Here is a 107,765-nt window from a genome sequence, read left to right on the forward strand (position 1 = left end):
TTCTAAGTAGATTTAAAAGTAGAGTGAGAAGTTCATATGTATATTGTGGTCCCTACAGTGACCACTAAAGATTGTATACAAAGAGATACAGTAAAAAACCAATAGGTAAATCAAAATAAAATACTAAAAAGGTTTTAATAATCCAAAAGAAGGCAAGAAAGGAGAAGAGGGAAAAAGCAGAGAAGACAAACACAGACTATATAATAAAATTGTATATCTAAACTCCAGTGCTTCAATAATTAAAATAAATGTGAATGGTTTCAGCATACCAATTAAAACAGAAATTGTCAGACTGTATAAAAGCGATAAGACCTATCTACATGCATCTACAAAAGCCCTACTGTAAATATAAAAATATAAGTAGATTAAAAATAAAATGATAGAAAAAGATATCACACAACACCAATTTTAAAAAACTAAAGTTACAGAGTAGACATTAGAGTAAGGAAAATTACTACAAATAAAGAGGAATATTACATAGTGATAAAATGATCACTTCACAGAGAAGACATACTAATCCTAAATTTGCATGTACCTAACAACAGAGCTTCAAAATCTATAAAGCCCTTATAACTTCCCTTTACCTTAATTACCTCCTTAGGGGCCTCATTTCCTAGGACAGTTACATTGGAAGTCAGGTCTTCAATATATGAATGTGGGGGAACACAATTTAGTCCATAACAATTCCTCTCTCAGGAACTGATAGGAAAGTTGACAGAAAATTAACAAGGGTGAGAAGAACTGACCAGCACCATGGACCAACAGGATGTAACTGACATTTGTAGAATAACACACCAAACAATGTCAAAATACACATTCTTCTTGCACACAGGAAGACCAGGTGTGGTCTATCTCGTTGTGATAGACCACACCTGGTGTCATAAAACACATTAAAAATTTTTAAATAAAAAAACTGCAATGGAATTAAACTATACACACAACGAGATAGACCACACCTGGGGTCATAAAACACATTAAAAACTTTTAAATAAAAAAACTGCAGTGGAATTAAACTAGAAATCAGTAACAAAAATATCTGGAAAATTCCCCAATATGTGGAAACTGAACAGCACACTTCCAGGTAATCCAGGTATTCAGGAGATGTCTCAGAAAAATTGGAAATTATTTGAACTGAATGAAAATATTGAATAACAATATACCATGTGAAAAGTAAGCAATGTTTAGAGGGAAATTTACAGAATTAACCATTTGTATCAGAAGCATTTAATTAGAAAGAATAAAGAAATGCTTGTATTTAAAACAAAAAAATTAAAAATCAGCTATCAAAACTTTCACCTTCAGAAATTAGAAAAAGAGGAGGCAAATTAAACTGAAAGCAAGCAGAAGGAAAGAAATAATAAAGATAAGAAAAATCAATGAAATCCAAAACAGAAAGACAATAAAGAAAAAAAAATCAATGAAACTAAAAGCTGGTTCTTCGCAAAAGATCAATAAAATTGATAATCCTTTAACCAGACTAATCAAAGAAAGAGAAACAGAAAGAAGACACAAATCTCCAGTATCTGTAATGAAAGAGGACATGGCATCAGGTCCCCACAGACACTAAAAGGACCGTAAGGGGACATCACACACTCACAGTTCTGTGTTCAGATTCTGGGTGCTAAGTTCTGTGTGCAGAATCTTGAATCCCAAACCAGATTCCAAATTCTAGATCTGAATTCCTAGCTCACGCTCCCTGTCACTTGGGTTGTCAAGGCTAGTTTTCAAATGCAGAGGTCAAGCCTGACTCATGGCAAAGTTAAGCCCCTCCCAAGGAAGAATGGTCTTTCCGTTCTAAATGGCTACATTTGAAAAGGTTCTGTAATGCCCTACAAAGTTCCTTTAGTTGGTCTCTTGGCGTGCAGAGCCTAAATTCTTTCCCGTCTCACCGTTAGGGAAATGTGGCTGATCACTGCAGAGATGGGTCCGCAGCCATTCACGGTTTGGTGTGTATCTATCTGCACCTCTTCGATCAACTCTTTGAGGTCAGTTTGGCTGAGTGTGAGCCCCTGGCCTGTATTCTCTTTCCTTGATTATCCTAAATATCCTTGATTATCTTAAATCCGTTGCTCTTGCCAAGAAAAGAGGACCCTGCTTTTCTTTCCTTTATAAGTAAGCTGGCCTTATTTAGTTCTCTTTTTCTGCAAAGTCCACTCGTTTTGTTAACAAATGCCTAGTGCCGGTCACTGCGTTGGTTTCCCAGGACTCGATGCACTCACTCTTTCATGTATATCTTCATGTGGTGTTTCTTCTTCCAGAAAACTTGTCTTGCGTTACACTTATGCTGCTGGGTTGTGCTTTGCTCTCTTCCTCAGGGTCAAGTGTGTCCAGGGGTGGCTTTGCCCATCTCTGCACTATTTCCCTTTGAGTCCCTTCCTCCCCATCCTGCGTTACTTTGAAACACTACCCTTCATTTCTTGCATTTCTCTTAACACAATATTCATGGTTGTGTCCCTTGTATTTTAGTCTACTCTAAATTTTAAAAATATTTTAAACTCTTCCCTGAGTTCAGGCATTTGCCTTTTCAAATACTTTCTTCGATCACTTCACTTCTAAGTTGTTCTAATTCTAAATCACTATCGTTCTTTCATAGCTTTGATCATTTTGTTTCTTTTTAGCTCCTTTCAAAACACTAAGTTATGGTTTCCGTCGGTTTTCTAGTATAGTTTTCAGATGTGGTACAGATTTAGTGACACACAGCCATTAGTGTGGGTTAGACATTAGCCCATGAGCCAGTTTTAAGTTCCCTTCAAGAACTGGGAAATAAACCACTTAAATGAACTCTATTAATATCACCAAAATAATCAACTTACGAAAGTATTAACAACAAAACTGAGGACTACTAAAAATTGAAAGATACCTGTTTACATACATAAACTATTTGTTGATTCTGCTTCTTTGGCTTTCTATTCTAAATAAATAAATATTTATTTCTGCTCAATTTTCTGCTCAACAGTATTAAACAAACCACTTGACTCTCTCAATAACCGATATGACATTTAAACTAAATTAAATACATTTTTTCTGTAAGACCTGTCGTGGGTTTTTTTTTGTATCTGTCAGTCCATACAGAAATGGAGAAAACCAAATCCATCGTTAGATTACTGGGATGTGGATTTAGTGGAGCTCGGCAGAAAAATACTCCTAGGCAACAAGAAAATGGTAGAAGGGGTAAAAGTAAGGACTTATTTGGCATTTTGGCTTCAAGAGGTGCTGACGCCCGTCAGCGCAGGCCAGCACTGGGGCAGGCAGGACTGAGTGCACCGTTCACCCACCCGCATGGCCGGCCACAGTCGTCACCACCTGGCCGCAAGCACCTGCTCTTTCCCTAGATCCGTGGAGCAGACAGCAGTGCCTCAGCTCCGTCAGGTCTCTTCTCAAACAGCACCGCCCTGACCAGGCCCCTCCTGCCTGTATGGCACTAAGAACCTGCTCAGTGCTGCTGTCCTGGCCCTGCTGCCGTCTTCACTGTTTCCGTGGCGCTTCTCACCTTCAGATGTGTTGTATCATGTATTGCTGCCCACATCCCCGTCTCTTGTCACGGGAAACGAAGGTCCAGTCTATACCCAGCACCTAGAGCAGGACCTGGAATAAGTAGGTGCTCAATAAACACGTGTTGAATGAATGAATGAAGGCTTCTTCCACAGAACTGAACTAGTCTTGGCCTCGCTCATCTGTCTTCCGTTAGCACAGGCAGCCGTGAACCGGGGAAGAGATGGCAGGAAGCGAGGCCAGCTGGGCTCCATGAACAAGGCTGGGTAGAGACCCTGGCCTGACAGTGCTGGGAGGTGCTGGCAGGCTTTCCTGGCGCTCTTTGCCAGCTGTTTTCATCCCTGTGGCATTTTTCTCAGCAGGGCACGTCATGGGATTCCAAGAAAAGGGATATGTTACAAGATTAAAAGACAGTTTCTGAACACCCGTAAAGTTGGTAAGAATTCAGGTGCGTGTCTGTGGGATAGGCTGGGCCCCACTGTGTGCCCGGTGTGGCCGCCTCACAAGGACTTCAAAGGTCGGGGGAGGAAAGGGGCTGCAGACCTGCGAACAGGTGACTGAGCCCATTGTTCCACATATCTGAAAAATCAATTGGGTCCAAAGTAAAAATATTTATTTAATGAGCAAAGACGTGTGGCTAATTGGTTTTTAAAAGAATATTGCTTCCTGCTCCTTGAGATTGAAAAGGGACCTTTGAAAAAAATGTAGGGACTGAGTTCTGAAAACGGTCAAGGTTAAATAAGCACAGAAAATGGCATATAACCCAGTGGAGGCAAGACTTTTTCCTTGGGGTACCAAGAAAAGCGGACAGCTCTTGGAGCAATACCGTCCCAGTGGAGAGTACACCCCAAGACAGTGTACACTGGAGGGCCAGACTGCTGCAGGCCGGTGGCAATGTGACAACCCCCCCACCTCCCCATTTCAGGGGTCCCAGGGACACGCCACATACTACAGGTCTGCGTGTCTTTGGGAGGTGGTCTCCATTAGTGAAGAGCTGACTTCTGGAGACAGAACTGGGTGTGGGTCACTCAAGTTTCATGACTCCTTTGAGCCCAGATCACTCCCTGTAAAACAGACACCAGAGAGTGCTGTCCCCTCCCATGGGATCCTTGTGACACCAGCAACATGCCTGCCGTGGCTCAATAAGGCTGAATCTGCGCTTGACAGGGCCTGCTGTTCAGGGATGCAGATGAGGTTCTTCTCTTAGGTCACCTGTGCCCCGTCCCACTGTCAGTCCTGGTGTCCAGTGTCCTGGGACCCACCCCCAGTCCTGCCCAGGAGTCCCAACAAGTAGGAGGATGCAGGACCCTGTAGAGCTGTCTTCCTGGTATCTCACACACAGGTTCATGTCTACCATGCAGACGGGGCCCAGACAAGAGCCCACGGAGCAGCGGGCCTCGCAGATAAAACAACCGGTTGTCTTTAGAACTTGGGCGAGACATTTGACCTCTGCGAACATCAGTCTTCTGGATAAGCAGACTGATCAAGTTGGCGTCCAATGTCTTTTTGTGTTTTGCTATGCTGCCGAATTTGGACTGTGTGTATATGAGTTTCTTGGGGGTGCTACAACAAACTGCCATAGACGAAGTAGCTGAAAACCACACAGGTGTGCTCTCCCAGGTCTGACACCAGGTCTGACACCAAGGTCACTCCAGGCACTGCGGGGAGCCAGGGTCACAAGCGTTCCCAGCACAGCCTTTGCAAGCACACAATGTAAAGTCAATTGTAAACTTCTTGAAGGCAAAGGTCTTCTCTCACTCCTGTGTTATTTTTCTGACTGCCACCTGTAACAACAAATCCAGGCTCTGTCCTTGCCCCAGGGGCCTCATCATTGACTGCTTATTTCAACTCTTGATGGTTATGAATGGCAAAGGGCGGGAGGGCTGGTTATCAGAATTCTCTCTCTTTACAGTTAGGAAAGTAGTTATTCAGTTTCAAGTTTCTGTTTGTGCTTCACCCTCATCTGCTTCATTGTCCACACAAACTGCCAGGATTTTGGTCAGGCTGGAAGCTCACTCAGACCTCCCCAGGGCAGAGGAAGTGACACGCCCATCCTTTCAGGCTCTTCCCCTCTGACTGAGCCTTGAAGTGAATTGAGTCTACTTGTCACCCGCTCCCCTGCTGGCAGCACCCAGCTCCGTGCCCCCTCCCTACCCCTATTCTGGGGCCCTGTTCTGTCTCCCTCATGTGGAAAGAGAACCTCTCTTTCAGCACAGTCACACGTCTTACAAATATTCTCATCTGCACAATGGCATGTGGCACAGCCTATCCACACGTTTCATTCACCACCTGAGCAGACCTCAGGATGTGGTGGGAATGCATTAGCTGCAGCAACAGTCACTCCAAACTCGTATTTTCTCTCTCAGCCAGAAATCTAGAGGTAGCAAGTACTAGCTAACATTGGTTTGGAGTCTAAGTTGGGTACCTCTGTGATGCCAACCCCCACCCCCCAACTGCCACCTCATTGCTCCAAGATGACTGCTGCAGCTCCAGGCATCACAGCTGTGTTCAAGGCAAGGAGAGGGGGCATATCATGTGCCACCAACAGACACATTCTTTTTTCCAAAAAATCAAAACTTTACCCCAAAATGCCACTGTTGCTTCATGCTTACTTATCATCAGCCAGAACTGGCTAACCATAGTTATAACAGATGTAGGGAGGTTCTCGGTCCTCTATGCTGAAAACAGGCAAGGTTAAAGGGATCTAAGAACCCCTCAAGAGACCTGTTAATTTTATTTTAGAGAGGAGAAAACTGGCCCCCTGAGGCAGCGAGGCTGCCCATAGCACCCCTGCTTGTCCATGGGCCAGGCTGCCCCACTGACAGCCATCTCTGCTTCTAGCTGTGCTGCTGAGCCTGAGCGTTCCCACACTCCACACTGCCCACTTTAATTAGGGTGTGATCAACCAGCCACAAAATGTGTCAGTGTGTGGCCTCTCCTTGTGCTCAATGAGCTCTGCCATGTGACAGCCCTGAGACCAATGAGAATGATGAGCTGGCAGCCAGCAGGGTGATACCAGGTCTGCAGAGTCAGTGTAGGTGGGTAGCAAACTACTGGGGGGCAGTTAGGGACAGCTGACCTAGGGTGGGGCATGGGCTCTGCGTGGGTCCTTGTGTCACCCTAGGCCACACTCCACCTGGTCCGGAACCCCGTGCTCCCTAGAGCCTTATAGGAGAGAGCAGGCCACAGGTCCCTAGACCCCACAGAGGTGGGCCTTGTCCTTGGAAAGGCTGGGGACCCTGGGGCTGTGCCTGAGGGCTGCCCCTCGATCCTGTACCTCTTCCTGTCAGTGAGCAGAGGAGCAGGTGGGAGGATGATGGGCAGCGGGTAGGCACAGGGGCAGCTCCCACTGGAAGGTGCCCAGTACACAAGCAGAACAAAGACACAATGTTTGTGGGGCGCCGTGTGCCAGGACCTGTCCGAGAACTGCCCAGCACTTGGAGGTGGCTGCTCCAGAAAGTGTGGGGGGCCCTGGACACACCTGTCCTTGTACTCCAGAGTGAGATGCCCAAGGGGCTGGCAGGGCCTGTCCAGATGGACCCACAGAATGCAGAAACAGGGGCCTCATTGTCATGTCTCCGCACGTTCAAAAACATCTGGAAGTCACAGTTTTCCTTGAGAAGTCTCGGGTTTTTATGTGCTGGCAACTGTAGGAAACGTCTGGCCTCTATTCCTCTTCCCATGACTGAAGCCTCCCTGCCCCCGGCACAGGGTGGCTCAGGAACACGTGGACTGCGGGATGGCGGAGGGGATGGGAGACTTGTGGGGCTGTGGGGGGTCTCTGCTGGACACAGGTGGAGGGAATTGTGCCAGGCCTTGCAGGAACTGAGGAGTTCAGCTGTAATCAGCAAAGCTGAGCCCTTCCCGCCTTGGGGGTTCTAGTTGCGTATCCTTGCATAGCCCATTCTAGCTGGGTTTTACTTGTATCTTAAATGATACCTCAGCAAGACAAAAATGTTTACACTCTCAGGTGAAACCCCCATCCCACAGTCCACAGGGTGGCCCCTCTCTGCTTCCTGCTCTGATTGCCTTTCACGCAGACATTACTGTGTCCTGACATCCACTGTAGTGATGGTCCATGAGGGTCCATCTGTAGGTTGAGTGTGTGCCCCCTCTCTCAGGGGACTGCTGAGACCCCAGGGACCAGGGCCCCCAGCTCTGAGGGGAAGCTACTAGAGCTGGGGGTCCTGCAGGTGGAGGCCTTACACCACTAATTCTGACCATCCCAGGATGAGGCATGAATCATGCACAACAAGAGCTTCCACATAAAGCAAAGACATGGGAGCCTCCAGATCTGGACTCCCTCCTGGCCACAGCAGCTGCCCCATGAGCCGAGGGAGCTCACGCAACACCCTGTCTTGTCAAGTCAGAGAAGAAGCAGGACCGGAGCTCGGTGTTAAAATGACTAGTTACATGTTGAGATGTTATGGTGAACCCCTAGCCCACCCATTAAAGTGTTTGCCTAAAAGTTGCCTCAGAAAGGCCCTTTCTCCCCATCTCATTCCACGCTTCGGGGAGAAGTTAGTTGAAAGAAATGAAACTGACAATTCACAAATATTAATACTGATATTTACTGTTAGAAATACAGTGAGGGAACAGGCTCTTTCATTCAATATTTATGAATGAAATGAACACGAGAAGGAAGTATATCCACTGCAAAGCTGTCCTTGGTCAGATGCTCCCTATGAGAAAGTGCTGGTAGGGGGAAGGGAGGGTGGAGAGGGCCAGCTCCCTGGGTTGATGGCCACCCCTGCCTCCCATCTCGGCTCCTAGAGACTCAGGAGCAGCACTGGCTACAGGCCCATCAATGAGAAGTCTTTGGGGTGCATCTGCACGGTGTCCACCTGCAGTGTCCACTTCCAACGTGGGAGTGAGGCCCCAGAGCACTTCAGCTCAATGGTGCCCCACAGGTGACCAAGGGCAATTCCTGCCATTCAGCTGGGAAAGACCCACAGATTTGGAGCACTGGCTGTGTGCTGCCCCCCACGTTCCTGTACGTGTGTAAGAGTGCATTTGGGTGGATGGCTGAGAGCCTGCCTGAAAGTGTGCATTGGTGTTACTGCACGAATGCGTGCGTGTGTGAGTTGTCAGTGGACACGAAAGATGTAGGTGTGTGGTTCATACTCAGGATCACGGGAGCTCCCTGCCTTGTGTGGGCCTGGTGCAGAAGCACAGGTGAGGCTGTGCTCTAATATTACCCTGATTTTCAGTCAAATCGCACCCAGTTGGCCACTGTGTGGTTTCCTCATTGGTAAAATAACATTGCTGGCTTTCTCACAACACAGAGATGACAGACAATTCAGAGTAGCTAAAACATGTTTCAGGGGCATGTAGGTTCCCCTCAGCCGCTCTGGCTCTGAGGACCTGGGATAAGCTCCGGAGTCTTGGGGAAGGTGGGAAACCAACCTGTTTTACATCTCTAGGGTGCGCTCCAGGGCATCTCAAAAGGAACTTCAAAACAACATCCCACTAGATTTGTCTCCATAGAAAAGAAGAAACAGTTAAAAAAATCTGGGTTTAGTGGTCACAATCTAGTGTGACCATTAAAAATGATGTTTAATGATGATGTTGAAGAGTATTTAGCAACAGTGTTCATAAAAAGGAAAAAAATTGGGTTGGCCAAAAAGTCCGTTTAGTTTTTTCCATAAAATAAGAGATAGGGTTTTCATTTTCACTAATAACTTTATTGATTTGGACATTTTGAGTATGTCGACTACCTCTGGTGCAGTGTAATGTTGATTGTTGTTAATTAATGTCTCAATTTGATCGCTGTCAACTTCAACTGATCTCCCCGACCATGGGGCATTGTCCAGTGAGAAATCTCTAGCACATTAACTTTGCAAACCACTTTTGACATGTTTGATCAGTCACAGCACCGTCTCCATACACTGCACAAATATTTTTTTTGCTTTTCAGTTGTTTTTACCTTTCTTGAAAAAATAAAGCATAATATGCCAAAATGTGTATTTTCTTCCATCTTCAATATTAAAATGGCTACACAGAAATTCACTAATTCTGATGTTCTTTTTAAATGCATGCTGATATGACAGCTGTCATAATACAGTCTAACAAAATTGTTTGGAATGAAGTTAAAGACAACTAAGCACTACTAGAGCATCGTACGGAAAAAAACAAAAGGACTTTTAAGCGAACCTAATGTGTGTCTATGAGAATGCTCAGCATAGTCTCACCAGTGTTAAATACACACTGGCTTGGAAGACGTCCCTGAAGGACACACGTGAAGTGTTAACACTGGTTATCTCTGCGTGGGAAAATGTTTAACATTTGTTTTCTTCTGAAATTTTTTGCCTCTTCTACAATGAATATGCAATACTTCAGTAACAGAAAATGTGATTTTCAAAGTTTTTTTTGGCACTTCTGGGACATTAGAAACACTGTGTGGTGCTGTCCCACAGGACATGTTCAAGGTCTGCTCTCCACAGCTCAGCCTCAAAGACCGGGCCACCTGACCTGAGGTGACCGCAGGCAGGAGGAAGCAGCTGGTGTTTGTAGTGTGGGTTGTGTCTGACAAGCTACTTGTCTTGGGTTGTGACCGACAGAAGCCTTTTGTCTGCCTTTGTTTGCTTCTGAAAAGCAAGGATATTTGTTCACTATTTCTAAGTCTCTTGGCTGCACAAAGTTCCACTCAGCAGAAACCTGGTGTGGTGACCCACAAGCTGGCCTGGGATGTGCTGGACGCCCTCCAGTTTTGTAGGAAGGGGACCAAGGAACAGTCTCAGGATAGATTGTATTACAGGACAATCTTCACCCAGTGTTACTGAGTGTTCTACGGTCTGGATAAATGACTGCACGGGTGCCCAAGGAGGAGGCCTGTGTGGCAGGTTTGAAGCTCAGAGTTGGGGCACACTGCATAACACCACCTTTACCCCACACACCCCTATATTGCTCCACCACCCTGCCTGTGACATGCCAGGGGACGATACTAACAAGCTGGTTAAATATGGGGTTAAGGGGTAGCAGGGGCGCCCCCAGACACCAGGAGGGGGTTAGGGAGGGGTACCCAGGGTATCAGCTGGGTGGGGCAGATTCAGACCTGGAATGGGGTGTTCCCTAAGTCCTGTAGATCTTAAGGGCTCCTCACGACTCCCCATAAAGGACCCAGAGGAACAGACGCAACGAACCTTCTGGTCAGCGGGTGGCTAGCAAAATCGGACACTGGAGATCGCCGAGAAGTTGAGAACCAGGACAGATGAGGACTGGCCGCCGCCGAGTGACTAAGGTGGGAGAGAACTGCTCCTCCACGTGCGGGGATTTAGCCCAGGACATGGATAATGCTGGGGGGCAACGGGGTCCTCATCTTGGGGCGGGTCACTAGGTGGGACTGGTCTTCACGTGGAGCCGGTCACCAGGTAAACCGGGGTCCCTACCCGCAAGCGTCTTTCCCGGGGAAGGCACCAGGCTCAGGAAGCGACAGCGTCTCAGGGACATCGTAGGAAGAGCAGTCCCGGGTCACCCAGCGCCCTAGGTCCTGGGGCAACTCAATCCAACCCTGCGGCCAGAGGTCTGGACCACCCAGGTTACCTGCTTCAATTGCCCTGGCCATTTTCCTCACTGCTTTAGGTCCTCGGCCCCGCCTTTTCGATCGGGTCCCAGCTGCGGGCCCCGCCCACTTGCAGTCCCCGCCGAGTCCCCGGATCCTGCCGCGACCCCGCCCTAAGTCCCACCTAGTCCGGCCCCCGACTACCAATCTGCGCAGGCGCAGGCTCAGAGGTTTGCCGTTTGAAAGCATGGCGCCAGTGGGCTCGTTGCTGGTGCTGTGTGAGGACAAGATCCGGGAGAAGAGCGGCCTGGCGCCTCACCACGACCTGGGTGCGTGGTGGCCGGCAGGCGGGCGGGGAAGCTGGCTGAGGGTGCGAGCTTCCCGCCAGGGGGTCAGACCAGAAGCGCCGGCACAGGGACCAAGCGGGTCTCGAACGATCACAGGCCTGGGAGGTGATGGGGTGGGAGTGGGGGGGGCGGTGCAAAAGAGAGGGTGAGGGGTGGAAGGCTGGGTAGGGGGCCCTTGTGGGGAAGATATGGGACGTGGAGGTAGGAGGGGGGGAGGGGATGAGGTGGGGGACCTAACTATTGCAATATAATTGTGCATTTTATGTTTCTCCCTCCACTTCACATATTTTAAGGCTGTGCTATTTGTCACATACTATTCAGGATTTTTGGTCGTCTTGTTGGAGTGACTCGTATTGTATATGCAGTGTTCCTCTTGACCCTGATAATTTCTTTTGTTGAGACATCTGTGTTGTATATTAGTGTAGCCGCTCCAGCTTTACTTTGATTGGTTGGCAGGGCATATCTTTCCCCATCCTTTTACTTTTTATTTTAACCTGCCTATATCACTACATTTGAAATTAGTTTCTTGTAGACAGTGTATATTTCGTTCATTTAAATACATTGCCAATCTCTGTCTTTTGTAGTGTATTTAGACCATTTACACTTAATGTAATTATCAACACAGTAGGGCTTAAGTATGCCATTTTATTATTTGTTTTCTGTTTGTTCTCTTTGTTTTTGGTTTGGTTTCCCTTTTCCTGCCTTCTTGTGGTTTATTTGAATATTTTTTAGCTTTCCATTTTGATTTACCTTTTATATTTTTTAGCATATCTCTTTGTTTGTTTTTTTTTAGTGGTTGCATTACAAATTACAGTCTACTTGTGTGGACATTTTACCAGCTCGGGTGAAATGGAGAAACCTCGCCACCACTTAGGTTTCATTATCATCCCTGCTTTATATTTTAGTTGTTTTAAATATTTCCTGTACATATTTTGAAACTACATTAATGATAGTACAGTCATCTAACATTTTAACTAACTCAGAAGGAAACGTATTTACCCACATGTTTATCCTCTTATTTTTCTTCATTCTTTCTTGTATCTTTATATTTAAAGAACTTTTTTTTTTAAGATTTTATTTATTTATTTTTTAGAGAGGGAAGGGAGGGAGAAAGAGAGAGAGAAACATCAATGTGCAGTTGCTGGGGGGTCATGGCCTACAACCCAGGCATGTATTCTGACTGGGAATCGAACCTGCGACACTTTGGTTCGCAGCCCGTGCTCAATCCACTGAGCTACGCCAGCCAGGGCTAAAGAACTTTTTTTTAAGCAGTTAGCTTTGGGTACGTGTCCTGGTGATACACTCTCAGTGATTCTGTATTTGAGAATATTTTGTTGGAAGTCCTGAAGGCTGTTTTTGTTAGATGTAGATTGAAAGTTACATCTAACTGGGTTGAAAGTTCTTGTCTTTCATCATTTGAGAAATGTGTTATCACGTCTTCAGACCTTTGTGGTTTCTGAAGAGTAATTCCCTGCCGTGTGAATTATTTTTCCTCTGTGGGTAATGCCTATTAAGCCTATGGTCTCTCTGTTGCTTAGATAGAATAATTTTGGCCAGTCTGTCTCTGCATTTACATTTTTAATTTTTTCCTCTGTCATCTCTATTCTGTTATTGAGCCACTCCTGTAATTTCTTTCTGTTTCAGCTATTTTTCATTTCTGAAATTTCTTGTTTCTTTTTTATAGTGTTTTTTTGCCACGAGTTCCTATATTTTCATTTGTTCCAGGGGTGTTTGCAGTTGCTTACCAAATTATTGTTATAATAGTTGTCTTAATATTTTTGTTAGAGAATTCTGACTTCTGTCATCTCAGTGTTCATGTGTCTTGATGGTTTTCTCTCATTCAAATTGAGATGTTACTAGTTCTTGGTAATTTTTTGTTGTGTCATGGACATTTCAGATGTTAAGTGGTGAGACTCTGCCTTCTGTTTAAATCTCAGTCATTACAGGCACCAACTGAGTGCTGCCTTGCTGCTGAGGCGGTGGCCAGGCAGGCTCCTATCACACACATGACCTCTGCACATGCCTGCAGGCCACCTCGTCACGGCCAGGCCAGGACAGTAGTCAGGGCCCACTCTCACAGCCCCTGTGCGGGCCACTGTACAAGGCCAGGTGTACCAGGTGCATGTTTTCCTCCTTGGTGTTGGGCTGGAGTGGGGCTGACGTATTTTTTGGTCAGTTTCCACTGGCGCTTCTACGTTGACAGCTCCTTTGGCACTCAGATTGGGGTGGAGTGTACAGGAGACCAAACAAAAACACCCAAACCAACCCAGGGCATTCACTGCTTGACCTTTCCCTTCCCCCTTCCCTTCCCTTCCCTTCCCTTCCCTTCCCTTCCCTTCCCTTCCCTTCCCTTCCCTTCCCTTCCCTTCCCTTCCCTTCCCTTCCCTTCCCTTCCCTTCCCTTCCCTCCCTCCCCTCCCCTCCCTCCCCCTCCCCTCCCTCCCCTCCCTCCCTCCCCTCCCCCTCCCCCTCCCCCTCCCCTCCCTCCCCTCCCTCCCTCCCTCCCCTCCCCCTCCCTCCCCTCCCTCCCCCTCCCTCCCCTCCCCCTCCCCTCCCTCCCCTCCCTCCCCTCCCCTTCCCTCCCCTTCCCTTCCCTTCCCTTCCCTTCCCTTCCCTTCCCTTCCCTTCCCTTCCCTTCCCTTCCCTTCCCTTCCCTTCCCTTCCCTTCCCTTCATTACAGTTGACATTCAATTTTATTTTGTATCAGCTTTATGTGTACAGCACAGTGGTCAGATGCTCATATACTCTACAAAGTGCTCCCCTGGATATGTCCAGGACCCAACTGGCACCATACCCGGTTATTACATCATTACTGACTATATTCCCTGTGCTGTACTGTATATCCTGTGGCTGTTTTTGGAACTCCCAATTTGTACTTACTGCCTTCGCCTTTTACACCCAGTCCCTCCGATCCCTCCTCCAGCAGACATTAATCTGTTCTCTGTATCTATGAGTCTGTTTCCATTTTGTTTATTTTGTTCCTTAGTTTCCACATGTAAGTGAAATCATGTGGTATTTGTCTTTCTTTGACTGGCTTGTTTCACTTAGCATAATAATCTTTGGGTCCATCCATGCTGTCACAGGTGTTAAGATTTCATTCTTTTTTATGGCTGGGTAATATTCCACTAGGTATATGGGGTGGGCAGAGGTAGGTTTACAGTTCACATGGAAAGACGTGTGCAGGTTAGGATTATTACAGTAGCTTTATTAACTCAAAAGAATGTTACTCACAACTGGAAACCTGCTTTTGCCAACCCCTGCATGTGCCACAGCTTTTTTGAACACTCATCTGTTGATGGGCACCTGCGTTGCTTCCATGTCTTGGCGATTGTAAGTAACCCAGCAGTGACCATAGGGGTGCGTATATTCTTTCGAATCAGGGTTTTGGGTTTCTCTGGATATATACCCAGAAATGGAATCACTGGGTCCATTTTTCATTTTTTGAGGATCATCTCTGCTGTTTTCTACAGTGGGTGCACCAGTCTGTTCCCACAACAGCACTTGTTTATTGATTTATTGATGAAAACTATTCTGACAGGTTTGAGATGGTATCTCACTGTGGTTTTAATTTGCATTTCTCTGGTGATTAGTGATGTTGAACATCTTTTCATATGTCTGTTGACTATTTGTATGTCCTCTTTAGAGAAGTGTCTACTCAAGTTGTAGGAGACCATTCTGCGTGGTGTGGGCCCAGCTTCCACTCAGAGACGCACAGGACCCACGCCCACGGATAGGTTCTCCCATGGGGAATCAGGCCAACAATGTGTCTAGGCTGCTTTGAGTCTTGCTTTTGCTAAAAAAACTCCCTCACCCTGAATTGAGGACATTTACTGCAAAGTAACTTCCTAAAATCCGTGCTAACCCTTCCAAGGATGAGTATAACCAGTTCAACTACTTTTGCCTTTTCATTTGCAAATATCCCTCTTCTGTGATGTGATTAGCAGCATCCTCTCCTTTGTTGTCTGTAAAAGGTAACCACTTAAAGCAAACCTGTGCATAGTAAATGAGGACCATCGTGTAATGTGAGGAGAAACCCAGTAAAGGCCAGTCATGGCAAGGGCCAAGGCTTTTGCTCCCCTTGAGAGAAAAGCCATGCTGTCCCTTTTCCTCCACTGGACTCGGTAGTACATGTGAATGTCTCATTTCATCCATAATGACGTGGTCACTGCAGGCCCGTGTCTGCATTGCAAGTCCTCTGCCCATTTTTTAAATTGGATTGTTTGTTTGTTTCTTGGCATTGAGTTGTATGAGATCTTTATAAATTTGGGGTATTAATCCCTTATTGGATATATCATTGGTGAGTATTTTCTCCCATTCAGTAGGTTGTCTTTTCGCTTCATCAATGGTTTCTTTTGCTTTGTAAAAATATTTTAGTTTGATGTAGTTCCGTTTGTCAATTTTTTCTCTTGATTTCATGCCCTTGAAGATATAGCAGAAAATGCACTGCTAAGAGAGATGTCAGATTTTACTGCCTATGTTTTGTTCTAAGAATTTTATGGTTTTGAGTCTTACATTGAGTCTTTAATCCATTTTGAGTTTGTTCTTGTAAATGGTATAAAAAGGTGGTCTAGTTTCATTTTTTTTGCCTGCATCTGTCCAATTTTCGCAAAACCATTTATTGAATAGACTGTCTTTGCTCCATTGTATGTTCTTGCCTGCCTTGTCAAGTAATAATTGACCGTATAGAAGTGAGTTTATTTCTGGGCTCTCTGTTCAGTTCCATTGACCTATGTGCTCGTTCTCGTGCCGGCACCGTGCTACTTTGATTACTATGTCCTTATTCTATAGTTTGATAGCAGGTAGCATAATACTTCGAACTTTTTTCTTCTTTCTTAAGATTGTTATGGCTGTTTGGGGTTTTTGTTGTGGTTTCAAATACATTTTTGGATTATTTGTTCTAGTTCTGTGAAAGACACCATTGGTCTTTTGATATAGGAATCACATTGAATCTATAGACTGCTTTGGGTAGTGTGGACATTTTAACTACGTTAATTCTTTCTATCCATGAGCAGAGTACATGCTTCCATGTATTTGTATCTTCACAGTTTCTTCAATGTCTTATAATTTTCCAAGGACACATCTTTTACTTCCTTGATTGAATATGTTTCTAGGTATTTTATTTATTTATTTATTTATTTTTGTGCACTTGTAAGTGTGATTGCTTTTTTAAGTTTCCATTTCTGATGGTTCATTATTGGTGTATAAAAATGCAACTGTCCTGGCCAGGTTGCTCGGTTGGTTGGAGCGTCATCCCACACTCCAGATGGTTGCAGATTCCATCCCCGGTCAGGTGCATACTTAGCTGTGGGGGAGGCAACCAATCGATGTTTCTCCCTCACATCAGTGTTTCTCTTTCTCTCTCTCTCTCTCCACCCCACTCCCCCTCCCTCTCCCTCTCAAATCAATAAACATATGCTCGAGTGAGGATAAAAAAATTAAACTGATTTCTGAATATTTTTTTTATCCTGCTATTTTACTGAATTCATTTATCAGTTCTAGTATTTTTTCATATGTGTGGAATCTTTAGAGTTCTTGGTATACAATATTATGTCATCTGCAAATAATGACAATTTTACTTCTTCCTTTCCAGTTTGGATGTCTTTTATTTCTCCTCTGGTTGCTGTGGCTGGGACTCCATCCAGCACTCTGCTGAATAAGAGTGGTGAAAGTGGACGTCCCTGTCTTGTTTCTGTCCTAAGGGAAACACTTAGTTTTTTCCCCATTCAATATTTTGTTAGCTGTAAGTTTGCCATATATGGGTTTTATTATTTTGAGGTGTGTTCTCTCTATTCTCACTTTGCTGAGATTTTTATCATACGTAGTGCTGGATTTTGTCAAATGCTTTTCCTGCATCTGTTGATAGGATCATATGATCTTTATCCTCATTTTGTTTACGTGGCATATCACATTAGTCAACTTGCGGATGGATTTATACCAATCTTGCATCCCAGCAGTAAACCCCACCTGATCATGGTGTATCATCTTTTGACCATTTTTTGAGGTCCCTAGGTAGCTGGCTTTCTGTTCCCCACCCTTCAGAGTTGTCTGGTGTTTGTTTTCTGTATTGTTGTCCCTGGTTTTTAGGATGACAGATTGGGAGAATTCGTTTGAAATGTGTCTACCCTGTCTTGTCCTGGACTGAAAACCTGCAAACCAGTTTCTTTAATGAAGACACGTTTTAAACCATAAGTATCACTGGGAAAGTACTGGTGCATTTAGACCCAGATTTTTTTTGACTACAGAAACTTATTTTTGTGGTGACATGTATTTAATGTGTGCTTATTGGGTATGCCATGCAGAGCACACAGTGCACGGGGCATGCAGTTTGCTCTCACGTGTAATGGGCATGGAGTGGCCGGGTCAGCTACGTAGTGACCCCTGCATGGAGGCTGCACAGGCAGTGGGGTGGACATGGGAGTGGAAGCAGGAGCCCAAACAGCAGGACGTTCCTGGTGACAGCGGGTGCTGGACAGAGAGGCAGTGGGGTGAGGAGCAGGCATGGGTTCACAGGCGTTTGGAGGTGAACATGAGCTAAAATTTTAAATGCAGTTCTTGAGATTATGATATCTCACTTTTATGACAATTTATTTTCACTTTAAAAATAAGGTTAATATCTCATAATTTTCTATTCCTAGCTGAACTTCGGTCATTATCTATTCCTGGAACCTATCAAGAAAAGATTACTCACCTGGGAAATTCTTTGATGAATTTAACAGGTCTAAAATCTTTGGATCTCTCACGTAACTCCTTGGTTAGTCTAGAGGTAAGTTTTAGGTTTGTTTCTTAAAAGAGAATTTAGTGCTATCACCTGCAGTAGTGGAAAGCACATTTACATTTAAAAATGAAATCTGTTTTGTAACCATGCCTGTGGTGCTTGTGTATTGCACATGGACGGGGATTTACGTGCAAGGCCATTTCCTTGCATTTCCTGTGTGTGCCAGGTTGCTTGTGTGTCACAGCACACCTTGAAACTACTTCGACAGCTGGAAGTCGTAGTGCTCTGATGAACAGTTGTATCTTGTAAGGAATAAACTAAGCCCAGAAGGTTACTGTGTGCATGCCCCTGACTCTTCCACCTTTCTGTCAGCTGTATTTTTCTTTATCCATTTTCCACACTGCAGCTCCGTTTACTGTGTGCCTCTGGGTCGCCGCAGGCCACAAGTGCCGGTTTGCTGCAGTGGGCCTAACCCAGCAGAGGCTCGGTCCTAGTGAGTGAGTAAGAAGTCAGCCAGGTGATGGTGGCGAGTGGCTTAAATGGAGAGGGGTTCTGGCCAGAAAGAAAGGCAGGACGTAGCTGCCCAGGAACATAATAGTTTCAGCACCCTTGACTTGGGGGTCAGGAGTCGGCTGGGAGTCAAAGGCGAGTTTCAATCCAGGTTGCAACCAGTGCTGGCTCACCTCTCAGCCCCTCCGAGCCTGAGTTGTCTCATCTGTGAAATGAGAACAGGGATAGGGCTTACTCTGTGGGGTTGTGTACAACAGAGTGGAGTTGTATAAATCGCTTAGCTTGGCCCATGCTGAGAACATGCTGTCCTCAGTGGTCATGACTGTTGTGAACTTCCCTGAACAGCCAGTCGCTGTGTGCAGGACAGAAGTTGGTAGATGAGAACACATTTCAGGTTTGTTCTCTACCCGTAAAATAGCATGTCGTTGTTACTAGTGCATTTGTTAAGCTGGTTGGTCAGTCAGCACTGCTGGCCCATTTTACTCTGTGTTTGTAAAGCATGCACTCATTAGCATTTTGTCCTGTTAACAGGGTATTCAGTACCTGGCTGCACTGGAAAGTCTCAATCTCTACTACAACTGCATTTCCTCACTAGCAGAAGTACTCCGGCTCCACTGCTTGACGGAGCTCACGGACGTGGACTTCCGACTGAACCCTGTGGTGAAGAACGAGTCTGACTACCGCCTCTTCGTCGTGCACATGCTGCCGAAGCTCAGGCAGCTCGGTAGGCGCGGCGTGCTCACACCCTGCTCCTGGGGCCCCGGCTGGTGTTTGGAGCATTGGACAGATTGCACCGCTGATTTTTCTGAAAAGGAAGGTTGTTTTCTACTCTTCTGGCATGAGTCCTGTGTCACAGAATGGGCCTTGTCGGAGAGCTGCCTGGGAAGGTGACAGGGAACCTGTGGCCACACATGATTGTTAGGGAGGACAAAAGCGCAGGCGTGGGCTGGACTGTTCAGTCTCACTCTGGCTTCACTTTCTAGCTATTTTGCAGCACATTTCTGAACTTCTGGTGCCCGGCTTCTGTGCATGGCCCTGGCCATCACCTCAGGTTCAGCTAAACAGCTGGATTCTGCTGGGTTCGTACTCACTTAGAAAGATGGAGACTAGAAGTTCATTGTTTCACACCCTCCCACAAGTGACAGGGGTAAGAGAGAGTGAGGTGGTTTTGTTGGCAGGTAAGCCACCACCTGGGCTTAGTAACCCATGTCTGTAAAAGAAATGGATCTCTGCGACAGGGTCACAGGCAGCGCTTGCAGGGTGCCAGCTGGACAGGTCCAGTTGGGAGGATCACACTCAGGGAAGCCACACTGGCACCTTCCCTCCTGTCCCCCCACCTACCAGGAGATGTCTTTGCTGTGAGCAGTGTGGCCAGTGGCACTTCCGATGCTCCTTCACGTTGCACTTCAAGGGGGAAGAGCTGGAGCATGAACCCAGGACCATGGGGTGCGCAGGTCTTGGGGGAGGGAGAGCTTGGGGGCCTCGTACCCTTCTGTGTGAAGGGGGTGGTCAGTGCTGGTAGCTGTGGTGCAGGAATGTCTGATCAAGGGGTGTCGTGTGCCCCAGTAACCACAGCGTGCCCTCAGTCTGCAGGCCCATTCACTTCTTGGCAAGGCTGGGGATGCATCTGGGGAATCTCCCTCTCCTGGGTTCTGACCCAACAAAACCAAAGGGAGGCCCACATCAGGGCAGCGTCTGTCAGGGAAGGCGTTGTTCTGCCACTGTCCACGTGGTCAATACTGAGGGGCAGGCAGGCCGCTGGGGGTGGATTTGCGCACATCTCAGTGGCAGGTGTGTGTCAGCTTATCCTCCAGTGCCCTCTCCACAGCCTGGGCCTGGGGCAGGGCCAGGCTGTGGGTATTAATGACTGACCCCCAAGGCATACTGTTGAGTCAAACCTACTTAAACGTCAGGGTTTTATTTTAATTTTTAGATATTTGAGAGGAATAAGTACTTCTCTTCTAACTTTTAACTCTAAGCAACTTATAGTTGAATTTGGCTCTTTTCAGAAGCATTACAACCCTTATCATGGAACATATTTTGCAATTTTCTGTCTTAAGTCATTACTTTTCTTTTGTCATAAAAGTTTTAGGTTCACAATCTTACAATGTTTATACAGAGAATGGGTGTGAGAGTCTTTCCATGTGGGAAAGATATTTCCAGACACAAAAAGGAATGTGATTGAAAGTCACAGCCGTTGCAGGACTCGTGGCCCGCTCGCTCTAGCAGACTGTGCAGTGAGATCGGGCGCTCGGTCGTTTGTTCCGAGAGAATGACTGAAGGCTCTGGAAGTGTGTGGAGAATGGCAGTGGGGCATCAAGGGCGACCTGTGGAGTAGAAGTGGGGTCCAGGAGCAGAGCAGGCAATGTGTATGGGTCTGGGGCTTGTGAGATCTGGGAGGATGCTGCAGAGTCAGGGTGTAACAGAGAGGTCTGGCCAGATCGCTGGGCAGAGGGGAGGGATGCCCAAGAGGGGTCCGGAAGTGCTGAAGGCAGGGCATTGAAATCGCAAGCGAAACTGCCTGACAGGCTTCCATACCCCAGGGAAGGGCAAATAACTAATGTGGCTCATGACACCGCTTACACAGGGCATGTATCGGCTGAAAAGGTCACAACACATGTGCATCGTGAAGGTGAGCGCGGCGATCCCTGCCCTGGGCAGAGACATTGTGCCCCTACACATGACTAGAACCCTCCTTCCCACTTCTGGGTCATGGCGGCAGGCGGAGGGGCAGACAACACTGCGGGCTGATGCACGTGGTAGACATTAGCTTGAGTTAGCTGGGAATTTGGACACTCCAACAGCATGTAGGATTTGGGGGGAAAGGTTTTAAATGGAGGGCGCAGAGATACTTGCCCACTTTTGCATTCCCCTCACACTGTTGGGAGCCAGCTCCCAGATGCTGGGTCCTGTGCAGGACACTGCGGCCCCGCACCACTTGTCACCGCTCCCAGTCTCTGGCTCTGAGAGCAGCACACGGATGCACCGGAACGTTCTTCAGCTCCGGGACTGCAAGCAGCCTTGGACCCCCAGGGGCCCCCAGGACGGAGCCCCTCACACAACCAGCTGCAGTGATCTGGCAGGCACTGGGCTGGGTGGAAGGAGGAGGCTGTGGTGGGGAGATGGAGACGCCAACTCCACAAGTGTGCACTCCAGAGAGAGGGAGCCTGGGGCTGGAGAGATGTAGATCTGTTGGCATGGCAGCCTTGAACTCCAAAAGGACAGATAAGAATGGGGGTGGGGAGAAATCTCTGGACATGGATTTGGATTTCAGTCTTTTAAGAGTGAATTCCAAGGGGATTTCTGTGTTTTGCTGAAGATAATGGCTTGGAGAAGGGGAGCCTCTTGCTCCCCCAAATTAGGCAACCTGTTAATAAAAACCTTTTTCCTTCCCCACCAATTATTGTGTTATACTTGTGTATGGCAGCAGGAGGCCGAATCCCATTTTGTTTGGTAATAGGGAGAGAGTATAGTTTTGGGGAGAATGAATTTTGCATTTGGTTTTAGCCAGACTGAGTTTGAATTTATAGTGGAATAGTCCAGAGAAATATTCTTAGAATAAGGGACTTGGAACTGACTCAAAAGTGAAGTTAAGGCTCAGCCCTGGCCTGTGTGTGGCTTGGTGGGAACTTTATCCCATAATTGAAGGTCACAGGTTCAATTCCTGGTCAGGGCACACAATCTAGTTTGTGGGTTCGATTCATGGTCTGGGTGTTTACGGGAAGCAGTCAGTCGATGTTTCTCTCTCACATCACAGTTTCTCCCTTCCTCTCTCTAAAAAGCAATGAAAAAATGTCCTTGAGCGAGGATTAAAACAAAAGTGAAGTTAAGGCTCAGTGAGTAGAGTTGTACGTTGTGAGCACAAGGGGTGTCCACACCGGGAGAGCAGGTGCCATGCTGGGGGAATGTGGGAGAGTGGAGGCCAGGAGGTCCCAGGCCGTGTCTCAAGGTTGGGAGGAGAGGGGGGAGGTCACGGGGTTAGGACCGCAGCTGTGTCTCAAGGAGCAGCCCTAGTTGCAAGTGTGCTTCCAGGTGGTTTCCCCAGTTCCTTCGTTTCTCTGCTTTGACAGCGGCTCATTTACTCATTTTTAAATGGGAATGGTATACTTTTGGGTTTTGCCACAGGTTAAATGCTCTTTGGAGGGCAGGTTAGGAACTTAACCACCATTTGTAATGTTAATTCTGTGCTCAAATATGTTGCAAATTCCACCACACTAACTTTTCAGCATTTGAATCACCTCATGTTCAGTATTTCCTGAGGGAAGTCCAGAAGTTGCCTTTGAGACCCAGGGCACCAGAGGACAGTTTAAACCTAACTCTTATTTCCCAGTCTTGAGGATCTGAGGACGCAAATGCTAGGCATAAACACATGCCTAGGCTGTCTTCTCTCCAGCATGTTCAGGGTTCTCACCCATGGAGACTCTCAGGTGTGTTCAGTGTGGTTCAAGAATGCACACCTAAAATGTGCATTAAAAGAAGGGAGCCTGGCCCCAGCCAGGTCGCTCAGTTGGTTGGAGCATCGTCTCATACACCAGAAGGTTGTGGGTTGGACCCCTAGTTGGGGTTGTGGTTTGATCCCCAGTCAGGGTGTGTATGGGAGGCATCTGATTGATGTTTTTCTCTCACATTGATGTTTCTCTCTCCCTTCCTCTCTCTCTAAAATCAAATATACCCTCGGGTTAGGATAAAGAAGGAAGGAGATGGAGAAGGGATCCCTGTGTGGGAACTTGTGTGTGTACTTCTTCTCCTGCGGCGGCAGCCTGCCTCCAATGCAGTGTCTGAGGTGTGAGCTTTCGGCAGGCAGGGTGGTTCTTTTGGAATCAGCACTCAGCATCGCTGAGAAACCGAGTGTAGCCACCAAAGCCCAGCCTCCCTTTATTGGGTCTGTTCAGTGCTAATGCAGGACACTGCATCAGCAGTGGCAGGGTCAGTCCAGAGGGGATGGAAGATCCAGAATGAGTGGTGGCAACCCTGGCCATGTGTGGTGTACTGCAGGGTATTGATGGAATGCCAGGAGGTGTGCCCGCTTCACGGCTTCACGGCATCACTTGCTAGTTTCTCGGCGGTGTTTTCTCCCTAGACGACCGCCCCGTGAGAGAGAGCGAGCGGAAGGCATCCCAGCTGCACTTCGCTTCTGAGGAATCACTCGACTCCACACACAGCTTCCCAGCTGTCTGCAGAGTTGGAAGGTATGAACACGCGCGGTGTTTGTGGAAGGAAGGTACTCAGGCTTGTCTGGTCATAGCGTGTTTAACTAAAAGATAGAAAGCTCTGTGTTGACTAAAAGATGTAAGAGATGTTTTTGTGCACCGATCACCACTTAAAGGGCGGACATGCAGGAAAAAAAGAGGGAAGGAGAAACACTGGATACCAGCTGGGGCTCAAGGCGACAGTGGGATAGAGTCTCTCTCCGTGGTCCACATTTTGTATGAATTATTTTTAATATTAAAGTGTTTGTTAAAGTAACACATGTAAAACGATAGTGCGGAATGTGGTCAAACACGAGTTCTCTCTCCCACCGCCTGGCCCACTCCCCAGCAGCCGCTTGCACTCATTCCTGTAACTGTCTCTGCTTCCAGGTCCTGTTTAACATACTTGCTCATCAGCAGGCAGCACAAACTAATTGCCGTTTTTGGGTGTGCACACTTGAAGCAGGACCTGACAGCTCCTGTCACCCCTTCCCCGCACCGTGGTTACAATATGTGGACTGTGCCCCTCCCCCTGTATTCTCCGCTCAGTGTCCTGTGGCCGTGCTCCAGGCTCTGCTGTGGTAGGCCTGTGGGAGTGCGTGCCCACTGGTGCCTCCCATTCCTACCATCTGCATCTTTATGTTTAACTTTAGGTCATCAGGGTTGATAGTATTTAACTGTTCTGAAGCCATCAAGAGTCTTTATACTTTGCGTATGGGTTGATTCTAAAGGCAAAAGTCAATCAACTGTTTACATTTCTCTCAATGTGCTAGGGTTATGTACTTCTTCTTGTACACCATTTTGTTTTGTCTGAAGCTTTTAATCGTTTTCTTTTTCTTGCATGATATGCCTTAGCGTATTCATAAATTCCTATAATGTAGAGGTTGGCCAGGTTTTTTTGTAAAGGGCTGGAGAGTGAATATTTTTAGCTCTGTGGACCATATGATCTCTGTCCCAGCTTCTAAATTCTGCCTGTGTTGAGTGAAAGCAGCCATAGGCAATACTTAAAGGATTAGCTGTGTTCCAATAAAACTTTATTTTATAAAACAGGCAGTGGGCCAGATGTGACCCCTGGCCTATACTTGACCAACTTCTGTTCTAATACCTTAAGATCAGATCCAAATCCTTGGGATCTCCTGATCCCTTAGATGTCCCCCCCGTAGCCTCCCTTGCCCTTACTTCCCTATTTCAGACCAGACTGAGTGCTATGTAGACAACCGTACTTGGTACCCTGTACAATGGTCTGAATGTGCCTCCCCCACCCCAAATCCATATGTTGAAATCCTAATCCCAAAGATGATCGATGGTATTGGGAGATAGGGCCTTCGGGCAGTGATTAGGTCATGAATGGTGGGCCCTTCGTGAGTGAGACCGGCGCTCTTCTAAAAGACGCCTCACAGAGCTCCCTAGCTCCTTCCTCCACCTGAGTTTATGAGTTAGCTGGTCCAACTTTGTTCTTCTTCAATATTGAGTTGCCAATTCAAGGGCAATTGCCTTGTTATATAAACTTCAGAATCGGTTTGTTAATATCCCCAAAATACCTTGCTGGGATTTTGATTGGGATTGCGTTACATTGCATCTTAAGATCAAGTTGGAAGAAGGGACATCTTGACAATATTGAGTCTTCCTATCTCTGAATGTGCACTGCCTCTCCATTCATTTAGTTCTTTGATTTTTATTAGAGGTAGTTTTTCTCATAGATTTTGAGAGTGCCACCATCACAGGCCCTTGCTTTCCACCGCCGGCTGTCCTGCTGAGTCCCTCCTCTGCCTCACTTCAGCAGAGGGAGGCACAAGAGCCATTTCCCGCACTTGCACCTACCGCTCCCCCCAAGAGCCCTGTGGCTGTGCTGGCAATGCAGTCGTCTCCCCTCACGGGGGCTGTGCGGGCTGGAGTGTGCCCCGGTTGGAGTGACAGCACTGAGCTGGCTTTTCCTTGCAGACCGAACCACTCCAGAGCTAAGTGCACTGACCCTTCTGCCAAGAAGTGCTTGGTCATGAATGCTGATGACGAGGCCGTCCTGAACCTCATTGCCGAGTGCGAGTGGGACTTGAGCAACCCTCCTAGGAGCACAAGCTGCAGCCAGAAGGAGCAGGAGGACGACTTCCACAGTTCCCAAGGTAGACTGCAGCTCCACCCGGAGGCCCAGCAGGCCCAGCTTGCTCCGGCACAGTAGTGCTTTTTAGAAAATGTACTTTTAAGTATAGAATCTTCATTAAGTCTCGTGTACTTGTAAATGTCAGTAATTTGGACTATAGAATTATAAAAGAAAAAGTTATATATTTAAGTTGAGTATAGTCATACTGCATGATAGTTTAAATTGTATTCTTCCTCAGATCAATTACAATTATAGGGAGGAAGTAAAATGTGCAAGTAGACAAGAGGGTAACATCCTGTCATTGGGAACCACTCTGTATGGTTTTCGAGACTGCAGTCCCACAAGAGCAGGCCCTGAAAGGGGGTAGTACGTCTCCCTGGAAAACGAGGTAAAAACGCAGGTGGCAAGCATGACTGGACTCTAACACCAAGGGTTCCCATGGGAACCAGGCCTATAATGTACATTGTATCCTTTGAAGCTTGCTGTGCTTTGTTTTGTATAGCCCTGGTGACATAAACTGAATGTTTAAGTTCAAGGCATAAGGAATAAACTTGTTATCTCATGAAACACCCTCTGGCTAACAGACCGTGACCTATGACAAATCTCTGTGTTCCTTCCGTTGTTAACTGTAAATACCTGTTTTTGTGTGATTAGAGCCTTTTGACACTGACTGATGAGCTATCCACGTATGCTGTGTACACCTACACATACCATTCCCAATAAAAACCATTGGAGAGAAGGACTTGGGGCATTCTCCACTAGAAGGAATTGCCACCCCCTTTCCTGCCAGAACAGCAAGATTGTGTCCGGGACGGTTTATTTTTTGTCCGTGGCGGACGGGAGGAGCATGCTGTTGGATGTCCTCCCACATCCCGTGGCCAGTGGGACGGACATTTGTGTCAGCCACGGGGGGTGTTCACTAGCCTCAGGGATCACTTAGAACTCAGGCCGCCACGTTAGAACTTTAAACGCAGCAAGGTCATCGCAAAGTCTTTCTGGTGCATGCACAAACTCCATCACTTTGCCAGGGACTCTGTTTCCCATTAGGACTTGTGTGTAAGCTTTAGCACCGTTTCTCCTTCCATTACAAGTTTCTGAGCACTTTTCACGAAGACGACAGCCGGCTGAGGTGTAAGTTTGGGCTGAAATCCCAGGATTCGCCTGCTGGCAGGAGGACATCTGCTCTTCGGGCGTCCTCGCCAGCTCTTGGTGCTGTCCGTCTCTTTTGTTCTGGCTGTTCTTCTGGGTACATTTTAGTACTTTATTGTGGTTTTAATTTGATTTTCCTGAAGACCCATGATGAAAATCTCTCTCATGTACTTCATGGGCCATTTGTATGTCCTCCTCTGTGAGGCTTCTGCTCAAGTCCATCCCTCTCCCTTTTTCTCATCTTGGCAGGAAGTCATAAGAGTTCTTTTTGGTTTTTAATACAACCCTTTCTCTGATGTAAGTACTGCACATTTTCTCCCATTCCATTGTTTGCCTTTTGTTTTCTTAACAGTGCTTTGAAAAGCAGAAGTTTTAATTTCACTGAAGTCCACTTTATCAAGTTTTTTCTTTATTTGATTTGTGCTTTTTTATCACCCTGTAAAAAGGTCTTTGCCCCCTGCTGGTGCGGATTTTCCCTGTGGGAGCGCAGACACCCTGTGGGCCAGTGTTGAGGTCTGCGGCCCACTCTCAGAGTGGTTCGTGAGCGGGTGGGAGATGGGTCAGGCTGTCCCCTTCCCCCGCCACCGTATACCCAGTTGTGCTAGTGCCATGGTTGAAAACACTGTCTTTTTTTCTCCCTTAGTAACCTTAGGGAGTTGGTTAATTCAGTTGACTCGAGCCTCTGTGGTTTCTGGACTCTGTCTTGTCTGTCACCAGGTCTGACTTTGCACTGACACCACACTGTCCCGAGTCCTCAGCTGTGTAGTGAGTGGTGAGTCGGCCGGTGTCAGGCCTGTGCCAGGAGCCTCACTGGCAGGACTGCTGGACTCACCACGCATTTGGTGATTGCATTATTGACCTACTTATTTAATCCATATACTTAACAGATGATAATACACTGTCAGACACACTTAAAATGTAACTGTTAGTGAACTAAAACATTTTACATGCTCTTTAATAAAACAGAATCCAGACACCTGTGGAGCCCTCACTCGGTGCAGCACCAGTGTGGGGACTCCATAAAGAAGGGCTATGAGAAGAGGAAAGGCGGCCCCAGAGGGTGCTGTCCAGAAAAGAGGCTTCAGAACCAGCACTGCGGGGAGCTCCCGCCGCCGCCCGGAGACCCCCCGGAGGCCTGCCGCCCCTTCAGGCCGCACCCGCACTTCCCGCTGCACCCAGGTACTCTCGCATGACTTCCCCGATCTCTCGCACGACTGCCCCGACTCCTTCATAAGCATGTAAATATTTTCATCCTGTTTGCCGTTCACTGTGAAATTTCTCCTCTTCTCTTTGTTTACGGAACTCTCTAAAATGCCGTAGGACAGAACCTTGTGCACTGGGATTTAGAATATGTCCATATTTTGATTCCTGGTCTATGAGTACTTTGCAGTTTTTCTCTACACACACATGTACATAGAATTTTTTCTCCCTCTCCCTCTCCCCCTCTCTCACTCACACACATACATTTTCTTGTAAATACATGGGCCCAGGTTATGGCAATAGCTGTATTTTAAAACTTAGAGATGAGGATATTTAGTAAGTTAACCAAAGTGCTGTGTGCGCATGTGGGACAGAAGTGTCGGAAGAGCTCCCACGTGAGTGAGCCTGGCCCCCTCATGGGGCTTATTCAGGTGAGTTTGTGGGGTCTCTGGGGTTCGGGTGGGCTGTGGCGTTGACCTGCCCAGGTTGCAGGCTGCAGGCTGCTGCAGGGTGCGGCGCTGAGACCAGGTCACACACTCCCTGCTACGTCCTCTGCTTTGACCGGCCTGGTTGCACCTACCCTGTGTCCTGAGACATCATAATGACGCTGTGGGCGTGGGTGCGCAGGACCCCTGTTCCCACCCGCCGACTGTCAGAAGTCATCACTTCACTTCTGTTCACAAAGGTGCCTGTGCCGGTGTTTAGACCTCCTTCTTGACCTGTAGTCCCCGTGAATTCCCAGACAGAGCGAACACGGAAAGGCAGCGCCAGCAGAACAAGGAGGTCTCATATCTGCTTCATCCAGCCCCCCCTGTTGGCACCAACCGCATTTGCTCCATTGTACCCTTGCCCCCGCCCCATGTGCATGCATGAGTCTTTATGTGGGGATATGTAGATGGGTATACACATGTATGTGTGTCTGCTTTTGTGTTTATATATGTGCATGTGTGTGTGTCCATATGTGTGTGTGCATATACTCTCTTTGGCACCTCGGAGTGGGGTGTTCTGGCACTCCTAAGCATTCCAGCATGGTTCTCTAAGCAAGGACATTCTCCTGAACAGCATTTTCCCCTCCAGAATAGGAAATGAACTCTGCCACAGATGGAGCCTAATCATGTCACCAGATGTTCCAGCAACATTGTTTCCTTTGCGGTCCAGGACCCTGTCTAGATGCCCACAGCATGTCTAACTGTCGTGGCTCATTAGACTCCTGTGACCTGGAATGATTTGTTGATCTTTCTGTCTTCTGTGTGCTTGAGGGTTTTAAAGCTTTCAGACTCTACTATTGTGGGGTGACTCCCAGTGTGGCTTGCTCTGCTGGTCCCTGATGGCCAGACTCAGCCAAGCGTTTTGGGGGGTGGGCTCATACTGGGCTTTGGGGCCAGAGTAGGGAGAAAGAAGAACACAGGTCACAGGTCGAGGTGAGGTGGTGCGGCAGTGCATGGTCTGTGTCTGTCCCCAGGGACAGGGGCAGGGGTGGGTGGCATGCAGTGACCTATGGGGTTGGGGAGAGCAGATGGAACGGTTCATCTGTGGACCCAGTGAGGGTTCCACTCGGAGGCAGAAGGACTTGGGGAAGTTTGATGATGAACACAGAGCTGAGGGAGGGAGGAGCACATCTAGGTGCTCTCTGATCCGAGCAGCCAGGTGCCTGGCATTGTTCACTCCGGTCATGAGCACAGGATGCCTGGGTCTGCTGGGGAGTCCCGGCTCTGCTGGGGAGTCCCGGGCTTGGCTCTGCTCATAGTGAGCCTGGGGGGCATGTAGATGTCGATGCAGTGTGGGAATGCAGAGGAGATCCAGAGAGGCCTGGGTGGGAGGGCAGCCCCAGGAGGCCCATCAGCCTGGGGCATGGGAAACCAGGCAGGGTGTTGAGAGTTCAGGTAGAGGAGGGTCCCAGGACTCAGGCCTGAGGAGCTTCAAGAAAACAGCAGGGAGATACAGGCCCTGGGGGCCCAGGAACAGCCTGCCTTCCAAGGGCCCTGGTCCACATGAGTAGGGCCCAAAGCGCCCAGGTGCTGCAACACCGCTGGGGAAGCTGCTCAGCAGATGTGTGCCCTGGGGGAGGGAGGGTGGTTCCAGGTACTGATGACATTAATGGACTCTCCTATGGGAACAAATGGTTGAGTCCTCTCTAATTCCTGAATTTTAAGTTTTTACTCACTTGACTCATCTTTGCTATGCATAATTTTGGCAAGAAAACATAATAATTAGTTGATTCATTTGAGGAAGTTATTTCCTCAGTCCTGTCACTCGGATGGATTTTCCACGTGTTACACACGCATACATAGGTGTGCACATACACACCCCTTTTAAGTAACAGCACTGGTCACTGTGCCCAGAGAACTCGGTCTAACAAGGGCTGTGTTCTCCCCTCTGTCACAGACTCCACAGACGCTGAGGACTCAGTGTCTTCTTCTCAGAAGTCAAGTTTGTCAACACAAAAGGTGTTAAATCCTCTGCCTGCTCCCGAAAAGTACAGAAAGCGAAGAATGCCTGGTGGGAGATTCCAGGGGCCTGCAGACCAGGAGTGTCTCAGCTGCCTGGAGGACAGTCTGAGCAGACAGAACAGCTCTGAGGGCAGGAGCGAGAGGACCTTTTCCCACGTGGAGGCGTCTGAGCCTGAAGAGCAGAGGCCCCACAGCACGGGTGGCGCCAGGGAGGTGAGTGGAGAGCGCAGGGTGGCTGATGCCACAGCTGAGTCGCTGCTGTTTGGTAACGCCATGTCTTCTGTTTTCAACATCAACCGTGACCACAAGACAGATACAGCCCTTACATGCACATTCCCTTGGTGTTTGTGCCCTCCCTGTTTTGTGAAGTGTGCTTCCACGCATTGGGACTCAGACATGGCAGGTGGGCTCCCAGCTGGTCGCTGCGGGTCCTGGGTCAGAGTCTGCTTTTACAGGGGCCCTGGCTGTCGTCCGTTCTTCATTCCATCTCCCACTCTCACTGTGCAGGTTGAGGGAGGAGGGAAAGTGGGAATGTGCTTGAGACGGGAATGTGCGCAGGCCTTTCCTGTCTGTGGAGCCGAGCCCAGTGGACGTGTGCACTTGTGGGCCTGGGACTCTGCGGGGTGGGGTGGAGCTGCCCATGGCTCCTCCTCCCCTCGGCTCAGGGCTGTGGCCTCATGGTGGCCGTCCTCTTGGAGAGGACACTACCCATGCTTCTCAGGTGGAAGATGGAAATTTGAGTGACTGCACTGGGTCCACCCTAAGGACCGTGGCTCTGTCACCCATGCCTGTCACCTGGCCAATTGTCCAGATTTAGCCTCTGATGGAGGTGTTTGTGCCAAACACTCACTGGGATGGTCTCAGCCTCAGTTTGGGGGGCCAGCAGCCAGGCCTCAGTGTTACTGTGAGCCTGGGTACAGGATATGGGCTGCCCACCCCTGATGTGAACCTGGGCAGAGCAGTGCTCCCTTGGTGGGCTTGCCCCTGGGGACCGAGGGTACACCCACCATCGTGCTCCCTGGTGCTCAGGGGCTCGCATGACATAGGCGGTGGTGGTGGGAGGTGAGGGGCATCCCAGCTGAAGCGGCGTTCCCTGCCCTGGCCCAGGGCCTCCTGTCACTCAGGGTCTCACTGGCTGTTCCAGAGTTCTTTAGTAGAAAGTCCCTCTGTCTGTTAAGTAACAGTGAAGAACGCTGACTGTGAAGGTGGGGCTCTCGCTGACCTGCCTGGAACTGCTTCCTGCAGACCTGGACCAGTCCTGTGTCCCCAGCTCTGGTCATGGCCTGTGCAACAGATGTAAGCCTTTACTCCCTGCCTCCCTCCACAGACCCTCACTCACAGTAAGTTTACCCCAAACGCTGGGAAAGCGAGTGGGAAACCACAAGCCATTCCCCCGTTCTTCAGTAATTCTTTTAAATTGGTAAAATAGTTTTTCTAAAGGGAGGAAAGGAGAGAGCATCGCAGTGAGTGCCAGTGACAGCTGACTGTGTCGGGGCCATGTGAGCACTGGGTGCAGCCCAGGCGGCCTGTGTGCAGCCATGGTGGCCTCTTCTGCACATGTGACGTAATTGCATTCAGGGCCTTCCGGTCACCAGTGACTGTGCAGGCCGGGACTGGCTCTGAGGGGTGTCCCCTCCAGGGTTACTGTGGACCTGTCATGAAGACCCGAAACAGCCACCCCTGTGGGCGTTCCCACAACCGTGGCCCTAAAACTGTGATTGTGGGTTTGATGGCGGTGTGGCAGTGCCAACACGTGGTGTGACACCGTGTAGTGTAGGCTGCTTGCACCCCCCTCAGCCTTTCCTCCTGCTGTGAGGTGGCAGCCCCAACCCACTGTTGTGGGTACTCGGGGCACCGAGGTCTTCCGATCCACCGTGGTCACTCATCTGGGGGTGGGGAGGTGAACCCCATGAGTCATCCCCTGTGGGTTTGCGAATAGCCCCATCAGGCAGAGTCCATGGGACACGGATGTCAGCACGGTGCCTGGTGGCCACATGAGTGTGCCTGGTAGCCACATGAGTGCCTTGTGTTTCAGGGACTGGAAGCCAGTGTCATGGTTTTGTCGCCACTGCAGGTGTCTCCCAAATTGCACTCAGCTGTGCCACCTGGGAAGAAGGCCACCCTGGAGGTGACGTTCCTGGATGCCCTCCTCGACCTGGTAGACAGGTACTGGCATGGCTGCAAGTCCCTGCATAGCAACGAGATGTTCCTGGGTGAGTCAGGAAAGGACAGGTAGCTCGTGACTCGGCCACGTGCGGGCCCAGCCTTCAGGCAGCATTGTGCTAGTCGGTATTTGTTCTCCCCTTGGGTTCCAGGCCCCGCGCCTTGCTGGACCTTCCCTGTCAGCTGCCATTGGCTGCTGCGCTGCAGGGAGTGTCCTGACAGTGTTCCTCACAGCAGCCGGGGGCTCCCCTGAGGTGTGGCTTCTGGTTTTTCCAGCTGCTGGCTTGGGTTCGGGGAGACGCCTTGCTGCCTGGTTTTGTTGGCAGTGCCATACACAGTTATTTGGTTCTCATCGCTTTGTTTTCACATGAGGATTTGGAGAGATTAAAAATTGTTGCTGTCTTCTCTGAATCTTTTGAGAGAGTGATTGCATGCAGGACCCAGGATTTGTCAAGGTTTTGATGGAAATGGCTGAGGTCTGGGGGCATGGCCTCTCCTGAGAGGACTTTGGTTTGCTTCCACCTGGCGATGGTGCAGGAGCACACTGGGGACCCCTTCACCCAGAGTCACGGTGTGAAACAGGATGCTGCATGATCGGGGGGCCACCTCTTTCCCCTTGGGTGCAGGGAAAGTCTGGGCTGCAGCGTTTAGTGTCCCGACAGGAGCAGGGACTTGCTAGCCCTCTCCTTCCTGACAGAGCCTGGGTCCTACCTGGACCTGCCAGCTTGGCTGCTGCCAGAGGCTCTTGCACACTTCAGCTGCTCAGTCTTATGGCCCCTCAGCTTTTCTTCCTGCAATCAGGGCGTTCCAAGATGCTGGAGCCCCTAGATCAGCATCCCCATTAGTCTACCCTGTCCTGATAGGGTAGCAACAGGCTACTCGGCTGCTATTCCCAGTTGGGAAGGTGCCAGGTGGTGCCAGCGTGGCGGTCCCAGGCCAGCACAGGAGCAGTCGGGGCTATTGTAGAGTATGCTGTGCAGCTAGGGCGCGCAGCCAAACCACCTAGGGGCCTCCCTTAGCCTCCTCCTAAGGGATACCTTTTCTCTAGGATAAAACTTTTCTGCTCTTCTCTGCCTCCCATCCTTGACGGAATGTAAAAGACCTGGGGCAAAGGTCATTTCAATGATGGTCACGTCCCTTTGCCAGTCTCCATGCCTGTGCATGTGGTGTGTGTTATTCAAGATGTGTGGAATATTATTTTGTTTACACTTTATCCTTTTAGTACAAATGTAGTAATAATCCTTGATTTGTACTCCTAGCTCAAGCAAGACATGTTTTGTCATCTGTTCAAGACTTTACAGCAACTCAGGACAGTTCAACAATTTTGAGTGAAGAAATTAACTACCTGACTCTAGAAAATAAATCTTTGCAAAAGCACCTTCTCGAACAACAGCAGCAGTACAGCGAGAAGATTAGTGAAGTGGTGTCAGAGCTCAACAACACTCGGAAGGAGATGGTGAGCCACGCCCCTTCTGTTTCCTTTTGTTCAGTCGGGTGAAAACACTGCTTTCACCTCACAGAATGAGGGGAGACTCTCGACTCTGCACTTCCCTTTAGCTGCTGTCGGTCTGCAGCACTGGGGCTCCTCTCCGGCCTTTCCAGGATCACAGACCTCCCCACCGGGCTTCCCCCACCTGTGGGGATGCTAGCCTGACTCTGTGTCACTCCCAGACCCCACAGCAAAAGCTGGAGGCATCGCCACTTCTCCCAGCTCTGCCTCTCCTGAGCAGCTGCCTTCTCTGAAAGAGGGTGAGTGGGAGAGACAGAGAAGATGAAGCCAGGCTTGAGGTGGAGCTGTTATGGCCCCATGTTCCCTGGCTTAGGCTCCCCAGACCACTAGTAAGAAAGGTTCCAGTTGGCTGGGTGAACCTGGGGTTCCTGCCCCTGTCCTGCCTGCACCAGCCAGCTACAGGACTTGAGGTCCCAATTGCACCTAAGGGAATTTCCACCACCAGGTGGCACCCAAGGGCAGTCAGAGCCAGCACAGCTGGGCCCAGCTTCTGAGCCGAAGACTCCTGGGTGGCAGGGCCACCCTGGTCCTTTGTAACCTCAACATAAGACCATGTATCACACGTAAATGTCTGCATTAAAAAAAAGAAAGATCTCAAATTAACAACTTAAATTTACACCTCAAGGAACTAGAAAAAGAACAATAAACTAAAGCCAAAGTTGACAGAAGGAAGAAAATACTAAAGGTCAGAGCAGAAGTAAAGGGAGATAGAAAAACAATAGAAAAAAATCCACAAAACTGAGTTGGGTTTTTTTAAAAAAAACTATACAGAATCAACAAACCATTAGCTAGACTAAGAAAAAAAGACTCAAAATCAGAAATGAAAGGGGAGACATTACAATGGATGCCTCAGAAATTTAAAAAAAAATCATAAAGGACTAATAAGAATGATTGTATGTGAACTTATTGGGCAACCTAGAAGAAAAGGATAAATTCCTAGAAACATGCAACCTACCAAGATTGTATCAAGAAGAAATAAAACCTGAACAGACCAATAACTGTAAATAAGGAGATTGAGCAGTAATCAAAAAGCTCCCAGAAAAATTTAACATTACATCAAGAAGATTATACACCATGATCAAGTGGGATTTTTCTCCTGGAATTCAAGGCTGGTTCAACATATGCATATTAATATACCACATTAATAAATTGAAAGATAAAAACCACACAGTTTGTCTCAATAGTTATAGAGAAACCATTTGACAAAGTTCAATGTTCATTCATTAAAAAAAACTCTCAATAAAATAGATATGAAAGGAAATTTCCTCACCATATGAAGGCCATTTATGTAGCCACAGCCAACATGGTCACTAAAGGCTTTTCCTCGGAGGTTAAGCAAGACGAAGGTTCCCACTCCTGCATGGCCTCAGAAATGATTTTTTGGATATGACACCAAAATCGTGGGCAACGGAGGCAAAAATAAACTAGCCGGACTACAGCAAACTGAAATGCTCCTGCACGGGAAAGGAACAGTCAGCGGCATGAAAAGGAAGCCCGCAGAATAGGAGAAAATATTTGTGAACCATGTATCTGATAAGGGGTTAATATCCAGAATACAGAAAGAACTCATACAGCTTCACACCAAAAAAAAAAAAAAAAGGAAAGAGCCTCATTGAAAAAAATAGACATTTTTCTAAAGAGGACATACAAATGGTCAGCAGGTACATGGAAAGGTGCTCAGCATCACTGAGCATCGGAGAAATGCAAATCAAAACCACAATGAGCTATTGCCTCACACCTGTTGGAACAGCTGTCACCAATAAGTAACAAGTGCCGATGAGGATGTGGAGAAAAGGGAACTGGTGCACTGTTGGTGGAGTGTAAATTGATGCAGCCACTGTGGAAAACAATATGGAGTTTCCGCAAAAAATTAAAAATAGAGCTGCTATACAATCAAGCAATCCCACTGTTGGGTAGATCCCCGTCAGAAATAAAATCAGTATGGCAAAGAGGTGTCTGCACCCACGTTTTCACTGCAGCGTTCCTCATGGTAGCCAGATGTGGAAGCAGCCTGTGTCCATCCGCTGGTGGACAGAGAACATGTGTTTACAAAGGAATATTATTCAGCCTTGAAAAGAAGGAAATCCTTCTCCTTGTGCAACAACATGAATGGACCTTTAAGTTGAGTGAAGTGAGTCAGGCAGAACAAACTGCATGATCTCTTACACATGGAATATCAAAACCCTAAGTAGAAGGGAGGCTTCCAGCCAAGATGGAGGCATAGGCGGACACACTGTGCCCCCTCGCACAACCAAAATAAGGACAACAACAGTTTAGAAACAACCAGAACTGACAGAAAATCGAACTGTATGGAAGTCCGACAACCAAGGAGTTAAAGTAGAAACATTCATCCCAACCAGTAGGCGGCGCGGAGTCAGGTTGCGGGGACCGAGAGGGTTCACAACAGGGTGGCTGGTGGACCCAGGGAGGCGGCCAATCCTGGATGGGCGCAGCCCACAAGGCGGCTGGCAGGCCGGGTGGTCCCACATTCACTCACAGATAAACCAGGCAAAACCGAGGATTGAGACATACCTTGCAACCCAGGGTCCCAGAGCAGGGAAATAAAGCCTCAAACACCGATTGAAAACACCTGTGGGGGTTGAGGTGCCAGGAGAGACTCCCAGCCTCACAGGGGAGTTTGTTGGAGAGACCCACAGGGTCCCAGGACATACACAAACCACCCACTGGGAATCAGCACCAGAAGGGCCCAGTTTGCTTGCAGGAAGCAGCGGAAGTGACTGAAATCTCACAGAGAGCAGAGCAAGCACCATTGTTCCTTCTTGGACCTCTCCCCTACAAACAACAGCACAACACAGCAACGTGAGTTGCCTCACCCTGATGAACACCTAAGGCTCCGCCCCTCATACGTAACAGGTGCATCAAGACAAAAAAATGGCCCAAATGAAATAATAGATCAAAGTTCCAGAAAAAATATAACTAAGCGACAAAGAGAGAGCCAGCCTATCAGATGCACAGTTCAAAGCACTGGTAATCAGGATGCTCACAGAATTGGTTGAATTTGGTCGCAAATTAGATGAAAAAATGAAGGTTACACTAAGTGAAATAAAGGAAAATGTACAGGAGACCAATAGCGATGGGAAGGAAACTGGGGTGGAGTGGACCAGGAGGAAGAAAGAAACAACCAAATAGAAAAGAATGAAGAACTAAGAATTCAAAAAAATGAGGAGAGGCTTAGGAACCTCCAGGGCACCTTTAAACGTTCCAACATCCAAATCATAGGGGTATCAGAAGGAGAAGAAGAAGAGCAACAAGTGGAAAAGTTATTTGAACAAATAATAAAGGAGAACTTCCCCAATCTGTCAAAGTAAATAGACTTCCAGGAAGTCCAGGAAGCTCAGGGAGTCCCAAAGAAGTTGGACCCAAGGAGGAACACACCAAGGCACATCGTAATTATATTGCCCAAGATTAAAGATAAGGAGAGAATCTTAAAAGCAGCAAGACAAAAGGAGACAGTTACCTACAAAGGAATTCCCATCAGACTATCAGCTGATTTCTCAAAAGAGACCTTACAGGCAAGAAGGGGCTGTAAAGAAGTATTTCAAGTCATGAAAGGCAAGGACCTACATCCAAGATTGCTCTATCCAGCAAAGCTTTCATTTAGAAATGCAAGGGCAGATAAAGTGCTTCTCAGATAAGGTCAAGTTAAGGAGTTCATCATCACCAAGCCCTTACGATATGAAATGTTAAAGGGACTTATCTAGGAAAAAGAAGATAAAAAACATGTACAGTAAAATGACAGCAAATTCACAATAATTAACAACCACACCTAAAACAAAAAGCAAAACAAACTAAGCAAACAACTAGAACAGGAACAGAGCCACAGAAATGGAGATCACATGGAGGGTTATGAAGAGGGGAGTGGGAGGGGGAGAAGGTACAGAGAATAAGTAGCATAGATGGTAGGTAGAAAATAGACAAGGAGAGGGTAAGGATAGTATGAGAAATGTAGAAGCTAAAGAACTTATGACACATGGACATGAACTAAAGGGGGGGAATGTGGGTGGGAGGGGGTGTGCAGGGTGGAGGGGAGTGAAGGGGGGAAAATGGGACAACTGTAATTGCATAATCAATAAAATATTAAAAAAACGAGTAGAAGAAAAGGGTAGAAAGGGGTTGTCAGAGGTGGGGAGTAGGGGAAATAGGGTGATGCTGGTCAGGGTGCAGAGCTGCTTTGTGTAGGGTGAACAAGTCTAGAGGGCTGAGGGACAGTTGGATAACTCCAGGTGATAATACTGTATTAAATTAGGAAGTTTGCTAAAAGACTAGATTTCAGGGTCACTCATTACAAAAACTAGTAGCAGAATATACGTTAGCCCCCTTGACCATGGCAATGACTTCAGTATGTGTATATCAAGTCATTAAATGTATACAAATTTTTACTTAAAAAAAGACTATTGTGCATTCAGTGTTACCTCACTAGTCACTGGGGTTGCATTGTATTGTACGGAAACTACTGAGGGTTCCCTCTCTTTAAAAAGTCACTGCTAATGGGTTATGTCATGCCATAGGGTAGGCTGTGAAGATACCAGCCAGGTCAGTTTGAGTGAGTTACTTAACCTTTCTGTATTAGTTACTTATCGCTGCATTGGTACACACACGTACCATTTATTTTTATCTCTTATATTGCATTTGTACCAGACTTCTCCTGTGTTTTGGTGTATTTAGATATGCAAATACTTACCAAGTGTTACGGCTGCCTGCATTACTCAATACAGGAACATGCAGCACGGGTGGGTAGCCAGGGAGCAACGGGTGACCCCACACAGCCTAGGTGTGCTGTGAGCTGTGCCATCCAGGTCTGTGTACCTGCCTCCAAGGTGCTCGCAGAAGAACACGATTGCCCAACGGTGTATTTCTCAGAACGTGTCTTCGTCATTAAGCCACATATGACTGGACTGCTTTTCACATGGAGATTCAGCAGTTCTGATATATAAAAGAAAAATAATAGCTATTGTCATTTCAGAGGGTTTCATTTAATTTTCTGTCTGCATTTTGCTGAATTTGATTTGTCCTTTTTAAGTGTATTGTTCCGTGTCCTTAGGATGACTTGAGACAACATTTAGACACATCTCTGGGAGAGAATAGTAGCTTAAAGGCTCTTTTGTCCAGCATGAAGAAAGAAGTAAAAAATGCAGAGGCTTCAGCTGCGTTAAACTTGCAGATCGGTGGTGAGTTTGTGGTTTGTTTGGTGCCACTACTTGGGGAAATAGGAGTGCTCACAGTCACGGAGACGGCATTTTAAATCATGCACAGAATTCAGAACCAGCAAACACTGTAGAAGGGGTGTCGAAGCTTGCATCCTTGTCACTCTAAGTTGTCTTGGCCCACGAGTGGCGTGCACACTTGCCCGTGGCACGCTCGGGTGTGTGTGGAAGGGAAGGAGAGCTGTGCCTGAGGCAGAGGCGCCTCCATCGAGGTCCCCATTGCATCCTCGCCGCCCCATTCCTTGACTACTTGGGAGCTCGGGGATCACCCCAGGCCTGCGGCGCCGGGGACTGTGGTGCCAGCCCGTCTGCCCTTGATGTGCGCGGGGCAGTTGTCCTTCTGCCTGGCCTCGGCTGTCCCCAGCAAGCGCAGCGGTCCTGCTCCTCCTCCTCCTCGAGCACTGCACCTTCCGGACCTGGATCACAGTCTGTCCCTCTCTTCTCTTGGATACCACGGGGTCCGGCACAAATAACACATGCCCCCCCCCTTTTTTTATTACAAGCATAAGCACATGCTTCTGTAACATAACACTATCACACTCAGTCACACCATGTGACATTTTAGGTGAAATGTTCGAATTGCTGTGCATCTCGTGCGAAACATTCGCACACCAGACCCTGTGTTTTGTCATTTTACAAATGTACGCTCTTGGTATTTCAGGTGCAGGCCCTGGGCTGTAGAATGAGGTGTCCGTGGTGTCTGTTTTCCATGGAAACCAGCTCTGGAGAAGTGGGGTCTCTTGCAGGGTTTCATTTCATAAATGTTTCATGGCCTGTGGCCTCTGCCCCGAGGACTCACTGTGGCCTCTGCCACGTGAGCGCAGCCCCGGAGAATTGCCTCGGTCTGTCCCTGCCCAGTGAGTGTCTTTACTGGGCTAGTTTATTGAGTGTAAGAGCTGTTTATGATCTTTTCTTTAACTTTTAATTTAAACTTTTCCCTTTTTACCTTCTGGGGTTTTTTGTTTGTTTCGGTTTTTGCTTATTTTTTTCTTTTTGAGATGTCATTTTTCACGTTCACTGCTCTTGAGTTCCTTCCAGTTCAGCTTTCATTGTGCGCTCTTGCCTGAGTTCAGCCGTCTTCTTGCTGGCACTCTCTGGTTCTGGCTTCGGTGCATTCTGAAGCCATTGTGGTTGGGTCTGCTCTGGGCGCGGCTTTCGTCGTCCGAAGGGCTGCTGCTGTGCTCGAGCAGTGACTCGTGTGCGGTTCGCCCTCGGTACGTCCCTGCTGTTCCTTTGATGTGGAATTTGTTCTCCTGAATTTCTAGAAGGAGCAGGTTCTCTAACTCCACCAATAAATACGATGGTCTCCTTTGGCCCTGTCCCCTCCCCAGTTCAAGCTGGGCCCCTCACCAGCTGTTCTAGAAGGGACCAGGCGGTCTGCCTCAATGGGTCAGGGGTTGCTCCAGCCCCTTCAGACCACAAAGGACTCCCCGGGTTCACCTCATTAGAGGATGCTGAACCTGCCTCAGGCCAGTCCTGATCCCCTGGTTGGCCTGCAAGGGTTTCCCATGGAAACGGGTCCCTTGGGGGTGACCCCGCCCTCAGGTCCATCAGCTGCCGCACCCCCCACCCCCCACCCCCCCCGCCGCCGCCCCACGCCACTGCGTGGGGCACCTGCACGCAAGGATACCTTGCAGGACTGGGGCTGTTTCATTTTTGGGGTCTCGAGACTCCCTTTTCACCAGGTGCTACAATGTGGTCTGTGGGGTTCTGGTCTTGTCACCTAGCTCCTGTCGGTGTTGACCACTGTGGGGTTCACGCTGACCCGTGCCACCACTGCCCTCTTCCGGGAAGCTCGGCAGGTTCTGGGTAGGGTTTCCTGTCTGAGTGCAGAAGGAGGCCCCTTCCCCCCTGGGGCAGTGGTTGTGAGAGGGGCCCCGCTGTCAGCGTCAGCGTCCCTCTGCCCATCACCTTCCCGCACTGGCTTTCCCCTTGTCTCTGGCATTGTATGTATGGCTTTGCAGTGGCGTGTCTACATGGGGAGTTATTTACATCCTGGTTTTGGAGCCAATAAATGTATATTTCTTGACCCTTCCTCCCCGTCCCTTGAGAAGAAAACCCAGAGAGAGGCAACAGTCATATAGACGGAATGTAGACACAACCTCTGTCACAGATGGATATGGGACCAGCGGGCACCTCAGAGACCTGTGGCCACTGTGGGCTTCCAGCCACTTCCAGTCACTTCCCAAAGCGGCAGGCTCTCCCCTGGGCAGAGATCCATCGCTGCTCTGTGGAGGAGATGCCCTCAGGCCTCTCCTGCCAGCACGCAGCCCCAAAGGAGGGGTCACCCACCTGGTACCAGGCCCACCTCTGTCACTCCCCTGCCCCCCACACAGGGGTGTGGCTCTGTGAGGATAGCCACAAGGCAGAGCGCCTAAGCTTCAGCCCCAAGGAGGGAGCCAGACTGGGCCCTGGGGGAGAAACGCTCAGACGTGTAGAGTGGGGCCTTTTTTGTTCACCCCTGTCTTTGAGTTGCTTACAAAAATTGACCCTTGCTGAGCTACATGAATATTCTTTCTCTTGTGTCCTGGGTCAAGTTTAAACTCAAGAATCGTTTTAGTTTTCCAAATGTATAAATGAATTTCACTAAATAATGCTTCTTATTTTCTTTTTCAGGGCTTCAGACCAACGTGAAGAGGCTATCTGGTGAGATCGTGGAGTTGAAGCAGCACCTGGAGCACTACGACAAGGTCCAGGAGCTCACGCAGATGCTGCAGGAGAGCCACAGGTGCCACACTGGGTGGGGAGGGGCGAGGCGTGTGGGGGGAGTGCAGGAGCAACAGCTGCTGGTGTTTGGCGTTCTGGGCCCCAGTGTGTCGCTGGGCTGCCGTGGCACTTCTGTGAGCTTCCCTTTCTTAACAGAACGCGATTCCCTTTCTGGGGCAGTATTCTGTGAGGTGTGCTGAGAGATGAGGGGCACGTGCGGGACAGTGAGTGATGTTGTGGGCCGATGGCCCCTGAGAGGTGGGACTGAGCTGAGAGCAGACGGAGAGCAGCAGGAAGGGAAACGAGACACAGGCACAGTGCAGGGAAGTGGCAGGCGCGCACCCCCCGGAGCCCGACAGGCCCGTCTATGGCAGGTCACGAGGTGTTAGCTCCATGGGGTTAGCGGGGACAAGGTGGGGGTGCAGAGCCCCTAAGTGCAGCACAGTGGGGTTCACACAGACTTGTCTACTCTGAGCCTCCGCCTGGTCAGGGGCTGTTTCAGTGGTCCAGGTAAATGGGGCTGCCACCTGCACCCTGTCGTTTGCAGTGGGGGGACCTTTGTGGAGAAAATGGCCCTCCTTTTGCCCATTTCTTAAGATGACACAAATGTGCTTGAGTTGTTGCTGACTGGGTGAGCAGGGCAATTTGGCAAAATATAACACCATTTTCTTTCTGAAATCCCCTCTATAATTAAAAATAGTTAATAATGTTAAAAATCCGTACTTTTCAGTTGTACTGTTACAATGTCAGGACTTTTAAGAAGGTCCTTTATATTTGACTGGGAGTTAAAAATCAGTGTTTGGGTCTTTTCTAGAGTTAGAACATTGTTTGCCAGTCATAGACTGTGACGGCCTTCTCAGTAAACCCTGCGTGGCTGGAGCATGGAGGGACCCAGCTCTTCATGCTGAGTCATGGATCTGTCTCACTGGCGCTAGGCAGTGCCTGCAGGATGGCATGACGGCTGAGGGGTTGAGTCAGACACAGCCCCACCCAGTCTGTAGGCAAGGGGCAGATGGCAGCCGCCAGGAGGGAGCGGGAGGGGGCAGGTGTGCAGGTCCGGGCACGGCTGGAACGTGTGGGGTCAACAGGCAGGCTTGGCCCGGCGAGGGAGGATGCTGCTGGAGAAGACAGCAGCAGCGCCGGGACATGACTGCCCTGTGTTCCCCCCAGTTCCCTGGTCAGCACCAACGAGCACCTCCTGCAGGAGCTGGGCCAGGAGCGGGCTCAGCACAGGGCCGAGGTGGAGCAGCTGCACTGGAGCTACAAGGAGCTCAAGAAGACCATGGCGCTGTTCCCGCTCAGCAGCGCCCGCCTCGGGAGCTGCTCCTGAACCTGACCTTCCAAGTTGTGAGGCGTGCACATGTTTGTTCTTCACCTGGTGTACTTGTTGATGAGAGTTGTCTCTTCTGTTTGCAGTTACCTTGTGAGTTCTGAGCTGTGGTCAGGGCCCACAGCTCGATTTTCTAAGACATTCTAAAAAGACAGGATTAATCCAAGCCGTTCACATGTTTTGAGACAAAACACGTTGACATATTTTAAGACAGATGATTAATTTTTCATCAAATATCTTAAGATAAAGGAAATTCCATTTTTTTGCTTAATGTAAAAGAACCATGCATGGTGATTAAAGAAAATAATTTCTTATGTAACAAACAATTCTTATTTAATAAATGAATACATTGTTCTAAAAAGTGGCTCTTTATAAATTATTATTGAATTCTTTCATGCAACAAGCTATGCATCATGGTTGGTGAGTAGAAACAAGTAAGTTCCAAAATTTAATAAAAGTAACATTTATAGTGTGGGAAACATTTCAAAAAATGTTGTTGTATATTAACACCCTACAGTAGAAATATCTACCCAAGCTCTGGCTCTCTTTTGCTTACAGTGTATTTCTGAAAATTGCATTATAACAGGGTATAAAATTAGATTTTCTTTTAGTTTGAAAACTTCATCTTATGGAACACCCACTTTCTTTGGTAGAATAATTTTTTAGAACAATGTTCAATTGATTGAGGAAAAAGAACCGGCCTCTGAGAAGATGCTGTGTGTAGCTGTGCGGGCCTGGACCCTATCCTGGGGTGTCAGTGGGGCATTGGGTGCCCCCTGAGAGGAAGGGGGTCTTGAGGCTCTGGGCGTCCTTTCCAGTCACCGGTCTGGTCCCGGCCGTGTTCTACAGCACCGGTTTCTGTAAAGTCGCCAGAAAATGTGTCATACCAAGTGTAGTTTTTGTGTGGAGGTGGGATTTCTGTCATCAGATCATTTAAAAAACTTATTTAGAAGATTTAGTAAGTTTATAGAGAATAATCACCATGCTGTTACTTATGATGCTCTTGTTAGGATTTTATTGAACTTCTTGGACCTGTGAGTTTATATTTTTTTAATCAAAACTGGAATAGTTTTGGCTGCCATTTCTTCAGATTTTTATTTGACCCGATCACTGTCTTTCCCCCCGGGACTCTGGCTGCACACGTGTTAGGCCACTCACTCCCGTCTCCTGAGGCCACTAACATGTCTTTCCCCCCAGTGTTCTCTCGGTTCTTTAGCTGTAGTGGGTGCTGCTGCCCTATTGCAGAGCTCACAGAGCTTCTGCCTCATCTGCTGTTAAGCCTGTAGAGTGAATTTTTAACTTCAGGAAGAATATTTTTTAGTTCTAAAATTCTTTTTTTTAAGGTTTTATTTCCCACTAGGCTTATGTTTCATTTAACTCCTTAACCATACTCTTAATAGCTTTACTGCCGATAATTTCAAATTGTTTCCACAGTGGTTCTACCAATACTCCTATTAGTAGTTTAGGAGGATCCCTGTTGGTCCATGTTTTCAGACCAACATATTTCCAGTCTTTAATATCCCCACTGCAGAGGTGTGCTGTGTACCCCCTGCGGTTCTCATCTGCTGCTCCCCAGTTCTCAAGGGAGCCGAGCGCCTGTCGGTGTGTTAACCGGCCATCTGGACTCCCTTTTCATGACGGGTTTTTCCCAGTTTTCCTATTGGGTCGTCTGTTTACTATTTGTCTGCAGGAATTATTTATAATCCTGGACAGTAATGCTTTGTGGTTTGCATTTGCTAATAGCTTGTTCTTGTCTTTTCACTTTGTAATGGTGTCTTTTGATGAAGAGGAATTCTAATGTTTGATATGGTCCGATTTTTCAGTGTTTTTTATTATGCTTCAGTAATTTTAGTTACTAATTTTTAGAAGTCTTTCTGTGTTTGTTCTGCTGTGTTATCTTCCAAGAGACTTTATAGTTTTGTCTACCTGGAACTGCTTTTGTGCATGTTGTGAAGGTTAAAGACAGTTTCACTGTTTTCATGTCTGAGTCCAATCACCCAGCACTGTTGTTGACCAGACTTCTTGGGCGTAAACGGTGTGTTGGTCTGAGCCTCTGCTCTCCCCATGGGCCTCCCTGTCCACCTGTCACCGCTGTGCACGTCCACATTTTGCACGCTGTGACCTGTCTGAAGTACAAGACGTTTGGGCAGTTTTTGACCCTTTGCATTTTAGAAATTTTGCAATTAGCTGGGTAAGTTGGGATCTTGTTTGAGATTGCATTGTTTGGTCTGGAAAGGATTGACATACAGGTAATATTGAATTCATTATAGTTTTATCATTTTCTCTATAGGGGTTTTATGAGTCATTTGTTTTATTTATTCCTAAGTGCCTCTTATTTTGTGATGACATTTCTAAAAGATATTTTTAAAATTTGTTTGGATTTCTTCTTCTAATTACTTGTTGCTATTAAATGGAAATGCAGTTGAGTTTTGTATATTCTATGCTCAGCAATCTTGTTAAACTCTTAATTTTAATAATTCACCTGTAGTTATTTTTGCTTTTGCAGACGCGTAGTCACGTTTCCTAGGAGTAACAGGTTTCCTGGTTTTCTTTTCCATTCCTTTACTCTGGGTTGTTACTCTGTTTTTTCCGTTTTGTTTTCTTTTGGTTTTTGCTTTTCTGTGCTGACTAGTGTTTCTAGTACAATATTGATTAGACAGGGTAATAAATGGGCTCCTTTATCTTATTCTAAAATAATAAACAAAAGGAGAGCTTTCACCATTTCACCACTAAACTTTGATAGGTTTTTTTTTTGTAGATGGCCTTTATCAGGTTAAAGAGGTTCCTTCCTATTATGGATTTGCTGAGAATTTTTCATGAATAGATGAATTGTATCAGATACTTTTCTGCAAATTTTACTGAGGTGACCATATGATTTTTCTCCTTATTTGGTAATGTGGTTAATTGTAATAATTTGCTAATGTACAAATCACCCTAAATCTCGAGATAAGCAGTTTAGTCACGACGGGTTTTCCTTTACAGATATATAATTGTATATGGTTTGTTAATGTTTTGTTTAGGATTTTATTTCTACGTACACCACTCAATGTCTCACTTTGGGCAATTGTGTAAATTCTCTGTTCCTCGATTTCCTCATTTGTAAAATGCAGTAGTGCTGGTGGCTGCCGTATGAGTTGCACAGGTTAAATGATTTATTACAAATAAGGCCCTAGGACAGCATGTGACACACAGTAAGCAGGACGTAGTTGTGTGGTGGGCCACTCCCGCCCCTCAGTGACCTGGCGAGCTCTGTCACAAGGTCAGGGAGCCTGCCTCTCTTCTGTTGACTAAAAGGACAGGAAGTCCTCTGCCTGAAAGCAGTTGGACTTCTTGTGAGTGAGAAATGACTTTTGTTGTGAGCAGCCACTGAGATGTGGGGCGTTTTCCACTACAGTTGGTAGTTACTTACCTTAAATCATAGGACTGTGCAGGCTTTCTGTTTCTTTTTGAGTTAGTTTTCATAAGTTAGCAGCTCTAGGAATTTGTTCAGTTGCTTAATTTTCATAATTTTTGCCATAACACTCAGTCTTTTAACAGCATTTTAATAGCTTCGGCATTTGAGGCTGTGTCCCTGTGGTGGAAACACAGGAGCGGGTGTGTCCCTTCAAGTAGGACCTTGCTGTGCGTGTCAGAGACGACCACCTGCTGCTCGTGGCCTCGGGCTCTGCCTTGGCTTTCGTCTGTGGGCCCAAGCCTGTGACCCGGCAGGCGGGGTACCACGGCCTGGCCTCCCTGCCACGGGGATTCTCTCCAACAGACCATCTCTAGAGACCCTGCTGGGCTGGCGAGACTTTCTCAAGTCTGCCTCGTGGCCCGGAGGGCTCCCTTCTCCTGCGCCCTCCCAGTAACACGCTGACTGCTCAGCACCTGCTTCTCGGGCCCGACTCCCCTGCCCTCGGTCGTCCTTCTCACTGGGTTTGAACTTAGTCTCTTCGTTAAAATCCACCAGATGTTTGTCAAGTTGGCCGGTCCAGTCAAAGAACCAGCCTTGTTCTTCGTTTCCTTCTCTTTCTTTTCATTTTCTGCTTTTCTGTTTCTGTTTTTAGCCACGCTGAAATTAATGATGCATTTGGCTTAAAAACAGTATTTTATCAATGTTTCCATTCTGTGTTTCTTTCTCTTGCTTTACCCTCTAATGGAATTGATGTATTTTAGTTGGAGTCTGCTGTATCATTTTGTGCTGTTCAATTTCTTTTGTCATTTTTTCACTGGCCACTGTTGCTGTTTTAGATTCTTTATCATTTAGCATTTCACCTCTCCTAGGTTGGAAGCTGTGCAGTGTTTCTGAGGTATTGCTGTTACATGTTAATGTGTACTTACTCAGCCCTTCCGTCCCTCTGGTATCGTACAGCAGCCGGGAGCTCGTAACTTCCCCTACACCCCTCCGGCCCACATGTGATGCTTTTCAGTCATTTTTATGAAGTATTGTTAACTGCACAGAAAGTATTTATATAGTCCCTATGTTATTGGTAGTTATTTACTACTTGTTCTTTGCTTCACTTTCTTTCCTCACAGCTCAGACATTCCCTCTGCAATCATTGTCCTTCTGCATTAAGGATTCCTGTTCTTGTCCACTGGTGGGAGCTTCCCTGGGACAGTCTAAAAATGCCTCTATTTTACTTTTGAAAACCATTTTCTGGACTAGGGTTTCAGGTAGGCCGTCATTTGATGACGACATCCCTGCCGGGGCTGCTGTGTTGTTTGTAATGTAGTTTGTGTCTTGTCCCCCCAGACCTAGACCCCCACAGGGCTGCACTAGACCTAGACCCGGCCCGCGACACAGCAGGAGGTTGGTGCACCCCCTCTCCATGGGTCGGGTCGGGTCGGTGGCCACTGCCAGTCTAAGTGAAGAAGTAAAGGCTCTCAGCAGGGGCCTGGAGGCCCTCCGCCCTGGGAGCTGTGGAGCTGCCCCGCTCCATGGCCCCGCCCATGGGACTGCCAGTCCAGACAGTGCGCTTACTCTCCAGAGATCCGCCATTTAACACTTTATTTATCACTTTGACACACAATGTTAATAACAGCGAACACATGAGGAGCGATGTGCAGACAGACATGAGCTGTTTCACTAAAGGTTTATAGGCCAGGCCTTGACAGTGACCTGACAGGTGACTCTGAGCCTCGCACTCCACCGGAGGGAGAGCAGGCCCCCTGCCCCCGCGGACGCCCCTGCTGAGTGCAGTTCAGACTTTCCGAGTCAGAACACCCATGACATTGACATCACTGTACCCATCACTCTGATAAAGTGGTACGCTCAGCACTCCCTAACATGAATGAGACGGTGTAAAAATATATTGCATGTATATATAAATTTATTTCCCTTTCCTGAAAAAACTTAGTACAAACTAATAGTATATGATCCCTTTCAAGTTTCTTTTAAGTTGTGTGGGTTTCCTTTGTTTGGCTTGGTTTGGTTTTTGAAAGTCTAGAGGAGGAGAGAGAGTTAACCGAAGCATCTCCGGCACAGTGACCACGGCCCGGCGCACCACCACCCTGGCCACGCGCCCACGTGCCCACGGATGAAGGCCAGGCCCCTGGACCACCAGATTTCGCAAAGCGTTTAGTGGTAAATCAGTGAGAGGAAACTATTCAGGGTCATTGTTTTATGGACATTCTAGCCTATTGATAATTTCACAGTACAGCTAAATTGTCAACCCGTACTATATTGAACAGGTGACAACAGGGTGTCCCAGTGTGGCGTATGCTGCAGGACAGGGGAGTAGCCAGCTTGTGTGTGAGTGCCCAGGGGGAAATGACCCCAGGGGAGCCCTTGAGGGCCAGATGGTGAACATTTTAGGCTTCAGGGGCCATGGCGTGTGTCAACTCCCCACCGCCAGGGTCGCTGCAGGCGCAGCCAGGGACAGCACATGAGCAGGGCGTGGCCTGTGCCATCTAAACTTGATTCCCAGAAACAGGCGATTGTACTGGCTCAGGGTGTCAGGAAGGTGAGCCTCTGCCTGCTGTCACAGCCGCTTTGTCCACTGAGAGGGTCAGGTGGCCCCGTGGCCTTCCTGGGGCTCGTCCCCTGGGACTTGGAGCCCAGGAGCACGTCTGGGCAGCCAGCGACCCCAGCAGAACGCTTCTGCAGGCCTTTCCCCAGCGGACTGGCACCTGCTCCAGTTCTCATCTGTCTCAAAACTCAAGCCCGAGAATATGAAAGGTGTAAAAATACTCCAGTATAAATATATATCTTGCTATAATACTTTAAACTTAACGTAATTTTGAACTTCAGTTTTGGTAAAGTTAACTCTGTTCCTGACCACCGCCTAGATGCGTTAAATAGAAATAAATAAGTATTCTGGTATGATCAGTGTTTTCAAGCGCGCTCCTTCTACTGTTCCCTGCTGGTGTTCGGACACCATCGGCACTGACTCCCCTCAGGACGCGTCCTGCCTCCTGGGGTACCTGCTGTGCAGTTTCTTTTGTTCACAGATAGACGTCTAATTGGTACTTCACCGTGGTTAGTAGGAGCTGACGGGCATTGCCTAAAAACATGCAGCACGGACACACACTCTGCCTACGTGTTCACGATATTCCGAACCTGGTGAAGGGACATGCGCGTGTGTCTGTTTTGTGCAGTGAGGTTGGAGGCCAGGCTCGTGGGTATTCAGAGGCCACACACAGATGCAGTGAAGCGTTCACCAGATGATTTTAAATGGACAGAAGGGCGACTCCTAAGTCCTCAATACTTAATTTTACCCCTTCCTCCTCCTCCTCCTCTGACAGAAAGGGGAGGGGAGGTTCTCAGAGCTATACTTGGAGTGGACAAAGGTGCGTCCTGGCCTGTGTGTATGTGTCTGACAAAGCTGGGGGATGGGCAGGGGATGCAGGGACCAGGCTCCTGGACCTAGCATGTGAGGGGCTGGGGCCCAGGGCACAGCGGTCTCCCTGGAGCCCGCTGGACTGGGACAGGGAGGGCCACCGAGGGAGAGCAGCTGTGTGCACTGGGTCTCATTCATAAAACCCAAAGAGAAGCTGCTGCCATCAGGATCAGCAGAGCATTTTGAAATTTTCCTCAGAAGTGGACCAGTAGTTTCTTATCGAGTAGCTTACCTCCACCAGCCTGAGGTGGGTGGTGCTGGCGCTCCGCAGGCCGGGGCCTGCCTCACGGGTAGATGGAGGGGAGCTCCAGTCCTGGGGTGGGTGCCATGGGAGAAAGCTGCTAACTGTGGGTGCTGTGGCAGGCCACTCATACTGTTCCTTTTGCTTAGACCCCACTTTCCCAGCATGCTCTTGGCAGTCATGCCCTCAGTCGGGGTTGGAACCTTGGTATGGTGGCCGTTCTTGCCTGAAGCCAATCTGTGGGACAGGAGACCATGTCCTGGTGTTGGGCGCCTCTCTCCAGGGTCCAGTGGGCACGGAGGGGCTGAGAAGGGCTTACACCCATGGCAGGCCCAGGTGACATCTCTATGGGTTGTGGCATGGGGACCCTGTGCCTCTGCCCTCGCCAGCATGTACGCTGTACTACAGCGTGATGTAGTAGCTGACCTTCTGCTGGATTCCAGTGTCTGGGACAGTGGGGACTAAGCTCTTCAATGAGCAGGAGAAAAGCAGCCTCAGACCAGGGGACCCACAGCCCCTGGTGGTGGGCGTTGCTCCGTGGCAGCGCCTCCAGGCCCGGGGAGAAGCCCCATTCTGTGGCCACTGGTGAAAACCCTGCAGGCGCTGGAACTGGGGCTGCGATTGGCTTGTTGTCAGGAAGCACTTTGCGTGTTCAGCTGTCTTCTGATTCTAACCCACAGGTCACTCTTGCCTTTGGGTCTCACACGAAGGTCCAGACTGGTGGAGGAGAGGGAGGCACGGGTGGGGGTCTGGCATCCTGTCTGCCTTTGCCCCAGTCCCTCGTCCTGTTTCCCCACCGTGAAGTGGCCTAGCCAAGCAGCTTAGGATCCCTAAGTTAGAAACTTTCCAGACAATAGTAAGATTAGCCCTGGCAGTGACGGAGCCTGCGCTCCCTTGTCTCCTAGGTTCTAATGCCACATGCTGCGAGCCCCCAGAACCTCAGGAAGAAACTGCCGGCAGAGGTCACCTCCATCTGTGAGTTGAGGTCACCCTAGGTGGCGAGGGGAGGTTGGTGTGCGAGGAGCCTGGTAGAGACACAGTCGCTTCAGAGGGGCAGTGTCAGCTGGGAGCGCTGGCCCTGAGCCAGCGTTGGGGTCCTTCCCTGGCCCCAGTGGTGACCAGCAAGTGTGCCACAGCAGCACCGGTCCATGTTTCGACCGCCTGTGCTAGGCCAGGCCACGCGTCCAGGAAAGGGCCGCAGAGCAGACGGTGGCTGTGGCAGCCAGGCTCCAGGAAGCATTTTCCTGAGGCGGTTGTGGGCTTTTCCAAGGACCTGCTCCAGGACCACATGGCCCACCAGGTCACGGGCCATGCTGTGGTTGTGTTTATGCAAATGGAGTGTCGCCTCGTGGCTACCATGGAAGCAAATGCTGTGGGCCTTGGGGTGGGGCCCTCCCTGGCCTGGTTTTGTCGTGAGGTTTCCTATGCTCTGGGGTTGGGAGGGCCCAGAAATGTAGGAATTAACTTCAGAGGCTGGAGCTGCAGAGATTTATGCTGCACTGTGAGTGGAGAGGAAGTAGCCGTGTCCACCTGCAGCCCCAAGGCCCTGATTTCCAGGGGACAGGCAGAAAGGGCCTGTCACACACCTTGCCTGCAGGGGGGCCTTGGGGCCAACGGGGTCTTGCAACTGGGAGATGCAGGGACGGAGGGGAGAGGTCACAGAAACAAGGTATTCTGAATCTTCCCTGACCCATTCTGAGAATAAACAGTCACTTTTTCTTCTTTTCTTTAAAAGGCAGAACGAAATGACCCATCCTTGGTTTCCATTGTAAGAACATACAACTTCACACTTCAGATCACGTTCCTTTGGTCTACCGAGGAGCAGCCTTCCACCGGCTCACTTTCCTTTGTACGCCAGCCCTCACTTACATGACTGCCCTTAGCACAGACCTGGTCCACAGGCATGTGTAAGCATGTGTGTGAGTGGATGTGTGTGCATGAGCACGTGTGCCTGTGAGTGCATGAGTGTGTGCATGAGCATGTGTGCATGTGCAAGCATGCACTTGTGTGTCGCACACCTGCACGGAGCCCTCGCAGATGCTGCTATATCCTGTTGGAGGTTTGCTTCATCTCGCTGGTGCTGCTGGTTAGTGCGTTAGTGCGTGTTGCCCCAGTGGCTCCTGGGAGGGTCTGCCGGTCAGGAGGTTAGCACCACCTCTGACAGGGTCTGGGCCACCTGCTCCTTTAAAACACTCCTTTTGCGTACAAATCAGGTGGCCTGTGTGATCTGGTCCTGGAGACACTTTGGAAATGACCATTTGTTGACTTCCCAACATGGGCTGAGGCAGGTGCATTAGAGAAAGGTCAGTGAGTTCAGGGGCCACACCTGGGGCAGGAGAGGAGCATGCCGGGGGCCCCAGGCAGGAGAGAGGCCTGGGAGTCACCCACAGCCACCCCGCCCCGGCGTCTTGAGTTCTGCCCCAGTGAGCCCAGGAATGTAAAGAAGTGTGAGGTGATGTGGGGCCAGAAACAGAGGAAGGCCCTGTCCGCGGGGACTGGCTACTTGCCCCCCTGCACCTTCTGGTCGTAGGTGCCCGCGTGCTTGTAGCCTGGCACGTAGCCCGACTCATCCACCAGGTCCACGCGGCCGGCTTTGCCCTTGCCCCTGCCAGACGGGTCGAAGCGCTCCTTGTGGGAGCCTGTGAACTTGGTCGTGTCTGTGAGCCGAGACACGGTGGGCGAGGAGATGGCTTTCTGCAGGAAAGTGGGGAGAGGGGTTAACTGTAGCCGAACCACAGAAAAAGAATGGGTGTCGCAAGGGGAGCTGGAGAGGGGAGATTTCAACCAAAGGGGCCAAGCCCATGCACAGGGGACGCTAAAGCTCCTGGAATCCACTTGGGGCTCTCGGTCTGGGGAGGTGGCCTGGGTCAGCCCACACTCAGGGAATGAAGGCTCCCACCCCATCTTTAGGCCACTGCCGTCAGTTCCCTACATGTCACGGCCCTGCTTCCCAAGGGTCCCGCCCCCCCTCTGCACTCACCGTCACCCCCGAGATGATGGGGGACTTGCCCTCGATGAGCCTGTGCACCTCTTGGATGGCCTCCTCGCTGCTCTTGTCCTTGAATCTCTTCTTGGAGAGCTCCTCCAGCGCCTCCTTGAACTGCTCGAACGTGATGGTCCGGCAGGACTTCCCTCTGCAGGGAGAGAGGACTCAGGGGCACTGGCCACTCATCTTGCTGGGCTGGGACCCAGGGGCCTGCTGACACTGGGGGACCCCAGCACTGCTGGGGGACCCACTGATATTGGGGGACCTCAGCACTGCCTGGGAACCTGCTGACATTGGGGGCCCCAGCCCTGCCTGCAGACCCCACCCCGCTTCTCCCTCCCACACCAGAAGGCAAGTCTGACATTAAAACACAGAGCACGCCCCTCCCCTGCAGTGTTTACACCCAACAGTCAGTCACCATCGGCAACAGCAGCAAATATAAATTGTGGAAAAAAGCTTAAAGGAAGCACATCCTTCACGAACAACTGGACATTAAAACAAAGCCGTTGTCTGGCACTAAATGGGACGTGTGTGGCCTCCAGTCAGGGAAGGACTTTCAGAGAAAAGTGAGCGTGAGAGGCCCATCAGATCCGAACCACGAGGGGGAGGTTCTGAGGCCACCGGAGGCGGTCTGTTTTGTGGTTGCCGCACGGGGACGAGAGGGAGGCCCCTCCCCGGGACACCCGACGAGGTGAGCCCGGGGTGTGCACGTCAGGCCCACCGGCTAGGACCCCTGCGGTCCCCTGCCCAAAGGCTGCTGGGGCCTGACTGGTGCTGGACCAGGGGAGCAGACACAGCGGGCCAGGGGGCTGGGCAGGGGGCTTCATCCAGACACGTCTGGTGACAGCACAGAGTCCCCAGGGGAGGTCTGTCACGCAGTTCCAACAGGCTCTAACCTGGCCCTTCAGCTTTGGTGATTTTAACTAAAAACATTTTGGCCGTTTTCACCAGATCTTCCCCAGGTCAAAATGGCAAAAATGTTTTCAACAGAAGAGCAAAGGCTATTCAGTGGAGCGAGGATCATGGTTGCAACACATCGGCTGGGACAACCAGACACCCACACGTGAAGTCGTGGCCTCGGTCTGCGCTGCAGTTAACTCAGAGTTATTACAAAACCTAGAACCATACAACTTCTGAAAGAACCTAATGGAAATATTTATGACCTTAGGTTAGACAAAGTCGTCCTAGAAGTAATACCAGAAAACAGCCCATTAAAAAAAAAAAGAAGAAGAAGATTTGGACTTAAAAATTTTTTAAACCGTTTTCTTCTAAAGACACTGTGATGCAAAGACAAGTGACAGACTGGGCAAGAAGACTCACAGGACACATCTGACAAAGGACTGTATTGGACATATTGGGTATGAAGAACTCCTAAAACAACAAGAGGGAATCCAATGTAAAGGACCGGACAGGATCTCCGAAGCAGACACTTTGCCGCAGACCCGTGGGTGGCAACAGAGAGCGTGGACGGGCCGCACCCTGTCAGTTCCCGGGGAGACGCCTCAGTCCCACAGGACGGCCCAAGTGACCGGATGAAGGTGACGACATCCCCAGGGCCGAGAAGACGCAGGCCCACTGGGGCTCAGACACAGCCCAGGGGGACGCAACGTGGCGTCCACTGTGGAAGGCAGTTCAGTGTTTTCCTGAAGGGCACACCTACAGCACAACCCTGAGACCCCACATTTAGGTTCTTACTCAAGAGAAATGAAAACTTGAGCTCACAACTCTCGCCGCTCCACTCGCAGTTCTGCTCGTCGTCGCCGAAACCCAGGAACACCCACAGCAGGCACGGGGAGTCCCTTACATGTTGCACATACGTCTGAAGACACAGGACACACTGACTGACGTGTCGCAGCCAGGAGAGAGCTGGTTAAAGCTCTCTTTAACTGGTGTTGGGGCACCCAGCCTCACCCCTTCGGGAGGCCATTCAGAAGGAGGGATGGGGAGCAGGGCCCCCCGGACACGTTCAGAGCCATCTGTGCCAAGGGCATTTGTGCTGACAGCCACAGGGCAGGGGCTGGGTAACTCGCCGGACCAGGGCTTCGTTACACCCAGGGTTCGGTGGCGGCTTCTGTCCCTGGAGGCTCTGGGGGACACTTACAAACGCACTGGGGTCTGAGGGCACTGAGGCCATTCTGGGCAGTTGCCCTCAGCCTGGGGTGCCTGGAGTGATGTAGACACAGCCCCTTTTCTTCCTCTCGACCCTACCGGGTGGGTAACCTCCAGGCCCCGGAGGAGCCCTGTTTGTCCTGGGCTGTCACAGGCGCTCCTGTCTCCTATTCACTGCCTGCCCAGGCTGGCGTGTGGACCCCAGGCCTGACGGCCGGCCCCGTGGCGGCTGCTAGAACACGCAGCCCTCTCTGGGCACTGCGGCACCAGGCGCCACCAGTGTGAGTCACTCGGGCCAGGGGTGGGCAGCTGGCCTGCAGGGGCTCCTGTCAAAGGGCACAGTCAGATTGGGGTGGACGCCCAGGCCCAGGGCCCTGACTTGCCCACTCCACCTGGCTGAGCCGGGTGTCCCCCAGTGTCCCCATTGTGACCGATGGGTGGGTCTCCCCAGGGGACCCGGTTCCCTGCTGCGGAGAGAGTCCCTGGCGAGTTCTAGAGTGACAATGCCAGCCCTTCCCCGGAGACACGATCGCATTACGCTGCCCTCCACACACAGACTGAGCCTGTTCTCGAGTGCACACAACGGCGGTGTCCCCACACCGAGCCCCCCCGCCCCGTCCCCACCAGCCCCTGCTCAGAAGGCTGTTGTTCTGCTGGAAGGCCAGCCCAGCAGTGACGGGGTCACCGCTCACACAAGGCCCCTGCGTCCCCTGGGCCTCCAGGCCCAACTTAGGGCAGGCAGGGAGGCGGCTGGGCCAGTTGCTCCTGAAGGTCACCCAGGGACACCAGAGGCCAGCCTAGCCTTCCAAGGACAGACCCAGACCTGTGTGCCTGCAGGGCCTATACCAGGAAGGGTCCCAGGATGGCACACTGTGACCTGTGTCCCCCACCCCCCGTCCCCTCCTAGCCAGCACCTTTGTGAACCAGAGCAAACTGCACACTATCAGGACGCCCTTGCTGAGAGGTGGCTCCCAGCCTACTGGACCCCTGGCCAGGACGGTGGGCAGGGGTGATTGGAAGGAGAAGGAGGAGTCTCTGAGAAAGTGCTAGTTCTCCCAGGCTCCCCTGACCAGCAGCAGCTGGGACGCAGTGACCTATCCAGAAGGCACTGATGAGGGGCAGAGGGCCAGGAATGGGTGACATTCCCATCATCCCCTGGGTCAGTGGGGATGTGGGGACTCCTGAAGGAGCATGTCTGGTGGGGATGCACCTCTGGGGGAGTCCTGCCTGGAGGGTTCTTGCTGTGCTTGCAGAGGGCTGTCCTGGCAGACCCTCGCTGTCACCCCTGCCCAGGGCCACCCGCTCCGCTGAGCAGCCCCGCCTACCTGGGCCCCAGCGAGCACAGAGCCAGCAGTGCAGACCTGGCTGCGGTGGGTGACACTTGCTGACAGCTACTCAGTCACAGGTCTGGTTGCTGATGGCCATGACCTGCCTGAAGGGGCAGCTGTGATTCCTCTCCACCCCACCCATGCACATGCAGTGACTTCCCGTAAGCAGGAAAAGCTGCCCTTCATGTTCCTCCTGACTCTAACTTGGTGTTTGCCCAGTGCAGGGCTGGGGTGGCACGGACACGGGGACAGGGGGGCCTGGGGCTGGACTCACCTGGGAGGGGTGGAGCCCAGGGTGACAGCCACTAGACACCCTGTACTGCCCCTGGTGCTCACAACAAGGCCCCACAGAGAAGCACAGAGAACTACCATGGCCACCCCCACTCCGGAAGGCCCTCAATGTAAGGCAGAAAGCACAGCCGGGGACTGGGTGCACCTCTCTCTCTCTTGCTCTCTCATGCCCCACCCTCACCATTTTCCTGGAGGGAGGGGCTGCCCTCCCCTCCAAGGAGAGTGTGCATGTCAGCCCTCAGGCCCAGGAGCAAAGCGGGGCTGGGGGAGCCTCGGGGCCCTGAGCAGGCACTACCACCAGCCCCAGCCGCCCGCTGTGACACTGGTGGTGTTTCTCAGGCATCACATCACACTCAGAGCTCCGCCCACTCCACCAGCCCCTCCATGGCACCCCCACCCCACCACTGCACTCTGCTGGTGCTCCTACTACAGGCTCAGCCTGCTCTGGGCGCTGGACAGACTCGGGATGGCATCTGGGCTCTGGGCCTATGCTTCTGTGCTGGGCTTCTGCGGCTCACACCCCTGGCTCAGGCACCCCTGCTTCAGACAATTCCCACATGTCCTGGCTGTGACCAGAGCATGTGTAGCAAGAACGGAGCAGCTTTCCAGGTCTTCTGTGACAGGGAGCCCCGCCCACCTCTCCCTCCTAACACAGGACGCAGACGCCAGACGCGAGGGCTGCAGAGCTGTCTCACTGCACCCGTGTCGCAGGACACAGGCTGTTTTCTCTGAGAGCACGCAGCACCCACAGGACAGGTGTGTGCGTGGGTCACGAGAGGCTGCAACAGCGACCCCTGCCCTCCTCTGCCCCCTTGGTCGGGCCTCTCCCCTGCAGGGCGGGGCCCAGTGCCTGACCCGCACATGCAGGCAGGATGGAAGGGGACATTGCTGTCCACAGCCCCCCAAATGGTGTATCGGGGTGATATTCCTGCTTGTGTACACAAGGTCCTGATTAATTAATATTCCAGACTGACTATTGTCTGTCCTTTGGGGCATGGAGGATGCTGGAGTCTTTGTCTAGGTAACAATAGTCTTTAGTCAAGACTTGGTATAGAGCTGCAAGAAATTTGTTTAAAATTTAACACATAGTAACATCAAAACAAACAGGCACTGCCATGGCGACAGGATCTAAACAAAGGCTGCAGATACCCTGGCTGGCGTCACCGCCTGGAGCCCTGGCAACCGCCCCCAAACAGAAATTGCTGCTCTTCTCCACCAACTCAGCAACTTTGAGGTTCCACGCCCGTCCTGCAGGATCCTACAACCCTGCCCAGGGCACTGTCCACCTTGCCCATCAGAGGGACAAGGACGTGAATCCCTCCTACTGTAATCCTGTGGTGTCCAGCAAACCACCCAGGCAAGGGGGCCCTGCGGCCACCGCAGGCCGGTCTTCACTGTGTAGTGACCACAGACCCTCACTGGGCTGCAGCCACAGCTGGCTGGTCCCCCATTCCATGTTCCCTACAGTGAGCTGGGGCAGAGACACTGGGGGTCCCCTGGGCTCTGCAGTGAGGATCCCACCAATACCGGGGAGCTGGGGACACACCTCAGCCCCTAAGGGTCTGGGCAGCCGATGTCCTTCCTCTTAGGACAGGTATGGGGAGCAAATGGGGTCCTTTCTGGTGCCCACTCACTCTTGTGATGCCAACACCCCCCATGTGGGCATCGGGGTGCACGTGCCTCCTATACACAGGGTCTCTGGGCCTGTCCAGGGCACTTGTCCTGAATGAGTCACCACCACATTTGCCACCTCCCCTGCTGCACGGCTATGGGCAGCCTAAGTTCTACCTGTGTGCACATGCATGTGTGCATAGGTGTATGGTGAGCTTGTGCACGTGTGCATATGTGTGCATAGACTTGTCTGTGTAGGTATGTACGGGCTGTGGGCTCCTGCATGCCCATGGGTGCACATGCCTGCATGTGGTAGCTTAAAGGCAACTTACTGCAGAAGGAACCAGGAGGGAGGAAATGAATTGCTCCCACCTGCCGACACTTTGCATGCAGGGCCAGTGTCGAGGGTGTGGGCCCCATGCTCTCCCTGGAGGGCTGACCTGCCCTGGACATACCACCTCCCCCAGCCCTTCTGCAACATTCCCCAACAAACACGGTTCTTGGGGTTCCTTTGCTCCTGTGTCTGCCCTCTGTCTCTCCTGGACACACTGGGCTTGCAAAGGCCAACGCTAAAGGATTGCAGGACCTGCCCAGGGAACAGATTGAAGGGACCCTACTGGGCCTTACACCAGTCCCTGCTCCAGCTCCTCCTCCTCCTCACCTGTGCCCACTGCCTCTTCCTCCTCCCCACCTGTGCCCACCTTCTCCTCGCCTGCACCCACCTCCTGCTCCTCCTCATTTGCGCCCCCCTCCTCCTTCAGCTCCTATCCCCACACCCCCCCGCTAACCCAGGGCCTTGAGGAGGCATAGGCGCCCAGAAGACCGAGAGTCTACCAGGAGCCCAAGTCCTGTGCTCTTGTGTCGGGGGCTCCGGCCTGACTGTCATCAATCTGAAACGGTTCTACCTCTTCAGGTGAGACTGGAAAGGCTGAGTCCCTCCCACCTGGTGAGTGCCTGCCTCCTGTGCCCCATGACTAGGTCCAGTTGATCGACCCCCGGGGGCCACTTGTGGGGACACCTCCGCCCTGCCCCAGCTAGACCACCTGGTACACCTCCCGCTGGGTGGAGTGAGCCAACCCCTGGAGAGCAGTGACGGCTGCCTGTCCATCATGGGTGGCTGGCAGGACGGTGTGACCAGCTGGGGAGTCGGGGAGACCACACTATGATGAAGGCACACCAAACTGTTTCCACAAGCAAAGTGGTGACATGAAGTCCTAGGCTCAGGGGCACAAAGAAAAAAAAAACTGTTCACTGCCTCTGTGCTTGGAGGATGGGTAGATGGAGGAGCCAGACCATTGACAGGGAGGGCGTGGGGACACCTGGGATGAAAGATGGCGAGATCACAGCATCACATAACTGCAGGGTCACATCGACCACAATGGACACGGTCCAGAGATGAGCTGAAATAAAGCCATTTCCCAGCCACAAGCACAACCTGGACAGAGACAGCTGGATGTTTGGTGGCCTTGGGGGATGCCGTTAATTCTCTCATGTGCAGCTGTGGGTTGAGGAGGCTGGGAGAACGTCCTCGAGCTTCAGAGATGCCCAGCCGAATGGGACAGGGTGTGTGTCACCACTCCTGGGTGTGCTCCCGGTGTCCAGGGGGCAGGACGTGTGCAGGAGCATGTGCTCACGCGCATGCACACTCACACGCACAGCACAGTGTCTTCACAGGTGCACGGAGCAGACACATGTGTGCACACGGGTGCACGTGCACACAGAGGGAGCACAGGAGTGCACCGCCCAAGGTCACCGAGTTGCAGGTGAAGTCGCAGGTGAAGGTGCTAACTGTGAACCCCAGTCGTCTTCATGTGACCATCCCCCAAAGCAAAGGGGCAGCGGGCAGGGGCAGGCGAGATGCAGGTCACACCTCAGGGACAGGCTTCACAGTGCCGCCTTTCACACTCCGCCCACAGTGGGCCAGGAATTCTGACACTGGGCCCCCCCCACACACTCGCAAGGGCAGGGCAGTATATCCCCCCCGCCACCCCACTCCCTGCTCACCCCAAGGCAGCCTATTCTGGTTCTCATTCCTGGGCATATGATTCTGGAAAGGGAAGGATCTCAAAGCATCACATCACCTCACAGCCCGTTAAGACACAAAACCCACCAGCGGACCCTGGACGTGAGGCCTGGCTGACCACAGGCCTCCGGGAAGCCGGCTCTGCGGCAAGAGAGCCCTGGCGCACTTACTTGATTTTGCTGAACACAATGTCCACGTCGGTGACGGTCACGTTCTTCCCGTCGATCACCTGGCAGTCCTTGCACAGCTTCGACCAGTTCTTGCCGTGCATCTCCTTCCCGGTGGCCCTGGTGTCCCCGTGCACCGCGAACCGCCGGAAGGCCTCCTCCAGGGCACTGAGCTCTGGGGCCGTGGCGGCTGCCCCCTCGTTGGCACCTTCTGACTCCAGGGACAGCCTCTTAGCCGCCTTGTCCTTTGCAGGGTCTCCTGGGGACTTGGGGGGTGTCTTGTTGGCGGCCTTGGCAGGCTTGGCCTTGCTGTCGGCCATGTTTCTGGCGGAGGAAGGGGAGAAGAAGGGGGTTGGTTATTCTGTTTCTGTGGGGCCGCTGCCCAAGGCCCTTCCAGCTGCCCGCTCACAGGACAGGAGGCTGGCAGCACCCACGATGTGGCAGGGCCCCTGGGGCCCCTCAGAGCCAAGCCCAGGCATGAGAGGGTAGAGCCCTGGCGCCGGTGGCCACAGCAGGATGGTGAGCATTTGTCTTGCTGCTGCACATGGCACCGGCACAGCCCCTCACACCAGCACCCTGCCAGCTGTTCGTAGGTGAAGGGCTACTCCCTGAATAGTCAAAGCCATCAGCAATGGTGGGGCCACGGGTGGTATACCCGGCCCAGCCACCTGGAGGCTCAGGACCCTCTCGTCTCCCTGTCACTCTTCCATCACAGTCTCCTCCCTGGGCCACACCTGCTGGGTAACTCCCCAGAAAGACACTCTTCCAGGGGTCCAGGGAGTGATGCCATCTTCGGGGAGGAGGGTATCCAGAATTGGTTGCCACCCTCACGTCGGAGCTGAGCCTGCTGCACTCGATCGAGTGGGAGAGGGAGACCCTGGGGCATCTGCCCAGGAACCCTGAGGGCCGACTGCGGCTGTGCCCCAGGGGCAGGGTGGGGTGCCACATGCACTGCGGGGAGGTCACCACGGGGGGGCCCCATGTGGTGAGCTCAGGGATCCTGCCCCAGCCTGGCCATGAGTCTCTGCCCCTGTGAGGCACCTGATCCCCAGAGTTGGGCTGGGTCCCTGGGGGCTCAGAAGCCAGGAGCCTGTGCTGCCTCTGGCAGGTTTCAGGACCACAGAACGCCAACGCCTCTCCCACATCTGCAGCCACGCAGCCTCCCACTGCCTCACTGCTGGTGGCCAGGGCGAGACCGCAAGATGCGCAGCCCCAAGATCAGATCCCCATGGGTCCCTCAGAAGCAGCTTCCTAGAGCAGTGCAGCCCTGGAGCTCACCTCTGTCTCTGCCTCGCTGAGAACAGATGCCACCAGGGGCCCAACGAGGGACAGCACTCAGGACCCACTGGCACACAGCGCAAAATCCAGGCAACAGTCTGTGCCATGAATAGCAAGCTTGCTCACAATTCTGCCGTGTACTGAAAATCCCCTTCAAATCTGCATTCTCAGCACTGGTCAGACAGAGGAAGACGGGCGACCCGGCATCGTGGGGGGTCCTGGGGGCCCTGCTGAACCCAAGATCCTACAGATTCCCAATGAGTAGAAGTCAAATGCCCTCGATCATTGGACTGAATGTCCTAAGAGCCTCACAGACCAGGGTCCCACCCTGTCCTTGTCCTCTGTGATGGCACAAAAAGTACACCTGCTTCTGCAGGGAATCCCGGACACCCGACGCAGGATGCAGCCAGCTCTGGGCACGAATGAGAGTTGGACCTGCATGTCCGGCTTCCTGCAGGGCGCAGGTGTGGGGCAGGGAGCGCTCTCTCTCCAAGGGATCCAGCATCAGGGTGAGGAGGAGTCAGGTGTCACAGAATCGCTTTCAGGTTTATTCCTGACACCATTTCTTTGTCTGAAACAGGAGCCCCTTCCAGGATCTGCTGAGTGTGTTCACATGGCACCTCTTCAGCCCTCGGTGCCCAGGAAGGAACGGTGACTGAGAAATGACTAGAAGCAGGAGCCGAACTGGGGGAATGTGCATGCCTGTTCAACTTGGTCAAGGAGAAGGAAACCTCTTAGGATGCTTCCAACTCAGTGCAGGTTCCATGGCCCAGGAATCGTCATCTTGTGAGTGGAAAACCCACCCGAGTGACATCAGGGATGGCTGTCCAGGGTGTCGGAACCATGGGTCTTCTTGTGCTTTTCTGTGTTTTGCAGATTTCCTAGAAGCACTATTTTATGGCGAGGACCTGGGGGGCAGGGGCAGGGCTCCTCCCCCTGGCCCCCCCCCACCCTGCTCAGCGTGGGGCTGAGTGAGCCCCACCACGCCGGGAGGTCTGCCTCCACAGTCAAGTAAAGGACTGAATAAGATGTGAAAAAGTCCTGTTGTCATGAGCGATACCTTCCAACTGGACACAGGCAACAAACAAGTAAACAAACAAGTAAACAAACAGGGAAACGGGGTGGCTTCAGGCAGTGAGAGGTGCACCAAGGAGAAATTAAGGCAGGTAAGATGGCAGTGAGTGTCGATCTAGACAGGTCGGAGGGGAAGGTGAGGGGAGCCTGGAGCCTCACAAGGGCACTGGCACGTGCGCTGCTCTGCGTGCAGCGTCTCCACCAATGCTGCCCCGAACCCCACGGGACTGAAACCCCCATGTTGGTGAGTGGGTGGCAGAGAAAATGCGGTCAGGCTGCATTGGTCTCTGTCTGCTGTCCTGGCCCCCGGGAGAAAAGGGACTGTGCTTTAAATGTCATGAAGAAAAGCCCTTCCAGCTGGGACTTCTGTACACACACCCTGGCCCCGAGGGGCGAGGCGCTGGAGATGGCTGCAGACGGACGAGCTCGGTGGCTCTGCCACACTTTTCAAGCAGGTTGTAGATGGCAGCGTGGCAGGAACCCTCAGCTACCCTTGGAGAGGGCGCAGGAGGCCCGGAGTCTGCAGGCAGCCCTGGAAGGGGAGCCCAGGGAGAAAGTTTGGGAAGAGACAGACAGGGCCATGGAGGCTGGGAGAAGCCCAGGAAGTGAACAGGAGACCTGCCAGCAGGAGCCCTCTGAACTCAACCCTGGGGGCGGCTGGCCCAGGGTCTCTCTGTAGCAGGCAGCCGGCAGCTTCGACCTTGGACGTCTCCTTCTGGAGCCGTGGGCTCAGGAGACGGGCCTCCTGTCAGCACCGTGTCAGGGCTGCTTCTGGGTGTGTTCGCGGGTTTTCACTTAGAGTCTGTCCACAGAGATGTTCGAGGTGATGGCAGAGAGAAGTGCCCTAGAGTAGTGACCAGGCGGGAGGTGGGTGCAGCAGGACATCCCCTCTCCGCCCCCACCGCCCTAGCCAGCCAGTCTGTGACCTTGAAGCTGCAGAGGTGACGCAGCCACAAGACCCAGAACAGAGCTCTCTGTTCTGGGTTTCCACTTTATTTTACTATGAACATGCATTATCATAATAAAATATCTCTAACAAAAAAACTGAAAGAGTTAGACCCCATGTGCACATAGAGGAAGACCTCCAAGACTACCATCTGTCGTGTGGAGAAGCAGGACGTGGAATAGCGGGAATCACGCACCCGGCTCTGGGAAAACAGACAGTGGGGACGAGAGAGATGGGTCGGCACTGGCACAGAGACTGCGGGCGGCTGGGCTGGGGGGGGTCACGTGCTTCTGTGGTTTGAATTGCTCCAATAAATCCATGCACTAGTCCCATAAGGATATAATAACAATAAATTTAATTTAGAAGAAGCCGAGGGCTCCAGCAGAGGTATGCTGCAGCACAGCAGTGCCCAGAGAAGCCCTCTGTACAATGACGACAGACCACACATGGGGCCTCCCTCCCAGCGCCAGCCTCCAGCCCCCGACCCGCCTGGCTTCTCTCCCCTGAAGGAAGCTGTGGTTCCCCGCTGCTTTCCTGCCATCATGGTTTCTGGGGGTGCAGTGAGGCCCCCAGGGTGGCCTTCCATACCCATTTCTACCCATGCCACCCTCTTTCCACCATGACAAAACACAAAGTCACTTAGAGGAAAAGCATGCCAGGAAGTCAAAATGCCAACCCACCAAATGCAGCATTCCCTGGGGTGTGGCCTGTATTCTCAGGTGTGTACTGTGTTTCCACAGTAAATCATGACCTCTACACCCGCAGGTGCGTGCTCTGCATCTCCAGGTGTGTGCCCTGTATCCAGGTGTGTTCCCTGTATCCAGGTGTGCGCCCTGTGCCCTCAGGTGTATACCCTCATCCCCAGCAGAGCTGATCCCTCCTTGGCACAGAGCACAGGTGAGCATACGGTAGGAGCGGAGACTGATCAGGCGTCACTCTGGCTGCAGACATGGCAGCCTGGATGCCCAGCGGGCTGTCCCTGCTCCCTCAATGTAAGGATTTTCAGCGGCTCAGGAAAGCCCCAGTGAGTGAAGTTTTTATTTATTTCATGGTCCAGGACCTCTGACTCCGTGTGAAAACCCAGTCTGTCTCCTGACCCTCTCCCATCTGCTTCCCTGGAAAGATCCCTGACTCTGTGAGATGTGCATATGCTTGCGGGGGAGGGTACAGAGGGAGGGGGAGGAATGTACGGAGAGGCAGGGAGGAGGCAGACGGGCAGGTGGCACCTGCCTCCCTAGCCAGGAGCTGGGCTCCCTTGGGACCCTTCTTCTCCTGGCCTCAGGGGTCCTTGGGCAAGAGAATGAGAACTGTGTCCCTCGCCCTGCCAGGGCCGAGGCCCTCAGCAGCTCTGGGCTCCCCCGGTGTCAAGCAGGACCAGGGAAGGCAGGGAGAGCAGGAGGTGAGTGGAGGGAGCACGTCCAGTTCCATGTGAGCCATTAGCCTCCGCCAGGTCCTGCCTGAGGCCGGGCAGGCACTGCCCTGGAGGGTCAGGAGGAAACTGATAAAGCACTCACCCTGGCTGTAGGGATGGACTATGTTACCAGATTTGCATTTTCCAAGGAGGGCTTGGAGAGGGCAGGGCAGTCAAAAGGTGGAATTACAGACCAAAGTGGCCGGGGATGCAGGGGCAGGTACGCGGGAAGTTGTCAAACAAAAGCCACTGGTCAGGTGACCTCACCCAAACTTAGGGACACCTGCCCCTCAGGTGTCCAGGGACTACCCCGCCAGTGGGGAGGGGCTGTCTCTGATACCACGTGGTCTTCGTGCCCCATCACCCCTCACAGGCTACAGATGCTCCAACGACGGGCCATGACAGGGCCCTGCTACCAGAACAAACTGGGCCGCATTTCAGATTGACTCTTCCTAGAAACCTGCTTGAGACTTGGCAGCCTGAGGCAAAACCTAGGACAGACCCCAACAGGTAGCAGTCATAATTGCCACATGACATCAGCACACAGTGCCCCAACCAAGAATAAAAATTCATGTTAATGACATGCCTGCAATGAGGCCAGGTGGCTGTGAGCAGGAGCAGGTATGTCTGTGAGTAGAGACAGGAGTTCCTGTGAGCAGGGCCAGGTGTGTCTGTGAGCAGGGCCAGGTATGTCTGTGAACAAGGCCAGTTGTATCTGTGAACAAGGCCAGGTGTGTCTGTGAACAAGGCCAGGTGTGTCTGTGAACAAGGCCAGGTATGTCTGTGAGCAGGGCCAGGAGTGTCTGTGAGCAGGGCCAGGAGTCTGTGAGCAGTGCCAGGTGCGTCTGTGAACAAGGTCAGGTGTGTCTGTGAGCAGCGCCAGGTGTGTCTGTGGACAAGACCAGGTGTGTCTGTGAGCAGGGCCACGTGCCTGTGAGCCAGGGCAGGTGTGGTGTCAAAGACAGCAGCAACAGCAACTGTGTGCTCTCTAGGTTCCCCTTCCCGGACAGGAGGTGGCTATGCCCTGAATGGAAAGATGGGTGTGTGCCTGCTTTCTCAGGTGTGAATCACCTTCACTCTTGAGCTCCTTTAAACACACGCTCAGCAACTCATTCCTAATGCCCCATCAGCTCCCTTGTCCTGTCCCCAGTCTACACCCTCACTGCTGGCGCTTCCTAAGATCTGACCTGGCCGGAGGGGCTGACCATCTTGCCTCTGGTAACCAGCTGCCTTCTAGCTCCCAAGGCCCCTCATGGCCTGTGGCTCTCTCCTACCTACCCTGCATCCTCTGGTGCCACTGCCTGTGGCATGCTGGGTATTACCAAGCTGGCTGACACGCTGTCCTCCCCCGGTGGGTGCTGGGTGCACCGCAATGACTGAGCCTTGCTTGAGTGACAGCCTGCGGACAAGCAGCACTGACACTGGGGTGGGCAGCCAGAGACAGCGTGCAGCGTGGGCAGCGTACAGCAGCAGGATGCACGGGGCTGGGACCTGGGACCTGCTGCAGGGTTCCAGAGCTCACCCAGGACCATCCACCCCACCTCAGACTTCCATTGCCCTCCCTGGGGGCTGTGCAAGACCCCCGCTGGCTCCTTCACCCAGGGAACCCCTGCTTAGGAGCAGCAGCACCGACAGCCTCCCTGGGACCCCATGGGAAAGGCTGGGCCCCACCAGCCTCTCCTGTCCAGCAGAGTCCTCTGCCCGCTGGCCTGCTCTGGGTGCTGCCCTCAGACTCTCATGGGAGGGCCCAGAGAGAGAGTCCCTGTGGCCCACGGCCCCTTCCCAAGAGGATGCCCACAGCGGGCAGCCACTTGGGGCCCCCAGCTCTGCCAAACTGCTGGAAATGCAGCCCTCACCCTTGAGGGGGACGCGACCCCGCCTCCCACCCCTGAGCAGTCTGGGCCCACAGCATGTGGTGGGAAGCAGACACCCGTGCACTAGTGGTCAAGGACCCGCTCTTCGGAGAAACATTCTGCAGCTAGGACTGCCTGGATTCCATCACCAACACGAGAGGAACATTCTTTGCCAAATAACCAGGGCGGGGGGGGGGGGGGCGGGCGGTGACTGGCTCTGGTGACTCAACTCCAGAACCTTCTGGTGTAAGTATGGCTATGCAGAAACCCCCACGGAGAATTCCCCTTTTAAAGAGAAGAGGACCCTCAGGGTTCAGATGCCGCCTGTGGGCCTGGATGGGGGGCCACACCTGCTGAGCGCCCGTGGAGGCTGCAGCTGCTCCTGGCAGTGGCTCTGCCGTCTAAATGCAGGGTCTCGCTTGAGTTCTTGTCCTCAAGCTCCTCTTCTGAAGGCACAGCGCCAACCCCCTCAGGTGGGCTGGAGTCCCCTGGGACGCATGTGTCGCAAGCTGGATTGGGGAAATGGGCGGGCCCCACTGTGCTCTGCGGGAACGGGGTGTGTCTCCTGGGCTGGGGACAAATGCCAAGCAGGCCCTGAAGGTGGAACGGGCTCCCGGGAGAGTGGGCATCAGAAGGAAGCCACCTGGGCTCCTGGAGCTCCTGCCGCGTGTCACTGGTCCTCGGCCCCACAGGCTGCTGAGGGTGGGTGCGATGCCCCCAGAATCCTCTGAATCTTTACATCCACTAGGGGTCAGAGGTACTGCCCACCACTAGGGCTGGGAACCAGAGCCCCTGGATGGCCACTGGGCCCACTGATGTGACCCCAAGGCCCAGGGCCTGTGCAAGAACTCTCGCAGGCCCTGGAATGCGAGCACTCCTGAGGATCGCTTACGCTGACCCCTGCTCAGACCTCACTGGAGTGCCTGACACCTGCAGGGGCAACAGGCAGCCAGGAAGCAGCTCTGGAAATGAGAGCTGAGCTACTCGGGCACCCGAGGGGGGAGGGAGGGGGGAGGGAGGGGGGAGAGGTACAGGGAGTGCCTTGCCAGACACTGCGGGACTCTCAAAGACAACCAGGAGGCCCCACACAAAGGGTGCCGAAGGGGAGAAAGAAGGTAGGGAGAGAGCCTGTGCCCTGTCCCCTCAGAGGTGTCCGTGGTAGCCGGGTCCTGGAACCCCAGGCACCAAGGACCGGGGAAGGACCCCTTGGGAATGCTCCGTGGGCTCCCTTAGGGCCTGGTCCCAGGACACTGACCAAGAGGGAAAGAGGATTGGCGGGGGGATAATGGCAAGAGGCCCCAGGTAAACCCCAAACACAGCTGCCCCCGAGACACCAAGGGAAGCGTAGGCCCGGTCAGATGGTCCAGGGAGAGCCTTCTGCTCACCGAGGCAACCTGCCGGGCTCGCATAGGTCCCGACCGCCACCGACCACTGTGACATTTGCCGGGACACTTGGGTATGTGTGTGAAACCCTCAGCAAAGGCAAGGTCAGGGTGGGATGGCAAACTCAAAAGGCCACAGGGCCTGAAGTCGGGAGGGGGATCTGTCTGTTTGGCTCACCAGAGACCACCGGAGGCTCAGGCCCCTAGCGTCGAGGTCCAGAAGTGCTGGTGCTGCCCCTGGAGAGGGCACAACTCCCCCCCCCCAAACCCCCACCCCCTGTCGTGAACAGCCTAGGGGAACAAAGGCCATTAGAAGCCCCTGGATCCCCCCAGGACCAGCCCACCCCTGCCACCCACCCCTGCCACCCCACCCCTGCCACCCACCCCTGCCACCCCACCCCTGCCCTGTCTTCAGCTCTTTATTTGAGTCCATTTGAGTACAACGCAGCCCTTTGGCAATTGTTCACATTTTTAATCACAACATGGCCACCCACCCCGTGGCTGCCCCGGACACTCAACGTGAATGACCACTCGTCTCATCCGAGAGCAGTCCCAGGCAGCGGGAGCCTCCCAGAGCTGGACAAAGCGGCCTTTTCTGAGCCCACAGGCGCCCGCCAAGAGCACAGGGATGGTCCCTGGGGCCCCAAGTCAGCGTGGAGAGCAGCCCCGCCACCCCCAGCACCCTGGCCCCCCACAGTCCAGGTGTCCAGTGGCCCCGACAGGCCAAGCTGCCCGGACTAGGGCTGCATGAGCAGGATGCCACTGGTGCCCTGTCATGCGCAGCCTTAGGCTGCTGGCCCAGAAGGTCCATGGGGTTGGAGAAGCCTGAGAACTGAATCACACCCTCCCTGGGCCCCGTTCGCAGGTCAGATGTGGTTTCTCCCAGACACAAGAGAAGGTAGAGCAGAGGAGGCAAGCTTCCCCAGGCCACTCTGGGACCGTGGCCCATCCTGCCATTGCTGTCCTCACCCTGGGCCCCCACAGGACCTGGGCGGGACAGAAGCGGGAGGGGTGGGGACACAGTCTATGTCCCTGGAACACACCCCAACAGACAGCCTCACGGGCCGAGAGGCTTTCCAGTCGGGAACACGGAGGAAGGCAGTTGTCCTCCCCTGCCCCTCGGAAGAGTTGGTGCCCCCAGCAGGGACTTCTGTGGTCACTGTGGAGTTGGCGGTTTTGGGGGGGCCCACTTGGCTGGGACCCTTGGCCCCCCAGGAGCCACACTTTGCCCCGGTTCTTGCCTCCAGAGCCACCCTGGCTTTCGTCAGCACGTTTCCTATGAAATCCAAGAACACAGCCAGCCAGCGGTGGCCAAGGAGGGGAGCAGGTGTGCACAGGGTTAAAGGAGGACACTTGTAGAAGCTTCGAGCCACTGATTCCCTCACTCAGTCCATCAGCACCAGCCCCTCGCCCCACAAGGAAGCAGTGAGGGTGGAGGGGGTGTCTCATCCTGCAGCCTATCCAGGGGCCAAGAGGCTCCCCACACAGGGAGCAAGTGTGGTGGGGAGCATGGTGGCCCCGGATTAGGTGTGTCCTGTCCTGTCCTCACCCAGAACCTGCGAATGGGACCTTGTTTGGGAAGACATTCTTTGTAGATGGGATGAAGCCAAACGTGCCGAGACGAGATCAGCCTGGGTCGTCCGGGTGGCCCTGAGTCCAGTGAGAGTGTCCTTATGAGACCGAAGAGGGGAGACATGAACACAGAGGGGAGGCCATGTGACAGCAGAGGCAGAGACTGGAGAGACGCGGCCACAGCCCAGGGACGCCTGGGCACCAGGAGCCGGGATGGGCAGGAAGGACCCTCCCTTTGAGGCTCTGGAAGGAGTGTGCCCCTGGGACACCTTGCTCTCAGACCTCTGGCCCCAGAGCTGGGAGAGAATGAGTTTGTGCATGTTAGGCCACCAGTTAGCGTTCTTTCGTTACAACTGCCCCGGGACCCTCATACAGGTGAGACCAGAGGGGGAGCATCCCTCACAGAGAGGAGAGTTTGAAAGACCCAGAGGAGGCAACGCCATCAGGTGGTGACACAGAGAACCCGGGGCGGCAGCAGCAGAGGGCCTGGTGCGGCAGATTCCAGAGGCCCCTGGAGGTCACCCTAAGCCAGGCTGGCCTCTAAGTCTAAGTAGGGGACTGCCAAATGACACCTGTATTCTAAGATATCCATCTGGCCTCAGGTTGGAGGTATTTGGGCAGAGAAAAAGATGAGTGCACATTCAAGGAGAGGAAAAATACTGGGTGAAGCACGTGAGACCTTGACAGGAAACTTGTTAATTCCAGGAAAGGTTAAACTGCATGTGCAGGTGCTAGGTGGCTGCTTCCGGAAGGGGGCGCCATCCCTGCTGGGTGAGCTGGAGGCCAGAGAGGCTCCCTGCTGCTTCTCCTGCTTTGGAGACGCCCAAGGCTAACCCAACAAGGATGACAACTGAGGGCAGGTCAGAAAGAACTGGGATTCGCTCAGGCCAAAGCGGTGAGGTGACCACAGGAGCAACAGGAATGCAACCAGAAAGTACAGAGGACCTGCAGGAAAGGGCCGCTGACCAGGCCGCCCGGTTGGCAGTGGTTGCACAGTGTGTCGTACCTTCAGTCCTCGAAGATCTGCTGCCCCCAAAAGCAGCTGATGTGGGAAGAGGCCGACAGAGCACTGGAGTCGGGGAGAAAAACGGGAGCACCGAGCAGGGCCCGCCCTGTGGGTGAGACGCAGGAGGAGCCTGGCGCAGGCGTGAAGAGCAGCAAGCGTGAGGAGAGGTGGGCATCACCTGCAAACGCCAGCTTCCCCCTGGCCAGGCCTGCTCAGCACGGAGACAGCACGCGGGTCTCAGTGTGGGGGTTTGCAGCCGGGCCACCCTTCAGAACCGGCTGAGAGCTCTGAAAATGCAGATGCCGCCCTCTGACTTGCTGTGGTGGAGGCCCGCCCGCCACCCACAGGGCAGTCAGGAAGAGTGGACAGTTAGAAACCCATCTTCCTCAAACACCCACGGGCTAGGAGGAGAGAGAAGAGTAAGCAACCAGGCCCCAGGAAAGAGAGAACCCTGAACGGGCAGCGGCGCACTCAGCGGCTCCCCTGCGGGCACTGGCTGGTGCTGGCGGAGCGGAGCCGTGGGGAGCTCTGCGGGCTCAGCACACGGCTTCCCAGCTGTTCCTGCAGGGGCTGGGTGCTCGGAGGTGAGGGTGAGCTGGCCGGAGATTGAGTCAACTCAGCCCCTCAACCCACAGCTTGGATCCAGGTGACTCTGCAGTGCTAGTGCCCAAAATGCCAGCAGGGCCCACGTCATAACTATCTAGAGAAAGACTGTCATCAAGACCATAAAATATTTCTAGGAACATATTTCGATTACAATATCTAGTATACACAGTAAAAAATAACGAGGCACAGAAAGGGGGAAAGTGCCAAGAACCCGCAGAGCAGACAACAGAAGCAGCCTAGAGGTTCCACTTACGGGCGCCTGATGGGCCGCTGAGTGTGAAGGAACCGTGTGCGCCACGGAGAAGGGTGTGCAGAGAAGAAAGGGCAGCATGTGCCGTGTGCAGAGGAGAAAAAGGACACGGTGGGAAATTCCAGCAAAGAACTGGACATTATAAAAATGTAGATAGCAGCTTTGAAAAAGAACACGTTAGAAATCCTAGCAGTAAAAAACACAATAACGAAAAGAAAAAATGACAAAAACGAGAATTCAGAGCTCAGTGGACGGGTCTCAACAGCAGAGCAGATCCAGCGCAGCATTAAAAAGAACTCATGAATCGGAAATGCCCAAGAGAAAACAGCTAAACTCGGTGGAAATGTGTGTGTGTGGGGGGGGGGTGTACACGCATACATATGGACAAAAACAATGGAAACAGTAAAGATGAACATAAGATGAACATAATAAATAAAAAAAACACAATACAGAGGACCAACAATACCAGAAGTTACTGCTTTAAAGCACCAATTATATTGATAAATACTGGGGATAGTGATAAAAAAAAAAGAAAGTCAGAACATACAATGTCAGGAATGGAAAATGGGGACACCCTATGATTTCTACAGATATTAAAAGATTAAAATATAATAAAAGAATATTATAAACAACTTTACACCAATACATTGGATCATCTAAATTTCTAAAAACACAGATTCTTCAAAACAAAACAAAGAAAGCCACCTTGTTAAAAAGTAACAAAAAATAGATATTGTAATTATTACAAGAATTGTTTTTATAATTATTAAGGACTTGAGTCCTTATTTAAAACTTTTCACACACACACAAACCTCATCATGGATGTCTTTGCCAGCAGACTCTACCTTATATTGAAAAATAAATGACATCAATCTTGCACAATCCCAGTACCAAACAAAACCTGATGAGGGTGTTACAAGTAAAGAACAATTTATGTCAGTCTCACTTATGAACATAGATGCAAAAATCAAGTCAGGTTCACGCCAGGAATGCAAAGATGGTTTAGAGTTAACATCAATCAACAAAACTCATTGCACTCACAGAATAGAGGATAAAAATCATATTATCATCTTAATAAATACAGGGAAAGCATTTGGCAGAGTTCAGCATCTATTCACCATAAAAATTCTTAGCAAATTAGAAAAGGAAATTCCTTAATTTGACCAAGGGTACCTACCAAAAAACCACTACAAGAATCACACTTAACAACAGCGTTCCCAGCACAAGAAGAGAAAGGGACCAGTGGGACAGAATAGAGCCCCAGTAGACCCAAGCACATACTGACACATTCAGCATAACAAAGGTGGCCCTGCAGGGAGGGGGAAAGGGGGAAAAGAATGTTTTCAGTCAGTGGAGATGGCTGATTGAATAGACACATGGAAAAAAAAGAACCCTGGCTCCCCACACCCTCAGCTCAGGTTCACGGCAGACTGAAGCGGGGAAGGCAGGGTAATGAGGCTGCGGGAAGATAACACACAAGAGCATCTGATGTCCTCGGGGCAGGGGAAGATTCATTACACGGGATGCAAGCATCGCTAGGTATTCAAATGGCACCAGGGTAAAACCGAGAACTCCTGTTCATCAAAAAATATTACAGAGTGAAAGGCAAGCCACGGGGAAGGAGGAATCTGTTACTCATTATGAACATGGGTGTGCCCCAGAGCCCACAAGGGACCCTGCTCATCAACCAGAGAGAGGCAGAAGGCTCTAGGACAACGGCGAGGACCCAGCCTGACACTCAGTGATAGCACGTCCAGTGCCCAGCACCGCGGGGATGTGCATAACCCAGAAAGTGCAAACAAACCCCAAGGCAGATACCACCACACCCTCCAGACTGGCTGACGACCAAAAGGGCGGCGATGCCACGTGCTGCAGGCTGAGGAGACACAGAGAACTGTGGGACACGCAGTTCCAGCTGCCTTGGCAACAGGAACTGCAGCGGGACATCTAGATAACCGAGGGCCTGCTCCCCAGTCAGCACTCACCGACAGAAGCGCTGGCATGTGTGCTGCAGAGGGCATCACAGGTAGGCTCTGGCAGCCTTGTTCACAATGGCCAAAAAAGGGAACTGTCCCCATGCCCACTGGGCACACAGTGGATAAGTGATGGTGGTGGGCTCCCAGCCCAGCACACGTCCACACTGGCCACTCAGGACCACACGGACGAGCCACTCACAGGGCATGGACTGAAATGAGCCAGTGCCGCGAGTGTGTGCTCTATGGCTTCCTAGGCCTGAAGGTCAAACACAACCACAGTGGTGGCTGGCAAAGCCACAGCAAAAGCACATCCCCTTCCCCAGAACAGGAGTGGAGAACAGCCAACACACCCAGCAGGGAAGGCTGGGCTGGGACAGGAGGCTGTGATGGGTCCCGTGGTCCTCCAGCGCCACTCTGCCCTTAGCCGGCCCCTCGCACAGGCACGGAGGCTTGCAGCTGACCCTGCACAGCTGGGACATCTGGCATGGCAGCACCGAGGCCACAGAAGAAATGAAGTGGATATGGCAGAGGTGCCCGAGGACAAGGAAACAGGCACGTGGGGCAGGCTGTGGAGAAGTGCGACTGGGTTTGCAGAAGGGGGACAGTCCCCTGTGAGAGCTCAGTGCACCAAACCATGGTGTTGAGGGCACCTGTAAGAAAAACTAGGTCAGGTTTGGGGGCTCAGGAGAAGGGCTGGCTGGGGTGTAGTGGGAAGTGGGACTTCACGGGGAAATCTCCAGGAAGATGAGCCCACTGCAGGCCGGGTTTGGGGGCTGGGGGCAGGAATCACCTGTGTCACAACTCAGGCAGAAAGCAAAGATGCTCAGAGAAGAAAGAGCCACGGTGGAGAAGGCCCCAGCGGAGAAGACCCGACAGCCAGGGTGCAGACTCTGCCCCAGGCACGCACAGATGCCAGGGAGAACAGTGTCTGTACCAGGAGGATATGCAGCGTGGTGTCCGGGCAAGCCACAGGAATCAGGACCAGGGTGCAGTGGGAGGGTGACCGATGAGGCCGTCTCTCCCTGGAGGTGGGCCCTGCTGCCAGGAAATGAGAGCAACTGGCCAAGGAGATAAGACCAGGGGAAGAGCAGGGCCAGGAAGGACTAGGTGGTTGCCTGACCATGGGGGCAAGAGAAGTACAGGACTCAGAGACTTTCTGTGCCATGCAGGCGTGAGCAGGCCGCCAGCGTCTGTCAAAGGCCAAAGGCAAGGGCATGGGAGACCACCGGGTCTCCGAAAGAGACCCCCAGAAGCATCAAGGAAGGGGACACTGTACTTCCCAGTGCCTGCTGCCCTGATGCCTCCCCCGCTGTGTGGCTCCTCCTTGGGAACCTTGGCACCTCGGTAACTGCCTCTATCACAGGACACAGGGGCAGGGAGGCTGCTGACTTCTGAAATCACAGCATAAAGGGTGAGCCTTCTCTTACCTGGTTTTCTCCAGGGACCTGGATCAGGGAGTCCTGAACTAATAGGCAAGGCAAAAGCAAAGGTGGCTCAAAGACAGCCTGAAGCCGGCATTCTGGAAAAATCCCACAAGAGACAGAAGAGGCCCTGCTGTAGCAGCCAGCCACCAACCCAGGCATGTCACCGAGCAGAAGAACCTGGGATGGTCCACCCAGCCTGTGAACTGCTGTGCCAAGGCCAAGGGAATGGAGACCTCCATGCATGCCAAGCCCTGCTGGGTGGCAGATTCATAAGAAAACAGAATGCTGTCACTGTCTTAACTCCTGGTTTGGGGTGGGCTGTGGTACGGTGTTAGAAAACCAGAGCAGGGTGGGGGACGGGGTGGGGGTTGAGGGTCATCAGAGCATGGTGAGGACCATGAGACGTGCATGGTGTGTGGAAAATACTTCCTTAGGGGCAGTGCATGACGCGGGGCTGCAGGTTCCTGGGAGCTCACTCAAGTCAGATGCGAGGGCCATCTGACTTAACACTGACTCTAGGGCCAGACCCCTGGGTGTGAGGCCCACATGCACACCCCCAGAGTGCAGCTCAACCTGTCCGCCCGGCTCATCGCTCTCCAAGAGATGAGACAGTGGGCATGTGTAAGGCCTAAATGAGGTCACCTAGAGGACGCTGGCTGTTATGTGACGTTCCAGCTAGAGTGAGAGCTCCCCAGGGCGGAGGCCATGCCGGCTCACCTGGCACCTGGCAGGTGCTCAGACATCTGTTGAACAAATGGGTGCCACAGGGTTACAGGATGAGATCTCGGGGAAAGTGGCCCAGGGCGGGGGAGGTCATATGGAGCCGGCACGGGGTGCCCCAGTTATCACGCCAAGAAAACCACACTCGAGACCCCTGGGGATGGGCGGAGACATTGTGCCGCAGGAAAAAAGGACAGAAGAGCAAGAAGGGGGTCCGGCAGTTTTAAGTGTTAAGCTTAAAAAAAGGTAAGGCCCCATCCTTCCCTTTCACAAACCTAATTTAAAAAAGAAAAAGTCCACATAGACGTGGTCTTATGAGGATGAGCCCACACTCCCCACTGCTAAGAAGCTTCGGTCTCTGAGCAGGAGGGGCTGCAGAAGACGTTTTGGTGTGGTGTACAGGTCAAAAACCTAGCATTGCCTGACACTCTGTGAAAGACTTTCTGCATTTCTTCACTGAAGAAGGCCCTGCATTTGGATGTTTAGAGCCAACCACCGTCACACTGAGCTGCCACTACACGCCACTGTGCAGCTGAAGGGGATATGGAAATGAAAAACAGTCTTACTGCTGTAAACTCTCACACCAGGAACTGAGATTTGGAGACCGTATGGTGTGTTGCTGTGGGGAGCAGCCCTTCCCCATATGTGGCTTTTGGGGGCCCCACTGAGACACAGGCCCTGCACCCTCTCCTGTGAACCCAGCAAGGCCCATTAAAGCCATTGCCAGGAAGTGCCCCTTGAAAGCTGCCCAGAAAGCTCCCCAGGAGAGGCTGTGGAGCTGGGATGCCATGGTTAGGGACAGTGTGGGTCACGACACTGTCGTGGGTTACATCCCCACCAAAGAGGAAACTACTCTCCCCAGGAGGGGGCCGAACCATGGAGAGGGTGCACACAGGACCTGGATCCCCAGCTGCAGGGGGCCCCACACAGGCAGTCCCACTCCTTCCTTCCCAGCGAACACCTTAAGCAGTAGGATCTGGGTGGGTGTCTGTTCTGCCTGGTCCCAGCATCTACCTGGTCCTGGGTTTACAGGCTCAGTGGACTTGGCACCATGCCCAAAGTTCCCTTGGTCTGGAGTGGTTTCCGGACGGGAGCTCAGGGCCCAGATCTCACAGCCTGAGGAGGACCTGACACTTCAAGGTGCAGCAAGGCCCCTTGTCCAAGATCCTCAGATGGCATCTCTTGTGCATGCTCCTCCAGCCTCACCAGCACCATCACAAGCTATTTATAGGCCTGGCTTCAAGTCAGCACAGCCTCTCCCTAGGAAGCCTTTAAAGAAAAAATCTTTCGATTACAGTTTACTTTCAATATGATTGTGTATTGGTTTCACGTGTACAGCATAGTGGTTAATCACGTACTTCACAAAGTGTTCCCCTCGATACTCCCAGGACTTCTCAGCCTCTTCCACAGGCAGCAGCTCCACCGCCCTCCTCCTCTGCTCCCCCCGGCCCTGGAAGCCATAAGGACATGCCCCTACGAACAGTTTGCTGCTCAGAGTTTTCTTAAACCTCCATCAGTGATGAGTGGTTTTAATTTTCTTTATGGAACTTGCCCATTTTCCACCCTTAGCATTTATAACCTTGTATGTAGTTAAAACAGTTATTTTGTTGCAACCTGAAAGGATTCAGGAAGCTCAATCAAACAAGGCAGGGGAGATAGGAGTACAATCAGCACAGCTTCCTGTAATCTCCATCACCTCATCATTCTGTACAGGTGGAGAGAAAATTTTTATTGTAGCCCCTAAATTATGGTACCTTTCTGAGTCAGATCCCTTTGGAAATCATGAAAGCCAAGGGGCCTTTCGGGAGGAAGCCAAGCATGCATAACACTCACGCGGCATGCACTTGCAGAGCTCCAGATCCCAGGAAGTTCACCCAGCACCCAGCACCCAGCACTGAGCCCTGTGATTCCCACCATGTGATGGGAACAGCAGCCGGTACCAGAGACAGGATCATGGAATCCAGTTTAAGGCATCAGGAAGCCTTGCGGCCTGTCTCACTGGGCCCGTCACACCCCCCATTTCCTGCCTGTTCCAAGCTCTCCCTCCCCAGCCAAATCACCTCATCCCCGGATGTGATCCCAGTGCACTCAGAGTTCAGGTCAGTGTTTACTGATCACGTCCTAGAGGCCAGGGGCTCGTCTGGGCTCTGGGGAGCACCTCCCCCCTCTCCCACTAGTCCTCCCTGAGAGGTTGGCCTTGGGGAGTGCCTGGAGGCAGGCGGTGGCAGCCCAGGGAGCTAGGTCTTTTTATCAGTATCCCCAGGGACTCCTCAAGTATCCAATAAATGTCAGGGGAATCAGCCAATGAAATGCGCAGGTGGATGACAGCATCGCAGGCTCATCCTAAAAGGTGTCTGATCTCGGAGAACACACAACGCCTATCAAAATAGCAGTCCCAATAGGGAAGCGCGAATAGAATTTTTTCCCACCGCGTCGCGAGGCTTCTGTACAAAACTGAAACCGCAGAATAAAGGGTTTTTCAGGACCCTCCCTCAAAGGCGGCCACTGCCCCCATAGGTGCGTGGGAAATGCACCCGCAGCCAACCGCTTTATCTTGACTGCGGCTTCTGCGCGGTAAGAAAACAGAATACCCCCCCCCGGGAATCTTCGATTTGCAGACTGTAGGCCTGACACTTTGCCCTGGACATAATGGTGTCGTTTGTGCCGGGACCAGAAGGGCTGGGACCCTGAGAGGGGCAACGCTGCCCTCACGGTCACGCTCATTCTGGGCCCTGGGACACAAATGGCCGTTTCGTACTGTCGTAGGACAGTGGCTTCATTTCAAACCCTTTTAGTCCTAATTTCCAGCCTTCTCATGGGCAGCGGCCCCCCAGGCTCCGGCGTCGATAAACAGAGCTTCTGCAGCTGGACATGAAGGGCGGGGGTGGGGTGGCGAGTTGGGGGAGGGGGGGGCGATTCCGCGCAGCCCCTGAAAGAAGGGACTGCAAGGGTATCGAGGCGAGGAAAAGCCAAGCGTCTCGCTTGGGGCCCAATTATAAGCCTGTCCTTTCCACCGCCAGTCACTCCCTCCCGCGTCCCCCCGGGTCGCCGGACCCGCGCCCGACGCAGCGCGACCACCTGGCAGTCCCGAGACTAGAGCGCAGGTGGCGGGAAGAACGGGCGGGCCTGGGGCCCTGCGTCCTCCAGGAGTGCCTTCTGCACCGTGCCCCGGACCCGAGCCCCTCGGCCACTTACCTGGCACACGCAGGGACTGCAGCGGCGGCGCCTCCGCGACTCGGCCGCGCGCGACCGGGTGCCTGGCGGTGCGCTCGCGCCGCCACCGCCCAGGGCCCCGCCCCAGCCCCGCCCCCACTGGTCCGCTCACTCCCCCCAGCCCCGCCCCGCTCGACCCCACGGCCCTCGGCCCCCCACGAGCCCTGCGCGCCTCGCGCGCCTCCAGGGCCTCCACCCCAGCCTGCCCCCAGCCCTGCCCGCCCTGACCCGTGCTCGCCTCCGGCCCCGCCCAGGCCCCCACCCCAGCACCCGGGTGCTCCTTGCGGCCCCGCCCCTGGTCCTTCCCAGCCCGGGGTGCGCGCAGAGCGCTCGGAGGCCGGTCCGAGCGCCGCCTCTGCCTTACAAGGTTGTCTCCGCGCAGGCCCCGAGTCCACCGGCTCTACGAGCAGAGCCGTGGGAACCTCGCGGGGCAGTGCCCGTATGGCCGCAGCTGGCCCTTCGGGACCCCAGGGATGGTGGGTCAAGTCTTCGCGTCCCCTCTCCAGATGCGAGCGGACGAGGGTGGCAGCGGAGGGAGGATGAATGGGTGCGCAGACTGGCCTTGCCGGTTGGGGTGGCGGAGTGCGCTGGCCTCTCCGCGGAGACTCTAGGGCCATGAAGGGGACAGGGTGGCGGGAGGCTCAAACTCCAAGGAATGTGCGCAGGCTTGGTGGGGGGGGGGGGGAGCAGGGAGTGGGGCCGCGCCCTGACAGTCGAGGGGCACGGAGGTGGGGTTGTGGCGAGGACCTGAGTGGAGCACAGACAAGGAAGCAGATCCCTTCCCCACCTGGCCCTTCCCCACGGCCCCTGCCCTGCCTGGCCGGCTCTGGGAAGGGGAGGAGTGGTATCAGCCTTCAACAGAAGGTTGCTGAGCAGAAAGGTTCTGTGGCCAGGGTGATGGGGAGGTACTAGCCTGAGTGCTGAGAGTTTAGGTGGAGGGCTCTCCTTCTCATCGTCCAGGATCCCTTCTGTAAAGGAACTCTTCTGAGGCCATTGGAGGCGGCTCAGCCTCTGGGGAGACGGTGGCTTGAAGTCACTGACAGCTTCACCGCTATGGTTCCCTTGGAGCTAGCCAAGGAACTCACCCCAGGTTCTGTCCTCCCCCTCCTGGCTGAAGACCCCCCACTCACACACAGATCCTCCAGGTGTGTCCCACTGTCAGCACCTCGCCTGAATCAGAAGTGCCTGAGGCATGAGTCAGCATGTGGAAGCACAGCTTGCAGGCTCTCCTCAGACTCCGGGCAGGTCGGGGAGCCTGGCAAAGGCCAGCAGAGGAAGGTGGGGTGTGGAGCCGGAGAAGGGGTGCTGGGTGTTTGTCCATCAGACAGAGTGAGAGAAGGTGGTTCCCTGATGCCCAGGGAGCCACAGGCTGCTGCCGCACAGCCCCCACTCCATCCGCACAGTGTTTCCAGGTCTCAACCACTCTGGCTTCTACCTCCAGTTAAAACTGGCCTAGAGATGAGCTTCTCGTGCGCCTTCCTACCCCAGAGACCAGGCAAGTCTGAGAACTTAGAGCTGGAAGAGCAGGGAAAACTCAAGCTTGCCTTCCTGAGGCTCCACTCCCCCAACTCACGGTGGGTTCTATGTAGGTTGAAGCTGGACTGTGCCTTCTGTGACCACAGAGCCCTAAGCAATGCAAACGAAATAATGAAAAACGCTCCTAGTATGTTCCCATACTGGTATCAGCCAGGTGATTGTTTAGTTCCAGTTTTCAAAACCCCCACAAGTGCTCTGTCGTAAACGCAGTGATTTGGACGATGGTAAAATAGCAATGGGAGGTGAGCGCCATGCTTCAGAAGCAAATATGTTCAAGCAACAAAAATGTTCAAGTGGGAAGCAGAGGCCAGGCATGGGGAGAAGGAGGGCTGCCTCTCAGAGCCTTGAGTAAGCAGTCAGCACACCTGGCCCAGGTTAAGGGTGGAGACTCAGCCTGGCAGGTGCCACTTCCATGTTCCAAGTCTGATGCTTTGTTTCTAGATTGTCAGTGGCCAGAGATGGTGCTGCTGCCTGTGCCTTTCCTGGTCATCTGTGAATGGAGGAAGTTGGAGTTCACGGGCGTGCTGCTTCTTAACAGGGAGTCAGCTCAGTCCACACTTAGAAAAATCACTTAATAGTGGCACAAGTTCTTCCCAGGCTGGGAAAGTCCCACTTCGTGATGGAACTGCATGTTTTATCCAGGGTCGAGAGTCAGAGGGCCCTTTCTGCCAGACACTGCACCCTGGCCCTTGGTCCACTGAGACCTGGCCAGCGTCCATCTACCCTCCCATTACTAAAACCCTCACTCACAGTTGGCCGGGGGTGGGGGGAGGTGGTCACAGAGGCTTTGACAGTAAACTGGAGTGATCTGTATTTGTAGGAAGGACGTTCCTTGTTTCCTGGGGCCCAGGGAACAAAGGACCACACACTGGCAGCTTAAACAACAGAAATTCTCTCAGTTCTGGGCCCAAAAGGGCCTAGTTAATGTGCCAGCAGGCCACCCTGCTTACAGAGGCTCCGGGCGGGGAGGTGGGAGTGTGTGGGGGGGAGAGACCCTCCTGCCTTCTCCAGCTCCTGGTGCTCCAGGGGTCCCTGGGCTTGTGGCTGCATCCCTCCAACCTCTTCTTCTTCACATACCCTCCCCCCGCCCATTTGTCTTCCTCCCCGTGTCTCTTATAACAACACTCTCATTGGATTTAGGGCCACCCGGATAATCTAGGATGACCTCATGTCAAGGTCCCTAATTGTATCTGCCCGTGAAGTCACATTCCGAGGTTCTGGTGGACTGTCGCACCTGTCAGATGCTCTTCCTGCATCTCCCAGCAGCGGTCATCTCCACCCAGCAGCCATGGCAGTCTACCGGTACATGCCTCCAGGTCCCTCACTGCACTCCCTGGCCCCCTGAGCGGCTCTTGCAGCACACAGTTGGGAGCACGAGGGAGCCTCAAGCACCAAGTGGCTCCGGTGGCAGCAGCAGGGGAAGGGTTCCCCCCAGGCTCTCTGCCAGCCCCTCACTGAACCAGCCAAAGGCCAAAGATTTAAAATGACCAAGACTGATTTCAAGTTTATTGCCATTACAATTTTTATTATTTCCCATAAAACTTTCTAAAGAATGCTGAAGTTCCTTAACTCATAAACTTGTCAACATTACCGACGAACACGAGTAAAAACACTGTACCAAGTCTGTTCTGGATTCACTTTCTTCCCTGAATAACACAGACATGTGTAGAAAACCATGTCTTTCAAAATATGGCTTCCAGGGATCTACTGGAAATAAAAGTCAGACATTTAAAAACAGAATGTTATTGGTATGTGTAATCCTGCAGGCCACCGTAAGTCATGAGCAAAAAAGAGCTGCCCTTTGTGTATCAGTGTCTAGTCTCCCGATCTCCCCATCCTTGTTCATCTCCTCATGGTGCTTCTCGCTCTCACTTAGCTGAGCTCCTACTTTATTAAATTCAGTTTCTTTTTGCTACAAAAACAGTGCGTTAAGCACAAGAAATAAAAATGTAAAGAAATGTTTTAACTTACTTTCTTGTAGTCATCTTCCCCATCTTGAATATAACTCTGTATGTTTTCCATATAACTATGAATATTTTTAACCTCTTCGATTTCACTCATCTGTAGAAAAATAGTTATTAAATACACTGGTTATTTAATAGTTATTAAATAGAACCAGGGCATGTAAGATTTATTTCCAAGGAAATGTATTAAAATAACAAAAACTTACTAGGAGAGCACAGTAAAACACTGGCTTGCAAGTTAGGAGACCTGGGTTCTAGTTTTCATCACCAGCGAATTTTATCTCAGGTCATTGTTCATCACCTGTGGAACTGCATTCAAGAGCCTCAACTCTCAACTTCTGATATAGATCAAGAAACAAAGTTTAATCCTTATTCTAACAAGGATTTTTAATGTCAAATGCTCACACAAATCTGAAAGTATCTTATTATGCTCTTAATTTCATATGAAATAATAGTGTCCAACATGGTACTCTGAACATAATAATGTTTAATATATATGTTTTGTAAGTAAACATAAATGAAATCTTAAAAAAAATAAAATAAAATATGGCTTCCAAACTGAGTAAGTGCAGAGTTCATAAAATCACACGTAGACAAAAAGGAGGAGCAGCTCTGCTTCCGTCTTTTCATGGCTCTCGTAGAGAGCGCGGGGCCAGTGCGAGCTGAGGGGTCCGAGTGGGGTCTGGGCACCCCTTCTGGGCTCTGGTGTCTGAGGGGTGGGGAGGGGAAGGACCTGGAAGATGTTCACTCATTTTAAGAGAGAGGATGAGAGGGAGAGAAACATCGATGTGAGATGTTTCTCACATTGATGGCTGCCTCTCTCACGTGCCCTGAATGGGGATAGAACCTGCAACCCAGGCATTTGCCCTGCCTGGGAATTGAACTGATGACCTTACAATTTGTGGGCCGAGACACCCAACCAACTGAGCCATATCAGTCAGAGCTTCTTTCTTTTACTTTAAACACCTTCTTGTGTCCAGTCTCCTCCCCAAGCTCCAGGTCATTAGGCATCATGGTCAGGGGTGACTGGAGGAGTGTCTGCCTCAACCTCATGCACTCATTCGAGGAGAAGCCGAGCTCCACGCTGGAGACCAGGGAGAGGTGGTCTTGGTGCATCCCCGAGGGATGCGGATGCCTACTCAGCTGAACCACTGGGGCCAGCGCTGAGATGCCTCCTGTTTCGGGTCTAGAAGTTGGTTACACTGGAGGAGGCACTTGGGGTGGGGGCCTGCTCCTCACCCAGCTCCTTCACAGTGATGATGGTGGGGAAGGACAGCCTCTGGGCCTCCCGGCCCTCTGGGAGGGCATCCTGGGAGCTCCCGAGTTGGCACACTCTGGCTGCTGCCGTGTAGCAGGTCCAGGAGCAGCAGGTTCCATGGCGGATTCCACAGCCAGGATCGGAATCTCAGAGAAGGGCTCCTGGATGGGGCACTCAGCCAATGCCAGCCCCTCGGCTCCTGCACAGCAAAGGAAAGTCACCACGAGTGCCCACAGGGGAGGAGGCAGAGGGGCTCACCAAACCCTTGGCACCCAGAAATGGAGCCCAGCCCTATTCACAATGGAGATCAAGGCCAGGGTCTCTGGACACTTTGTTGGGAGGTGGGGCCTGGCTCCTGGAGGGAACACCTAGGTTTCCACGCAGAGCCCATTCAAACTACCAAATATCTTTTGCAACCTACAGAAAGAGAAATAATAGGGAATGTATGATGTGGCATTTTTTATACCACCAAAGAGAACAATGTAGCAACAAAGTACATAGCAGAGTCAACACACCTGGCTCTCCCACTGGTGAGCTTCGGGGTGTGGGCAATCCCCTCAGCTCCCGAGTGTGGGGACATTCATCCTACATGTGGTAGATGCCGTGACTGCACTGGGTGGAGGATGTGGGTTTGCCTGCCCGTGCATTGGTGCCCTGCCCAATGAGCACGGGGGGTTCCGGGGTAGCCAAGCACTTCTGCCAACAGTATGACCTTGTCTGGTAGAGCCGAGCAGTCATGAGCCCAGCAATTCCACACCTGGGAGTAGCCCCCTCACACTTACGACAGGAGATGTGCAAGGTTGGGCATGGCAGCACCAGCCTGGTAGCAGAACCCAGGGAACCACCCCGAGGCCTGTCCACAGCAGAGGGGGTGGGTAGATGTGGCGTGGAAAGAAAGAGCCACAGAAGCAAAAGCAAATGAGACAATGAGCAGTGAGACAATGAGACAATGAGACAAGCAGTGAGACAATGTGGCAGTCTTGGCAAGATAGTGTGGGGTGGAAAAGGTGATTCCCCAGACTCAAACATTACATGCACAGTGCGCTTTCTGTAAAACGAAAGTAACCAGTGTCGTGAGTGCATTTTTTAGAAATACGTATAATCTAAAACACTAAATCAAAAGGAAAACAGGAGAAGGAAGAACAAGGATGATGGGGTGCAAAGTCTCAGAACGGGGGTCACATCAGCAGACCATGTCAGGACCCTGCTCTCTTTTGAACGGTGGTCCTGTGATCAAAAATCAATAACTACAACACGGAGTAAACTTAAAAGGCAGGCTGCGTGTGGGTCGGGGATGACTCTGTGCCCCAACCTAGGGCTACAGTTAATGCCGCTCTGTGCACCAAGGCCCAAAGCAAGTGTGGGGCAGGGGTGTTGTGGCGTCGCTGGGAGCCAGGCACCGGGCAGCAGAGTGCGTGACTCCTCCTTCAGTCTGCTCAGGCATCCTGCTCTGGGAAGTAAGATATTAATACCCCCTTATTTCCTCATGAAGGAATATGAACTCAAAAAAAAAAAGAAGAAGAAACTAACTCAAGGTTATATAGCATGAATAACATCTCCACACTAGAGTGTCGCTCAGGTCTGTCTAAATGCTGAAGTCCAAGTGCAGTTTATGGTGCCACTTAGGTTCTAATGGCTCTGCTAAGAGCTGCAGGCTTTGGAGCCAGGCAGAGAAGTGAGCCTGCAGGGCAGCCGGGGGCCGTTAGAGCAGGGGGATCCCACGAGGGCTCTGTGCTGAGAGGAGGCCACGGGCGGGGTGGGGGTGCTGTCAGACTCAGTGGAAGTGGGTGTGCAGTGAAGGGCTAGAGTCTGACCTTCCTTGGTCAGGGCTGTCCTAAGTGGAATCAGGGGCAAAGCCTAGAGGCTTCCAGCACATACTTCTGAGTAGCCTCTGCTGCCGCAGAAGAGAAATTGGGCCCTGCTGCCTGAAGGGGATGGGGAGATGAGCCCTGCAGGCTTCCCATGGCTCCTAAGTCACTCTGGATGGGAGTGCCCAGGGGTCTGCGAGGGCCTGCTCCCTGCTGCCCTAGGGTGGTCTCGCTTCCCGCCCTCGGCAGGTCTCTACACTTGGCTGTTAGCAGCTCTGTTCTGCCTGAGCCATGGGCCACGGGTGGGTCTGCCTTGTGCCCCTCAGCCCGTGGTACCCGGTCCTGCCCAAACAGTGCTGACATCCTAGGTGTCACAGCACTTCTCACTTGCCGGTTTCCTCATTCAGTGTGCCTTTGACCCCTGCATGTGCCTCACTCACCCACGGACATGCTCCGTTTTTCAACCATCAGTTACACTCACCCCATCTTTGTTCCCCCTGTTTTCTATGTACACAGTTATTCCCCAACATTTTGTTATGAAAACTTGCAAACCTACAGAAAAGCAGCAAGGATTATACAGAACCCCCGTAAAACACCCACCACCGAGATCCTATCGTTGCTAACATTTTGCCCTATATCCTTGATCATGTGACTGTCCACCATCACTGTGGCGCATCTCAGCGCTGGTGGCAGACCGCAGTGCACGCCGCCAAAGCAAGCAGACGATGCTTCAGTTTCAGCAACACCATTTTGTGCTCCATCTGCTTCCATCACACGCTCGCATGCATCCTGCAGTGAAGAATATATTTTGTCCCTCACTTCTTCTTCTTGTTCCACATTCACCTTGGTTGCCATTTCAGAGTATCCCCGGGACCACTGTACATGTTTAACACAGTCAAACACGCAACCCAGACTATTGACCTAACCTCAGTTCCTGCGTGGCGTTAGACCCACCCTATTTGGCTCTCGTCCTTGCACTGGAGTCTCAGTAACCAGCAGCCCTGGCTCACCTTTATCCGTATAGGTAAAGGTAAAGGTGGGATGCTCCCTGGGTTGACGGGAATGCCGGAGCTCAGAGCTGAGCACCCAGAGAGCTCCTGGAACTCCTCACGGTTCATTTGCTAGGATGGGGCAGAAAAAGACACATATCAACGAAGAAGCCCTCACTGTGGGAGGTGAGCACACAGAGGCCGCTGAGGGCTGCAGGGTGCCCTACAAATGCCTGGTTGTTGTGGTTCCCTCTTGTCTGCACAATCTCGGGGACAGGCAGCTCCTGGGAGGTTGAGTGCTTCAGAGTTTAATGTACAATAGACAGGCCCCCACCCCATGTGGAAAGGACCCCACATGTTTATCAGTGGGATGGTGCAAAGAGATGCTTCTACCCACTGACAGGAAATTAGAACAAGATGCATGGTAGATTTTAGCTAGGTGAAACTCCTTTGAAATTACACAAGAAGTAGCTTCATATGTATGACTGATCCTACTCCCCATTCATATTTTCACTTCATTTGGTCAACACAATGGTTTCTATCCACCCATTCAATTTAATACCCCATAATAGATAAACAGACCAGACGAAAATCTCTCAATAAGTTTGTCTGATAACTCCCACTAGAGAAGGACACTTTCTAAAGCGCAATGTTTTACAATAAAATATGCCTGTGACTAACGCCCCCTTACCCCACAGGCATGTAGAGGGTGGGCTTTTTCCCATCAGCAAAGGCTTTGGCCTCTAGGAACTGAGATCCTAACCTGCCACAGGGGCGCTGGATGGAACATTGTTGAGGTCAGAGAGTAAGAATGCCACATCCACACGCTTGAAACGTAGGAAAGTGTCTTATTGAACCAGCGTTCTCGTTACAAAGGTAACGTGTGCTCATCGTACTGTCAGGTAAGTATGGGGGCGGGGCAAAGAGTATATAACTGACACGCACATTGTGAAGACACTTCCTGTTGCTCAGTATTCTGAGAAGATGGCTTTCCTGGCTGTATGCTTTAGTCACAAGTGTACTATTTAGTCAGAGCGTACTTTTAAAATGGATCATGATCTTTTTTTTTTAAAGAAAGGTTTTTTTTAAGATTTTATTTATTTATTTTTAGAGAGGAAAGGGAGGGAGAAAGAGAGAGAGAGAGAAACATCAATGTGTGGTTGCTGGGGGTCATGGCTTGCAACCCAGGCATGTGCCCTGACTGGGAATCGAACCTGCGACATTTTGGTTCGCAGCCCGTGCTCAATCCACTGAGCTATGCCAGCCAGGGCTTGATCATGATCTTTATGATGAGCAACTTCATGCCTTTGTGATATTAAAGATAAGAAAGCCACGTGCACTTCGGGCTGGCCCGTGTGTTAGTGTTCCTGGGCAGAGCTGTCCACGTGGGCATGTTTATTTGGCATCTACTTGACTCAGGAGTGAGTAAAGGACGAGCCCTACTTTACCAAACCCTATTATAAACTATTAAAAGGTCATCCAGATGTAGAATGTTGCAGAAAGATAGAAAAGAAAATGACCATTACTTATACTTGTGCAATTAGTTCAAATGTTAGTTATAAAGAATATAGAGAAGAATTATTATAATTTTTCAAGTCGGGTAAGTTCAATAACCTATATGAATGGCTATCAAGAACAAAAATGTTACCTGAAAAAAATTTATATTCTATTATGTCATTGTAGTATTTTAAAATATCCCATTATATATGAATTATTTTTCTAAGCAATTTTAGTTAAGACAAGTATATAGCTCTTTTTCAGAAAGATAAAAACACTCCAGTAAGCTTACAAACTTACCCAAGTGCAGGGAAACTCTATTTCCCGTGAGGACATAAATGATAATTCATAAAGTAGAAAAAGAAGTAGTTGTTGACACTGAGCTTATTCTTAAACAAAATTCAAGTCCATTATTAGTTGATTTTGAGTAATGGTACCTCAGGGGCTCCTGGGTCCAGGAAAAGCATCTCTGGTAGGAGGTCCCGATCCTCCCAATCCTCATGTGATGGCCTGAGTTGTGTTCCCTCCAATTTTGTACTTTCAAGTCCTAACCCCTACTCACTCAGAACGCAACTGCATTTGAAGAGAGGGACTTTAAAGAGGTCATGCGATAGGGTCTGGGGTGGGCCCTAATCCAGTGTGACTGGCGTCTATGCCATGAAGAGGTCAGGAGGAAAGTCCGCACCGAGCGAAGACCGTGTGAAGCCACAGAGGAGATGGCCAAGGAGAGAGGCCTGGGAAGAATCCAACCTTGACTACACCTTGCGCTCAGACTTCCAGCCTCCAGAGCTGAGAGAAAACAATGGTTGCTTAAGCCACCCAGTCTGTGGTACTTTGTCGCAGCAGCCCTAACAAAGTAATACGCCATGTTGCATGTGCACATATTCACTCCTCTTTGGCGTGAGGTGGCTAGATTGCATGGGGAGCATGTATTTGGCTAAAGAAACCGCCCAACTGCTTGTCAAGGTGGCGTCATTTTGCATTCCTGTTTCACCTCCCCACTAGCAGCACATGAGACTTCCAAGTCCTCTGCATCTTAGTCAACACTAGGTACTGGTAATCTTAGCCATCATCATGGGTGTGCAGTGATATCTTACCATGGCTTTAATTTGTGCTTTCCTAACGTTTAATGATATTGGGCATTTTTCACGTGCCTGCTTACCATCCAGAGACCCTCTTCGTGAAGACTTCATTCAAACCTAAACCCACTGCCAACCCTAAACCATTTTTCCTTTTCTTCTTTACCTTTAAAATAATTTTAAATACTATGTCATGTATTTTAACATTACTGCATATATTCTAAACATTGTGCAACCATATATAAGACTTTGGAAAATAGATGGAAAAAAACTAAAAATTGCCCAAAGATCAATCATTCTAATGTGTTTTCATGCACTTCCTGTCAATTTTTCCTATTTATAGGATTTGAATTTTGTTTTATACAGTTGCAAATATGACATACATATACTTTTTAAAGGAAATAAACAAGTTTACTTGGTTCTGTGCTAGTTCAGGGACCAGATCATTTAATCTTTGTAAAACCCTTACAGGTGGGTAACTTTATTATCCTCCATTGTACAGACAAGGGAGCAAGCACAGGTGAATGAGTTACCTGCCCAGGTAACTGGGAGAGCTGAATGGAACCCAGGAAGCCTAGAGTCTATTTTTAGTTTCAGGAGTGCAATTCCTGGGTCAAAGTTTATTAGTGGCTGTACCCAAAGGAAAACCTTTTAAAAAGAAAGCTTATGAGCTAGTGCACATCATAGTGATTGGACCTGACATTTGCTCAGAGAGTGTCTCTGAAGTGGTCTCACCAGAACAAAAAAGAAAGACAAGAAACAGAAAAAGGAAAAAGGCAACTGTTGGTATATAAGACGATGGATGTGTTAATTAATTTGATTGTGGTGGCCATTTCTCAATGTGTGCACATGTCATTTTTTTCTTTAATAGATAGTGCTTTGGTATCATAACAAGGAAAGTTTGCCTAATGCAAGATAACAAATATTTTCTTACATTATTTCTTCTAAAAGTGGTAGAGTTGTACTTCTTAAATTTAGGCCTATGATCAATTTTGAGTTAATTATGTGTATGGTTGCAGTAGGGTGTTAAGGCATTTTGATCTCATTATGAATATCTAGTTGTTGCAGCACCGTTGGCTGAAATTATTCGCATCTCTCCCCTATTGGATTGCCTTGGCCCTGTTGTTTCAAATTCACTGGCCGTAAACGTAAAGGTGTATTTCTGGAGTTCCAATTCTACTGCACTGATCTATACATCCCCTCTGGGCTAGCCCCCCACTATCCAGATCACTGTAGCTTTATAGAGGAACTTGAAGTCAGGTTGTGTAGTTCCCCCAGTTTTGTTTTCTTCAAAATTGTCTTCAGCCACTCTAGGTGTTCTAAATTTCCACAGATATTTTAGGATCAGCTTGTCAATTCCCTTTAAAAAGAGAAGTCTGCTGGGAAATTCAGTGGGGATTGTAGTGAGTCCACAGATCAGTTCAGGGGGAAATTGCTAACTTGACAACACTGACTGCTCCAATCTACCCGCATGGAATGTCTTTCCATTGGTTTCGAATGTCTGCAACTAGCCGCCATGGTTGGTAGCTTTCAGTGTACAGGTTTTGTACTAGTTTTGTTCAATTTATTATTTTTTACGTAGTTGCAAATAGGAAACATTATTTTTAGATACTTCTTTGCTGTATAGAGTAATATGATTAAATTTTATACACTGATATTGTGTCCTACAAACTTGCTTTTTTTTAATTAGCAAAAGTTAAAAAAAGATGTATTTTTCTAACAACTATGCCAGTGAATGGAAAGTTACATAAAAACGTTTCTAGGTGGACCGATGCAACTGAAAAATTTTGACTCTGACCGTGGCCGAAGCAATTTGCTGTGGAGATGGCTGGAGGCTCCTTAAGCCAGTCCGGGGCTGTAATTGATTTCAGCTGTGCTCCAAACAACACAGAAGATGAATGTCCCAGGGGTAGCTTACTGGAGAGCTCTTAAACTGTTTCTCGCTAAACGGTTTTACTGCTGCTAATACGTCTTTTGTGTGTGTATGTATTTTAGGATTATATTGCCTGCAAATCCACACAGTTTTACTTTCTATTCTGTAAGCCTTTATTTTTCTTGCTTAATCACACTGGCTGGAAATTTAATACAATATTACATAAAAGTGGTGAGCGAAAATCCCTGCCTTGTCTCCTGTCTAAAGAAGTATCCAGTATTTCACCATGAAATATAATATTAGTTTTACATCATATGATGAGTATGATGTAAGGTTTTCACAGACGCTCCTTGTCAGAATGAGGGTCTTTCCGTTTCATCCCTACCTTGTTGAGAATATTTTTTATCATAAGTGGGAATTGTCGGCTACATTTTCTGCATTGCTTGACATGATCATATGCTTACTGTCCTTTAGTCTATTAGTATTTTATATCATGAAATTGATTTTCGGATCTTAAAAACATCTTGCATTCCTCAAATAAACCTCACATAGCCATGGCATATATTCCTGTGTATATGTTGCTGGATTTGGTTTGCTAATATTTGTTAAGTATTTCTGTCTGTATTTCATGAGGGATATTGCCTGATGTGATGACTTTGTCTGACTTTGGTTAAAACTGGCCTCATAGAATGAGCTGGGACATTTCCCTCCCTCGCCTAGTTTCAAGCTAGGGAAGCTGCATCGTCAAGCCTCTTTACCATGGTTTTCCTCTTTTCTGCAGAAACTGGGAAACCAGCAAGCAGCTCCTGGGACACCACGGGTTGAGTGCTCTGCGCTTACTGCACAAGGGGAACCTCAGGGAAGGGAGCAGGGGAGAAGTCACCTTGGGGGTTGGGGGTGCAGGGGAGCAGTGAGAGAAGGGGAGTGCGGGAAGGGCTTTGCCACGGACTCTGTAGGTGGGGGGGTAGCGGGGAGTCAGGATGGCAAAGGCGCTGCATTGCGAGGGAAGGAGGTCTTTAGGATTACCAAGGGTGATGGTGGGAAGACAGGTCATGGCATGGTAAACTGACAAGTTTATTCAAGTGCAGATGAGCTGGGGTTCTCGTTCATTTCCTGTGTGGGGAAGGGAAGGGGGATGCATGACAGCTCCCAAAATTAATAAGGAAGTTGTTGACACTGAGCACATCTTACACTAAATTCAAGCCAAGTTTTAGTCAGTTTTGAGCACTGGTATCTCAGTCTCCTGGGTCCTGGAAAAGGATCTCCCTGTGGGGACAGCACCTGTCCTCCCAATTCTTGTGACATGTGTACCTGTTTTCTCTTTTTACAAGAAACCAGGAATGGGGGTGCTGGTTCACATGATAAATACATGTTTCAGTTTTTAAGAAAATGACAAACTGCTTTCCAAAGTGGTATAATTTTACCTTCCCACTAGCAATGTGTGGGACTTCCAATTCCCCTTCAGCTTCACTAACACTCGGTACCGCTGGCCTTTTTACATTAGCTTCTCGTCGTCCACAGCGGCCCCCTCTGTGGTAATCTGTGTCCCCCAGTGCCAGTGAGGGTACTGGCCATCTTCCCACCACGTGCTTGTCTGCCACCCACAGGCCCACCTGGGCAAACAGTTGGTTCGAATCTTTTGCCCATTTTAAAACCTGGGTCATTTTTCTCATACCCGAGTTTTGACAGTTCTTTATATATTCTGGATATAAGTATATGATTTGCAAATGTTGTGTCTGTGGCTTATATTTTCATTTTCCTAATGGCGGCCCTCGAGCGAGTGTTTGTGGTGTCAATAAGAAGCAGCTTGAGCAAAAGTCCCAGCAGCGTCAGCCCTGCTGGCCCGATTCGGAGCGGGGTGAGCGTGGAGATGATGTAACACAAACACGGGCACCACACACACTCACACACACGCACTGCCTTGCCCACACAGGACTGTGCCCACACAGAAGCCAAAGACTGGCTAAGCGGTCCTAGCCACAAGGCGACCTTGGGCCTTGTCCCAGCTCTGCATAAACAGGAATCACGAAGCACAGGGACACCTGTACCTGTGGCAGTCCTTGTACTTGATCAGATTCTGCTTTCTTGATGAGGCTTTTGACCTTTGTTGTCTGGGGCCCCATGTCACATGATCAGATGTACTCATCCTGTTGGACACAAGGAAGGAGAAAGAAGGAAAAGGACAGTTGCCAGCCCTCCACTGTGCACACCTGCCCAGCCCCCAGGGCTTCCCCCCAGGAAGCCCTGGGGGCTGGGTCCTAACCCGGAGCGCTGGACAGCCACTGGACAGCCGCTGTCCAGCCACTCCAGAGCCCACCTGGCCTCCGGCAGCAACAGCTCCTCGCCCTTGCCCGAGGCCTGCAGGCCGGCAGGCCTGGAGGGGCCACCACCCTCCCTGTCTCACAGCCCATGAGGTGAGCACAGACCTATGGCGAGTGCCGAGCCCAGCACGCTTTTATTAAGCAGACACTGGCTCCAGCATGTGGCAGGAGCCCCCCAGGTTGCTGCAAGAGCATCTGAGACGTGTGTCAGTAGAAAAACAGTGTCAGTGAGAATGGGTTCTGTGCCTGTTTCAACCCTGTGCTTCCACAGAGGGGCCAAATTTTCCATTTCTCTTTCCCTAAAACTAACCAACATGAGAACAGATGGTTTATAATTATTTCTGGAAAGTGAAAAGGGCCACCCACAGCAGCCTATTTGCAGCTTGGGGAGCAGGAGGAAGGGCTGGTTGCCTCACACACCCCAGTGATGCCCTCCAGCTGCTCACCCAGGTTGTGGGGAGCCCCATGGAGCAGCACCCCATCCCCTTCCCTAGGCAGTCTCGACAAGTGCTTCTGTTTCTGTTGCATTTGGGCCTGACTTAGACGGTAGCTCTCCTGACTAACTCCACCTGGCCCACACTGCCTTCTACATTCCCTCTGAACCTGGGTCACAGTCGGAGGTCATAAACTTGCATTTGTGTATATTCTAGTGGAAATATTCATTCTTTTGTGTGGGTCTGTACAAATACCATCAAAATCATCGTGTAAAGCATGCCTCCCAGAGCTCACACTCATTCTAAGTTTCACATTAAAAAATTTAACTCTGACGTAGTGATCAAGTCGAGGAAAACCTCACAGTCTGGGAACTTGGAGGTCAGAGTGCGAAGCGCATGCGTTGGTTGGAAGGACGTCCACCCCATCTCCTCTAACAGTAGCGGGGCGGGGGGGGGGGCGGGGTGGGCAGGGTGCAGAGTGCTGCTCTGGCTCACTCTCACCCAGGATGCTTTCTCTTCCATCTTCCACCTTCCCCGACGGCGGCTTTCCTTCACACCTTCGCCGTGGGCACTCTCCTCATCCACCCATCTTCCCAGGAGGTCTCATCCTTGCTGCTGTTTCACTCCCACTTACGTTCTGACGACTCATCAGGATGTTGCTGTCTCAAGCTTCAGAACGGAGCACCCAACTGCTAACAGCTTCCCACTGTCCCCGGCAGTGCCCACCGTGGGCGTTGGTGCCTGTGCACTCCAAGCTCTGCAGTGCGGGCTGGTTCTAGCCATGTGCAGAGAAGGCCGATGGGACACCACTTCCAGGACTGGGCTAGGGGGGATGCTTCCATCTTGCTGCCCTCTCTTTTGCCCTCTCTTTTGCTCCACTGCTGTGTTACAAGATGCTCTGTCATATGGGAACATCCACATGACAAGGAACAGGAGGAGACCACTGTCCAACAACTCACCAGGACTGACCCTGCCAACAAGCTGGTGCTGAGTCCCGGGGTTGGGGTGGGAGTCCTCCCCAGTCAGAGGGGACCACAGGCCAGCACCAATGGAAGGTTCTCAAAAGATCCGGGTCCTGAGGACCCAGCTCAGCTGTGCTGGACTCCTGACCCGCAAGCTCTGGGAAGCAACGAACATGTGTTGTCTATGTGGCTGTATTTTACTATAATATCCCAACTTTTTTCCTGGAAATCTCTTCTTTGATGTCCAACTGCTCTAAGATAGGCATGTTCGGTCCTGCACTCGGCGTGCCGCTCCCTCTCAGGGGTCTCCTCCCTCGAGTCCCACTCGCAGTGACTGCGGCACCACTGCCCTCCAGCTTGTTTGAGTTACAGCTGCGGAGCTCCGTCCTCCAATCTCCAGTTGGCCCTAACATCCTGTGGATTTTGATTTCTCCTTGTCCCCTTCCTCGTCACTGTGAACTCGTCATGTATGTCCTGAATGGCTGCCACGGGTTCCAGCCTGGCACGCCTGCCTAGCTTGCTACTCCAGGCTATTGCACACTCTGCTGCTGGGGTGCTGTTTCCAAAATTTGTCCCTGACCCCATCACCCCACCACTCTTCCCACTCCTTCCGGTGCGCTCAGAAGCTTTGGGAAGAGCCTCGGCGACCTGGGCCTTGGGCACTGTTTCTTGCACTCCTCTGGCTCAGCTGGGGATGTTCCGCATTAGAGCCACAGACACGGCTCCTCCAGGTGCTGTCTCCTCTAGGAGGCTGGAGGAGCAACCATCCTGACTTCCAAAGGCAGGCTTCTAGGGCTGCGGGAAGTCACGCCCTGCCCTATCCAAGGACAAGATAGGGCACGCCTTGTGCTGCCACCGTGTGAACACAAGAAAGCCACCAGTCCCCTGCAGCATGTCTGGCTGGTGGACACCCTGTCACTGCGTTGAATGAATGTTTTCTTTTTCATAAAGATTTTATTTATTTTCACACAGGGAAAGGGAGGGAGAAAGAGAGGGAGAGAAGCATCAATGTGTGGTTGCCTCTCACATGCCCTTAACCAGGGACCTGGCCTACAACCCAGGCACGTGCCCTGACTGGAAATTGAACCAGTGACCCTTTATTTTGCAGGCTGGCGCTCAATCCACTGAGCCACACCAGCCAGGGCTGAATGAATGTTTTCATTGGTGGGATTTCTGGTCGGTGTTTTTCTCAGTCCCCTTGTTGGATTTTCATGACGTCTTGGTCCTGCCTATGGATCCTATTTCTCTCTCCTGGCTGCTCCAGGGCCTGGGCCCATGACCCCACAGCTGTAGAGGACACAGGGCATGGCCCCCATGCTTGGCTCTGCTCTCCAGGAGCCCCGGAGGTTTGGAGAGACTCCTCGGGGTCATCTTGGTCCTGCTGTACCAGCAGAAATACCCTCTCACCTGGTGCAAGAGGTGGGTCCCGAGGACAGGGTGATGGTGGGGGTCCAACCAAAGGGCCATGCTTGTCATTGTCCTCTCCCCTCAGACAGCTACAAAGAATTGTCCCCTCCCTTGATTTCTGTATTTTTCTGCACCACAGCTCTCTCTATCTTTTAACCTGATACCATTCCTCTTCTTCTCTTCTCCTGACTGTGCAAGTCATGGCCTCTCTCAGGGCTTCTGTTACATGTAACTTTAGCCAAATTATATTCTAAATGATGTTGCTCTCTCCTGCTTTCTCTGCCCTACAGTTGAAGGGACAGGAGGCAACTCAGGACAGATGCCAATGCTTAGGACAGTCCCCACCACTCAGGGATGGCAATGGCCCTGCTCTCACCTCGACCCTGTCCCCCAATCTTTGTTTACGGACTGACCCTTCCAATCTACATGCTCCTAACCAAGGAAAGCAGACCTCTCCTGGCTGTGCACTGGGCATGTGCTCTATCCTGCCAACCCTGTCAGTGGTTGTGGGTAGGGTTCCTGGGACTCAGGGCCCCGCTAGGAACACCCAGATCAGCCTGCCCTGTGTCCGCAGCTGTGATTTCCAGAGCCTGGCCTACCCTGTCCTCCTCAAGGGCAGGGCCACTCACCCTCGCCTATTTCCCCAGCAGCTAATCAAATCTCAGACCTCAAGGTGACCAGCCAGCCTTAAGGAGGTGTGGGGAGGGACAGGGAGCCATGGTAGTGTGAGGACTGGGGGTCCACCCTGCCCCCTGACCTCGTGGGGCTCCTCTTCGATAGTGGAGGAGGCAGGAGGAACAAGTGCTGCATCGTTCATGCGGTCTCCCCTGCTTGGCGGTGGGAACTCGGGGCAATTGCTGCCCCAAACAGGTAAGCTATGGAGCCCCCTCTCTGCAGCTGGGAGGCCACACCACGTGCCAGCAAAGGCCTTCCCTTCCCAGGTTTGGCATGGGCGAGGGGGAGAGCGCTTGTGTTGCTTCTGGAGACCTGCAGCCCATCAAGGACAGCAGAGCTGGCTGACAGCCCCGGTAACCCCCACGGGCCCTGCACCTGGATCACACAGAGGAAATGCCTCCTGTCATGGCTGGATGCCTGCCCTTGGCACAGACCCCAGCCCACATCCTCTGTGCTTGGGGACTGGTGGGCAGAAGGCACAGGGGCCCAGGCCATCAGCCCACTCTGTGTCCTATGGACAGGGGCTCAGCACCATCCAAACATGTTTCATAATCAGGCAGGGGACCAGAGGGACGCTGAGTGCTGCTGTGCTGGGGGGTGAGACACAGCCCCTCACTGCCCAGGGCGCCCCAGCCCTAACCCCTGAGGCCCCCAGCCCACAGACTCCCTGCTGGGACTCCCTCTTTCCTGCCCCTCCCTCCTCCCAGCCCCCTCCCCAGTAATTCCTGCTCCGGGTGCAGGTGTGGAGCCATTTGCAGTCATGGTCAAAGCCAGCGATGTACTTGTTGCAGGCGCTACAATGTTTGGCTTTTGTGCTTGTGGAAGGAAAGACTTAAGAGGAGCAGCCTGTTAGCAGCCTGTGCAGGTGAGGGGGTGAGGGACGGGGTCAGAGCCGCTTCTCCCTGGGCGCTGGGAGAAACAGGTAGCAGCAGCCCAAGTCAGAGAGGGCCTCTGTCCCTGTGGTGTGGTGCCCTCCCTCGGCCACACCTGCTACATGGTGCCAGGGTTCGAGGCCTGGAGGCCAGGCTAGGTTCCCACCCCGAGCCGCTGGGCCTCCCTCACAGGCCACACACTTAGTCCCCAGGGTCGCTAGAGACCCCGGAGTCTGACAAGCCCTGTGATCAGGTGGCAGTAGGGGCTCACCTAAGAATCCCCAAGATAGTGCTGTCCTGTGCCTTGATCCACACAGGGCAGGGGTGGGGACTGTGTGTCTGAGGGCCGCGGCACCAGTCAGTGGCATGAAAATAGCATCTGCTTCTATGAGGAAACCGCACCGCAGGGGCCCTCACAATCAGCTGGAGAGTTCAGTTTGGCTGTCCACCGAGTGGGTGCAGGGCCATTGGTGTCGCCGGGCCCCGCACCCTAGCACTCACACGGTGACCTCACACAGAGAGCAATACTGGTCCTCAGCGACATGATGGTGTTCGGGTTGGTTGAAAGGAGGCAGTGGTTGACTGTGGTTGTTCTGCTGTCTAACACTCGCTTTGGCTAGACCAGGAGAGACAGACACTAAGTGCAGGATGAGAAGAAAAGGGAAAAATCCATCAGCCACTCTGTGGGGGCAGGCTGGTGTCAAGCAACAACTTAGCCCTAGGCCTGGTCAGCACAGCGCGGGCATCCTGGCCCTGGTGCTCAGTCAGGAGCCAGGGGTCCAGCTAGTGGCAGGGACTGAGGGAGGCCTCTATTGCCCCCATCCCTCCCTCCGGAAAGGACGAAACAGGGCCTGCTGGAGGGAGGCTTTCAAATGGAAGCCACGGCTTCACAACAGGCAAACAGTTGTTCACTAAGGGTGTGGCCCCCACACGCTTCACTGAGGGGAAGGCCTGTGTGCACAGGTGGGAACCAAGCCACACGCTGAAGGTTGGGGGTGGGGGCTCTTTGGGCAGCCAAGACCGTCTGCTGAAAGCATGGGTGGCATTAGGACTAAAGTGTATCACCAAGAAACAAAACAGGGAGGGAGGGAGGGAGGGAGGGAGGGAGGACTCAAACAGCCAATGAGCCGTGGCGCGAGTGGGCGCTTTCTCTCTCTCCACCAGGACCCCTTGGGCCTTCTCCAGCTCCCACTCCCTGCAGGGCTCAGAGGTAAAATCAAGCCCTCACCTCCCACCTCTCCGCCTCCTCTCCCCTGGGGACCAACACACCATCCCCATGGAAACCAAACAGAAGGGGGCGGAAGACTAGCGTGGCCTCCCATCAGCCCTGCCCTGCTTCCCAGGAACAAGTTCTGCGCCAAGGGGGAAGGAAGGGTTCGGGGTTTGCAGGCCCATCTCCAGAAGGACAAGGGCAGCCTGGCATGGTGGGAAGTGCTGCCTGCCTGCAGGGTTTCCTTCTCTGTGGCTGGGAGGGTGTCATCTGGCTCACCACCGCATACAAAAGGCTCTAGAGGTTTTACAGAAGGGTCAGCAATCAGGGAAGGCTCTGAACAGAGAGGTAGGATGACGGCTCCATCCCGTGGAACCCCTTCTCAGGCTCTGCCAGGTCCACCACTCTGCCAGCAAGGTCAGCTTCAGTGTGGAGCCGCCGGGGCTCTGGGGCTTGGGTTCATATGTGTGGTGCTGTCTTGATGAGGGTCCAGTCACAAACGTCCACAACGTGCAACGAGCCGGAGTGGAGGCTGGCTCTGGCCAAAGCTGCTCACTCCTCCCTCGTCCTCTGGAATCCCAACAGTGAGGGCAGGCCCAGGCCCTGGGGCCAACCTGGCTAGGGGTGCCCTGAGACAACCTAAGGAGGGTGGGTGAGAGGGAGGCGCCAGGAGGGTCAGATAGCAAAGCTGGTGCCTGGGCCGGGGGTGGGCCTGAGCCAGGAGGTGCTGGGAAGTGGGGGTGGGGAGATGGCTGAGAACCAGCCATGCTCTGGGGGATATATGTGGGGGACAAGACTGACCAGACCCCTCAGGTGCTATGTAGGGGACAAGGTGACACGCAGGCCCTTCCCGTGGCCACCAGACCCTGTGGGGCTGGGCATAAGGCCTAAGCCTCCCCTACTCTGCTGTTGAGGAGACTGAGGCCAGGCTCCTGTATGGGGTGTGGGGCAGCAGGGCAGGTGGCCAGAGGCTGGGCCAGGCCTCACTGTCACAGCTGGTAATACTAATAAGGTCCTGGCACGCTGGTCCCCCTGCACCTGGTCCCTGAAGCCTGAGGAACACTGTTTGTGTGGTTACTGGGGTAACAGGAGCATGTCCTGAGTGGCAGGACACAGGAGGGTGACAGCCAGCCCAGGACAATGAGACACAGCAGGAAGTGGCGCTGTGGCCCAGGGGCAGCCCCTTCCTCCCCAGAGCAAGAGTGGAGTGGCCTTTGTCGGAAACCAGTGGGCAGGGTGGTGGTGTTGGGGGTAGCTAGCAGGGTGGGTGGCTGCGTAGGGCCTCCTCCTGGGCAGCAGGTGAAGCTGGGACCCAAGCCTTTGCCCCCATGTCTGCACTCGGCTCACACATGAGACCATTGCCAGGAGTGTGGGGACATCACAGTCCACACTAGGATCCCCAGTCCTGAAGTGGAGGGGCAGGGTCACCTGACCTGGGCCTGCCGGGCCAGCCTCGCAGAGCTGCTTGGGCCCAGTTTCCCACACAGTCCCAAATCTGCTAGGCTGCAGACAGGCTGTCTGCTGGGGCGTGTCTCCTGGTAGCAAAGAGGCGAGGGAAGGGACCCTGGGGTTCCAGGGTAGCGTCCTGCCTGGACACAGTGGGCAGAGCTGCCACAGTCTCCGCAGATGGGAAGGCGTCCACACCAAGATCAAACAAGTACCCTCTGCACCTCATTGGGAGGAACCCGCCCCATCGCTGGACCTGACACCTGGGCCAGCACGCAGCACTCCAGCAGGTCTGAGTCAGCCCCTCGACACGCGGATCACCCACCGCAATGACTGCTGAGCGAAAGTTGGTCATATTTTCGCCCAGGATGACCTGGCCCGTTCACGCTCAGTGGCCTTCACTGAGGGTGGGCTGAGCCCCTGGAATGGAAAGGTTGCAGGGTAGATGCCACGTCCTCAAGTTCCCTGCTTTCACTTTCAGAGGCCATTTTATCTTAGGTTCAACTTTGTACGAAAGAGAAAAAGGAAGGGGGTTCGTGGCCACACTTTCGTTACAACTTGGGAGCCGCCTGACCAGCCCTGAGGGCTCACAGGAGCTGTTCTGAGAACAGGCAGGAAGGTCCCTAGCAACAATCTGTGTTTGGTAAACAAACAGCACAGAGGGCGCCAGCCCAGGACACGCCCTCGTCACACTATTAACCTCTCGTCCTGTTTGCAACAGGAAGAGGCGGAGAGCAGGGCCCACAGCAGGCTTCCCACTGCCACAGTCACGTCCAATCTCCCCCTCCCGGGCCGGCCCTGGAGCCAGAACCAGACGTGCTAGAGATGCCAGCTTCAATGTCCTCACTGGGAACTTCTCCACCACATGCCCAAGTCCATTATGCCTCTGGCCACAAGACAGGATGCCCTGATTTAATGAAGTTCCATCAGATTCCAGGGCTTTCCTCACAATGGACTGTAGGGACCAGACAGCCAAGAGAAGCACTGACTCAGAGGGTCAGCCAATACTGGACATTGACCTCTGCCCTGTACAGAGGTCCACCTTTGTTGTTCCTTCCTTGTTCTCACTGGGGCAGCCCACCCTGCCTACCCCAGGGCCATAGGCTGTGGCCCCTGCAGGTGCCCCCTCAGTGGCCAGAGCACTGAGCCCAAGTGCAACTGCTGGGGCCTGAGAGATGTCACTTGTGGGAGAGGGGGGTTCCTAGTGCTGGGAAACTGGACTGGAAATTGTGTTTCAATGGCAGCCTGAGCCCTGGACAACCTGAACCCATCCTACGTCCCACTTAGGACAAGTGGGAGAGGTGGCACAGAATGAGCACTGAGCTACCTAGCGGTGCAGGGGGGCCAGGGCAGGTGCAGGCAGGGAGTGCACATGAGCCCAAACCCCTTGCTGCACCATAAGGCAGATTCAAGCTCAGGGTGACCACTGGACAAAGAACATGGGGCCAAAACAGGGCTGAGTTCTGGGTGAAAAGAGAATAAAGATAATGGGTTACAATCCAGCACATAAGCACAACCAACAGTTACAGGCTGAACCATGTCCCCCCCAAAGATGTTGAGGTCCTGACCCTCGGGAGTGATCTTATTTGGAAATTGGGTCTTTGCAAACCATCAAGTTAGGATGAGGTCATCAGGTGGGTCCTAATCCATATGACTGGTGTCCTTATAAGAAGAGTTGAGGACACAGATGTGCACAGAGTGGCGACCATGTGAGGACACAGAGGAGGCTGCCCTCTACAAGCCAAGGGACACCTGAGGCCACCAGACTGGGAGAGAACGAATCCTCCCTGAAGTCTTCAGAGGGAGTGCAGCCCTGCCCACACCTTGATCGCAGACTTCTGGCCCCAGAATACATTTCTTTGTTTAAGCCGCCCATTCTGTGGTACTTGTTATGGCAGCAGCCAGGGGAAATTCATGCACAGTCCACGGTGCTCCTAAGGGGGGCGCTGGCCTGCAAATGGGCTGATGTTGCAAGAGGACTGAATAAGAAACACAAAACCTCAAGCTGCCCTGATGCAAACCACTGAGATATAAAGGCGGGTGTTTCCTTGCACATACCGCAGAGTGCAGCCACCCAGGGCGGATCTCAGTCCTGAAATGAGTGAGCCACGTTAGGGGCTGACCTGGAAAGCTCTGCGGTGGGGGACAAGGTTCCATAGCACCCCCTGGATAGACGCTTGGGGGAAGCAAAATTCAACTGTATATTGTAAACACGTTAGTACTCTTTCAAAGTTCTTACTAAACTCACTCTTCTTCATTGGACAACACAGATCAAACCCAGTGCAGTCTTGGGAAAGCTTCAGCGGCCCAGATCTCCACCTCCTCCCTGTCCCCGCAGCTTTCTGCTCCCCGCCGGGGCTCCCTCGCTACCCTCTCGTAGCCAGGTGCACTGTCTGCATCAACCACAGGTGAGGGGCAGATGCTCCTGTGTAAGCACCTGCACTTCTAGCCAGAACCCCGAGATAGTGAGCTGCACAGAGGACTGATGTGTTTCGGGGGGCACCATGACAATGGGGGGGGTGTGGGGTGAGAAGTGGGGAGTAGGAATCAACCCCCGCAGGTGGCTCAGTGTAGAGGACAGAGTGCAGAAGGAGAGGTCTCAGGCAGACACCTGGAGTCCTCTCTGGAGGGTGTTTCCAAAACCCCTCCTCACTCTAGACAACAGGCAGGTGCTGTTCCAGTAAAAGGGTACTTCATAGGTGATGTACTTCCACTCATGTGGCAGCATGGAAATAAAAATGCAAAATGTGGTTATGGCCAAGGTCATGAACATGGCCCAGGATATCACCTGGTATTTGTGGAGGGGCTTCCACCAGCTGTTCACTCTGGACAGGTGAGAGAGAGGCAGCAATGTCTGCTTTGCCCTGCTGGCCACAGGGTCTGAGAGGACCCATCTCTGGCCCCTGCCAGTGGCCCACAGTGGTCCAACTGCAGAACCAAGGGAGGGAATACAGTAGGTCATGGGCCTCCTGACCACCGCCCCACACGGAGAGATCCTAGAGTGGGAATCCACAGCCTGGAATTGTCCGGGACCACTCTTGGTAGCAGAAGTGGCAGGGCTGGGGCTGGGGCTGGGGCTGAGCCTGGAGCCAGCAGCGGGCCCTCCACAGGAGAATCAAAGGAAATCCTGCAGAGATCAACCAGGCCACAGCCACAATGCAGCTGTGGAAAACAGCTCTCTGAGGGTGTGTGGCCCACATGGTCAAGGAACTAGAAGGGGTACCCACCCACCAGGACCCCAGGTGTTGGCAGCTACCAGGCCCTCGTGGCCAGGGGCCAGCCTGCAGTGATGCAGAAGGTGACTAGGCCAAGACGATCAGGAACACGGACCAGGCCACGGCCTAGCAGGAGTGGCTTTCTATACAAGTCTGCAGCAGGTTTATAAATGTGCACAGACACATCAGAAGACACATCAGTACAAGATGAAAACCCACATCAGCATGAGGTCCCTGTCCCTGGGGAAACTGAGGTAATGCAGGAAAAGCAAGCTCTGCTGGTTTTATTCGATAAAAATCATCTGAGAATTCTACCTGTTGGAGCCCTTTAAGAACAGAACCAGAGACGACATTTCCAGAGAGTTCTGTGCTATTCCTTCTCTGGGGACACGGAAGGCCTATTCTTGGTGTCACCAGGTACAGCAGCTGGGAGGGACCCATGGCCCCGTCAGAGAGGCAGGAGCGGAAAGGGAAAGGGGAAGGGCTTGGCGTCGGGGAGACTGCAGAGCATTGGAGGGTGAAGGAGATGAGGGGAACAGTATTTCGCAGCCGCTACAGGTGGACTTCTAGAAAACTTTGCTATAGTATGCACTATGCAGGGCCCTTTGTTGTCCCTTCAGAGTAAAATGCATCAAAAAATGTAGTTGACATCAATGTATTTCTTTGGAAATAGAGATGCTGAAAATATTCTAAGACTCTTTCTTATGAGTTGTGAGTTCTCTTGGGAATTTTCCTGAGGGCAGATTTTGGCTGCTGTCCACTGCTTTTGGTCACCCGCTTTGGTTCTCCGGGTGTGGCATGAGGCGGACATGGAGACAGTGGCCCCAAGCTTATTTGGGTTGCAGGAGAATCTCAGGGGACCTGAGAAAATATTGCATTTATCACACAAGACCAAGGTCCTGGGGGGTGGGGGAGAACACAGGAAGGTGATGTTAGTATAAAAATGCGATTCACAGATAAAAACACCATGCAGACGTAAGAGCCAACTAACAGAAAAAACATGACCCCAATTAAAGTCCCATGATCTGGAAAGTGACATCAAGGAAATGTTGCTGATCTTGGAAGAGAGAGGTAAACAAGTGACAATAATCAGAGAAAATTTATGTGACGTGGAAAACAGAAGCTGGGGACACAATATTCTCTGTTAGGGTTTCCACAAGAGGCAACGGAGAGGATGCAAGAGAAGAAACAAAAGATAAAAAGTGAAGAAAGATTGCCTGTACTTCAAGAAGATTTAAAACTTTAGACTCAAAGTATGCTCCAAGAGCCAAACAGGAGTAGTGAAAAAAAAAGAAAAAAAAAAGATTACCTACAAAAGATGGATATCTAAAAGTTGTAACTGGCTTCAGATTTTGCAGAATTTAAAACAGGGCAATTCTTCAAGTTCTGATAATCTTTGGAACCTAAAATAGACACAACCAAACTCTCACTAAAGTGTGAGAGCAAACTGAAAGATCTTAGAATGTGGGAGCTGCAGAGTACACTGAAAAGGTTCACACCAGCAAATCTGAAAATCACCCACAGCGGTGAGCAAATGAATCTGCAAGTGTGTCTGAATCAAATCTGCAATGAAATCAAGTTGAAACAACGCCCGATGACAGAGCCATGAGTCTGTGCAATAGTCAGCAAGCATGCTTGGTCAAAGGCAGAGCGTCAACAAGATGACATATGCCAAAATAATGGGTGCAAGGCATAAACTCACCATGTTTCCTAGGACACGGGTGATCTGCAGGTGGTAGCTGAAGTCCGATGCCCTCCCAGCTGCTGTGTGAGGATCTACGTGGATTCTTCAGGAGCAGATGGGCTGGACTGCGAACTCCCGCACCCAGGTGCTGCCCGCCCTCATCCCACTCCTCCCCTCGCAGCAGGGTCTGCACTCATCTCCATTAATAAAAGCCAAGTGTTCTTTTCACCCAGTTTGAAATACGTGCAAAAGGGACAATGTGTATTTTCTAGTTCAAATTCTGATCTCATGGGAGATCAGATCAGTTAAAAAAAAAACAAAACAAAAACTGGGACACAACTCCGAGCACTTCCTGTTTCCTTCTGGGTTGAAATGGGCACAGTGAAAGTGGGCTCCCCATGGACACCCCAACTGTCTCCTTGTGTGGACCAAGTGCCCTGTCTGGGAACAGCCCTCTTTCCCCGAGAGGGAGTCAGAGCCTCCCACCTCTAGCCGCCCATCCATCCAAATTCCAGGAACGTCTACTTGGGGCCAGGCCTTCTGGGAAATAGCCCTTCCTACTGGAGACTGAGTTCTACCCTGCCTACTTCACACTTCAAGCAGTGAAACAATAGTGTTGTCTTGTCTGCCAACGGCACAGAGGCATTCCTCCACGCTTCTTAGGAGGTATTTGTGCCAGTGAGGCCCCAGGGCCGGAACTGCAGCACAGTGGAGGCCCCACGCCCCCACTGACAGTAGGCGGTGGCAGCCAGGCCGGGCAAAGGTCCACATGAGCCAGCCACAGCAGACACCAGCAGGCTCCTCCCCACTCACTGAGCCCACTTCCCACCATCCCACCACTGCCACGCAGCCAAACTGGTCAGGCCCCACAGTGAGAGCGAAGGAAAACACCCTCCTTTCTGCCCCACCTGACACACAACTTTGATGTTGCCAGTGCATGTGAACATAACCATACCACACACCGCACCACAACAGCAGACACCCCACACCCCACACACATATGCCAAACACACATGCACACACCACACATCAGCATCTTCAAGGCACCATGCCATCGGACACAGACGCCCGACACTTCTCAATCATTATTTTGTTCTGTGTCCTGCTGTCCCGGACTATCTTTCTAGACTTCCAGAGGTTAAACCTGCTACTTAGTCCTCTGGTGAGAACAGAAGTAAGAAGTGAAGCGCACACCTCCCTCACAGCCAAAACACACTGTCATTTTCTCGGCCATCAGAGATGTCCTAACTGAACAACAAGGCACACACGCTCTTGCTCAGCCCAGGCCACACTGAGGAAGACCACCCAACCAGGACCTCAGGATCTCCCTGGTTGACATGGTAGCGACAGAGCCCAAGGTGCCTCAAAAACCCAGTCCTCTGGACCCAGCTGCTGCCAGTTGCGGGGGTGGCGGATGGAACAGACACTGTGGAAGTCCTGAGAATAAGGCGAGGGGGCACCTCAGAAGGGATGGGCTGGCGGGGAGCAGCACCCTTCCCCACCCGCACTTGAGATCATTTCATGTGGTCCTCAGTTTTGACTAGAACACTTCCTGTCACAGCCCCTCAGTGATTTAAGCAGTCAGCTCATGGCCGTCCTTGACCTCCGGCCTCAACAGCTCATGGTGGCCAAGGAGTCGGTCCCAACTTTCCAGCTCACGCTCGAC

At 51.7% G+C, this 107,765-nt stretch overlaps 2 protein-coding genes across 4 annotated transcripts; one reads left to right on the forward strand and one right to left on the reverse strand.

Annotated features, from left to right (window-relative positions):
- Positions 1–11,202: 11,202 nt before the first annotated feature.
- On the forward strand, positions 11,203–43,893 carry CEP72 (centrosomal protein 72). Of its 3 annotated transcripts, none has more exons than XM_045848054.1 (12): positions 11,203–11,322; positions 18,056–18,090; positions 19,163–19,288; positions 23,645–23,753; positions 25,695–25,873; positions 27,967–28,179; positions 30,586–30,863; positions 32,725–32,863; positions 34,073–34,269; positions 39,386–39,512; positions 42,165–42,276; positions 43,425–43,893. In XM_045848054.1, the coding sequence occupies exons 3-12, from the start codon at positions 19,264–19,266 to the stop codon at positions 43,582–43,584; spliced, it is 1,539 nt and encodes a 512-aa protein (XP_045704010.1). In that variant the 5' UTR covers positions 11,203–11,322; positions 18,056–18,090; positions 19,163–19,263; the 3' UTR covers positions 43,585–43,893. The 3 variants fall into 3 exon arrangements, with proteins under 3 accessions (XP_045704010.1, XP_045704008.1, XP_045704009.1); XM_045848052.1 differs by having other exon boundaries at positions 11,215–11,322; positions 17,975–18,102; positions 19,096–19,288; XM_045848053.1 differs by having other exon boundaries at positions 11,215–11,322; positions 17,975–18,102; positions 19,096–19,288; positions 39,386–39,509.
- Positions 43,894–48,554: 4,661 nt separating this feature from the next.
- LOC123824670 (tubulin polymerization promoting protein) lies at positions 48,555–79,948 on the reverse strand. The gene is made up of 4 exons (XM_045847955.1): positions 79,852–79,948; positions 61,162–61,482; positions 53,624–53,777; positions 48,555–53,337 (listed from the first exon to the last, which is right to left on the reverse strand). The coding sequence occupies exons 2-4, from the start codon at positions 61,476–61,478 to the stop codon at positions 53,143–53,145; spliced, it is 666 nt and encodes a 221-aa protein (XP_045703911.1). The 5' UTR covers positions 61,479–61,482; positions 79,852–79,948; the 3' UTR covers positions 48,555–53,142.
- Positions 79,949–107,765: the final 27,817 nt, after the last annotated feature.

This window comes from Phyllostomus hastatus, unplaced genomic scaffold, assembly GCF_019186645.2.
Source record: "Phyllostomus hastatus isolate PE091 unplaced genomic scaffold, TTU_PhHast_1.1 phas_contig_58, whole genome shotgun sequence".
Lineage (NCBI taxonomy): Eukaryota > Metazoa > Chordata > Mammalia > Chiroptera > Phyllostomidae > Phyllostomus > Phyllostomus hastatus.

Excerpts from the sequence above, each read along its gene's own strand:
- CEP72 (XM_045848052.1), top strand. The coding sequence starts at position 11,241 with ATGGCGCCAGTGGGCTCGTTGCTGGTGCTGTGTGAGGACAAGATCCGG. Across the intron at positions 11,323-17,974 it reads GGCGCCTCACCACGACCTGG|CTGAACTTCGGTCATTATCT; the intron begins GTGCGTGGTGGC and ends TTCTATTCCTAG. Across the intron at positions 39,513-42,164 it reads GTTAAACTTGCAGATCGGTG|GGCTTCAGACCAACGTGAAG; the intron begins GTGAGTTTGTGG and ends TTTCTTTTTCAG.
- LOC123824670 (XM_045847955.1), bottom strand. The coding sequence starts at position 61,478 with ATGGCCGACAGCAAGGCCAAGCCTGCCAAGGCCGCCAACAAGACACCC. Across the intron at positions 53,778-61,161 it reads ATTGTGTTCAGCAAAATCAA|AGGGAAGTCCTGCCGGACCA; the intron begins GTAAGTGCGCCA and ends CTCTCCCTGCAG. Across the intron at positions 53,338-53,623 it reads CCATCATCTCGGGGGTGACG|AAAGCCATCTCCTCGCCCAC; the intron begins GTGAGTGCAGAG and ends ACTTTCCTGCAG.